General features: G+C 41.6%; 2 protein-coding genes across 3 annotated transcripts; both read right to left on the bottom strand.

Moving 5' to 3' along the window:
• Positions 1-27,741: 27,741 nt before the first annotated feature.
• LOC136387529 (adhesion G protein-coupled receptor F4-like) lies at positions 27,742-53,353 on the bottom strand. 2 transcript variants are annotated; one of them, XM_066359226.1, is made up of 10 exons: positions 53,174-53,353; positions 44,061-44,169; positions 42,760-42,814; positions 38,856-39,007; positions 37,407-37,658; positions 35,192-36,571; positions 32,929-32,970; positions 32,453-32,512; positions 31,369-31,425; positions 27,742-28,497 (listed from the first exon to the last, which is right to left on the bottom strand). In XM_066359226.1, exons 2-9 carry the CDS (start codon positions 44,145-44,147, stop codon positions 31,378-31,380), a joined length of 2,076 nt encoding a protein of 691 aa, XP_066215323.1. In that variant the 5' UTR covers positions 44,148-44,169; positions 53,174-53,353; the 3' UTR covers positions 27,742-28,497; positions 31,369-31,377. The 2 variants fall into 2 exon arrangements, with proteins under 2 accessions (XP_066215323.1, XP_066215324.1); XM_066359227.1 differs by lacking the exon at positions 27,742-28,497 and adding an exon at positions 29,426-31,112.
• Positions 53,354-54,894: 1,541 nt separating this feature from the next.
• On the bottom strand, positions 54,895-98,148 carry LOC136387528 (putative adhesion G protein-coupled receptor F2P). The gene is made up of 10 exons (XM_066359225.1): positions 98,010-98,148; positions 80,952-81,052; positions 75,910-75,952; positions 75,047-75,198; positions 72,556-72,789; positions 70,261-71,619; positions 65,871-65,912; positions 62,583-62,642; positions 58,890-58,967; positions 54,895-57,311 (listed from the first exon to the last, which is right to left on the bottom strand). Exons 2-9 carry the CDS (start codon positions 81,021-81,023, stop codon positions 58,920-58,922), a joined length of 2,010 nt encoding a protein of 669 aa, XP_066215322.1. The 5' UTR covers positions 81,024-81,052; positions 98,010-98,148; the 3' UTR covers positions 54,895-57,311; positions 58,890-58,919.
• Positions 98,149-103,040: the final 4,892 nt, after the last annotated feature.

Genomic DNA, 103,040 nt, shown 5'->3' with positions numbered 1-103,040 from the left:
AGTTATTCAGTTTTCTGTGCATAACAGCACCACCTCCTATATTTTAATAAAGATTAGGTACATTTAATCAGGTAAAATGTGACTTCCATATATTCTTTTCATACTTGCCTTCTTTTCTGTATTTTTATTTTTTATACATAAACCATTTATATATTTGAAAGTTAAAACATTTTTTTATTTTTAAATAATTATTTTTTAAAATTTAATTTATTGTGTTTACATAGATTCTAATTTCACCCCGAATGCATCCCCCCTCCCCTGTATTTCCCTCAACATCTCCCTAACCCTTGTCCCAAAATTGCCCTCCCCGCTTCCCTTCAGATTTTTCCCATCTTATCATCCCCTTTCCCTCTGTCCTCTTTTCCTCTGGCCCCTTTGATCCCTCCTCTATCTCAATTTCATTCCTCAGTTCACATTATTTCTTAAATTCCTCAAATGAGTGAGATCATATGATATTTTTCTTTCTTTGCCTGGCTTATTTCACTTAACATAATAGTTTCCAGGTCCATCCATGTTATTGCAAAAGGTAAGATTTCCTTCTTTTTCATTACCCCATAGTATTTCATTGTATCTATGTATCATTGCTTTTTAATCCACTTGTCCACTGATGGACACTTGGGCTGTTTCCAGATCTTTGCTACTGTGAACAATGCTGCCATAAACATGGGGGTGCATTTCTTTTTTTGAATCAGTGATATGGGTTCTTGGGATATATTCCTAAAAGTAGGATGGCTGGGTCAAAAGGCAGTTCCATTTTTAATTTTTTGAGGAATCTCCATACTGTTTTCCACAGTGGCTGCATCAGTCTGCATTCCCACTAGCAGTGCAGGAGGGTCCCCTTTTCTCCACATCCTCTCCAGCACTTATTCTGTGTTGTTTTGTTAATGTGTGCCATTCTGACTGGTGTGAGGTGATATCTCACTGTGGTTTTAATTTGCATTTCTCTAATGATTAGTGATGTTGAACATTTTTTCATCTGTCTATTGGCCATCTGTATGTCCTCTCTGAAGAAATGTCTATTCATTTCCTTTGCCCATTTTTTGATTAGATTGTTTATCTTCCTGGTGTTGAGTTTTACAAGTTCTTTATACATTTTGATTATTAACCTCTTATCTCATGTATTGTTGAATATGTTCTCCCATTGTGTGGTTTGTCTTTTTATTCTGTTCATATTGTCGTTAGCTGTACAAAAGCTTTTTAGCTTGATATAGTCTTATTTGTTTATCCTGTCTTTTATTTGTTTATTCATGGAGATAAATCGGCATATAAAAATATATTCCTGTGAGAGATGTCACAGAGCTTACTGCCTATGTGTTCTTCTAAGATGCTTATGGTTTCACTACTTACATTTAAGTCTTTTATCCATTTTGAGTTTCTTATTGTGACTGGTGTAAGTTGGTGGTCTAGTTTTATTTTTTTGCAAGTAGCTGTCCAATTTTCCTAACACCATTTGTTAAAGAGACTGTCTTTACTTCATTGTATGCTCTTACCTTTGTTGTTAAATATCAATTGTCAATAAAGGTGTGGGTTTATTTCTGGGTTCTCTATTCTGTTCCATTGATCTATATGCCTGTTCTTATGCCACTACCAAGCTGTTTTGAATACAATGGCCTTGTAGTGAAACTTGATATTAGGAAGTGTGATATCTCCCACTTTACTTGTCTTTTTCAAGATTGCTGAGGCTATTCGTGTACTTTTTTGGTTCCATATAAATTTTTGGAACATGTGTTCTATATCTGTGAAGCATGTCATTGGTATTTTAATTGGTATTGCATTGAATTTATAAATTGCTTTGGGTAGTATAGACATTTTGATGATGTTTGTTCTTTCTATCCATGAACATGGTATATGCTTCCACTTGTTTGTATCTTCCTTGATTTATCAATGTTTTATAATTTTCCTGGTACAAGTCTTTAATCTCCTTGGTTAAATTTACTCCTAGGAACTTTATTTTTTTTTGTTGCAATAGTAAAATGGATTGTTTTCTTAATTTCTCTATTTCTGACACTTCATTGTTGGTATATAAAAATGCATCTGATTTCTGTGTATTAATTTTATATCCTGCCACATTGCTGCATTGATTTACCAGGTCCAGTAGTTTTATGACTGAGACTTTAGGGTTTTTTATATACAGTATTATATCAACTGCAAATAATGATAGTTTTACTTCTTCTTTTTCAACTTGGATGCCTTTTATTTCTTCTTCTTGTCTGATTTCTGTGGCTAGAACTTTCAGTACTGTGTTAAATAAGAGTGGTGAAAGGGTGCACCCCTGCCTTGTTTCTGATCTTAAGGAGATTGCTTTTAATTTTTTCCCATTGATTATGATGTTCACTGTGGGTTTGTCATAGATGACCTTTATCGTATTGAGGTATGTTTTCTGTATTCCCACTTTGCTGAGAGTTTTGATCATAAATGAATGCTGGATTTTATCAAATACTTTTTCTGCATCTATTTAAATTATCATGTGGTTTTTGTCCTTCCTTTTGTTTATGTTATGAATCACATTAATTCATTTATGAATATTATACCATCCTTGCCTCTCAGAATAAACCCCACTTGATCATGATGTATGATTTTTTCATGTATTGCTGGATCTTGTTTGCTAATATTTTGTTGAGGATTTTACCATCTAAATTCATCAGGGATATTGGTGTATAATTTTCTTTCTTTGTATTGTCTTAGCTTGGTTTTGGAATCAGAATTATGCTCGCCTCATAAAAGGAGTTTAGAAGTCTTCCTTCCTCTTGAATTTTTTGAAATAGCTTGAGAAAGATAGGAGTTAGTTCTTCTTTGAATATTTGGTAGAATTCACGTGTGAAGCCATCTGGCCCAGGGCTTTTGTTTGTTGGAAGTTCTTTAATAACTGTTTTGATCTCATTTGTTGTAATTGGCCTGTTTAGGTTTTCTGATTCTTCCAGATTGATTTTTGAAAGATTATATGTTTCAAGAAATTTTTCCATTTCACCTGGGTTGTTTAATTTTTTAGCATACAGTTCCTCATCATATTTTCTTACAATATTTTGTATTTCTGTTGTGTCAGTTGTTATTTCTCCACTCTCATTTCTAATATTTTTTATTTGAGTCCTCTCTCTTTTTTTCTTGGTGAGTCTGGTTAAAGGTTCATCAATCTTGTTTACCCTTTCAAAGAACAAACTCTTGGTTTTATTGATCCTCTATATTGTTTCTTTAGCCTCTATGTCATTTATTTCTGCTCCCATCTTTATTATTTCCTTCCATCTACTACCTCTGGGCTTTACTTGCTGTTCTTTATCTACTTCTTTGAGATGCAGAGTTAAGTTGTTTATGTGAACTTGTATGCTTGTAGTGCTATAAACTTCCCTCTCAGTATTGCTTTTGCTGTGTCCCATAAACTCTGAGTTGTTGTATGCTCATTATCATTCGTTTCTAGGAATTTTTTTTATTTCTTCTTTGATCTCATTGTTAAACTATTCGTTATTTAATAACATGCTATTTAGTTTCCAGTGTTTGAGTGTTTTTCAGTTTCTCTTATGGTTGATTTCTAGTTTCATGCCATTTTGATCAGAGAAAATGCTTGATATGATTTCAATCTTTTTAAATTTATTGAGACTGCTTTTGTGTCCTAACATGTGGTCTATCCTAGAAAATGTACCATGAGCACTTGAAAAGAATGTATATTCTGCTGCTTTAGGGTGAAAGGTTCTGAAGATATCTATTAAATCGAATTGATCTAGTGTGTCCTCTAAGTCTGCTGTTTCTTTGTTAATTTTTTTTCTTGAGGATCTCTCTAGTGATGTTAGTGAGGTATTGAAATCCCATACTATTATAATATTGCTGTTTATCTTGCCTTTTATATCTATCAAAGTCTGCTTTATATATAAATATTTAGGTGCTCCTATATTAGGCGCATAGATATTTATAACGGTTATATCTTCCTGTTGGGTTGCTCCCTTTATCATTATGTAATGACCTTCTTTACCTCTTACTATAGCCTTTGTTTTAAAGTCCATTTTGTCTGATATAAGTATTGCTACCCCAGCTTTTATTTCATTTCCATTTGAGTGAAATATTTTTTTCCATCCTTTTATCTTCAGTCTATGTGCATCTTTTGTTTTAAAGTGTCTCTTGTAAACAGCATATGTATGGGTCCTGTTTTCTTATCCACACAGCTACCCTATGTCTTTTGATCAAATCATTTAATCCATTTACATTTAAGGTTATTATCGATATGTAGTTGTTTATTGCCATTTTATTCTTTAAAACTGTATTCCTCTTTTGCTATATTCTTTTTCCCCTTTGATGTGTTTACAACAGGCCCCTTAGCATTTCCTGTAGCATTGGTTTGGTTGTAGTGAATTCCTTGAGGTTTTTTTTTTCTTTTTGTCTGGAAAGCTTTTTATTTCTCCTCCAATTTTAAATGATAGCATTGCTGGATACAGTAGTCTTGGTTGTAGGCTCTTGTTCTGCATTACATTGAATATTTCTTGCCATTCTCTTCTGGCCTCAAGTGTTTCTGTTGAGAAGTCAGATGTCATTCTTTTGGGGGATCCTTTGTAGGTGATAGCCTTTTTTTTCTAGCTGCTTTTAATATTTTCTCTTTATCTCTTAGCTTTGGCATTTTAATTATATGTCTTGGTATAGATTTCTTTGGTTTTCTCTTTAATGGAATTCTCTGTGCTTCTTGAACTTGTGTGACTTTTTCCTGCATCAATTTAGGAAAGTTTTCAGCTATGATTTCATTGAACAAAGTCTCTATCCCTTGTTCTTACTCTTCTGCAGGAACACCTATTATGCAGATGTTATTTCTCTATATGTTGTCACAGAGCTTTCTTAGAGTTTCCTCAGATTATTTTCAGCCTCTTTTTTTTTTTTGCTACTCTGCTTCCATGTTTTCATTTATCTTGTCTTCTAAATTGCTGATTCAATTCTCAGCTTCATCCAGCCTGCTTTTAATTGATTCTAGTGTAGTCTTCATTTCTGATATTGTTCTTGTCATTTCTGACTGTTTCGTCTTTATTATTTAAATGTCCTTTTTGATGCTTGTTATCTCTTTATTTATGTGCTCAGTGTCCATCCATTGTTGTTCTAAGAGCTTTCAGCATTCTAATAACCATTATTTTAAACTCTGCATCTGGTAGTTTACTTATTTCCATCTCACTCAGTTCATTTTTTGGGTGTTTCTCTTGTTGATTAATTTGAGTTGCTCTTCTCTGTCTTTCCATTTTGTCTGTGTTGCCCTGGACCTCCCTGGCTGTGGCCTGGCGCAGATCAGTGGGGATCACTGCCTATGACTGGTTCTTATCCACCTTTTGGGAGCTATAGGATATCCAGATCTTATCACTGCCTCTGCTGGGTCCAAGTGCCATTGTAAATATCAGCTGCACTCTTAGGCTTGCTTTTATCTACTCTTGGCCTGGGAGACGTTCCTTTAAAAACTCAAGTTACCTTAATATCCACTTTCTGTTGCTTCTTATTGTTGGCTACTTATTGGGCTCAGTACTGTAATTCAGTGATTAGGTATGGTATTATATGTGGCCTACTCCTTAGCCTCAGGTGTCATTCTATCCAGACATTTTTATTACTTATTTTATTTTATTTTGTTTTATTCTTCTTTTTCAGCACTCAGTAGGGTGTATTCACAGGGGTACAAGGGGTGTGGCTCCTGTGCTCCTGTTGTGTGGTCTGTCTACCAGACCACTGCTACTGCCTGGGGTATTTGGGATCAGGTGCTGCTGGTGCCAGTCCATCTTTGCAGCTGCTTCTTCCCTGGTCGGGCTCACGCATGCCTGTGCATGCCCATGCACACCCATTTGGACTGCTTCCATGGCCACCCCAGCCTTCGCTGGCTCTGAGGGCCAGTCTGTGCTACGGGAACTTTTGCTCATGGGCTTGGGCGTCTTCCCCGGCTTTCATGCCGGTGGGTGGGGTCGTGCACACCCACTCAGACCACTTCTGGGGCTTCCCCAGCTTCTGTTGCCATTAAGGGCATGCCCACACCCCAGGTAGTTTTGTGCACAGGCCCAGACCCCTCAGCTGCCACCCCGACTTCTGCCCTCACTGATGGGCTCACGTGTGTCTGCGCATATCCTCTCCGCTGACACTCATGTCTCCACCCCCGCCAAAGGTGGGCCCACTCAGCGAGCAAGACTGTGTGTAAGCCTGTACCACTGCAGAGGCAGCAGCAGTTTCGTGCTCCATGGGTTGACTTGCATGTGCTCACTGGAACTTCCACAGCTGTGCCCTGTTGTCTCCAGCCTGCCTGCCCCAGGCGAGCACTCAGCAGTGTGGGTAGTGGTGTTACTTAGACTTCTGACTCCCTTTTTGTGTCTCTAACATGTCACCTGGCTCTAAGTACCTTTGTTCTAGCTAGGGTAAGGGAACCTCCAGTGGACGGGGCACTTTCTTTCCTTTGCTGGTGATACTGTTCCCAGGAAAAATGTTCACTTTAGATTTGGGAGTGACTCAGCCCAGGTGTTAGGATATCCTTCTCTCAAAGTGTTTCCCCCTGTGCTTCCGAGACCACTCTCTCCCCTGGCAACTCCAGTTCTCCCAGCGCTCTCTGCTTCTGGAGCTCCAGGAAAGTGGCTGTGAGTGAGGATCTCCATGTAGTTTCTTTAATACATAGCCTGGGTCTGAGGGTCCTGCCTCCTTCTCTCAAACTGTATGTAGGTTTTTTTCTCAGCCAAATATAGTCCATAAGCCCCTTCAGGGCTCCAGGGCTCTAGGCTGGGATTCCGGTTTTGAGGATAAGAACCTCCAACTTGCTGGATAGCCCTCCCATCGCGAAGTCCCTTTCAGCTGCTGCTCACTCCTGGGAGCGGGACAGCCCTTTCCATGTCTCCGCCTTTCCTACCAGTCTCAGTGTGGGTTCTTTGGTGGTCCTCGGCTATAGAATCCTCTTAGTTTAGTCCAAAGTTTGTCTTTCATGATGAGTGTTCTCATATTTAAGTTGTAATCCACCTTGGTTCTGGGAAGTGGGAGTTGGAGTGTCTGCCTACTCTATGGCCATCTTAAAAAAGATGTTAAAGCATTATAATATAATGTCCATACTGTGCGAGGCATAAAAGTGCTCCCCCCACCTCCTGCACATACACCAAAAGATGTTCATATCATAGTCCTCACAACCTGTGAATATACTGCCTTTCATGCTGTTGGTCAAATAAGTTTGTAAATATGATATATATGTCTTCTCACTTATAGTTTGCATTGGGTGTGGGGGACAGGCTGTAAGCAGGCAGTGTCATTATAGCCTAAGACTTAGTTTTAAGACTAAGCTTTTTTCCACACCCTTGACCATTGCATGATGTGGGGTCATGCACTCTCATGAGGAATCGCATTATGCCTCAGATAAGTGAATTTGTATCAGAGACTTCCTTGTTTGTATATTGGATTAAAGGTTTTGATTTCTACACTATAAAATAGAGCAGAGGAGCCCATGCTGGAGGAGAGTAAAGAAAGACCACATGGGCCCTGGCCAATTGGCTCAGCGGTAGAGCGTCGGCCTGGCGTGCGGAAGTCCCGGGTTCGATTCCCGGCCAGGGCACACAGGAGAAGCACCCATCTGCTTCTTCACCCCTCCTCCTCTCCTTCTTCTCTGTCTCTCTCTTCCCCTCCCGCAGCCGAGGCTCCATTGGAGCAAAAGATGGCCCGGGCACTGGGGATGGCTCCTTGGCCTCTGCCCCAGGTGCTAGAGTGGCTCTCGTCTTGACAGAGCAATGCCCCGGATGGGCAGAGCATTGCCCCCTGGTGGGTGTGCCGGGTGGATCCCGGTCGGGCGCATGCGGGAGTCTGTCTGACTGCCTTCCCGTTTCCAGCTTCAGAAAAATACAAAAAAAAAAAAAAAAAAGAAAGACCACATGGAGGAGAGGAGAAGATGCCAAAATGACTGAGTGATAAAGGAGAAGTCAGTTTGTGCAAAGAGAAGGAGATGGGGAACAGAGGTGAATAAGGCTGGTGAGCTAGGAACCTTTGATTCTAGGAAACTTGCATAAGTCAGAGACTTTGAGAGCCCTGTATGGAAAAGGAAGTGTTTTCCCACTGTGTGTATTTCTTGCCCGCCAGGTGCAAGCTAGGATTAAAGCTAATGGCCCACCAGTTCTTGGCTCCATTGTTTCATTACCATCTATCCGAATCCAATGCAACCCTGCATGGGCCAGGCAGCTGTGATGGTTACCATGTCTACTGGCTTTACACATGCAAACAGAGACTTTGCAGATGTGATTGAGGATTTTAATGTGGAGAGATTATCTTGCACTATTTTGTTGGGCTCAATAGAACCATAAGTTTCCTTAAAGGTAGAAGAGGGAGTTAGACGAGTGAAAGAGGGAGATTTGGCTGCAGAAAAACAGGTCAAAGTGACCCCATAGGAAGAGGACACAACCCATTGTTCTGGCTTTGACAATGGAAGAAGAGTGTGTGGGAACATGGGCAGGCTTAAGAAGTTGGAAAAGGCAAGGAATTCTATTATATTCTAGAGCCCCCAGGAAAGAACCCAGCCCTGACAGCATCTTGATTTGAGCTCAGTGAGATCCATTAGAGAACTGTGAACCCAGAATTGTCAAATAATAAACCAGTGTTGTTTTAAACCACTAAATTTGTAGTAATTTGTTGCAGCAGCCATATAAAACTAATAAACATGCCTATCAAGTCCAATCCTTCCCTCACCTCCCAACCTGCCCTGCTGTGATCAGAAACCATATTTCCCACTCTCAGCTTTATCCTTCCTGTGGATGTATACTTTTTAATAAACAAATGCATGTGTTAACTCTAACTTTTATTTCTTTCTTACACAAAAGTCTCCATACTATATACAAACACTGCCCTTTGTTATATATTTTACTGAACAATATTCATTCTTGTACTTTAAAAAAAAATTATTTGTTGATTGATTTTAGAGAGAGAGAGAGGAAGAGAGAAAGGAGATAAATTGAAAATAATAACAAACAAACATTGATTTGTTCCACTTATTTATGCATTCACTGGTTGATTCTTATATGTGCCCTGATAGGGATCAAACCCACAATCTTGGCATATGGGTACAATGCTCTAACCAACTACCCAGTCAGGGCCTAATTCATGTCTATTTTTACCTTATAGGCAGGTCTCACTAGCTGCTTATTTTCTGTCGCCTGTCTTTGCAGTAAAATGCTTTATTCCTGAATGTTTACAAGTTGAGTTTGTTTTCCAATGTATTGTTTGTTAATCTAAATTAATCACTTTAATATTAAAAAAACAATTTGATCATAAACAGTAAGTATGGTGCCATGCTTAGAGTATAGCACTTCTATTCTTTTGTGGGGTAGCTATAAACTGATATCATTACAAGTCAATTACTGTAAGATTTCAGCCACTAGGTGGCACTTAAGTGTATAATTTACCAATTGTCTGCATTATTAGTTTTCTAATTTTTAAACTAATTTGCCAGTGAATTATTTCTGACTGTATGGTTATAGCTACAATATTAGTTTTTATCACTGCTATAAAAAATCACTACTAATTTATTGTATTAAAATAATACAATGTATTATCTTATAGATCTGCAGGTCAGAAGTTTAAAGTGGGTCTCACTGCATTACAATCAAGTTATCAGCAGGGCTACATTTTTTCTAGTGGCTCTAATGGAGAATAAGATCCCTTGGCTTTTCCAGCTCTTAGAGACTGTATTCCTTTGCTTGTAGCCCCTCCTTTCATCTTAAAAGTCAGCAGTGTAACATCTTTAAATCTCTGAATCTTACTTCTCTTTTCTACCTATGGGAACACTTGTGATTGCATTACCTCACCAGGATAATACAAGATAATCTTCCTATCTCAGCTCAGCTGATTAACAAATTTAAATTTATCTGCAACTTTAATTCCCCCTTGCCAGGTAACCAAACAATCTCAGGGATAGGAAATAGGACATATATGTCTCAGGGTTCTTATTCTGCCTAACAAAGTGACCATATGTTCTTAAACTTCTAAAATGGCTTGATTTTTAATATTTTGCCCTGTCATGCCCAAGTCAAATAGTATCTTTGTTGGGCAGATAAAATGTATTATGCTCACTTTGTTAAAGATGGCACTGCCCACGTGGAGGCCATTGCCCAGGTGTTATTAATGTGTGTCTCTGTGTGCTATGGGCAGGCAGAATCCTTGTAGTCTGGGGCTTGGTTTTGGGATTAAGCCTTTCCCACCCTTTTTGATGTGGGGTGATACAATCCAATCATGCCTCAGAGAAGTGACTTTGTATTTGAGACTTCCCTATTTTGTATATTGGATTAAATGTCTGGATTTCTACACTATAAAATGGGGGCAGAATGGGATTGCTCTCTTGGTTCTTGAGATTAGCATTAGAGGAGAGAGCAGAGAGGAGAGCAGAGAAAGGCCACGTGGAGGAGGCCAGGAAAAGCAGCCAAGATGGTTGGGTGTTGAGTGAGAAGCCAGTTTGTGCAGAGTTTGTGCAGGGAGAAGGAAGGAGATGGGGAACAGAGGTGAATAAGTCTGGTGAGCTAGAAACCTTTGATTCTAGGTAACTCGGACAAGTCAATAGCTTTGTGAGCACTGAATGTGGGTGGGTTTTGGAGCCCAGTGTGTGTTTTTTACTTGCCCGCCGGGTGCAAGCTAGGATTAAAGATGGTGGCCCATCAGTTTTTGGCTCCGTTGTTTCTTTACCGACTGTCCAAATCCAATGCGAACCTGTATGGGCCGGGCAGCTGTGATAGCAGCCCTGCCTACTGGCTTTACAATCTTCAACATTTTTTTCTGGAGTATTCAGACGATCAGTGGATAAAGGGATGAATGGATATTTAGATAAGTGTGAAGCATTAATCAATGTTTTTCACACACAAACCCCTTTTAACTTTATGACTTTTTTCCCTCATACCATTTGGGTTTATAGACTTGAAATGGACATCACTGAGAGCTAGAATCATTACTATGAAATCAAATATCAAATTCATAGCTCCTTAATTTGGAAAAACTTAGTCTGTGAATATAAGACAAAAAGACTTAAAATAGTACTTTATGAATTTTTTCCAAACTTCACAATGAGTTTTGCCATACACAGAAGAGATAAAGAATCTCTTGGCTATGCAGAGAAAACAGAAGAAGCAGGAAGCTCATTTCTTATTGAGGGTGCCTGAGACAGGTCCTCTGTCTTCATTAGGCAGAGAAGGTAAAGAGAAAACAGGTGATAAGTTTGGCGTCCAAGAAAAGAAAAATTTGTCTGCCCTCCTACCTAGAATTTTGGAAAGTAGAAGATTCACAAACATTCTCCATGCAATGCTGGCAAGCAACGTAGAGTGAAAGTGGCTATGAGGTTGTCAGAAGAGAGGAATAGGGCAGCCTTGCTATGTTCTGTCTGACTTCAAAGAGCCATGGGATGACAGCTAAATCCTTTTCACAGGCCTGAGAAAAGGGTGGGGAAGTTAGGAGAAAGAAAGTGGGACAAGCCATATGGCCAAGGACCAAATATACTCAGTAATCTCAGCAGATGCCAACATGAAGTGATAACTGTGCCCAGGCACTAGATAGTACACAATAGATGTCAATAGATGATAGGCATGCCCAGGGAGTCAAGGTCTCTGTTCTGTCAAAACATGAATCTTGTGGAAGTTCTTAAAATTTAAATATAATTGTGGAAAGATTAGAGTGTCAATGGAATAAGGGGGATATATTCTGAACAGAAATTGACCTAGAAAGTATGAGTTTACTTTGAATGGACTTTACATATATATTATATGTATATAAATATATATATAATATGTATATAATATATATTATATACATATTATATATAAAGTATAACAAATTTATTATATATTATTTATGTAGTACATAAAAGTACCATAATTGTATATTATTTATATAATAAATAATTTTTTGCTTAAGGCAAAGCAAAAAAATTAAGTTGAAATGTTTTAAAAAACTTTTTTATACATTTGACTATGTGATGAAACAATATTTCAATGAGATGTAGATATTTAATAGACATCTATATAAATAGAACTATCAAATCATACATAATCACCATATTTTATTCAAAACTAAGCAATCACATTGGCATGCTAAGTGAAAAGTACAGAAGAAAACTTTGTTCTAGTTAAAAACCTGATTTTTGAGTCACCAATTAGCCCCAATTTTTTTTCTATAAAGTTTACTCTTTTCTTCATGGAAAGAAATGTTAATATTTATGTGCATTTTTTAAATATATTTCTACTGCAAATAAATATCAGCCATGAAATCAAACTTTCTTTGGTTGGTACCTGTCTACTGCCCACAAAATTAAAAATCGGAAGTAAAGATCCTTATACATGAGAGTCTTAATTCTATGCATTCCATGATTACCCCAGTAATACTAAGGAAGAAGTAAAAACTGAAATGTGAGTATTAGAATTACCATTTAGGATGAAGTATCAGCATTTGATGCCCAGTCAAAGACAAGCTCAAAAAAAGAGCAGTGGTCCCCCATTATCTGCAGAGGATACTTTCAGCACCTCCAGTGGATCCCTGAAACCTCAGATTGTACCAAACCCTACACATATTATGACTTTTCCTATACATACTCACCTTTTCACTTAAAGGAAGCACTTTACAGATTCTCTTTGTCATGCCCAAATCACAAGCATCACCACTATTGCACTTTGGTGGCATTATTAAGTAAAATAAGAATGACTTGAACACCAACACTGAGGTGCCATGACAGTCAATATAATAACAGAGATGGCTACTGAGACACTAACAGGTGGGGAGCATGTATAGTGTGGATAGGCTGGACAGAAGGATGATTCATATACCAGGAGGACAGCATGAAATGTCATTGCTACTCAGAACAGCAGCAATTTAAACTTTACGAATTGATGATTTCTAAAATTTTCCATTTAATATTTTCAAGCCATGGTTTATCATAGGTAACTGAAACCATAGAAAGCAAACCCACAGATAAAGGGACTACCATCTTTATTAAGATTAATGACAGTGCGGCTCTCTGAATTGGGAGAGGAATAAGATAAGCATTAGATCTACCCAAAGTCAACCATGACTCAATTCTCCAGCCTGGTTCGAAACCCTGAGATCACTGGCTTAAGTGTGGGGTCATGTCTATGATGGTTGCTGGTTTGAGCCCAAAGGTCGCTGACTTGAACCAAAGTCCACTGGCTGGAACAAGAGGTCTTTAGCTCTGCTGAGATCCCTGGTCAAGGCACATATGAGAAAGCAATCAATGAATGACTAAGGTGTTGCAACAAATAATCAATGCTTCTCATCGCTCTCCCTTCCTGCTGTGTCTGTCTGTCTGTCTCTTACTAAAAAAAAAAAAAGACACAAATACAAAACAGTGCTAATAATGAGCTAGGGAGAATAGAACGAAACCCTTACTAATAAATGAGTCATAGAGAGTAGCTTTCACGCAGCTTTACAGATCCAGCTCTTAACAGCTCTCAGTGCCACCCACTTCTAACTTGCTATGTAAGGGCCACTGCTGAGCAAGCTTCAGTATAGTAGAGACAACAGAAACTTGTGAAATTAGTCAGAGAAAAGTGTATATTATGACACCTTTATTATCCTTCATTTATTCAGATAATGATATGATATAAGAAAAAAATAAATAAAAGATGTAAACATTAAAAAAAGGTGCTGTCTTTATTTACATGTAACTAGATTGTATACATAGGAAAATATCTACAGATGAGCTGTTTGAAATATAAATAAATGTAGCAAGGTTGTTGGATGTAGGTATAATACACAAAGATTATTTTTTATTTCTCCATAACATCAATAAACAATTAGAAATTTATATTTTTAAAATAATATCAAAAATACTTTATTTAAAAAAATACCTGAGGATAAATATAATGAAAATAATGGAAAACTCTTGCCTAGAAAACTATAAATCATGTAGAGAATGTAACAAATCGTGGATCAAAAAACTAACAGGGAAGGATAAACTATGCTAATGACTTAGAAGATACAATCTTGCAAAGTTATTAATTATCTGTAAAGTTAAAGTAATTCCAACCAAAATTCAGCAGGTTATTTTTGTGTATCAATGGACAAAGTGTACATAGACTCATCATAGCAGAAGGTGAGGATGAATTATACAGCGAAGTCAAGCTAAACTGTATTCTAAACCAAAACTGCCCCTTTTTGTCTGTGTGATCAGGGCCAAGCTACTTACTGCCTTAATCTCACTCTTCACATCTATAAAATGGAAATAATAATATCTCCCTCATAGGTTCCTGTGAAGATAAGATGGGCTTACTTAGATAACACTGTTCACAGTTTTCTCCTACTAGCATTTCCTGTTTAATCATCTCTCTCCTTGGGTAAACTGTAAGCTCCTTGAAGACAGGAACTGGGTTTTGTTAAGAATTATAAGCCTTTAGTGTAGATGCTCAACAAATGTTAAATCAACAAATGTATTTAGAAATACTGAACCAGGAAAGAGATGGCTGTTTAAGCAAATATTGGGCACCAGGGAGTTCTAGAAGGTGAGAGGTATTTCTGAGTAAGTGGGAGAACATGGTCTCAGGTGTCTGAGAGAAAACATGGACTAAAATCAGGGAGTGTCTGAGAATCAATCCCAAAAGAAAAGAGAAAGACTGGAGCGAGGTGGATACCCAGGCTTATGTGGACCTAAAATCAGAGAAGTTTATCAACGCAGGGCACAGGGATATTACTAGTGCTGGTGTCGAATGGAAAGTAGGAGGCTCCCGGAGAAAAGCGGAAGCCGGTAGCAACAGCTGAGGCACTTGATCAAAAAATAAATATAAAAATAAAAATAAAAATAAATAAATAAACAATAAAAAGTTTACTGAGCTATTGAATCATCAAGCTCACACCAAATACAGAAGCTTTGTATTTCCTGTCGATTAAGGTCAGAATCAGTCCTGCTCTGTAAGGCAGGGAATCCTAAAATTTAAGATCAAGTGACTTCAGCTGGGAAAAAACACTGAGGTCTACATAGGTCCATTATGTACATATTGGTGACCCCTGCTATGTACACTGTTAAGGAGATAAAATCATAAATATTCCTGTTTCTGTTTAACAAAACCCTACTGGGGAGAACTTGTTATTTTGGGGAACTTCTCTAGTGCGCTCCCATCAGTGGAAGTGCTGGGTAGCAGCAGTAGGATGTGGATTATCTTATATCATATCAGATAATGATATAGTACAATAACAGTAGGGCAAGAGAAAAATAAATAAAAGATGTAAGTATTAGAAACAATACTTATTAATGACGCGGAACTGATGGAAGAGGCTCTTCCTGATGTATTCTGAGCTCTCAGGAGAAGAAGTTCATGGGGAAGGAGAGGAAGCAAGTCTGGGCTGGATAACGAGTACTTGACCTAGGTCACAAGCGAGCACTGTCTAAGCAGTGAGTGAACACATGGCACAGGGTGCAGCAGGCAAAACATGCATAAGCAGTGACAGTCCTTCCCAAGGAGCTGACCAATGGAACAGGGCCCTAGCCACGACATGGAACAGCCCCCGAGAATGACATGGTACAGAGAAGGAGTCTGGACTCTGCTCCTACAGGGTGGACGTCAGAACAAGATACTATAGTTACATCACAACAGACGTTTGGTAAACCTGGCACCTGAGGTAAAGGAAATAGTAACAGGCTAAAAACACCCAGGACTCAGGTCTCATCTTCACCACCCCTAAACCGATTGATGGCTACAAATCTCATGTCCTAATCTTGGGAGCATATGAAGCTCTGACAGTACTTTTCAAAATGGTTGGAATTAGCTCAGAGGTGGGCAGAGCTGAGCTGATAAGTAAATGGCTTTGGTATCATAACACAGAGACTGGATGGCGAGGGCTGACACGGAGCCTGAGTCAGAGGTGACTCCACTGACCATAATCATCACTTAAGTAGGAAACCGGGAGCCTGTAGGCTGGGCCACTGCCCCAAGGTCTAAAGAGAAATATTGCTTATATTTGAAGAACATTTCTTTGATTTCTCTTTGGATATTGAGAGTCAAGATTAGAGAGGAAAGAAATCAAGCAGGACATGTGGGTTTAGTCCATAAGGACAAAAGCTGTCTGTCCTTGCAGATCTCAGGTTTGTGGTCCTGCCCAGTTTACCAATTCTGGCTTCCCCCTGGGAGTACGTTTGCATATAGAACAGATCATGAGAAAAAGAAGTGGGTGGAGCATCCTTCCTCTGTTCTACTCTGTGAGCTTCTAACAACCATAGGTCAAAGAATTAGAGGCTCGTGATTGCAGCCTACCTTCTTTCCTCTTGGTCCACAGTTGTCAAGGGAGGAAATGGGTGGACGCAATGGCTGTGACTTCCCTCAGGTCACATGGCTAGTAGCACTCAGGTGCTCTTCGAGTTCAAAGCAGCTCCCTGAGCCTGAACTCTGTCTTGTTTTTCTTTACTATGTAGTCACTATAAACAGCAAGAGTGCTGGCCTGCTGATCTCTGAGTTCCCTCAGAAACTGGTTGCTCACCCCTCAGGTAAAAATTACTCCTCAAAGTGGAATCATCTTGTGTGGCAACTAGTCAAGGTCAGGGGCTGTGCTTTCTCCTTACAAGGTCCTAGCAACCTGAAAGGTAACTCATTGGCAGTTCTCTAATAAAACTTGAGTAATTTGAAATATTTAGATACCATTGCTTTGGCTGCTATGTGGCTATATATCTATATCTATATCTATCTATCTATCTATCTATCTATCTATCTATCTATCTATCTATCTATCTATCTTTAAATGATACTTCTGTAGGGCACAATACATCATTAAATGTTAGAAAGTTTTCATCAAAGTTCCCTTCACGTAGAACATTCAGACTGTCAATTTCTTCCATTTACTCTGAACAAAGAACAGCATTAGTGTATCACTAAAAATAGAAGACAGTGAACAATATCAATGGTCACAGGAGCTGGGAAACAGACTGTGAGATGGAGATTTGCTTGCATAAAGTTTATTGGGGGAGTACTCCTAGGCACACTGTGAGGGACCAAGACAAGCAGGAAAGGGTAGAGGATTGAACGGTGATGCATTTGCAAGAGAAACTCTGGAGCTGGGGTGGTCCTTCAGAAATGTTCTAAATGTAGGCAGGGGTGCTGGGTCTAAATGTACAGCGTCATGCCATCTTTACACACAAGCTGACTCTAGCATAACCTGGGGAGAGGCGACTCCCTTCAGTCCTTGGAGGGCAATTCTTAGGGAGTAATTAGCTGTGAGCCATCAGCCAGCAACCCTGCTGGTGGCTGGAGGAATGAGTGTCCTGGTCCTGAAGGGAGAGTCTCAACAGTGTATTACAACATCTACTACAATGGCTTCTTGAAGATGGTTGCCTTGAAAATATAAATTGGTGACCCATTTTCACAGCAAACTCTTTGCAGTATGCTATCACATCTTATTTGTCTACCTCTACTCTGCTAACTGTTCTGGTGTTCTTTGCAAAGAGTCAGATTCAATAAATATTTAGGTTAGATTTGACTTCAATGAAATCTGTCTTATTATTGGTATATTATTATAGTATTAGGTCATATTCTGCATGATACTATAATGATGGATATATGTCATTGTACATTTATCCAAACCCATAGAATGTACAACACCAAGAGTGAACCCTAATGTAAACTGTGGACTTCGGGTGATAATGATGTGTCAGTGTAGCTTCATCAGTTGCAACAGAAGTCCCACACTTGTGGGCATGTTGATGATAAGGAAGGTGATGCATGTGTGCAGGCAGAGTGTATGTGAGAAATGCCTGTACTTTCCTCTCAATTTTGCTGTGAATTTTATAATGTTCTCATGTCACAGGCTTGGGGGCTTAAGCAACAGAAATTTATTTTCTCACTACTCTGAAGTCTGGAGGTCTGAGGTCAAGGTGTCATGGGTTGTTCCTTTTGAGGCCCCTCTCCTTGGTTTATAGATAGTCATCTTCTCCCTATGTCTTCACTTGATCTTTCATTTGGATAGTATGTGTCATAATGTCCTCTTCTTACAAGGACACCAGTCATATTGGATTACACCCACTCTCAGGACCTCAGGTTAACTTTATTAGAATTAAAAAGGCCTTTTATTTAACTACAGTCACATACATAGGGAGATACAGTGGATAAGACAACAACATATGAAAAGACATCAACATATGAATTTTAGGGAACATAACTCAGCCCTATAACAACATGTGAGAAGGACTCATGCTTTTATTTCCATTTTATTGATACAAAACTGAGTTAGAAATATTGAATGACTCAATATACAGCTCATGTTACTTATCTCAATGGTTTATCCTAACTGTAATAATAGTGTAAGAATATCACTCCCCTTAGAACTCTTTGTACAATTTTACTGAGTTTAGCATACATGGAAGATTAGATGTCACTAATCTTGCATGAAACTTGTTTTGGATTGTGAAATTAAGTGACTAAAGTCATTGGAGAATGGAATTAATCTCGTCCATGATTTGTTACGCTGAAATCATTGTTACCTCACATAGAATTGTTTGCTCTCTTCTTGCACTCTGATCCAGATTTGGTTTTATTTTTTATTTCTGAAGCAGATCTCTTGCTCTGAAATCCTGTGTCCTTGTCAACCCCATGACCAGGACAACCTACGGGAAGGACATTTTTTTATTTTAGGACATTTTAAGGCCACCTCTAAGTCTTGCTCATGAGCCTAATGGGAGTCCTAATACGTCACTCCTTGATTCCATGTCTCTTGTCGTGATGCCACCAGCCCTCTTGCAGCACAGAGCCAAAAACACCTTAAAAAAAAAAAAAGGCGATGTACGTACACTGCCATCCTTAGACAGAGTGATGGGGGAAGGGAACTCACATTTCTGCAGCATCTACCCTGTGTTAGAAACTGCGGTAGATGCTTTCACAGATATCGTCTCCTTCACTTGCCGCAGCACCATAAAGTGTGGTTAATATTACCATTTTTATGCACGTGCAAAGTAGGAGACTCCTAGGGACTAAACAACTTATCCAACTCAACCATGAGAGAATTGAGACGCACAACTGCCTCCCTCCAAAATCTGTCTTCTTTCTACTGTCCCACACTGCTTATGAATGAGGGGCATCCCAGAGCCAAGCCTTAATCCGTACCTACCTTATCTTAGATCCTTCCGGCCCTAAGGCCGAGACGTTCATTCTTTGCACTTCCTGACTTTCATAGCCTATTTGTGTGCCTGGAAAAAAAAAAAACGTTCTGTTCGCTGTCTTACCAACATCTTTTATTACTTGTTTTTTTCCTATTTAATGAGTTTCAAAATTATTCACTTTATCAGCTAAAATTTTTCCTTTAACTGGCTCCTCATATCCTGCACCAAATGGTTTTAAATCTTAAATCGGGCTCCCTCCCAGAGGAAGCTGTGGGGAAGGGGCAGGACATATGCTTTCTTCTGTTTGTCTCTTTAAGTGGTGCCACTCCTTGACTGACTGGTTTGCAAAGCTCCTGTATCTCTGGAAACCAATTCTTCACTCCCTGAGCAGATTGTTACCTCTTGGACAGTAGTGCTGGGAAACAAACACCAATTACAAGCCACCCCTGCTATTTGTAATGCAAACTTTCAGCCACACCTCTTAATGGAATGAATTGGATGTGGGAGGGTGGAAAGAGATGATAAAATATCACCTGACCACGTAATGCAGGTGAAAAATGGATTTCTCAGTGGGAGTACAACCATTGAGTCACGGAGTTGTATCCAAGATGAGAATTACCAGGAAAGAAAAATTTCTAAGAGAAAATTTGTCTTCAAGCTGAGTTGCTCCAGGGCTAAGACATTTCTGCTTACGTCATGCCTGGCATGTTATAGCCTTAATCCAATGTCTCCCATACATGCTATGGGTTTTATTGCCAATTTTGCATCACATGGTAATTTTTGGAAATGCGTGTTGGGCAGATAAAATATATTATGCTCACTTTGTTAAAGATGGCGCTACCCACATGGACGCTGTTGGTCAAATAAGTTTGTAAATGTGATATATATGTTTGCTCGCTTGTGACTTATATTGGGTGTGGGGGACAGGCTATAGGCAGGCCAGGTCGTTGTAGCCTGGGGTTTGGTTTTGGGACTAAGCTTTTCCCCACACCCTTGAATGATTGTATTATCTGGGTGGTGCACTCTCATGAGGAATCCAATTATGCCTTGGATGGGTGACTTTGTATCGGGGACTTCCTTGTTTGTATATTGGATTAAGGGATTTTGGTTTTCTACACTATAAAGTGGGACAGACCGGGAGCTTGGACACACAGTTCCTGCTATCACAATTGCAGGGGCTTCCCTGATCCCTTGCCCTTCATGGGAAGAGCTGGTTTTCTGCTTTTCCCTTGTCTTCTTTTGTGGTTTGCCTGTCTTGGTGAGACACCAATAAATAGGAAGGCCCCCCGTCCTCTGACTCCGCCATTTCTTTATCGTCTGCCCGAATCCAATGGGAACCTGCATGTGAATGGCCACGATGGCGGCTCCTGGCCCTACAACTGGCGTAGTTTCCGGCAGGATTCAGAGATTGGTATGGAGCCACCACCCTTGATGGGTGGGATAGAGTACTGGTTGCCGCTCTGGCTCCCCATGGCTGTCCTTTTAGGGGCCATGGGCTACATGTTTTTTACTCAAGAGGAAACTGCCCGAGGTCAAAAGCTTCAGTATGAATTGAAAATAGACGGCAGAAAAGGCTGGAATTGGAGCGAGCACTGGAGAAGGAATTACGGGTTCGCGAGTTGCAGTTTACCCTGGAAGTTGAACGTGTTCACCGGCAGTTATTGGAGAAACAACTGCGGATTCAAGAGCTCGAGTCTCAGCTTCTGGCCAAAAGCCAGCAGCCACAGGAGCCTAAACGGTCACCAAAGGAGCAGCAGCATCCGTGCCGGTGGATTGGCTTTGAGTCAGCGGGAGCAGGCGCTTGCGACTCCTCTTCTGAGGATGAGAAGGCTCAGGCTGAAGCTGCCATACGCACAGTGAGAGCCCGACCAGTTGTCGCCAAGAAGGTAAAAACCCAGCAACAAAGAGTCCCTCAGAGGCAGCCACAGCCTCCAGCCCAGGTAATGGAACACTCTGTGGTCCGGCCCTATACCCAGGCAGAGCTGATGGAGTTGGGGGCACAATTTAGGCAGAAACCTACTGAATCCCTGGTAGCCTGGTTACTACGATTATGGGATATAGGGGTGGATGGCATCATGCTCTCCGGAACAGAGATGGAGAAATTGGCCGCCATTACCACACACTCTTCCTTGAGGCAGCGTCTTCAGAACTGCCATGGCAACCCAGGAGACCATACCCTATTAGAATGGGTGATGGCTGCCATTCGTATGGTCTGGCAGAATGCTGGAGAACTGCCGGGGGCAATGAGTCGGTGGCAGTGCTACAGTGAGTTAGTAAAGGTCCTTCGAGAACTAGGTATGAAGAATGCTGTTTTCAACCCTGGGTCTCGTGGGCCAGACGAGGAAGTGTTTACGGCCAAAATGAGGGAATTTGTCCTTGCTAGTGCCCCGTCAGCCCTTTTTGGGTCACTTGTGGCTATCTTGGGCCCCTATGTGGGGCAGCCCATCAATGCAGTTACACAGATGGTAGCAGATTTGGGAGAGCTGGAGGCCGCTCGGGATCATAAAGCAGTGAGGGCTGCTGCCTATGTTTCCCCCCCAACTAACAAGGGAAACGGGCCTGTAAAGGTTACCCGAACACAGATGTGGGTAGACTTGATTGCGGCTGGAGCAGATAAGGGGAAATTGGATGGCCAGTCTAATAAAATTCTTTTGGAGCTTTGGCGGCAGCTTAAACCAGAACAGAAGTTCCAGCCACTGAGACGAAAGGCCCCAGCAGCTACCAATAAAACGTTTGGTGCGCGCACAGCTCGGTTACAAGATTATATGATAGAGACGGCCGAGGGAGAGGGGAACTCCCAAGACCCACTGTACCAGTTTGAATAGGAAAAAGGCCGAGGGACCCGTCTAACGGGGATGGGCGGGGACCGGAGGCCACATGTGGAACTGGCTATCCACTGTTCCCCTTCCAATGTACAACAGGTGTTGGCCTTGGTGGATACAGGTGCAGAATGTTCCCTTCTCTATGGAAACCCAGAGCGGTTTGCTGGGACCCCAGTGGCCATTGACGGTTATGGGGGCCAAACTGTTCAAGTGAAGCCAATAACTATTCCATTGGGGATAGGGAGACTGCCTCCTAAGCCATATAAGGTGTATGTATCTCCTATTCCTGAATATATTTTGGGGGTAGATGTCTTGCAAGGACTGTGGTTGGAAACTACAGCTGGGGAGTTCCGGCTGCGGATCAGGGTTGTGAAGGCAGTATTGCGGGGACATGCATCACATTCCCCTTTGCAATTACCCGTCCCTCGGCGTGTGACTAACACCAAGCAGTACCGCCTGCCAGGTGGTTATGAAGAAGTCACAGGGACAATCCTTGAGCTAGAAAAGGTGGGGATCATCCGGCCAGCACACAGTCCTTATAACTCCCCAGTATGGCCTGTGCGCAAAGCAGATGGAACCTGGAGAATGACAGTAGATTACAGGGAACTTAATAAAGTTGTTCCCCCTTTGCATGCTGCTGTTCCTTCGATAGCTAACATGATGGATCGGCTAAGCCATGAGTTGGGGACATACCACTTTGTGGCAGACTTGGCCAATGCTTTTTTCTCTATTGATATAGCCGCAGAGAGTCAAGACCAATTTGCCTTCAGTTGGGAAGGGAGACAATGGACCTTTACAGTGTTACCCCAGGGCTATTTGCATAGCCCCACCTTGTGCCATGGGCTGGTGGCTGCTGACCTGGCTAAATGGAAACAGCCAGAGGTAGTCCGCATGTACCATTATATTGATGATATTATGCTAACTAGTGATTCTCTTTCAGAATTGGAGCAAGCAGTCCCTACCCTGCTATCCCATTTGAAAGCATGTGGCTGGGCAGTTAACGAGAACAAATTACAAGGACCTGGGTTATCTGTTAAATTCTTGGGAGTTGTCTGGTCGGGTAAGACAAAAGTTATCCCTGACGCAGTTATAGATAAGATTCAAGCCTACCCCGTGCCCACTACGGTAAAACAGTTACAGGAATTCTTAGGTTTGTTGGGGTATTGGCGAGCATTTATACCGCATTTGGCTCAGTTACTACGCCCCTTGTACAACCTTATTCGAAAGGGGGTTCGCTGGGATTGGACTGAGCAGGCGCAAGGTTCATTTGCAGCTGCTAAGAGAGCTGTCAAGGTGGCACAGGCCTTGAATGTGTTTGATCCTGCCAGGCCCTGTGAGCTGGATGTTCATGTAACCTCGGAGGGGTTTGGATGGGGCTTGTGGCAGCGGACAGAGCGCCTACGGCAACCTATTGGATTTTGGTCCCAATTGTGGAAAGGTGCTGAAGTTCGTTACTCATTAGTAGAGAAGCAGCTGGCAGCTGTGTATGCTGCCCTCCTGGCAACTGAGAGTATTACAACCACAACACCAGTTACAGTCAAAACAACATACCCTATAGCTGGATGGGTGAGAGATTGGGCAACTAAACCACGTAGTGGTATGGCCCAAATGTCTACCCTGGCCAAGTGGGGTGCCTATCTGCAACAACGCTGTGCTCTTAGCACCAGCCCATTGAGGGCAGAACTGCAGGAAGTCTTGGGTCCAGTCACCTATGCGACCTTAGAGTCAGGTGCAACTGGGGCTCAGGAGGCAGAACCTGAGGTCAGTCCCTACCAGGAGGGGCGGGTGCCCATCCCCGAAGATGCCTGGTATACTGATGGTTCCAGCAGGGGCCAACCTGCCAAATGGACGGCTATCGCCTTCCATCCGGCCACTGAGACTATTTGGATGGACACGGGTACAGGCCAAAGCAGCCAATGGGCAGAATTAAGAGCTGTTTGGCTAGTTGCCCATAATGAACCTTCACCTCTGGTGATCTGTACTGACAGTTGGGCTGTCTATCGTGGACTGACCCTTTGGATTGCTACTTGGCACATTAACCAGTGGATGGTAATGCACCGTCCATTATGGGGTCAGGCCATGTGGCAGGACTTATGGGAAATAGGACACCAGAAGCAGGTGACAGTATATCATGTCACAGGGCATGCCCCTCTAGCCCATCCTGGGAATGATGAGGCAGATACGTTGGCAAGGGTGCGATGGTTGGAGACTGCACCTGCAGGTGATGTGGCACAGTGGCTCCACCGGCGCCTGCTCCATGCAGGACAGAAAACTATGTGGGCTACGGTTAAGGCTTGGAACTTGCCTGTGTCCTATGCAGAGGTACTTGCAGCCTGTGAGCAATGTGCAGTATGTTCCAAGGAACACCCTCGGAGACCACTGGTGTCACCTGGACAGATCCAGAGGGGTCATGTCCCACTGACACGATGGCAGATAGACATCATTGGACCCTTACCAAAGTCAGAAGGGTACCAGTATGCAGTCACTTGTGTAGATACTGCCACCGGGCTGCTTGCTGCTTACCCCGCTCGTAACCCTGACCAGAGGGCAGTCATACAGGCTCTGGACCGCCTGAGTGCTGCATATGGGCGACCGCTGGTCCTTGAAAGTGACAATGGTACCCACTTCACTGGTTCAACGGTGAAGCAATGGGCTCAAAAGCTGGGGGTGGACTGGAAGTACCATGTTCCCTACCACCCCCAGGCTGCTGGTATCATTGAGCGTTATAATGGACTCTTAAAGCAGGGACTGCGACAGGAGGGGGGCACCGGCTCTCTTACTGGATGGACACGCCGCTTATGGACAGTACTTCGGATTTTGAATGAGCGACCTCGACGGGGAAGCCCAGCTCCAGTAGAGGCCCTCCTGCATCGGACAGCTGCCCCTATTCAGTTGCAGATACGCACCAAGGACATTTTACTCAAGCCAGGTTTCGGACAGCAGGGCAACGTGCTCTTGCCTGCTCCAACAGCCCTTCTTAAAGGACAACGGCTTCAATGGACTTGGCCCTGGACTGTACAGGCCCCCCATCTGAGATGGGTGGCCTTGTTGGCACCATGGGGAAAGGGGTTAGAGGTGGACCTCCAGTTAACTCCTTGGGCAACCAGCACCTGGCCACCTAAGGTAGAAGTGTATTATCCCTTGAGTGCTCAAGGGGACAGCATTTTGAAGGGCACCTTTGTAATTTCTTTATGGCCAATAATGAGTTCCCCTATTTTACTACACATAGAACCAGCAGATGCTGGTGTATTGGCCAATAAGGTTTGGTATGCCAGCTCAGGGCGGCCTCTGGTGCCAGCTACGGTGCTGTCTGCAGACAAAACTCTGGCCTGTATTCTGCCAGAGGGAAAAGATTTGCCTCTCTTGGTGCCACTGACAGCTCTCTCATTTCGCCCATAGTTTTTGATCTGTTAATCCTATTGCTGTAGTTGGTACTATTTCTGTTTATGCAATGTATCCTACTCCTTGCACAGTGACCATCATGGAAGATGCCTGTGGTTTAGATTGTAAAGCGAGCAAAAGGGGTGGAATGTTGGTCAAATAAGTTTGTAAATGTGATATATATGTTTGCTCGCTTGTGACTTATATTGGGTGTGGGGGACAGGCTATAGGCAGGCCAGGTCGTTGTAGCCTGGGGTTTGGTTTTGGGACTAAGCTTTTCCCCACACCCTTGAATGATTGTATTATCTGGGTGGTGCACTCTCATGAGGAATCCAATTATGCCTTGGATGGGTGACTTTGTATCGGGGACTTCCTTGTTTGTATATTGGATTAAGGGATTTTGGTTTTCTACACTATAAAGTGGGACAGACCGGGAGCTTGGACACACAGTTCCTGCTATCACAATTGCAGGGGCTTCCCTGATCCCTTGCCCTTCATGGGAAGAGCTGGTTTTCTGCTTTTCCCTTGTCTTCTTTTGTGGTTTGCCTGTCTTGGTGAGACACCAATAAATAGGATGGCCCCCCGTCCTCTGACTCCGCCATTTCTTTATCGTCTGCCCGAATCCAATGGGAACCTGCATGTGAATGGCCACGATGGCGGCTCCTGGCCCTACAGACGCCGTCGCCTGCCCAGGTGATGTTAATGTGTGTTGGGGGCGTGCTGTGGGCAGGCAGGATCCTTGTAGCCTGAGGCTTGGTTTTAGGACTAAGCCTATCCCACTCTTTTTGATGTGGGGTGGTACAATCCCATCATGCCTCAGATAAGTGACTTTGTATTAGAGACTTCCCTATTTTGTATATTGGATTAAAAGGTTTTGATTTCTACACTATAAAATGAGGGCAGACCGGGAGCTTGTTCTTTCGGTTCCTGAAATTAGCATTAGAGAGCAGAGCAGAGAAAGGCCATATGGAAGAGGACTGGAGAAGCAGCCAAGATGGCAGAGTGCTGAAGGAAAAGCCAGTTAGTGAAGAGTTTGTGCAGAGAGAAGGAGATGGGGAACAGAGGTGAATAAGTCTGGAGAGCTAGAAACCTTTGATTCTAGGAAACTCGGATAAGTTAGTAGCTTTGTAAGCACTGAATGAGTGGGTTTTGGAGCCCAGTGTGTGTTGTACTTGCCCGCCAGGTGCAAGCTAGAATTAAAAATGATGGCCCACCAGTTTTTGGCTCCATTGTTTCTTTACCAACTGTCCGAATCCAATGCGAACCTGCATGGACCAGGTGGCTGTGATGGTGGCCGTGGCCACTGGCTTTACAATGCGTATGTCCCATTACAGCAGGACTGACTTAACTCAGCACCATATTCCTTTTAATATGCAGTGAAACAATAAAGTACTTAGGAAAATATGGAAAAGAAAGATTAAATGCTATCAATATTAGTAAATTGTTAATTTAAACTTTTTACAGTACCAAAGAAATATACTAAACTAGAGGCAATTATTTGCCTTGGAAATGCACGATGCTCTGGAATTTCTAGACCTTACATTGAGAGGAATAAAAGTTGGGTTTTTTTTGAGGCAGGAGTCAGGAAGGGGTTGTGGGTTGATAAAGTAATGCTTAAGAAATGTTATAAATCTTGAAGTTAGATTCATGTCTCTCATTATGACAATTTAATTTAATTTTAAGAGAAAAGCATAATTTTCAATTGACTGGAAATTTTTATCACTTGAATAATTACTATATGGTTTGAAACTAATCCATCTCTTGTTTCTAAACTATCAGTATTAATGGCTTTGAAAGCAGCCCTGCAAAGAACACACTAGTTTGTGTGTTTCGTAAAAAGAGGCAACTAACTGGCTTTTTTGTTTGCTTGTTTTTTTCCAGGAGAGAGAGACTGAAACAGATAGGAAGGGTGAGAGATGAGAAGCATCAACTCTTGTATGTTCCTTGACCAGGGGATTCCAGCCGAGCCGGTGACCCCTTGCACAAGCCAGCGACCTTTGGGCTCAAGCCAGTGACCATGGGGTCATGTCTATGATCCCACACTCAAGCCAGTGACCCTGCGCTCAAGCCAGCAACCTCAGGACTTTGAACCTGAGTCGTCAGCATCTCAGGTTGACACTCTATCAACTGTGCCACCACCTAGTCAGGCCTAAATGGCTTTTATGACTTCTGCTTTGATCAAATTGCTCTACCCACACCCACACAGTCATCCTCAGCCCTACTGACTGGCTTTCTGTATAAATCCAAACTGGTGGTAGAAATTTCGTTGAGCATCTCTGAAAGACAGTAGGTTTTTCTCAAGTATTTCCAGGTACTCACCTTAGCAGTACACAGTAGGACTGCACTCCTGGGCCTCAAGGGGGTCTGGTCAATGGGTTCAGGTACATTGATAACAGTGTTGACACCCAAGAATGTCATGGTACCAATGGTGATGTTCATTTTGAATGAATGAGCACATGAGCAAGTTGTGAAAGTAAATATTTTCATTTTATTTTTAAAACAACAGTCAGAATTATTCTTATATATACAATAGTTTAAACAGACATATACACATAATAATAACAATAACACCTACAAGATTTTTTTTCCTGTTTCACAAATGGGAAAAATAATGTCCAAGGAGCAAAATTAATTTCACTCAAGGTCTAAAATAGACTAAAATAATAAACACATTTAAAAAAGTCCTCTCATTTCTCTTCTGTTCCCTCTCTTTAGGAAACCTGCAATGACTTAACTCTTTCCGAAGTAGTCTCAGTGTTTCTCCTGCCGCTGCACCTCCCAATCCCACCTGCAGCCCGAGCCCTGAAACCGATCTAACCCCCAACCATCAGCACCTCCAGAATCCACGCAGAGTGATGGACGACTGAGCCCACCGAGGCACCGAGCCCGCCTCGGGAGTGAAAGCTGGTCAATCTGGCAAGGCTCAACTGCCCCAGGCTTTTCGAGAGGTCATAAATCAGCTTGCTGGTTGAGTCTTAATCTTGCCAACATTGACCAAGACGCCAGGCTCTTGAAGGTCAAGGGCAGGTCAAAGTGTCAGTATATCCACTTCCTTCAAGTCTAGTCACCACCTGTAACCTCAACTTTTCTTTAGCAAACATGTCCACACTGAGAGCTTAGGTGTTGCTGCTCCAGGCTAGAAAAGAAACGCTCCCACGGATGCCTAACTGTCTCTTCTCCTTCCAGCCCTATTGGCCCCGGGGTGTAAGTCAAGCCAGGCCACGGAACATCCAGGAGAAATGGGGAAGCCCAGGCAAACCGGTGGAAGCACTGGTTAACGGAAAAAATAATGGCTGGCGTTTATCGATAACGTAATCAGAACCAGGCACTACGCTGCAAGTTTTCAACATACAGTATTAACTCATTGAATCCTGAAACCATCTGGGGAGGTGTGTACTATGATTAGTCCCATTTTACAGACGAGGGAATGGAGGCACAGGGGCATTATGCAACTTCTTCAAGGTCATACAGGAGGAAGGTTATTCTCCCAGCGCTACTGGTCTGTGCCCAATGCCTCCTCCACGCTGCTCCCTCAACCCCAGACTCAGGGCTCAGAGCCTGCCCTCCCTCCTTCACTACCTCAGCGTGGTCTCTGCAACGCCCCCGTAGCTCTGAATTGACGACTTCACATAGAAAACAGTGTTGCTTCTCTCCGGGTATTTGTTCAAGCACCCTTATTATTTTTCACGGTGGGATGAAGAGCTCTGACCTTAGGTGAATGTCAGGCATTCACAAATATGTAGTAGAGATTTAGAAGAACTGAGCTGTGACCCTCAAATCACTCTGGGTGAAACCGTCCCTGTTTGGGTTATGTTAGAGGCCCACCCTTCATATGTTTTTTTTCTTTCTTTTTTCTGAAGCTGGAGACGGGGAGACAGTCAGACAGACTCCCGCATGTGCCCGACCGGGATCCACCCGGCATGTTCACCAGGGGGCGATGCTCTGCCCATCTGGGGCGTTGTTCTGTTGCAACCAGGGCCATTCTAGTGCCTGAGGCAGAGGCCAAAGAGCCATCCTCAGTGCCTGGGCCAACTTTGCTCCAATGGAGCCTTGGCTGCGGGAGGGGAAGAGAGAGACAGAGAGGAAGGAGAGGCCACCCTTCATATGAACAACAGAGGGCGCCATGTAGCTGTGGCCTCATCATAAAAATGTTGCCCCCACCCCCACCCCCAGCTCCCCAAACGGAGTCACTCAATTAGAATCCACACCTGAAGCAAACTGTCTGGTTTCCACACCTCTGCAGCCCTCTCCTGACACTGGGACCTCCTGAAACACCTGTCGCAATGGTGTTTCTATGAGCAATACAACCTGAGCTCTCTGGTACATGAGAAGCTTCCAATCTCATTCAGGGGCCCAATTTGTTGCAAGTCCAGTTCTGACCCACCCCCGTTTCTCGCCACAGGAATTTTGCCCACCTTCTGAGACCCCGTCAGTCTTTGATTTTGTATTCTGAATGAAGGCCCAATATACGACCTTTTCCCTGTGGGGTATCCCTGCCCAGGACCGCACCCCTGCCTTGTGCTAACCATACACCTGGGGTCACTGAGCTGTAATTCTTCCCTAAACATTTCTGATCTGTGCTGAAAGGTCTCCTTTATGCCACCAGCTCTCCATTCCTGGGAGGAGCACTGAGCGTGAACTTTCTGTCCCTGTCTTCTAACACTTGTTGGGCCCCAACATGCTCTACCTCAATGCCAGCTGTTGTACTCACACTGCTCTGACACCACATGCATCCAGATGTGGAAAGCACAGCCCCAAGTACTGAGATAATTCTGCAGTCCTCATGCCACAGGAGGAGGACATGCTGAAACAATGCAATCCTCACTTCATCCCCCAGCTCATAGGTTCAAACACAGAAATGGAAAAATTACATGGATGTCTTTGGGGAGAGCCGTGAGTGCAATTCCTACCTCCTTTCTACACTTCCTCCTCGTGGGTCTAAGCCTTGTCCACCCGCCAAGTTCTACTAACTAGTGTAGTCCCTGATCTTGGCTTCTACTGTTCTCCTCTAACTTTTACTACGGCCACTAGCAGGGCATAAGACTGCAACCATGCCTCTCTTCTCTGAAGTGGCTGGAGATACGATCCCTGGGAGGAAGGGCGTCTGGCTGAGAGAGTCTAATAAAGTCCCTAACAGCTCGCACTGGGACCTTAAAGGCGAGGCTGACTTTAACAGGTCATCTGAACTACCTCTCAGTTAATGACTAATTAAGGAATGGTACAGTGATCCTCTCCCTGCCTCTCTCTGGGACACCAACACATCAGGCTTGCAGGATTTGTAACACAAGAAGTCCTTTTTGGGTTCTTTAGTTCCATCAGATTTGCCTTTGCTTTGCCCCATTGCTGAATATATGGGCCATGACTCACAAAGGAAAGGAATGTAAAAGAGGATGTGCCTGCTGCCAGGTGGTGCTCAGAAACAAAATCTGTAACCCATCAATATTCATGCAGAAAGGCTGGGAAACTCTTCCAGACGAAACCATGCCAAGATTGATCATTCCTGCCCAGAGTCCTCATTACCGCTCCGGCTTCTGGCTGCCATTTTGTGGCTCGTTCGCCTCTTCATGGCTGCCTCACATCTGCTTTCCCTTGATGTAGAAATTCCCTTGTGTAGAAATGCCTCAAGGGTTGGCAGTGCATAGACAGCTAATTTGCTGCAACTCCACCCACACCCCCTTAGGATTAATTCTGGGCCCCAACTTCAGTAGAGAGAGACAGTCTTGTTGCTTTAGGATTTCAATCAATTAAGTCTTCCTTCTCGAGAATTGGGCCATTATAAGTGTCACCACTCACTGCCCAGGTGGAAATAGGTGTGTGAGCACTGTGGACGGCAAGGGTGTATCCTGTCATCACACTTTTGCAGGTGTGATGACAGCATCTTCTCACTGAGGACAGGAAAGAAGTGTGCTTAAGAGTTGGTCCTGTAAACTGAGATGACATAGCTTTTGAATAAGATGTGCAGCGTATTTTCACATATGTGCTGGGCAATAAGAAAGTGTCTGCTCTCTAAAAGGTACGTCCGCCTGTACCCTTCCCACCTCACACCAGGATTCCAGAGTAGGGAAGAGCGTGCTCACAGGTGCACTGAGTGGTTTGTCACAACTTGCAAGTGACGCTTCTCCTTGAGTTTTTAATACTCACATCTCATCCTTAACGGTGCATTAATTTAGATCCATTAGTTGGGCTTAAAGATGCATTCTAAATGGGAACAAAAATAACAGTGACGTCAATGAGAAATTCCATTGACAACAATGCACATATATTCATATTTTTGTATGTGTCTGCCTAGAGAAAAGCATGTAAAAAGGAAGACAGAAAGAGAAGGACCTACATTGACTGACACAGCTACACAGAATTAAAGGATCATATTTCACTGCCTCTAACATTGGAAGCTACATCATTATTTTTATGTTCCACCAAGAAAAAAAATCTTGCCATTGAAACTGTGAGATGCCATTGATTGTAACATACATTTCAATTTCAGAAATGTTAAAAGGTGAAGAAAATGCCTATCATAAAATTGGTGACCAGTGTTGAAAGTTACACTCGCTCCTAGCTAACCATTAATGCTGATTCTTAATGTGTCAAGAAAGTTTTTTATTTGTTTTTTTTAAAGGAAGTAGTTCTTACAGAGAAACTGGTATTTGAGTAAATTGCTTCTTTCTAATTAATATAGCAATGCTAGCAATTTTTGTTGGTATCTTAAAAGACAAACAGCTTGGACAAAGTCATTGTCAAGATCTGTAAATACACAGACACTTCAAACCAAGGGAAGATGGCTTACTGAAAGTGTCCCGAACAAGCAGTATGTTAATTCTCATGGTTAGCTGGGTGGCTTTGGGCAAATCTCTAGTAATCTGGGCCTTGGTTTCCTTGACTGTGAAATGAGTAAGGTAAACTAGAATCTCATTTAAAACTCATCTCTCACTTTTATCCACTAGCATTTTATGACTCTGTGATCCTGGATCCAAGATGTCCCATCTCAGTGGTCCAAATGCCAGGTTGGAATAATTCCAATGTGGACAATTTTCTTGGGAGGTATATTCTGCTCACCAAGCTTTAGCAGGATACTCCAGTATTTGTTTTATGAAGAAATGACTGAATGAGGCTGTTTTAATGATTCTCTTTGCTAACACATCCTGAATACGGAGCTATAATATTTGTCTGCATGACTCTGATGAGGACACTGACCCTCCAGTATTGAGACGTGGAGGGAGAGGCTCACCTCTGCTGCTCTTGATCGTCCCTTCAGTGGAGACATCCTCATCCTCAAAGCCTCTCTGATCTGTAAAAGCAATGCTGGTGAGGAAATGACAATATCCCCAGTGCCCAGACCCATGTCCTAAAACTCAGAAACCAGAAACACTGGCAGAAATAGCACCAGATGACTTAGCACCGTGCTGGCAAACAGTAACGCTAAACTCAATGTCAAGGTGCGGTTGTCATGAGATTTACGATTAAGATTACAATTACGGTTATGGTTTTAATTCTTTTCACCAGCTGTAGTCTCCTGTTGACTTGATAAAGTGCAGGAAATGAGAAAATAGAGTTCTCTCCTTTCCCCCCTTATAGCTGATGCCCTGAACCACCCCCAAAAGTCAACTTCCCTGGACCATGCTCTCTGATCAAACCTGCTTCATCCCCCTGCTTCCCTCAGCTGCTTGGGAATCATGTATAATGACTAGAACAAATGCAAATTACCTTGTGGTCCATAATGGTTCCAAATAGCAAGATGAAAAACCCCTGTGTCAAAATTCAACAGAAGTATGAGGCACAGTTTTGTAGGCAATACCACAGCTGTTATATTAATACCACTCTTTTAGACACCTTCTAGGATCATTTTCAGACATTAAAAACTTCACTTTCTATTGATTCAGATAAAAAAAACAACAGTATTGCTGTGTATTTTCTTGAGTGTACCTCAAAGGAAGAGGATCAGCTTCATGTCTTCATGAGAGCTATTGCTATTTATAAAACGGTGACAGATCTAGGATAGAGTTTTCCACCTTATCAAATCTGTTTACTTTCTTCCCAAGTATTAAGGTAACTTTTCTTACTCATGACTACAGTAAGACACATCATGGGATCTTGTAACTCAAATCATGGAATCAACTATGGAAGTTTTCCTGAGAAAATGAAATGTTTCTAGATGACTTTCACACCGGGTTCTTTGGGCTGGTGGACAAAGTTTCTGTGTAAAAGAGAAACTGCTGAAACCCAGAAGGGCAAAGTTTCTGCAAGTTTGAATATTTGGTCACCTGTAAAGTCACAGGAATTGGAAGGCAGTCTTTTTCAACGGCAGAGGTTGAGGTCCAAGAACAATCTGTATCCTGCCCTGAGAGTCGAGGGAAGCCTGGGTTTTTCTAGACAGTTTCATGGGGAAGAAACGCTGATGAGAAGAATGACATTTGAACCTGACCAGGTGGTTGCACAGTGGATAGAGAAGAATGACATTTTAAAGTGTGAGTCACAAGAGTTTTAGTATTTTCTTTTTATCAAGAAATGAGAAAAAATAAAAGAAATGAGCAAAATAAATGATCTAAACAAAACCACCAAACTTTCTATGGTTTAATTAAGTTGCAAAGTAAAAATAAGGTGAGATGACTTGTCACCAGAGTAATTGGTGGAAATCTTTCTTCTCTTCTCAAGAGTTGTGTGAGAAGAGCTCATTTATGTGAGTCCAAGAGCTTTTGATTTAAAACAAAACAAACAAAACCAAACACTTAAGTCAAACGTTTCTCTTTAAAGTACTGCAAGGGAAAGAGTGAAATAAATGTTCTTCATGGATACTAAAGAATTATGAATAAGATATATAATTCATCTGAGTTGGTTTTTCTTTAAAGCTTGCTTTATGTTTTATACTAGATTTTTAAATAAAGTAGCAATGATGTGTTAAAAAGAATACTCTGCTGCTTTATTATGCAATTATATTTATTTTATTTAAATACTAGTCAAGTTATTTTCTTTTTGCATCAAAGAAGCAGATACTGGGAACAAATATTTTAGGCTTTGTGGGCTACACAGTCTCTGTTACAACTACCTCAGCTTTGCCATTGTAGCTCACAAACAGCCATAGGCACAATGTAAATGAATGAATATGGCTGTATTCCAATAAAACTATTTACAAAAATGGGCAACAGGCCATAGTTTGCAACTCCTGATTAAAAACATAATTAAGAATGTAAACTTGTCAAATTTTCTATTACCCATAGATATGAAAAGCAATCTGGCTAATGGCAGTTTCCTAAGTGTGCAAGTTTAGTAGCCAAGATGGAGTAAAATAGCTCTTAAAGAGATAATTGTGCCAAATTAGTATGTTAAGAAAACAGAGTAGGAGATCATATTAGATTTACTTTCTTATCTTGTGGATGAGAAGGTTGAGGCCCAGAGGAAAATGACTTACTTAGGATCAGGTAACGTGGCAAGGTTTATTTCTATTTCTACAGTTCCGTCACAGGGAATAGAGGCACGATAACTTCTGACCGGTCAGCACCCAAAGAGAGTGGCACACCATGGAAAATAACTCATTTTACTGAGTTCTCAAACATTTTGAGAAAAGATAAAAATTGTGCTTGTTTTGAGGTATGACATGTGAATATAACCTCACCCATTCTTGACCAAAGACTAGTCTTCTGTAAGTACAGGTTAAATTCTTCTCACATTGAAACTTTAGGAGGGATCTAGGTAGATCAGTGAGGAGATAAGGAAGGAAATTCCACCCAGCCAGCCTGATCAGTTAAATGCAACTTGATAATGAATAGGTGAGAGATGCCTATTGATTTGAAGGTCTTTAAGATATGGAGGGAAATGGAAGAAATATTTTGTGTTCTATGTTTTAAAACCATAGCCACTTTTTTTGTTGTTGGAGAACCAGAATAACAAATTATAAAATAATACTATTTTATATATGAAATATAAAGTAACAATATTAAATAATGAAATAAGTCTCCCTCTTGGAACTTACCTGGAAAGCATTGAGCAGGGCAAAGATTATGTGGAATATCAAGGAGGTGCCTTCGATGAGGGTGGCTATTCCAAAACCCCAGGTCAGTCCCAGCAGTGGGGTGAGGATGGCAACATTTTTACTGATCCTCCTAATTATGGTCACATCTTGAGACTTGGAACTGCCAATCAAGGGCCTCTGAGTGCTGATAGCAACAACGAAAACTACAATAAGATTCACAGCCACAATGACCAAGGCGGGGATGGCGAATGCTAAAAGGGCTTTGGTATTGTCCCAGTTAAGCCAACAGGCATCATGTCTCACGTAGCCTTTCTTTGGCAGGGTGATAGCAACAGTGATGACAGCAATGATCAACGGGGATCCATAGCCAACGGCAAAGCCTATGGCCATCATGCAAGACTTCATCATCCTATGAAAAACGACCAATATCCCATAGATGATGAGCAGTGCTTTGAAGAGCATCCAGAAAAACAAAGAGAGGTAGAAAAAGTGGCTAAAAAATGTCATTGCAACACACCAGTTGTGGTCCTGGGCCTTTTTGCTGAAGTTAGAGGAGATGATGAACCACACGTTGGCAGCCAGGAGCGACACGGCTATGTTCACGATGCACACGTGACGCATGTATGAGATCTCTGTCACAACCACCTGGGACCACACCATGGCTTCAATGAGCAGGCAAAGGACCAGGCTAAGGATGGAGATGCTGAGCCCAATGCATGTGATGTAGTCCAGGATTTTGTTATCTATAGATTTGGGGGACATCAGAATGGAAAATGACATGACGGCGTTGGTGTAGTTACAGCGGCATTTCACTTTGTTGGTGACATCCAGCGTCGTTTCACACGCGTTCCTGTCCCATCTCCTTCTCCTGGAGTGCCAGCCCACACACTGAGCCCTGGCACTCCGGGATTTATTGATCTTCTCAAATGTGAGTAAGACTTGCTGTAAGTTTTCTGGTAAAATCACCGAAAGGACCAGACCGTTCACCGGCCTGGGAAGACTCACATTTCGCAAGTGGGCTTCTTCGAGAACAGCCCCCAAGGTGGGGAAAGCTACGCTGACGGCCTGGGACGCGTTTGGTGGCAGCTTCCACAGCTCGCGCTCGGGGATCTCAATCATTCCTAAGATACTCTCTGTTGTATTGTTCATGATCCCGGAGAACCGGAAACTCGTCTCGGAGGTTCTGCGGTTGATGTGAAACCCCTTCATCTGAATGAAGGGCTCATCCACGATGTCCTCAGACGCATTGTTGTTGTGCAGGTGCCGAGCAAACAAATTCACTGACTGCAGCAAGTCCGAGCTGGCGTTTTTGTCAGGAATGAAAGCCCAATTTGAAATGGTTCCTGTATCAAGAATGTGGTTGGCCACTTTGCTATAGCTCTGCAGTGGAGAAAAGCAGGTGTTATCCTAGGGACCTGACCTACACAGTATCTTACAAAGTCGATATCTAAACTCCAAAATTTCTGAACCCAGTGATCTGATCTTATTTGACATATTTCTCTTCAAATTTTCTGTTTATTGAATCTCATACTAGTAAGCCTGCAGGGAAGAAAAGTAAAAGGATGCTAAAAGTGAAAGAAAATGCATCACAGATAAAGCTTTTCTGCTTTATTACATGCCCAGGGCAGCATTTCCAAACCACAGCCTGCATAACCCAAGTTCCCTGTGAGATGTTAATGACTGTTTAATGAAGGGGGTTGGGGGCAGATTCTCTAATAACTGAAGTCTGAGAAATACCGTATCCCTATTTCCCCCACTCTTATAAGAGTGCCAAAGCTCATGAACACATTAAAAGCTCTAAAACGTCCTGCCAGAGGAAGCCTGCTGATCTTGATCTAAGGGTCCCGATCTCTGCTGTGCTATGAATCTCCCTTTGAAAAATTGAAATGCCGTTTACATTTTTTCAGGACAACTATGCTCTAAAGTAAAATTTTAGAAACACTAGAGTACGAACTTGATCACAGCCATTAATATGTGATATTTTTCAGATGTAAAAAAAAATGTTTTAACTTCCTGACAACTTCCATGAACCAGAATGAATCAAAGTTAAACAATGAAGTGAATCGCTGTTATTGTTGTTATGCTCACTATGCGGTGGTTGTAGTTTCTACCCTGAAAAGAATAATATTTGCAACTGCTGAAGTATAAGATTTGGGGGCAGGGGATAATGGTCAGGTTTTTGGTTTTTTTAGCGGCATTAACAAAGAACACCTACCTTCATTTTCTCTTGGGTAACATTATCAGACAAGTCAGTAGAAATATTTTTTAATAACTCCACAATAAATGCAATGTTTCCTGATGTGGCTTCTGAGGATTTCACAACATCAATTATGCAGGCGTAGTCCAGGGGACAGTTCTTGCGGAGTCCTTGCACTACGCTCTGCGTGGGCTCCGGAGCGCGGAAGTCGAGGATGTGCAGAGGTAGCGAGGGCCCCGCGATGGACAGGCGGGACGCGCTGTTCAAGTCCTGTGTTGTTTTTTTTATATATAAAAAAAATCTTTTATTCAAAAATGATTACGCACCTAACATGAATCAGACTAAATGAGTTAAGGGCACAAAGAATCTGCATGGAGACAACAGACAGAGAAGCGAATGGCCCCAAAAAGCAGTTTAGATGCTGAGAAGGGCAGAGAGGGTCAGATGGGGTCACACACAGGCAGGAGATTCTATCAAAATTCCCGCAGAGATTGGGGTCTGACTTTTCTTATTGGAATTTGCTTTCAGGACTGTGACTTTAGCTCAAGTATTATAACAAGACAGTTTTTTTTTTTTTTTTTCAGAGATGTGGAGGAATTTTAGAAACATTTGTCTAATTATTATTATTATTATTATTATTTAAGAGGAGTCATGTGGACGGTCAAGGGGGTTGGTGATGGTGGAGGTCCACTGGTCAAACATGGAACACAAAGGAATTAAAATTTTAAAAAATGGAATTCACTAATTAGAAGAAATTATTTGCTCATATTCTTATACGTTTACCTTGAGTCTCTGGAATATGACTTTGGATGAGATAAAGCACTAATTTGCTTCCTTTAATTCGCTTTTGAATGCCACTGGCGTTGCAAGGGCTTCTACCTATGCTAAGTGACAGAGACACCATGGCTGTGCCTTTACAAAATCACACCAAGATCCCGTGCTCTCACAGGACTGGAGAGAAGTAGGTGGACATGGTGCTTAAGTGAAAGAACAGAAGATAGGGTATTTCAATTTAAACTTAGACTTTAAAAAAAATATTCATTGGGTTTCTATTCCCATAGGTGACACATTTCTTCTTTCATTTGTTCAAGTGATTGAAAATATTAGAAAATAATTCAAAATAAATTTGATCATAGGCACATTTAGTTGATTAATTGGTTAGCACAAGAGACATGCAAATTCATCTTTATAGCTAAAACTTTAACTTCCAAGCATTTACCATCATAAAATAAATTTCAGATCTGTTTTTGAGGAAATACTCTGAATGGGGGAAGAGAGAGTGAGGAGAAGAGGGACCACCTGAGTCTGGGGAAGGAGGAAAGGAGAAGAAATAAATTCAACTCCTCTGTAGATTTTCCCAGGTCCAGATCGGAGACTTACAGGCATATTGAAGAGAACACATTAAAAATGCCTCTCCCACTACCTGAGGGATTGGCTCCCATAGCCAATAATATTCAAATGCAACACCTTAAAGAGTATCTCCACAGAGAGGCTTGTACATGTCTCGGTTGATTTCTGCCACTGGTTTTGATGACATGTAAACCCTATTTCTCCACGAAACTGCTGAGCACAGGGCTGGCTGCAGTTGGATGAAGTGACACAAGGCCCCTGGCATTTCTCTGAAATGGAAAACAGAGGGAGAGAAGTCTAAGTAGCAGCTCCACACTTTGAGTCAGGCATCAAATGCATCCTGGGGATTTGAGGTGGCTTCCAGAGGTGGTGACATTGACCTGGGTTCTCAACGACAAGAGAGACCTTCCAGGCAGATTGTGAAACTAATGTCCAGGCAGTGAACAGCACGTGGAAAGAGGGGTCACAGGTTGTTTAGAAAGGCTGGTTCAGAGCATCTGAAGAGAGAGTGGACAGAGAAGAGGAGGGCAAGGCGCAGTGGTCAGGTCCTGATGGGATTTGAGTGCTGTGCTAATTTGGAGTGATCAGAAATAAGAGTAACGTTGTTTAATTGAATTTATTGGGTGACACTGATTAATAAATTATATAGCTTTTAAGTATACAGTTCTCTAGGGTTGGGCAAAAGGAGGTTCATAGTTGCTCATATGGAAAATACTATAATAATTAATAAATAATACCATAAGAATAAACTGTGTTTCACATACTCACAACTGGAAACCTACTTTTGTCCACCCTTGTATTAGTATACTAAATTGTGTGTCCAACACCTAAAGTTAAGTCTCCTTGCATCACAAACTATACCCCCTTAGCCCACATATACCTCCCTCTACCCCAGGGATCGGGAAATGTTTTTGGCTGAGAGAGCCATGAACGCCACATATTTTAAAATGTAATTCCGTGAGAGCCATACAATGACCCGTGTATGTTACACGTTATCTAACAAAAATTTGGTGTTGTCCCGGAGGACAGCTGTGATTGGCTCCAGCCACCTGCAACCATGAACATGAGCGGTAGGAAATGAATGGATTGTAATACATGAGAATGTTTTATATTTTTAACATTATTATTATTTTTATTAAAGATTTGTCTGCGAGCCAGATGCAGCTATCAAAAGAGCCCCACCTGGCTCACGAGCCATAGGTTCCTGATCCCTGTTCTACACCTTTGCCTTCTTGCAATCCCCACACTATTGTCTTGTGTGTCTATAACTTTTTTCTTTGTTTAATCTATTTAGTTTTTGCATTCAGCCCCAACCCCCAACTCCTCTGACAGCTGTCAGTCTGTTCTCCATATCTATGAGCCTGTTTCTATTGTTTGTTAGTTTATTTTGTTCATTAGATTCCACGTATGAGTGAAATCATATGGTACTTGTCTTTCTCTGACTGGCTTATTTCACTTAGAGTAATACGCTCCGAGTTTTTGAAAAATCACTAACAGTAGTATAGATCAGGAGTCTGTAAACTTTTCTGTAATTGACCAAATAAATGTCAAATAAAATACACGAAGCTCAGTTAAATGTTAATTTTGTTTTCAGATACAGCAATTCTCATTATTTCCAGTAGTTATGTTTTATAAAGTCACCGCCACAAACACTGAACAAGCAGATACTGAACCATTGATCCTCAGTGAAATGAAAGGTTAGGTTTACATTTTCATCAACACATCAGTATCAGTGGATGTTTGCTTTATGAGTATTTCTATTGAAAGTCAGTTTATGTAATATATATTGTTGGTTTACTGACATTGAACTCATGGCCAGTAGAGTCATAACTCATGACAGCATATAAACAAAGCTTATATAATACAGGTATTTTCTCCATAAGGTACATCACAGCTCTGTTAGCAACACTAGACAGCACTTCAGCTCTACACTTGGGGACCGTATTCAACAGCAAGATCACCAACAAAGAGCAAAACATGTGGCACCTAATAGGCCATGAAAAGAACACTGTGTGTAGCAAGAGAGCTGGAACAGGAAGGCAGAGCACCACCTTCATCAGCCTCAGTTGGGAACATATACTTCGGCCAGCTCGTTTTTTTTGTTTGTTTGTTTGTTTGTTTTTCTGTTCTGTGAATGTCTGTGAATGATCCCGAAAGTACTGTGAGTGTTGATTTGGAGATTGCGAACAGATTTCAAAGAGTAGGAGAATTTGCAAAGATGGAATCCACAAATAATGAGGAGCTACCAAAATGCTCAATGAATAGTGTTTTAGGGAATGTATGGCCCATGCATTATTATTCATTATTTTTCTGAAATTTAAATTTAACCAGATATCTTATATTTTTATTTATTAAATATAACTATGCTAGCCAGAGAGTAAATCTTTTATTATTATTATTATTATTATTATTATTATTGTTATTACTATTAAGTGAGAGGCAGGGAGGCAGACAGGCATACTCCTGCATGCACCCTGACTGGATCCTCCTGGCAAGCCCCTTATGGGGCGATGCTCTGCCTATCTGGGGCCAGTGCTCCCTTGCTTAGCAACCAACTGAGCTATTTTAGTGCCTGTGACGAGGCCATGGAGCCATTCTCAGAGTCTGGGGCCAACTTACTCAAATGAGCTGTGGCTGTGGGAAGGGGAAAGAGAGAGAGAGAGAGAGGCAGAAACAGAGAGACAGAGTCAGAGAGAGACAGAGAGAAGTGAGAAGGGGAGGGGTGGAGAAGCAGATGGGCACTTCTTCTGTATGTCCTGACTAGGAATTGAACCTGGGACTTCCACACACAGGGCAGACACTCTACCACTGAGCCAACCAGCAAGGCTGCCAGAGAGCAAATCTTTTTGAAACTGTGGGACATACAGTCTCTGTGGTAAATATTCACTATTTTGTAGTAACTTAACTCTATCTTTGTAACATGAAAATGCATCAAAGACAATATACAAATAAATGGGCATGATTGTGTTTCAATAAAGCTTTATTTACAAAATCTGGTGGCAGGCTTATTTTGGCCCATGGGTAGAATGAATTGACCTGAGGCAAAAAGCCCAGGAATGAAGCTGTTGAAGTAGCTCCAGGAAAAATTGCCCTGGATAGTGGCAGAGGAACAGAAAGAAGTAAATATGCTAAGAGCTATTATGGTGTTGACATCAATATGATATGGTGACCATTTATTTGCCTATGAGTTAAGGGACTGTATCCATATTTATGGCTTGGATAGCTCTATAGAGATTTCATTCACAGAAAAAGAGTGAGTTTTCATCTTTGTTTGCCACTTACCCAGTAGGTCAATTTGACAAGTTATTTATGCTGAGTGTTTCTCAATTTCTTCATCCATATAATTTTAAGATGATACCGTGGCATTGTTACAAACATTAAATGAGACAGCATCTTGTGCAACACTTTGACCATAAATGCTCAATAAAGTTATCTTCCTTCTTTTTTCTTTCCTTTCTCAATTCCATATCTAAGTAGAGATTTATCTTCCACCAGAAATATACTTGGCCATGTATGTGCAGAATCCAGTTATTCTACTATGTGGGTGAGAATCACATGATTTCACTACCTTACAATGAATGATTACTGACACGGTTTGTCTCTCACTTCTTAAGTGTGACTGATCTTACCAGCACAATATTTATCTGACATCATTTCAACCTACCTTTCAGTACCAAAACATTACATACATTTGAGCAACCCCAAAATACCTCTGAATGAAGCAATGAATGAATTCTGTCATCTTTTCTCTTCTGCCTCTCATTAGTTCATTAGTTCAAATAGATTTCCCTTGCGGGTTTTAAAATGAACACTCATCTACTATTTTTGGAACATGTAAATGTTTGCTCACTTGCTTTATTGACTGTGCCATGAGTGATAGTATAATTGCAAGAGAATCCATTAACACTGGTAAACACTGAGACCTTACTAGTGACTTTTATTTGACTGAAAAAAAAATTGTGTTCTGGGGACATGCTTGCCATGTGTCCAAATGGAAGAAGACTGTCCTGAAGCCACATACCTTGTATCTTTCCAGTCATGGGTTTCTCTTCAGGATGCTGAAATTTATCTCCATCCTGTAAAACATAAATTCCCAAAGGTCCTCTTTACTGTGGAACTCTCCTCTCTCACCTCAATGTAGAGGCTCCACATGGATAGGAAGAGAAAATAAGTGCAGGACTGGGAAGAGAAATGCAGCAGGTCCATGTGTCGATATAGCAGAAACTTGTCGAAGGAAGCAGGGATGTGAGCACAGACTGTGTATTGTACTGCCCTCCCAGGAGGGCTACAAGCTTGATGGCAATCACTGAAGGTCAGGTCAGTGGCTTGGGTACCTCTTTGGAAAGTTTAAGTATCCAGAGAGATCACAGAGATGATAATTATGGCTCTAAGCTGTTCTCTGCCTATCATAACTGTAACTGTACAATGTACCTAATACAGGGTGAGGCAAAAGATGGTTTACAGTTGTGAGCATGGGAAATAGTTTATTCTTCTATCATTGTTTATTAATTACTGTATTATTTTTTATATGAACAACTATAAAGCTACCCTGTATACTGCACCAGATACTATATATCCTTAGAAAAGAAGAAATAAACTGATACTAGAAATGAGTATTAGGTTGCAATAATAAAATCACAAACTCTTTTGTAACTATAAAGGATTATAAAGATTATCTAAAAGAAAAAATAAACACCCTTAATGTCGTAGATAATAAAATTAAAACTTATAAAAGTAAAGAAACTTGCGTAACAAACAAGATTCAAAGTTCAGGTCTGAACCTAAACTGCTCATCTGCCAGGCTAGGACAGTCAAGTGCTACCTAACGATGTTTCGGTCAGTGATGGACCATGTCTGTGACAGTTATATACCATAGAGCCTAGGAGTGTAGTAGGCCATACCGTCTAGGTTGTGTAAGTACACTCTGTGAGGTTCACACATGACATAATCACCTAACATTGCATTTCTCAGAATATATCCAAGACATTCTGAGGCTCATGACTATACTTCCTCCTCTCAGTGTGTTCACTGTGGTTTGCAGTGACTTTTCTACTATGATGTTGTGCCCTGTTGCACCTTGCATCTATACTGTTACAAGTACTGGCCACCTCTCAACTTTCTTTGTTCCTGACTTTGGAAAACAGCTATGAGCAAAAGTAAAGTGGCAGTCATTTAAAAATATCTTTAACATGACTTATTATTTGTCATAAATCAAGCCATCTAGGAGAACTGCTAGTTTTCTCATGGGAACACATTAGAATGGATCTAACTTACTTTTATGTAGCTCTTGGATCTATAGTGAGAGCATTCTACTGTACTTACTTTTCTGTGGATCTTGATTCTATAATGAGAACATTCTGTGGACAGAAATAACAGTAAGCAGCAAATCACGAATGGCTGGGACTTCATTTTCACACATTAGGATCTCCACCTGCAATAGAGAATCAAGGAGGACTTAGCTGAAGGTCATAATGCCACACAACTAACGTACTGCTTAACAGACTAACCTACCACTCAGTGACTCCACTGGGTACTCTGAGATGTTTATACCAAATAACCTACCCCAGAAAAGGACACCAACATCTCTATTCAAACCACTAAAAATGTAAAAAAAAAAAAAAAAAAAAAAGCGGACTGTCTGTTAACTGTGTACCTGTCTACAAACAGTACACAATAATAATGGAAGTACCAGGAAAAATGTATGTTTAACAAAGCATCAATTCTCATTTAATTCATAAGTTTCTTTAATAGCAAGTAACATTTATCAAGAATTTGCCAGTAATTGTTCTAAATACTTTTTTGAGAATCAAAGTAATTTAATCATGTAATATCAGCACCATTACTGTCTTTATTTTACCAATGGAGAAACTAAGGTCCAAAGACTTGAGCAACTATGAGCCAAGATCACTCAAATAAAAAATGGTGGAGCTAAAAGTTCAACTCAGATGGTTCGAATGGAGAGGAATTCTTAATTTCTAAAGCAGGATCTCTCAGTGATGGCACTACTGACATTCGAGGTTAGATAATTCTTTGTTGTTGGGGATGTCCTGTAAATAATAGGATGTTTACAATAATATCCCTGGCATCTACCTACTTGTTGTCAGGAGCATCCCCCTCTCTAGTTGTAATAGCCAAAAATCTCTCCAGACATTGCCAACTGCACCCTAGGGGGAAAAATTGTCCCAAGGTGAGACTCACTATTTGGCAGTATACTATCTCTTTAGGCATATGGAATCAAGTAACTTATAATGAAATTAATATCACTATTGTTTGTTACTAGACAAGCATTAAGACTCCCTCTTATTAGGTGAATGCACTACGATACAGAACAAGTGGAGGCACTGGAAGATAACTCTCTATTCTTTCACCACAGCTCTGTTTCTTGCCTTTTTCTTTCTTTCTTTCTTTCTTTCTTTCTTTCTTTCTTTCTTTCTTTCTTTCTTTCTTTCTTTCTTTCTTTCTTTCTTTCTTTCTTTCTTTTTTTGCATTTTTCTGAAGCTGGAAACGGGGAGGCAGTCAGACAGACTCCCGCATGCGCCCAACCGCGATCCACCCGGTATGCCCACCAGGGGGCGATGCTCTGTCCATCTGGGGCCTTGCTCTGATGCAACCAGAGCCATTCTAGTGCCTGAGGCAGAGGCCATAGAGCCATCCTCAGCGCCCAGGCCAACTTTGCTCTAATGGAGCCTCGGCTGCGGGAGGGGAAGAGAGAGACAGAGAAGAAGGAGAGGGGGAGGGGTGGAGAAGCAGATGGGCACTTCTCCTGTGTGCCCTGGCTGGGAATCGAACCCGGGACTCCTGCACGCCAGGCTGACACTCTACCACTGAACCAACCGGCCAGGGCCGCCTTTTTCTTTTTATTTCCACCTTTCAAAACCAAATTTCCAAGGAAGTATCTTTACAACAGTTGAAATTTATCAACATCATTATAATCTTTGTCATCACACATGTTTTTTTAAGATAGTGGCAAATAAGATCCCTTACGAGGAAGAAATTTCCTTAGAATGAATTTTCTGGTGGTGCAGATGCAGCAAAATGAAAGTATCGTGACTTTTAGAATCAGCAAGAGCTAAGTTGCAATGTTTTCTCTGCCATGGATGAATTATTTGCCCCTTACCGAGCCTATTTTCTCATCTATTTCATAAAATGTAGGATGATCATTCATTTTACCAACCAATGTTTATCAAGTGCCTTGTGTTTGCCAGGAACATATCCATCAGTTGCTGGGGCTACAGAACTAAAAGCTGCTGTCCTTTCCATAATGGGCATCCAGAGGGAAACAGAAAAGTCAAACTAATAGTGAGAAGAGAGACCACTGGCATATTGTAGCTCATGAACAGGCCTGGGAGACACCCAGCCTTCAGCAAACAGAAATTCCCTTATGGTCAAATGAACGTGAATTTACTATGATCTAGTTAAGCTCACAAGACAATGTGTGGACCAGGAGCAGACCAAACCCACTGACCTGAGCTCAAACTTTTCCAGGGTGGAGTCAAATCTTAGATGGGTTTTCATGACTCCAGTGAGCCTTCAGCTGAGATGGCGAGACACAGGCACTTATAGGGAGGTTTCCAAATCATCTCTGTGTTCTTAACCATTGCACAGGGGGAAAGTAGTTTGGTTTATACCACCGTCTCATAGAGCAAGTCTGAGCAGGGGAAAGTGAACATGGCGGAATAACAGGAAAAGTGTGGTAATACATTTGCATAGGTGTTGGAATATGTGTGCAGAATGCATGATCTTACAGAGTGGGTGGAAAGAAGTTCTCATGGATGCAGCAAATTGGTGGATAGGCACCCTAAGTGATTTGCAGTGTTAAGATTGTTCAGATAACTTTTTAATTGATGATCACAAAAAGAAGTACCAGAAGAACCAGTGTAGGTTGTCTTAAACGTATCCACATGTCTCATCTGTATTACCTATGTTTTTCAAATATTTTCTATTATGACACAATAAGAAACATATCTTATAGGGTGACTCAGTGTATACTGAAAAATATATGTATATAGGTACCCATATATAAATTGAAAAACATACAATTTGTGCATTTAAAAAATTTTTTTTAAGTACTGGTTCTTCTTACCTACAAGTAATCATGGACACTCTGACATGTTAATGATTTTTATTTGTATTTTACTCTGTTCTATCTCATACTCTTAAAAATTAATTGTCACACATTAAATATAATTCACAAAATTAAATTGAATTCACAATTCTCCAATGGATCATATTTTAACAATTTTTATTTATTTTTATTTATTTATTTTTTAAATTTTTAATTTTTTTTAAATTTATTCATTTTAGAGAGGAGGGGGGGAGATACAGAGATAGAAAGAGAGAGAGAGAGAGAGAGAGGAGCAGGAAGCATCAACTCCCATATGTGCCTTGACCAGGCAAGCCAGGGTTTTGAACCGGCAACCTCAGTGTTTTCAGGTTGACGCTTTATCCATTGCGCCACCACAGGTCAGGCTGGATCGTATTTAAAAAAACACAAATTTGGACTATAAGATTCATTTTATTATCAGGTTGAACACTGCTAATTTTTTTCAGGAAAGTGGTCATTTATAACCTTTTCCTTGCTATTTTTTTTTTAGCGAGAGAGAGAGAGAGAGAGAGAGAGAAGAGAAGAGAGAGAGGGTAGGGAGAGTTATGAGAAGCATCAACTCATAGTTGTGTGACTTTAGTTGTTCATTGATTGCTTCTCAAACATGCCTTAACCAGGGACTCCGGCTGAACCAGTGACCCACTTATTGAAGCCAGTGACCTTGGGCTCAAGCCAGCGACCATGGGGTAATGTCGAAGATCCCGTTCTCAAGCCAACTACCCTGTGCTCCTGCTGGCGAGCCTGCTCTCAAGCCCATGACCTCGGGGTTTTGAACTTGGGACCTCAGCATACCAGGTCAATGCTCTATCCATTGCACCACTCAGGCTTCTTTGCTATTCTTTAGAAGTCTGCTGAAATCTCCTTATCCATTGCACCACCAACACTCAGGATTCTTTGCTATTCTTTACAAGAAATCTCCTTGCCCAGATACATGTATCAGGAAGAAAAGATACCTACAGTCTGGACCAAATAATAGGACTGATGACTGAGGGTAAATGCAATTCTCTCCTACCTGGGGAAGATGGTTTTAAATGCTCAAGTAAATGGATACAGGTGAGCCAAAGACAGGCATTTATAAGTAATAAAACCTGCTATCTAAGGTGTTGTAGAAAAGGGCCACTTTTACTCTGTAAGCTTCCAATATAGAAAGAAACTTTGCTTAATCCAATCTTGCTGGAAGAAAGTCAGGCAGTTGACACAGTGATGTGATGAAGGCAGTGTGAAATTATGGAGCCTAAAAATGTTTTCCCAACCAGCACTGGGGCCTCTAAATGCACCTAAAGGTATTCAAGTAAAGGGTCTAGTAATCATGGCATTTTATGGAGATCATTATGTTCTTTGTAGAGCATTATGAAATAATAATACATTTCATGTATTCATATAAACTAAAAAAATTACTAGCAGAAATATATATGCAATAAAAATCATAAGCATGACCATAACAAACACAAACTTTGAACTGAGCACATTTGGCTTTTAGAGAGTTTCAGTTAATTAATTTGCTACTTGATCATTTATATTATTATAGTCTGCTGTATGTAACCCACATACTATTTGTACAATAATTGTACAGTAAATTTCCTTCAGTTATTATAAACATGTGTGGGGGAAGGTAGAGAATGTTTATGATGTTACCCAGGAGGAGCTATAACATTCTTATTTTTGCCCAGATTAATTGGCAAGCTTGGGCCAGATGGATAGATATTTCCAAGTTAGCCCCAAATGGGGTTTCTCTTTCTACCCAGAAGAACTTAATGGAAGCACTCCCCTCAGACTCAGACATTGGCTGAGGCCAAAAGCCAGAGTGCTCTGTGGAGCAGACAATGAGCAGAGCTTAAGGACTCAGAATGGCATTTTTTTAAAGAAGTATTGCCAGCATAATTCAGCCTCAGAGATGGGTAGTTTATAGAACAGAATGGAGGAAACATATTTTCTTAGATTCATCATTGACAAAGACTTAGCAATTCAAGAGAACGTTGAGTTTTGCATAAGTCCAGACTGAAAAATGTCTGCAAATACAAATAAAGTACCTGTCCAATACTTAACCCAGTGCCTGCACATGGTAACTTATGTCTTGAGATAATGAGAAAAAGAAAAGAACAGGGACACAAAAGCTGAAAACATTAAGTTACATCTGACAAGAAAAATGCAGCTTGTTCCAAAGAATATCAGCAGGACACAGCTGGCCATTGGAGGCCAGCTCTGTGGCTGAGCGGGGACTGGCTGAGGTCACGGTCGGGTCCTTTCCTACATGGAAAATCCGCAGTTGTTCTATGTACATTATGCTCAAATTACCTCTTTACCATTTAGTTATTTGTGCTTCTACAATTTATCAAAAAATTGTCTGTCTTTTTTGTGTGTGTGTTTTTCTGAAGTGAGATGTGGGAGGCAGAGAGATAGACTCTCCCATGTGCCCGACCGGGATCCACCCGGCATGCCCACAAGGGGGTAATCATCAACCCATCTGGGGCATCACTCTGTTGTAGCTGGAGCCGTTCTAGGAGGCCATGGAACCGTCCTCAGTGCCTGGGCCAACTTTGCTCCACTGGAGCCCTGGCTGCGGGAGGGGAAGACAGAGACAGAGAGGAAGGAGAAGGGATCCAAAAATAATTGTGTCTTCATTAAATCTTTATTTCCATAAATCCCTCAGGCTTGGTGGCAGAAAAGCACTGTTCACAACTGTCACTGGCTATTTAAATCACAATCCTAGGGTCTCATATTTTTACAGACACCCCCCTCCCAATGTACATTAGTAAAATACATTTTGCATATTAAAAATCAATCAGTCAATCAATATCCTTGTACTCAGCAGGGGCAAATAAGAATAGTAAGTAGCAATCCCGATAGAACAGTGCTGAGAGATGCATGTTTATGCCTGAGACCCACCATTGGGTTGCCAACAGTTTGAAGCAGGCACCAAACTTAAATAAATAAAAAATAGAAGAAAAATGTAACACTGAGAACATTGGTACACAGTGACTTCAGTGTTCCATGACTTCAGTCAGTCTGCCTGCTTCACTCAGTAGGAAGACAATACAGAGTTTGTGTCTATTGTATAAATATTTGCCCAACATAGTGTGTCCTGAGGAGGGTTTCTGTGGAACTCTGGTCTCACAAAAGCCTAAGGGGTCCCAAAGTCAGGTCAATTTGGAAAACGAGGTCAGATCAGTTTGGAAAACGAGGTCAGATCAGTTTGGAAAACAATCTGTACCAACCTTATCATTACCACCTCCCCCACTGCTCCCACACACATGCACAACACCTGTGTTTGACCCAGGTTTTATCAAATGTACTTAATCGTCAAAAGTGCTTTGCAGTAACTTGAGGTTGCTGTTCCAGGACCAATGTCATCTAGGAGTGCAAAGTGTGAGCCGAGCCGGACTCAGCCTCCATATGCGTGAACCGGGCACCTACCACACCGAGTCCCTGTGCTGATACTTTCCTAGGAGCTCCTTTAAGTTACTCACACCAGACCCAAAGTCGTGCATCAGAAAGGAGTGGTCCTGTCTTTAGCCAATCCTAAAAGAAAGAGGCAGTGGACAGGTCGTCTTTAATTTGTGAAACGAGTCAGAATTATTCTGAAACTCGCCACTCAGGGAGGGGAGGGGAGGGGAGGTAACACCGGTAGCACAGCGATTAGAAGTTTGGAATGATCACCGGGGAAGGGAAGACAGATGCAGAAATGAAAAATAAAAAAGAGGAAGAGAAAACAAGATACCAAAGAATTCCTGCCTGGGACTATCTGCGGTGATTTCCTATGTAGAGTTATCAGACCTTTATAAAGAAGTTCCTACCAGTTTCTATACTAGTCACCCAATCAGGACAGCTCCACATCTTCTTCCCAAAGTGTCTGAAAGATGACATCTCAGAAATAAAAGCCACACGCAACCTGGAACGACAGCTTCTTAGGACCTATAAAAGTAATGTCCCAGATTCCTCCTTCCCGCGTCCACAACCCGCCTCTCTCTGCGCGTCCTTACGAAAGGGTGATTACCCACCACTGTCCACTCCCGTTCCCACTTGATAATAGACAGCATTCTCGGCTGCTGAATGGAAGACAGAGAGAAAATAGTATTTGTTGGCCTCAGAGGCTTAAAAGGAACTAGAACTAGATACAATGATCCCAGAAGAAACGTGTCTTAGGCTATACCTGCCCAGGAATCCAGCAACTGGGTGGCTTTCACACCACTGCTGTGACTCAGCTATAATGACAGGAGCTTAACAGAGCACCACACTTAGTACTTTAGCTCCCAAGCCTAAGAGAAATTGGGCTGCACCTAGTGGAACAGAAACAACAACACAAATAAATCCTGTTACCATTGGTCAGGATGTGGAGACGGAGAGAAGTTTCTGGGTCCCTAGCGCCCAGCAGAGAACAAGGTACATGAACACTCTGTATACGTTTGTGGACAAATGGAACAATGAATGAATGAATGGCCCCTGCAGACAAGGATGCCAGCTTCTCAAGATTTTGTCGTGAAGCAACGTTTCTATCCCAAAGGGGCACGGGAGCATACTTGCAACTCTCACTTATTTTGGAATGTGATAATTGAAGTAGGAATGCTCCCAGCCTACTACGGACCTCATTTTTGTTAGACCTGGAGCCTCATGTTGGAAAGGATTGTAAGACCCCATCTAGTTCAGCAAGAAGCAATGTCATGCCAGAAGCGAGGTGTCTGCCCTAGGCTTAGCAGGGCAAGCAGCTTTTATTGGTCCCATCTTTCTTGTATACTTCGAGCTGAGTTTCTGAATGAGCCAAAATTCAAAAATACAATTAGTCAGCTTGGGTCCTGGAGCTTGTTTCAGATGGAGTTGTAGAGGTGACTCACGCAGCCTGAGGCACCCTGCCTGTCTGGACACGCTGAGTGAGAGCTGGCTTCAGGGCTGTCAAAGGAAATTTTAAAAAAGGTACAGCCTAGGAACCATAACTACAGTCAGGGAGGGAGGAACACCTGGGAAGGTGTGAGCTCTCAAAACTTTTCATGCAAATCACCCTCAGGTGAGCCGGCTGGGATTTCCTGTGAACTAAGTGGACACTTCCCCAAAGTGTTTCTCTCCATTGAACCTCACCTAAGATGACAGGGAGGGCGTATTCTCAGTTGCTTGCTAACCTTCTAAAGTGGCAACAAGCCTCATACCCCTCGGCCAGTCCCATTGATGGGTGGACCATCTCCGAAAGGTTCACTGGAGAATGAGGAACTTAAGAGTTAGGTGACCCACATTTTGCGGTGCGTGTGTGTGTGCGCGCGCGCGCTTTGTTCCCTGAAGCCTAATTTCATAACCTTTCATAACCGTGTGCCCCGTCTACTCCACTAGCATAATTACAGCTCTGGTTATATGGTCAGATGGCTAAACGAGTTGTTGCTGCGTTTCTTGGCTTCAATAACAGAATGAAAGCAGTCACTCTTACCACTTCTCCCTGCCCAGGAATGAGCTGTTTCCTAAAGAGCCTTGGGGGAAAGAGAGAGATAAAAGACCTATTAGAATCAAACCCATTTTATCCTCGGCTATTGCAGATGGCTTCCAGCCAATCTCCGTGCAGCTCAGTATCTTTTCAGAGAATGGCTGTGTCGATTCAAATTCTGCCAAGTTTGAAGAGTTACATCATTTCCGAGCTGGGGGGCATTCAGCATCTTATCAACTATGTTGATGCTGTGATGATTTTAAAGAAATTGACACACTGGATTATTGCTGTGCTTCTTGAAGGAAGTTCCCTGGGGTGCTGACACACACACACAAAATCGCACCTTGTGATGCAACGGTTCTGCTCTCTCACAACTCTCCCCAGAGTATAAGAAACAAAAACTATCAAGTTCCGTGCTAATGACCTCTCAAAATGAAAGAGATGCCTTTGCCAAAAGGCCTCAGCATCTTTTAACTGGGGGGAAATGTTTCCTTGTAAGTTGATATAAGAACAGCTTTGTCAGCCTCACTAGAGGAAAGAAGACACTATTAAAGAATGCTTTATTTTTTAAAAATCTAGCTTTACATTCAGCCCGAAGGAAGAGAACCGAAAGCGAGTTCGTGCATCCAATTTGTCAAGCAAGGGGACGACCGGTCTAATTGTCTGACAAGGTGTTTTGCATTTTCTCTCTTAGGAGTGAAGAGTCAGAGCCAGACAAATGACTTTTTAGAAGCAAACACATGTAAAGGAAGCAGGAAATATCCCAACCTTGAGCTAATCAATTTCTAAATAACGTTAGGAAAGGTTCCTACATAATCAAGCATTTCAGCAAATACCACCCTAAATCGCACATTTTCCCCGTTCTGAAATAGTTAAAACAATCCTGTCTTCAGTAGGAAGAGATGTTGGCATGGTGTGTGTACTCACGGCATCCAAGAGATCTAGCAGCCCAGCAGGAAGGTCCACGCTGTTCCCTCCACCGTGCCCCACCATCACGTGTGCCCGTCCTGGCACCTCCCACAGTCCCCCTTCAGTGGCTGGCTGTGGTCCTTCTTCGTGTTTTGAAGGGAAAATCCAGGAGGCCCCGTGAAACCCAGCTGTGTATTGTGAGAGGCCAACCTGAGAACTGTAACACTGCCCGGGGTTCCAAGGCTTGTGTAAGTCTATGATTCACTCCACGATGGGTCCATCCAACTCGCCTAAGAGAAATTACAGGTTTCTCTTGTCTGAAGCATGTCCATTAAAATGAGTCACCCGTTTGTCCTTTAATTTCTCACCTTTATCTCCTACGATCACAACTCGCTGTGTTGCATCTACTGCACTGGTGTAATTAGAACCAGGGGGGATAAAATGCAAGGTTGTGCCTCTGTTGCTAATGAATTCTAAAGGCTATTATGTTTTTGCTCAGACTGATGTTAAACTTGGGGGAAATGGTTAGGAAATTAATCAGTAAATCTTAATCTAATCCCTACCTTAGCACCAAAGAGAATTTTATTTTAATTTTTAGTGACTGGGCCAAGGAGTTCTTACTGAGCTTCTACCTGGGGCCAAGGCCATGGGGAATTCAGACCAGAAGGCAGTCTCCACTTGCAGGAAATGTCACGTGACCTGACTTCAGCCACAGCAGACAGTTTGAATTGTCCTTCTCACCGCCAAACAGTCCCGCTCATCTCTATCCTAGTCTTCTATTTAAGTATCTTCATGGCCCCTATGTAATGCACACCTCCTTTAAAATATTACCAGGGAAAATGTTGACAACAAAGAGGAATAACTGAAAGGCAGTGTGTTACATCTTTAACAGTAAGGAAGATCAAGGAGGCGGTGTTTGTGGAAATAGGTCAGCTCCATTGAGGTTGCAGGTTGAGTACCAGATTACTTGGGAATTGGAAGAGCCAGTATCATCAAACCTTTGGTTGTGTAATCAAAGGACTTTATTGAACATATTCTATGTGCAAGGCACCTTTGGGCATACAAAAGTAACATAGCAATAAACATGAGAAATCCTGTCCCAAAAGGTTTACAGTCTTATCTGGGGAACATATGCACACAAAAAGACTCAAGTTAAACAATGTAACAATAAATACTAAATATGAAGTGAATGGCACAGATTGTAAATATTACACGAAATTGGGTGGGCAGAACCAGCACTTCTGGTTGGACTGATCAGGCAAAGAGTGAAGCAGAGCTCAGATACACATCCCTGAGTAAAACCCATGATGTGCACTCCTTTTAGGCAAGGAACTATGAATTACAAGCATGGTGACATTGAATGAAAGGATCGTCCAAGGGCAAGCTCCACAGATTTTGCAGGCTGATACCCACAATGCTGAACAAACCCAATCAAATGTTCAACTCTCTTATTTAGAAATCACTGGACTAACTCTCATGAAAGTGTTTACATCCATGGTAACAGCTGTGTGTGTGTGTGTGTGTGTGTGTGTGTGTGTGTGTGTGTATTCACAGGTACTCTAATGAAAACAGTTAATGTTTTAATAGCCAATTATTATTTGCCAAGTACTATTCTACTGTTTACCTACAACTATTCATTTAATAGTGGTCCTCAACCCCTGGGCCATGGACCAGTACCGGTCCGTGGGCCATTTGGTACCAGTCCGCAGAGAAAGAATAAATAACTTACATTATTTATAACAGTGGTCCTCAACCCCTGGGCCATGGACCAGTACCGGTCCGTGGGCCATTTGGTACCAGTCCGCAGAGAAAGAATAAATAACTTACATTATTTCCGTTTTATTTATATTTAAGTCTGAACAATGTTTTATTTTTAAAAAAATGACCAGATTCCCTCCATCTAAGACTCACTCTTGATGCTTGTCTTGGTCACATGATACATTTATCCGTCCCACCCTAAATGCCGGTCTGTGAAAATATTTTCTGACATTAAACCAGTCCGTGGCCCAAAAAAAGGTTGGGGACCACTGCTTTATAACAACTGTATGAACTACACTCTTGTTTCCTCAATTTATAGATGAGAAAATTTAAGTCTAAGGAATTTAGATAACTGCCAAAGATTATCATGTATTAAGTGTTCTAAGCACACATCTGCCTTAGATACAATTGGCAGTGATTTTCCTTGATCCACCTGACCAAGTCATTTCCGTGGTGAGGTGTGAACAGGACACTGAGTTGTGTTTCCATAGGGTCTCCGCAGTCAACGTAATCCAGGTTTACTGACATCTTTTAGGATGGGGCAGACTGGGTTGTGGGCTGCAGGAGAGAGGACAAAGCTTGATCGGTGGATTTCCAAAAAATTCTGGAATTTCTCTCTTAGCATCCTTGGGCCTCTCTTGGGTAGTAAGAATCCCTAGGTAGAATGTTTTTCCTGTTATTTTATTGCATGGTGTGAGTACACTGGAGTACAGTGTATTTTCATGCTAGATGTAACTGCTTAATGCACAGTGCAGATAAAAGCACTCTGTCTCTCTCTCTCTCTCTCTCCATTTCTCTCTCTCCCCTCCCCATCCTCTCTCTCTCTCTCATGCTCAGAGTAACATGAAAGTCAAGCCCAGTCTTTTCTAAAGCTCCAGATAAATCTGAAACTGTTTGTCTTCATAAGATTCTCTCCTCACTTTAATGTATTGAATCTGGGTACTTGACATTTCTTTCTCTTTGCATATCTTTCTACTGAAACCTCTGCACTGAGAAACGAGCACCATACCTGTCTCACACCCTTCCCTTGAAGAGACCCTACAGACATACCGGGAAATATCAAGTTCAAACCACTATCTGACTTCATTTGAGAAAGGGGTAATTGTCCCAACATCAGCAATGCCACTTGAAAGATGACTCATAATCCATGTTGGTGTGTTTTTTCTACCTCCTGATTGACCTCTTTATTATATTTTTGTTTTCCCTAATGTTTCTACTTAGAGAAAAGTTTTAATTTTGTGTTTGTGTGTATGTGTGTGTGAGTGTGTGTGTGTGTGTGTGTGTATGAGAAAGAGAGAAAGAGAGAGAGAGAGACCCCACTCATTCACAAATTGATACCCATGTTTCCATTTGTAATGTAACATCACTTATGCAGGCATCTTGGTAGGATAATTGGGGGCTACTAATTGTCCTCTTTTCCTTTATTCACTGATTTTCTTCTGATGCATCCACCTGCATGCTTGCTTTATAAAGAAGCTTTTCTTTTTCTCTAAAAGGACTTCTATTTGTAGTACTGAGCTCTTATTACATATCTCCTGCTTTGAATTTGTTTACATATGAGATTAAGAAAAGGAACAGCTTTCTACTTGAGACATGATATTTCTCCATCCTCATCCCAGGTTTCAAACAAACATCTTGTTGGTGAGGGTTCATCATACATTGACAGGGTAGACAGACTCTCTCAGTGGCTCCTTGTCTTTGGAGAAACTCCAGGACTGGGAGCCTGCGGACTTGGGTTTCTGCATCTGGCTCAAGCCTTGATCAGCTGTGACCCATCATGCCAGGCTTTACTCTACATAACTTAAAATGAGCATCTTTCTGATTCAGAAGCTCTACCCATTTCATTTTTTGGTTCATAGCCAAAAACATTGCATCGAAGCCCAAGGCAGGTTGACCATGCAAATCAATTTCAATTTGGAGGGGTGAAATATGCTAACAACAGGACTCCTTTTGTACAAAGAGCCAGCAATGACCTACTTAGAGTCTGCCCAACTGATGGTGACTATTCATGAGGGCCCCTCCCTTAGCAAGCCACAGAATCCAGCCAGGTGACATCCCAGGCCACCTTTGCCAAGACGAGCCAGAGTGCTGTTCCTGAAGATGAACTTGGCCCACCACCTAGAGCTGGAGGCCCCAACGAGACTAAGGTCCTGCTCGGGCCCATTTGCCTTTCTGTTCCTTGGTGGACGCCTAGGATGGCACACATAGGTTGACAGTTAATGAGGGAGAAGTGGTCAGCAGCACAGAAGCAGGCAGAGGGCCTTCCATCTTCTCTGTAGGTCACGCCCTCCTCCATCAGCACCACAGCCCGGGGGGCTTCCTTCGGACTCCCCAGAGGCAAGAAGACAGGAACATGCACACTTCTCCTGGGGGTTCTGCCATTCCCGGAATGGATGACCTTGTCAAGAACAGAAAATCACACTTTTAATGTACAGGCAGCAAGACCCAAAAGCCTTACAACAACTGCATTATAGGTTCACTTTTTCTGGGACAGTAAGTCCCTTTGGGCAGAGCCTCCTTGGCAAATGGAGAGTCTCCCTTTAAATCTTTCTGGAATCCAGGGAATAGTGTTGTCATAGCCTACAAGTGCTGGACCACTTCTTTTCCTCTTGGGAAATACTTTTTTTTTTTTTTTTGTATTTTTCTGAAGCTGGAAACGGGGAGAGACAGTCAGACAGACTCCCGCATGTGCCCGACCGGGATCCACCGGGCACGCCCACCAGGGGTGACGCTCTGCCCACCAGGGGGCGATGCTCTGCCCCTCCGGGGCGTCGCTCTGCCGCGACCAGAGCCACTCTAGCTCCTGGGGCAGAAGCCAAGGAGCCATCCCCAGCGCCCGGGCTATCTTTGCTCCAATGGAGCCTCGCTGCGGGAGGGGAAGAGAGAGACAGAGAGGAAGGAGAGGGGGGTGGAGAAGCAAATGGGCGTTTCTCCTATGTGCCCTGGCCGGGAATCGAACCCAGGTCCCCCCGCATGCCAGGCTGACGCTCTACCGCTGAGCCAACCGGCCAGGGCCGGGAAATACTTTTGTTTTGGTGCAAGGTTCTGGGATGCTGCAGAAGGTCTCAGCCTCAGAGGCTGCTGGAACCCGGGCGTATTGGGGTGGGACTGGTGGGCCTCTCTGCACATCTGAGCGCCTCTCTCTACATCTCTCTGTTCCTATCTCTGTCTTTCGGTATGTGTCTCTGTGTAAATCTAGTCTGCATATTTGTCTCTCTCTGTTTCCTTCTGTATTTCTCTGGGCCTCTCTCTGCAAACTTGGCTTCTCTTTGCATCTCTCTGACTGTGAATGTGGGTGTCCCTGTGTGAATGTCTCTGTCTTTCTTCTCACTCAAGAGCTAGAAAAACATGGGGACAGAGGTTGGGAGACCCTTTGCACCTGTCTTGTATCTGGATGGCTCAGCAATGAGTGGTGCCTCTCACTTGGTAAGTATCTCTATTTCTGTTTTCCCTGTGGCTCCCTTCTCTAACTGTGTGTCTCTCTGTCTCTGCCTATCTCTCAATCACTATCTTCAAATGTAAGTTCACTTGTATGTTATCCCCGAAGCCTCACAGAGATAGTGTTTATCATAATTCCTTGATCATTTGACAGGAGGGGAAAGATTTCCCACAGTGAGAAGTCTGGGGATCTTGCTGCTATCATAGAGAATGTCCGAGGTCTGGGGAGCCAACGAGGGTGTGGGGAGGAAGCAGGTGCATGGAGCTGGCACCTCTGCTTACACTCCTCTTAGATACGCCCACACTATTCTGCGGGCATTCTCAGACAGGCCTGATCGTTTCACAGGAACAAGCCAAATCTCAGCCGTGCAAGAATGAGAAGTGTGAGCATATCTCTGACCTTAGCTAGATGAGAATGGATTTCTTTTTGATCAAGACCAAATAATTTCTAATCAGAATTCATCAAATTATGATTTTTTTTTTAAAAAAATGTCAGACATATGGCATATATTTGAGGACCCCCTGGCTAAGCACTCACCTCCCACGATAGGAGTGTAGCCTGGTTTTATTAGCTTGGCCCTTTGGTGGGGTGGCAAGAGTATTCAGAAGAAAGGTTCTGTTGAAGACAAAAGTGTAAATTCACTTGTTATTATTCTGTTTTCAATGATCACAGTTAGACAAACCACGCGGAGAACTCTGACCTACAGGAATCTATTTTATCATTTCACTTTCTCCCTCTTCTTCTTTGTTGTTAGAATCCCTGACGAGGGAGGGACAGGCTGGCTGAAGAGATGCCCCTCCCCGGACCAGCCTGGCTCCCTCTCGGAGAGAAGCCTCTGGTTTGGGGGGGGGAAGTGAAAGTTGGCAGTTGAGTGGAGTGGACTGAGAGATAAACACTAAAACGTCTCCTCATCCACAAATCGCTCCTTCTCAGTTGGCCTGCTGAAATCCTCAATGTCATAGACATCCCCCTGTGATGAACCTGAGCGGGAAGTCCCCTGTGTCTGGGGTGTGTGTGGCCTAAGACGGGTAATGGTTCATTAATTCACTGGTAGAGTTATTACCACATGAGCATAAAGGATCCCATCATATTGAATATAAACGAACACAGACAAGCACAATGATCATCCCATGTTTGGGAGCCTGGGGTGGATGGACTCTCTCCAGGCAGGTGTCACCAGGGGGGAAGAGTTCCATGTGGACTGGAGAGGACTGCCACCTAGGGGCCAGAGGCCTGCAAAGCAGGAGAGGAGGAAACAAAGGAAGCCCGCCTGTTCTGAGTAGGTCTGATAAAGGTGGTTGGGGAGGGGGGGGGGGAGAGGCAAAGGGGGAGGGGGAGGGGCACAAAGAAAACTAGATAGAAGGTGACGGAGGCCAATCTGACTTTGGGTGATGGGTATGCAACATAATTGATCAACAAGATAACCTGGATATGTTGTCTTTGAACATATGTACCCTGATTTATTGATGTCACCCTAGTAAAATTAAAAAAAAAAAAAAAGTGATGTGCAGTGACAGGAAACTAGTGGACAGAGTGAAGGAAGGGTTACAAGAAGTTAGGATAAATTTGCTTAGCACTTAGAATTGCAGGGGAGCTTAAAAAAATGACTAGCCCTCCCCACAAGACTTTCTGGTTAAATAATTCTTGGGTGAGGCCAGGACACTGGTGTTTCAAAAAAGCTCTCTAGGTGTTTCTAAGGTGTGGCCAACACTGAAACCACCAAGTCAGACAGTCAAAAATTGATAGTGAAGTTCTGGGTATGATTTTGACATACCTTTAAAAAAAATGACTATTGTTCCAAAGCACTGAAGAACAGAATTTCCCTGTGGAGGCTGAATGGATCAATACTGAAAACATATGAGGAAAGGAGACTTACTGGAAGGGACTGGAAGAGTCATCTCTCTCCCCTGAGAGCACAGTGGCAGACCAGAGGGACGTAGTGGGGAATATTTACATCAGGTGGGCTGCTTTGGAAAAAAAACATATGTTTACAATGCTAAGACACTTGTGGAAGGCTTAGATGAGTGGCTCTCAATCTTGACTACATTAGAATCACCCAAACCCCTAGCCGCACTGCAGACCAACTCAGTTAGACCTCCAGGGTGGGGCACAGGCAACATTATTTGAAGCTTTCTGATTGGTTTTGATGTTTGGCCAGGGTCATGTACCATTGCTTTAGAACCACTGCTTTCTTCTCAGAAAAAGATGGTGAGGTTGGCAGGGGTGGGTGGGTGGGGGTGTTGTTCTTTCTTGTTTTTGTTTTTGTTTATTTTTCATGAGTAAAAGATGTAGAGGTGTCAGCAATCTCCCAGGTATGAAGACCAGGGACTGGGAGTGAGAACAAAGCTTTGGTGAGAGTGAGGAAAAGGGGAAGCCGAAGAAGAGAAGACGAGGGTGAAGGAAAGCACAGAGAGGGAAGGGAAAGGCAAAGATTATTGGGGGGGAGCAATGCTGTTACCCAGGCCAGAGGGTGCCCAGTTCCTCAATGACTCTTCCCCTTCTCCGTGCAACCCTCCTGCGGCACCAGTGCATGCTGGCCCACGTGGATCCCACCAGCTGTGGCGTGGGAGACTCAGATGGTCTCTTCTCTTGTTTCTGGGTATGTTCCCTGGGCAGACCCCAAATTCCCTTTTACCGCCATTAAAAATTTTTTTTTTTTGTTTTCTCCTCATTTGGAGCAGCTGATGAGTCGCACCTTGCATAACATTACTATATGGTTCCTAAATTATAGGAAGTGAGAATAAACAAAAGGGCATGCATATTATCCAATGACTGGACAGGCCCCTAACCTTCTTTTACAGCTCCAGTAACTATGGTTGGTGGCCTCTCTTGAAAATCAAGCTATGAAATCAGTGGTTCTCAAATTTTTTTAAGTCGGGGTGCATTTAAAATCCTACAAATAATTGTAGGTGCACTATATACGAATTTCTGAGAAATATGTTATAATAATTAAGTCAAATATCAAAGAAAAAAATATAAAGTTCAAGCATGCTTTTATGGTAATTAAATGAAATAAATACGACAAAATTAAATTTATTCTGACATTAAAAAATGTTTTTGTGTTACATTTTTTGAGTTATGCTTTTTAGAATTCATAAAAAAGGGGGTTAAAAAATTTAAAAACGACAAAAAAGTTATCTTTTTATATACGTACATACATTCTTAGTAAGATTTAGTAGATTTGGCAGGTCCCAGCGCGAATGTGTTAAGTTTTTTCATCCTTGTGTTTATGAGAAACATGAGCCTGATGTGTCCTAGTGATTTCTTCAATGTTTGGGCATATATTTGAAAGGCAAACCTCATTTTCTCATCAATACATTGAAGAATTCCTCTCTTTTTACTCTTAATTGTGTTGAGTGCAGAAAACCCCCGCCATACACATCATCTTAACTTTACACCAAACAAAGGATAGAAGAAACTTGCCTCCAGTCTTTCTGGGGAACATGGGGGGTAGTGTAAACAATCCAGCACCACAGCTTAACAGCCTTTTGCAACCTAATTAGGAAAGTGAGGTGGGGGATTGGCCAGACTGTCAGTTTACAGCCAATTCTCTACACCTCTGTCCCCCAAAAATCTAAACTCCAAAAACCCTGTTGGTTTTTTGGTCCCCAACAGGCACATATTTCTCTGGAATACCATAGGGCACACCTGGAAATCTTCTACCAGTGCGCCCTGGCGCATACTTTGAGAACCACTGTATTAGATAGTTCTCCTCCCCCTTAATTTTATGTATAAAATTAAATTTCATAGGGTGACATTGATCAATAAGAGTACATAGGTTTCAGGTCAATATTTCTACAGCATTTGAACTGTTTTGAACTGTTGAGTGTGTCGTGTAGAATAAGAATTTATCTCTCCGGAATTTTCACACTTTGGTTCAACTAGTTGGAGTCATAAAGAACAAGTGGGCTGCCATGGGAACCTGAAACTTTTTCTCTTCCCTCATTTTTCTGTGGCATCCCTTGCTCTCCTGCAGCATGGTTTGAGATTCGCGATTCCAGGTCCTGCCTGCCATTTTGTTGTTCCCTGAACACATTTAGGTTGATTTTCATCTCTCTGGTTGTGCATCAGAAAGATTTGAATGGCTCAAAGAAGCACTCGCTGGCACTTGTGAAAACTCCATACCACAAAGTGTGAAGGGTTAGTTTTAGCAGCACTCTGTATGCCAGAAACACCAGCATTGTTACCTTGTCAAGCTTTTAGGTGCAAAAATGAATATAAAATCTTTACCTCTGATACTCTGGAGATCCATTTTGTAGAGGTTACTCGATTCTTTAAGGCTTCTCTTATCTGGATAGTTAACAAAAAAAAAATTAAGAATTAAACGCTTATAAGAACGTAACACGTGCTCAGGTCTGGCTAATACTGTGGCAGGGGAGGTGATACGAGCCAGGTCCTGTTGGTGGCACATGGAGGGACTTCGCGAGGTGGTCCAGGCAAAGGTGGGGAGATGGGGAGAGATAAGCAAAGTGGAGCTAGCACAGGGGATTTATAATCAGGGCCTTAAACATGAACCCCATGGCTAAGAAGTACAGTTTGCATCAGTCTGAGGATTCCTTGACATAGATTTTGGAGTATTTGGGGGGAGTACTGAAGAGCTGAACACTGTCCACAGTGTGTCAACTATTCAAATCTCCTTTTCTATCCAAAAATATAACCCTGCAAAGTAACTACAACTGAGGAAGTTAAGACTCCAAGATTATGTAACATGTAAAGTTAGTCAATTACAAAGAGAAAGTGGGAACAGTTGGGTCCCCTGACTTCAGCCCATAATTCTCTTCTATGGTATACAAGCACTCTTTTCTTATTTCTACTCCTTCCTTCCTTCTGTTATATAAAATGTTATTGACCTTCCAAGGGCTTATAGAAGTCTTGTTTTCACAGTTAGTGTCTGCCTAAGTCCTCTAGCACAGAGTGACTTCACCCTTCCCTGGAAATGCAGTGTTCTTTGTCACAGACAGGATGCAGAGAAAGGAGCACTCGCTGGTGTGCGGGTCTGTGCACTCAAGGTCCATTGCAATATGTAAAGACATACTGGAGCCTCTATTTACATATATTTCCTCTCATCTTTTTTTAAACTCTATCTTGCATAATGCGTACAATATATACTTTGTAAATTAATAATACACACATCTGGGGATATGTGCTCACTGGTTTTTATTGACCTCAAAAGTTTAAAGACTACTGTTACATATGATGGTACCTCTTATCCATCGTTCTGTATTCTATATTTTCAGTTACCCACAGTCAACCAGGGTCTGAAAATATTCAAGTTGCAGAAATAAACAATGTCTAGGTTTTCAGTTGTGTCCTGTTCTGAGTAGTATTGTAATGAAATCTTCCACCGTTCAGTTTTGTCTATCAGGATGTGAATCATCCCTTTTTCCAGTGTCTCTATGCTCTATCCACTACTCACCCATTAGTCACTTAATAATCATGTCAGTTATCAGATTGTCTGTCACAGTATCACAGTGCTTGTGTTCAAGTAGCCCTTATATTACTTCATAATGGCCCCGGGAGGCAAGAGTAGTGATGCTGGCAGTCTGCATATGCAAAAGAGAAGCTGTGAAGTGCTTTCTTTAGGTGAAAAGATAAGGACAGTACAATGAGTATTTTGAGAGAGAAATCACATTGACATAACTTTTATTGAGGTATATTGTTATAATTGTTCTATATTATTATTGACTTTTATTATTAATCTCTTACTGTGCTTAATTTATAAATAAAATATTACCATAAAAATTATGTGTAGAAAAAAAATAGAGTGTAAATAAGGTTTGATATTCTACATGGTTTCGGGTATCCATTGTGTGTCTTAGAAAGTGTTCCCCATGGATATGGGGGGACTCCTGTACAACTTTTTGTCATTTAATCATAACACCTTTCAGTATTTACCTTTTGTATTATAATTTTTAAGGTAAGAGATTTTGATATTGATAGAAGTTTCCATGTCTTAGAGTTTTTGCACATCTTACAACACCTAACACTGGTACATTAATAAATAGTATTGTTGCTGCTGATGCTCTGGCTACAAATACTAGCTGTGGTATTAGATTAATAAAAACACAATAATATGGCATACAACTACATAATAACTTAAATGCTTCCTATGTGTTTTCACTTGCAAACTTGCTTACATTTTTTACTATAATCTAGCAGAAAAGGCAGGAAAAGCATCATTATCTCAGCGTTCTCCTTGAGGGATTTGAGGTTCATGAAAGTTCAGAAACTCCCCAGTGGCGTGACGCTAGTACATAGAAATTCCAAGACTAAAAGACTCTAACTTTCACCTCTGAATAATTTTTATCAGGTTATGGTATCCTCATAAGAAAATAAAAAGATGATTGTGAAATGTCTTTTTTTTTTACATACTTTGTATACTAAATAATTAGAATAGTGTTGATAGTCAAATTAATTAATTAACTAATTAATTGAATTCTGCAGTGAAGGTGTTCTCTGAGATGATTATTTGCTTTTCTCATTTCAGGAGATACTATAGTACAATGAGAGTGATTTTTGAAGCCAAGTAAACATTCGGTTATTGGTTCACTTGTTTAGATTTTGTTTTCACCACCTACTGTTGATACCTATTCTCTGTATGAGAATTCCATTCTTTAAGTCTATTGCTCTTCAAGGTAAAAGCCAGGAACTCATTTTTCTAGCCTCCCTTGCAGCTAAGATGCAGCCATGAACCTGGGCTTAGCCAATCACATATGACAACTCAAAAAGCAGATGCCAGTGGGCCCCAATAGGCAAGATGAAGGTAATCTTGGAGGCAGCATAGCAGCAACTCTAGCTTAGCACCCACTGTTTGACATTGTCTTGGTAAGCTGTGCTTCCGTGGTTGGCAAAGCAGGGAAGATATCACATGTGGAGCAGTTCTGTACTGTGATTTGGGGACTATTTTGGTGTATAGCCTCCATGCCTCCAAGCCAAAAAGAGATCTTCTCAAAAATAATATCATGAAATTTAATAAATTCCCTTTCTGCTTCAACTAGTTAGAGTGGGTTTCTGTAGAGATTATGTGCAAGTTACTTAATCACACTGAGTCTGTTTCTTCATCCTTAAAATGGAAAATAAGAACACCAAAGATTGTTTTAAGAACAAGAACAAATGTTTGCCCTGGCTGGATAGCTCAATTGGTCAGAGCATCACCATCTCATGCAAAGGTTGTGGGTTCAATCCCTGGTCAGGCACATACAGGAACATATTGCCATTTTTGCCTCTCTCATTCTCTCCCTTCCTCTCTCTCTCTCTCTCTCTCTCTCTCTCTTTCTCTCTCTCTCAAATAAATAAATAAATAAATAAATTAGAGCTAATGTACACAAAATGCTTAGCCCCATAAAAGCTTGAAAGATGGCTGACATTACTTGTATCATAAAGAATAGTGATGTCCTATTCAAGTGTCTGCACAAATAATTGATGTGAAAGACCTTCAATAGGTGGACTTTACAAAATAACATTTCAGAGCCAAGTATGGTTAATGCAGAAAAAAAGAACAAGAAGAATTTATAGTACCTTCGGATCCAGGATTGTTCCAAATACCAAGATGAAGAAGCCCTAAGAAACACAGAAGAGAGAAGAGACATTAATAAAATAATATTGGTAATAATATCATCTCTTATCAGTTTTTATTCTGAAACTGATAAAAATAATAAAAAGGCAACTAAAATGAAGACCATTTGAGTCAATCTTTGACATTCTCATTTTAATGTCACAATACCTAGATTTATCCATTCAACAAACATTGTTAGAGCATCTTCCATATGCCAGCCACTGTTCTAGGCACTTAGGGTACAGCAGTAAACCAAACAGACTAAGATGCCTGATTCATACAAGTATATTTTTATTTTGGCAAAAAGAAATATTTTGCATTTGTGAGGAGCTGTGCATCTCACTAGAATATAATGGTGCAAGTAACAGAAGAAATGTTAGGCAATGGATGGCCAACCTACAGTCTCTGACTAATCAGAAAGGAAAGAAATTTTTACAGGAAAAAGGAAAAGCAGTCATGCTCAGATTTATTTAGTACCTTCTACCTCCTTCTTCCATTTACATCCCAAAACTGCTATAACATTTTTAAAGAAAAATCAAGTACATGGATAATCAGAAAAACTAAGACCCAAAACAGATTTAGTTTTTAAGCATATATTGGGTCCTCAGAAGTAAGTGCTCCAAACATTATATAGAGGGAATTAATTTGCTCTCATATCTCGTCATTCAAAACTAGATCCCAGTAAAGTCTAAAGGAGGATGTTCCTCCATAATTACAGTATTTGAGTTTCCAATCTTCTTCCTTCCTTCCTTCCTTCCTTCCTTCCTTCCTTCCTTCCTTCCTTCCTTCCTTCCTTCCTTCCTTCCTTCCTTCCTTCCTTCCTTCCTTCCCTCCCTTCCTTCCTTCCCTCCTTCCTTCCCTCCCTCCCTCCCTCCCTCCCTTCCTTCCTCCCTTCCTTTTTTTTAATATGTAGTAGCACAAAAGCACTCTTGAAGAAGGAACAGTATTCATCTTGTTTTGCAGATATGGAAAACAAAGCTCAGAGATGCAACTTTTGAGATGTGATAGATAGCAACATTGATTAGACAAAATTTCTCTTAAAAGTGTGACTGAGCTTTAGAACCAGTGGAGATGCTCCCACAGGCCTAGTGCTAGGAAATCTTTCAAAGGGCCTCTTCTTATCAGTTCTGGATTTCCCAGTACGTTCAGGGGTCTTTCTTCTCCGTCTGCTCCATCAGCCTCAGTGGCCCCTCATCTTCGCTCATCCTAAAATCTGTTCACCCCGCTTCCTCCTGCCTTGTTGTTTGTATCTTCCACCTCACCAGATCTCTGGCTCTCCCTTCTCTCCTCCCAAAGAGATCTTGATTTGCTGATATGCTGGTACTCAACTCTGCTGATTTGTAGCACTTGCCGATCTCCATGATTAAATACCATCACCACAGTTGACTTAAATCTACCCACGAAACACCACTGACCACAGAGGTAGGAAGAGACAGGCACATTATTACATCGCGTTTCCACCATATACATACAGTAGATTCAAATGAAATCAGAACCATTGTCAAATGTGGAAAAAAAATAACTAGGGAGTAATGCATTTTGAACATGTTTGGCCTTTGTCTTCCACCTAATTTATTTGATTGTAAGTCTACAAAATTCCTGAAAACATAGCAGTCAGTTCCCTTGAGCCCGTACAAGCCAGCTCCTGCACACCATTGCCTGACACCTGCCCCGGGGGTCTGGCCTTCACCCAAACCCTGCTCTCAGCTTCTCATTATCCCATTGGCGCTAATGCTTAGGCCCCACCCTCCTTGCCCGGTGTCCAAGCAGAAACTGAATTTAAATTACAAGTTGATCCTGTTATGACAGGCAAAAGGGCTCATGATACCAAAATACAAGTGCTCTCAGCCTAATCTAAAACAAAAGCCACAGCTGAGATGGCTCCAAGGGACACAAGGAAAGGAAAATGCTGAGGACTAAGACAAGAACTCATTAAGTTCAAGACAAGTTGCCATGGGATATTAACAGAAATGTAGGCACACGAGGTTAGTAGTCCAGTCCTGTCAGTGACAGCTGCATAAACATGGGTAAGGGAATAGATTGATAATCATTAAGAGCTATACAAAAAAAATGCAGGGTATAATTAATGTGCTCTATAAAATGCAGAAAAACAATAGCAAGAGATTCAAAAGATTAGGCACCCTATTATGGTTACCATTGTTCTCTAAAACATCAAAATATTTATTGTAAATAAACTCATTTATACTTAAATTTTGAAAAGAAATTGAGAAAAATATTTGACTTAAAATCTCGATTATTCATTAGGTAAAATATTTATTGGAAAATAAGCTTATTTTCAAATAAACATGTATTCAAAAAAAGAAATATTTTAGAGGTCTTTAAAAAAAATAAATGTTTTTGTTTAAATTAGTTGCTATTTATATATTTAACATTCAATATAGTACACTTTGATTTATTGGAACACTGTAACAGAAAACAAATTAAAAAATAATTTTAATCAGGAAAGGAATTGTTGAATAGTGAATACTATACAGCCATTAAATATATATATATATATATATATATATATATATATATATATATATATATATTCATAGTAATCTGGGAAAATGCTAGGATGTGTTTTTAAGAGAAAAAATAAGTTGCAAAATACTATATACATTGTTTTTTAACCACTACATTATGTGAAAATATCTGTATATAACCATAGAACATTTGTCAAAGATATACATGAATGCTATGAACATTTTTGTAATTCACAGAGCTAAGAGAGGAGAGGGCCGTGGCCAGTTGGCTTAGCGGTAGAGAGTCACCTGGTGTGTAGAAGTGTAGGGTTCAATTCCCAGTCAGGGCACGCAGGAGAAGCACACATCTGCTTCTCCACCCTTCCCCCTCTTCTTCCTCTCTATCTCTCTCTTTCCCTTTTGCAGCCAAGGCTCCCCTGGAGCAAAGTTGGCCCCGGGTGCTGAGGATGGCTTCATGGCCTCTGCCTCAGGCACTAGAATGGCTCCTGCTGCAACAGAGCAATACCCCCGATGGGTAGAGCATTACCCCCTAGTGGTTTGCTGGGTGGATCCTGGTCAGGTGCATGCAGGAATCTGTCTCTCTGCTTCCCTGCTTCTCACTTCAGAAAAAATGCAAAAAAAAAAAAAAAAAAGAGAGAGAGAGAGAGAGAGGAAAGGATAGGGGAAATCATTTTATTATCACTCTGTAGGGCTTGCTTCATTAAAATAAAATGGTTTCAGATGATAATTAAAAATTCTAAATACAGGCGGTCCTCAGATTATGGCAGTCTCGGCATAAAACATTTTGAGTTTATGATGTTCACTCCCATAAAAACTTAAAAAAAATTGAGACGTGAGTGTTTCATCTGATGCCATTAGCATTATACTTACGGACTACGTGGGCAAACTAGTTTTTGACTAGCTGGAACAATTCTTTGAGAAGGTAGAGAGGCCTGCAAAAGATCTTGTACCCTCCACATTCACTGCTTTTGGAGACGGAACACCTGTAGTCCAGGTAGAATCATCTCCAGCGTCTCCTGCATGTTCCTTAGGCAACCCTGGTTCACCTGACCCAGTATCTCCAGCACCTTCTGCAGGTTCTCCTGCTTCTGCAACTTCCTCCTCCCCATAGGTCACTCTCTCCCACCTTGCCCCTTCCAGTGTGCAAGCCAACCACAGGAATAAAGGGAAGGGATTTTTTTTAAATTATTTTTTGTCATTTCTTCTGTTATTACAGTACAGTGTACAGTACAGTATACTTGTGTCCTTTTCCTTTCTCTCTGGTTTAGTTGTGTTTTTATGTTTTAGATTATGATTTTACACCTGTGATAGGATAGATAAGTAACTTAGGCTAGGGTGTGTTTCGACTTACACCAAAATTTGGGTTACATTACTGTTGTAGGAACAGAACTGTGTTGTAACCCAAGGACCTCCTATAGAATAAAATATAAATGTACATATGAAAATACTTCTAGTTGCATACTTAAATTTTGTTTATGTTCTAAAAAAGTTAAAGAGTTAAAACTCAGACTACCGTTAGGCTACATTTATGATCTGTATGTCATTTTAATACTTGGTGCTTTCCCATTCACTATTTTATCTTATTTTCAAAACATTCCTATAAAGTGGGCGGATTATAACCACTTTACAAGTGAGAAAAAGTATGACTTGGCAAAGTTAAACAAATATTCCAGGAGTTCGGTGCACATTAATAAATGAGAGTCAAGATTGGAATCCAGGCCCTTCTGGAAAAAAAAGCTTATTTTCTGACCGAAGAGGCTGTTCTAAAATCCATTGTCTTTACAAATAAATACGATGGCACAACCTTCTGATCACACAGCTCCGGCATTCTCTCACTTTGGACTTGGTCAGACACATCTGAACTCACCTGGAACGCATTGAGCAAGGAGAAGAGAACGTGGAAGACCAGGGAGCGATCGTTGATGACGGTGGCTAGTCCGAATCCCCAGGTCAGGCCCAGCAGTGGTGTGAGGATGGCGATGTTCTTACTGATCCTCACAATGGCCCTCACCTCCTGGAACATGGAGCTGCCGATGGTGGCTCGCTGGGTCTTGACAATCACGATGGTCACTGTGATCAGGTTTACCACCACGATGGTCAGAGCTGGGACCACAAAGGCCAGGAGGGCCTTGGTCATGTCCCAATTAAGCCAGCAGGCCTCAGGACGTAGGTAGCCTTTGCTGGGCTCAGTGGCAGCCACTGTGACAACAGCAACGACCAAAGGGCACCCGTAGCCCACTGAAAAGAGAGACGCCACCAGGACTGACTTGGGCAGCGTATGGAAAACAATCAGGATTCCATACAGGATGAGAAGTGCCTTAGCAAGCATCCAGAAGAACACAGAAAGGTAAAAGAAATGAACGAAAAATGTTGCCGCCACACATCCATCGTGGTGTGTGGCTGGACCACTAAGAAAGGAAGCCACGATGAACCACACATCGGCAACCAGCAAGGTGGCTGCGACATTAGCAATACACAGGTGGCGTAAATACGAGATCTCTGTCTTCGTCACTCGGCTCCAGACCAAGGCCTCAATGGACAAGCAAAGGATCAAGCTGCAGATAGAAACGCCCAGGCCGATGTACGTGATGTAAGTCAGGACGGGACTCTCCAGGGTGTGGGGCGACATAAGAATGGAGAACGAGGTAAACAATTTGCTTGGCCTACATTTGCAGACAGCTTGCTGGGAGTTTTCTTGAATTATTTGACAGGCGTTCTGGTCCCATCTGTTCTCTAAGGAGTGCCAGCCAACACACTGTGTGCTCTTCTCTGAATTCCTGATCTTTTCAAAAACCAGTGAGATTTGTTTAAGTTCCTTGGGCAGAATGACAGACAGGACAAGTCCATTAACAGTGGCCTTTTCCAAAAGACTGGCTTCTAAGATGGCTCCAAGAGTTGGAAATGCAATGCTGATGACAGGAAAAGGGGAAAGCATCGGCTGAAGCTCATCTTTACTGATCAATACCCTCCCAGTGACATCACTGCGCATGTCATCCACTCTCATTGAGAAAGTTAAATTCGCCCCATTGCTACCTCCAGATATGATGGTGCCCATAGTGTGAATGAAAACATCTGATATGTCCACGGCGTTTTTATTTTTAAGTAGCTTTCTTGCAAAGGTATTTACTGAGTGTAGCAGCACACAGCTGATGTTTCTTTCAGGGATGAAGGTCCAGTTGGAGACGCACTTGTTGTCAAGAATGTGGTTGGCCATGATGCTGTAACTCTGCCAATGAAGAACAGGTATTAGTGTTGAGTCACTGTCAGAATCGGCCAGGACATTCAAGCTTCACTTTGTTTATGAAGTGTGGTCTTTCAGCCAGCAACATAGGCATCCCCGAGAGTCTCTTAAAGAAACAGAATCCAGGGCCCCACCCCACACCTATGAATCAGAACCAGCATCTTAATGAGATCCCCAGGTGACTCTCATACCGCTCAAGGTTGAGCTGGAGGACAGATGCCGGGGAGTGGCCCTCCTCCTACTTATGCAATGCCTTCCAATGAGGCAGGCGAGTGGGCCACCTTCACCGTGTGCATTTTCATCATCAGTTCCACTTCACACTTGGGGGGTGAAACTAGCTATTTGCTAGCCCTGACCAGAGCTCCCACTATGTAATTAACATCTATGACATCCCAACTGTGTGCTGGACAATGTGCAGAAATATGCCAAATTGGAAACCGACCCCAGAAGCGGAACCTCCTTTTTACTATCCTCTACTTTGAAAATCAAAAGCAAAGGAAATAAGTCCAGTTCCATGTCACATTTTTTTGCAGCAGACATATCTGGCTGTTTCCCTGGCATCCAGTTATTTCCCGTTTTAGACACCTGTTCTGACTCACAAATAAGTCTTTCTCTCTGCAGGACCTTGGATGGTTTGCATCAGCCAAATGGTTTGCATCATCAGAAATGCCTGCTTCAATGTCCAATCCAGCGCCCAGTAAGTGCTCTCTCTAAAGGTTTATTGATTGAATGTGTTCACTTTTCCATTCATTTATATAGTTTTTTCCTCAATGAAGATATATTTTAAACACTTACCAGGTACTAGAGATACTGAGGAGAAAGACATGGTCTCCTCAGACCACAGAGCTCCAACTGACCTCCATTCCTTTTCCACCCTCCTAAAAAACACGAATGACCTCCCAAATACTCCAGGCCACTCACCTGCATCTGTGCTTCATCCACATCTGTCTGTAGCATTGTGGATATGTTGTGTAGGAGCTGCACAATGACAGCAATGTTGCCAGGTATCCGGGGTGAATGCTTTATGTTGCTAATAACACAGGACAAATCCTTCGGACACTTCTGCAGCAACATCTCTGCAATGGTCTCATCGGGCTTCACGGCATAGTCATCTATTTTTATCTTTCCTCCAAATGGAGACGCCAAATTTAAATCCTCAAGGAATAGCAAAAAGAAAGTTTGTTGGTTTTTGTCACATTACTTTTGTTCTAAATGTAAAAGTCCCTTTAGTAAAATGTAGGGCAGCCCTATTACACAACTGTAAATTGCATAATGATTTTTTATTTTACATTTTCAAAGTCACATCTGCTGTGGGACAAGCTGCCCGATACCAAGGGGTTTGAATAGAAAATGAAAGTCCCGGGCTGCCAGCTGCCTGTTCCTGAACCCCCTCCATCCCAAGAGCAAGTGTTATGTTTAGCAAATACCACTTCACACCCCTCTGTGCATCTAGGTAAATTTCTAGTGCCATTTAAGCGTTTTTCTCACTCTTCCCAAGGGGCAAGGCATGAGACATAACGTACATATTTTAAAGCTAGAAGTTCTGAACTGGAGTTGGATGAGTTAGCTGAAACAGCAAGTAGAAGAAGGGTTAAGGTAGTGATGGACAGTATTCTCCACAGAATCAGGCTCTGGGCCCCACAGTGCAAAGCAGGGCTGGTAAACTATGGGCCCAGCTTGGCCACCTGGATTTCGTAAATAAAGTTTTATTGGGACTCATCTTGCTCATTCATTCTAAGTATTGTCTACGGTGCTTTCATGCTACAATGGCAGAGTTGAGTAGTTGCAACAGAAACCCAAATACCCACGACACCTAATTTATTTACTACCTGGCCCTTTACAGAAAAAAGTTGCCAAACCTGGCTTTAGCAGACCCCTTCCTGGGGCTGCTCCAGCCTGCCCCTTCCCAGAAGATAAGAAGTTCATGACCTAGAGGAAATGCCTACTCACAACACATGCCCCTGCTTTTAGACACCTGGGTTTTCTACTCAGTCACCCCAAACCCGTTTCCGGGCCTTCCCCATGTCTGTGCTGCCAAGCACGGACCTGCTATCAGTGAGCTCCCCAAAGGCCTCAGAGCTGTCAGAGGGACACCTGTGTTCAAGCAGGAGGGTGTGAAGCCTTGGCCTTCTACTTCCCTCAGCAGGCAGGATGCTATCTGCAACGGGAGGCTGACAGAACCTATTTTATTTAGCAGTTTATAGGCTTGATATAAAGCATTTAAATGCCACATTGCCCCATGTATAAGATGCTCTTGTGTATAAGACGCACCTTAATTTGGGGGCCCGAAATTTGAAAAGAAAATGTGTGACATAAAGTTACTGAACTCAAGTTTTATTCATCATAAAATGCATACAACTCCTCATCACTGTCAAAACTGCCATCCATTAGCTTGTCCTCATCTGTGTCTGATGATGAAATCACTGTCTTCATAGATTGCCTCACCCTCAGTTCCATCTATGGCATTTGAAATGTCATGACCACTGTATAAGACACACCCAGTTCTTAGACCCCAAATTTTTCAGAAAAGGTTGTGTCTTATACATGGGGAGATACGTATTAAGACAGATGGTATGTGGGTCTCCATGTATATCTTTGCTCAGGCCCTTCAAATTAGGGGTGGGCAGCCTTCTGGATGCTGGTAGGGGAACTTCCTTCCGGGACAGCATCGACTGCCTTCCCTTGGCCATGTCCCCAAACAGCGGATGTTGGTAGAACATAACAAATGCCAAAGCATGGACTCCCCCAAATGAATCAGGGGCTGAACTTCAGAAAGACCAAGCTCCTGCTAGAAGAGGAGAAAAAGAAAATAAATAACACTTGATCTGATTTTATTTGTTAGAATTCGGTTTTTTAAAAATGCATAATTACTTAAGTGTAATGGGAAATCCCTTCCTTTATTTGACAATAAAATTTTTCCCTCTACCTCAGCTCTCTTCTCATGCTTCACTGAGCACCGAGGTCACCTGCAGATCTTGGTAAAGTGCAGATGTGGAGTCACCAGGTCTGGGTGGAGCCCAGATTCCCCAGGTCTAAAAGTTCTCAGAGTTGTCTTGCGCTGCTGATCAGTGAAGGACACCTTGAGCAGCCAAACTTCAGGAGACTAAAGGTCTATCAGTGAAAACGGAGAAGTCAGCTGGGATAATTCCAGACAGCTCTTCTAGCTTTGACCTAAATGATCTGATCCCTTTGTGTCATGAAAGGTGTGGGAAATGGAGCACAAACTTGTAGATGCCCAATGTTAAGAATGCCCTTCTGTGTAGAGAGAGAGAGGACAGGTAGGTGCTTACGTATTCAGCTACAAACATCCCTACCTACCACCCTGCCTGAAGCTGTCCCTCTCTCTTACTGAGTGCAATATACATTGCTAATTTGGGCTCCACTTTGCATGTGAGAGAAAGTATATTATTACCTCAAAGATGTTAATGGCATTAAGAGTTTGGCAGGTATCGGTGATCTTCCGCCATTTTTTCTGCTTACATAAAAACTCCATATTGCCCTGAGCATCTGGAGGGCAAGGTTGACCGCAGCGGGAATTGTCCACACAGACACCATCGCATACATCTGCGAAGATAAAAGGCATCAGCATTAAATGGAGAGGTCTCAACTCTGGGTTGCACGGGCCAATCACCAAAGTGTCACCACATGAAGGCACATAAATCCTGTGGACATCAGGTGTCTTTTTTTTTTTTTGTAAAGTAGAGGAAGATTGAAATAGATTAGTGATCGTCATATTTTCAGTGGAAAAACACTACGGTTTGCAACATAATCTTATCCTGAATTCAAATGTAGAAAGTGGATAAGTATAACTGGCTCAGTTGAAGTGAGAGGAAAGAGCCCACCGTTCTGTCCACTAGGTCCTTGTCAAACCACACAGGAACCTCCTGAGCACCTACTCAGTTCCCTAGAGGAGGGGACAGTTTGGAAGCCACTGTACCTGATGTTCTCTAAGAAACCTCCCAGCTCTGGAACCTTAGAATGAATTATGATATCAATGGGTTCTCACAGACTTGCGTTAGCCACTACCCCAGCCTGACAGGCTCAATCCAAAGGATTACTAGCAGAGAACTCCCAGACCAGAACGGAGTGGAGGGTGCTGGCAGAAGAGGGGAGCAGGGGTCAAAGGTACAATTTAAGAAGACAAAAAATAAAAAAGACAGGGCAAACCATCAAGGAGTCCTGTCCCCCCCCCCCTGCCATAAGACAGGGCCAAGAATGGCCTTCAACAGGTGAACAGCACAACTTTCATTGGATTAATAACTGCTCCCAACATACCGTGTCGCCTGGCAGACACCTTTTCCTTGTTTTTACTGGCAGCCTAGAAAGGGAAAATCAGAATTCACATCAAAATCAATCGGTGATATGCCAGCCTAATGATTCACTTGAGTCACAGCTACGATGCTGGGATACCACCTAACTTATGGCCGTGAAGTGTGTCTCATGACCCTATTTGTCCTTTAGCCTGAACCGCCATTTCTCCCACAGCTCTTCAGAAGGCGCCCTCCTTCCACCCAGTGAAAATGAACTTCATATTATGGAGGAAATACATCAGGAGCAAAGGTGGGTTTACTGGGAAGTTAATGAAGGTTAAACTTCAGAATCCATTGCTTCTATGGGCCCCTTTGAAGCAGAGAGAGGATCTAGCAATGGGTTCACATGATCGTGCGTTTTATTAAATTTTCCAAAGCAAAATTGTCTAACCACCATCTGTTCAGACCATTATTTTTTTTGCCACTCCAACTCCCCCTCCTTCACACACGCCCTCGTTTGGATAGTTATTAGAGAGTCTGTAGCTATATATAGAATCTGGACAAGTAGAAGCCAAGTTGGGGATCCATTTAGCTTGGATTTAACAGTACTTATATAGTTTGTAGTCATTTCTACATTACAGTGAAGACATAAGTGGTATTAATTCTAGGAATATTTGCAATTAGTCACAGAACAAGAAAGTTCTAAGTACCCTGAAACCTTGTAGGTCATATAGGAAAGAAACTTGCTAAAGGTTTTTTTTTTCCGAATTTGGCACAGGCCGACAAATTTCCATGGCATTACTTATAATGAATTCTGAAGCTAAAGCTATTTTTCTAAACTAGAATAATAAAGTTAACCAGCAATGCTAGAAGAAAGACTGAATAATCTTTATATGCTCTCTATAGAAAAAAGTATTATACAATTATTGATGTGCAAGTATGAACCCCAAATCTAGCAACAAAAATGTAGACAGTTTATTAATAAAAATATTGTTATTTATTTTATTGAACTTATTACTGAATAATTCTGAGTAATTATTGAATATAATATTCTTCATCAGTTATAAGTTAAATTTGAAGTTTGTTTTGAGTCATTTTTCTTATTCTAACTAAATATTCATTTTCCCCTAAATTTTATATTTGTAATGTTGTATATTTTTTTCCTAAGAGGGATCTCCCCAGACCTTGCTTTCCCACCTCTCCTAATTAGAAGTCCCTTTCTTTGCCACCCATTTGAATAAGAAGAGTGTCACATTGGCGTCAAGGGGTGGCTCTGGGAAAAGAACATCTGGGGCTAAACCCCACCACTGCCACTGGAGATCCTGAGAAAGTTCACCTCCCTGAGCCTCAGTTTCCTCATCCATAAAGCAGGGTAGGAACTGTAGTACTACAATTCCATAATCTTGCCTCAGGTGATTTTTATAAATAATAAAAGAGATTAGATTTATTGAAATTAGATTAGCACTTCAAAATTAGCCTGTAATATTGTAAGTAGTATTTAAGATTTAGCTATCATTATTATTTCCTGAATATGGACTTACTGAATGTCTATTACATACAAAATTTAAGTTTGCTTCCTCCAACAAGTTGTACCTGATCCAGTTCTAGATGATACATTTTTCCCTCTCTGGCTCCAGGAATATTTATATCCATACCATCATACCACTCATTCAATGCTTGGCATATACTCACCTGATCTGCTATCTTACTAGCTAATCATTTTATATATGTATATTATCTTCTCAATTAAATGATAAGTTTCTTAAGAACATGGATTGTGTATTGTGCTTTTTTATATCCCCCTATGTAGCTTTATTAGTACATATATGTACATACTGGCATATACAGAGGGTCCTCAGGTTACGACACTCTCGACATGCCATTTCGAGTTTATGGCGCTCACTCCCATAAAAACTTAGTACAGGTAGAATCATCTCCAGCGTCTCCTACATGTTATTCATACAATCTTGATTCACCTGACCCAGTATTTCCAGCACCTTCTGCAGGTTCTCCTGCCTTCCCAGCTTCTTACTCCCCATAGGTCACTCTCTCCCATCTTGTAATGCCCCTTCCAGTGTGCAAGCCAACCACAGGAATAAAGGGAAGGAATTTTTTTACACTCATTTTTTGTCATTTTTTCTGTTATTATAGTACAGTGTATACAGTACAGTATATTTATGTCCTTTTCTTTTTTTCCGTGGTTTAGTTGTGTTTTTATGTCCTAGATTATGATTTTACAACTGTGTCAGGCTAGGTTAGTGATTTAGGCTAGGATGTGTTTCGACTTACACCAAAATCTGGGTTATGTCACTGTCATAGGAACAGAACTGTGTCATAACCCAAAGACTCCCTATATGTACATGTATGTATGTGCATATATGTATGTGTGTGGAGAGTGAGTCTAAATCTTCCTGTTTTTGCACCATAAGTTTTCCCTCTAGTGCCTGGTTCCTACCACCCACTAGTGGGCATTCCAGTTTTCATGGTGGGTGGTAGCAGAGCAACCAAAGTATAAATAAAAAGATAGATTTAACTATGGTAAGTTGTTTAGTAAAGATTTATTGTGCCAAATTCAGCGAAAATCTGACATAAAGTACTTGGTAAGTAATTATTATTATATGCTTTAACTTGCTATAACTCTGCTTTATAAATCACCATTACTGTGGAACCAGTGGGTGGTTAGAAAATTGTACTACTGACAGAGATATAAAAGTGGGTGGTAGGTATAAAAAGGTTGGCTACCCCTGCTCTAGTGGCTGGAATGAGCTTTGGTAATATTACTCCAACTTGCATTCCTAGATCTCAGCCTTTGAGGAAGGAACAGGGAATTCATGACTCAGCTGTCTGACTAACATTTGAAATTTATATCTCTTCCCTCTTCACAATATTGTTTCTCTCTATGTTGCCAAGAAATAAAGCTGAATCTTCCATTTTCTCTACCAAAGGAGAATTTATGGGGAATCTAAATTGAGCAGTTGGGGTCTGTTCAAAGTAAAGAAGATGTCCCTGATTCATGGAATACAACACCCTTCAAAATACAGTTGTAAAGATGGCTTCTCATTTATCAATTAAGAGAATCAAGCCTTATTATATACATGAAAGAGTCAAAGGCCCTCCACTAAACAAGAAGACTAAAATGATATTTTCAGAGTTCTGAAAGACTTTACAGATCAGTCTAACCCCCTTAGTTTACAGATAAGGAAAACGAGGCTTGGATAGATGAAGTGACTTGCCCCAGGCCATGCAGGGTCCTCCTCTTCGATCTGGGTCTAGACCTCAGCTCTCCCAACCCCTATAGTGCTGTTCTCTCTACCAAGTCAACCCACGTCCCAGTGGAGAGGGCAAAGGAGGGTGCAGGGAAGTACAAGTGCCTCACGATGCCCTAAGCCCATCTTGAGAGGGCACGGGTCTCTGACACACCACCATAAAGCACAAGGAAAGTGGACAGCTCTGGATAACACTTGGCTCCTTAAATAGACCACAGTGAAGACACTTTATATTCATCATCTGTGTGGGCACAAGGCCACGGTATGCTGTTTACAAGGCATTCTGGGAACTCTGCCTTCTTAAGTGAAGTACCTGATTCACTTCTTTCAGGTTAATCTGCCCATATACAACTCATGGTCATTTCATTTCTAGGGTGGCATCTGATGCAAACTATGTTAGTGTTAGATATCAACAGTCTTCAACCTGCTACTGGAAAAAGAAGAAGAAAAAACAACTTCATGTCCTGCCACCCGCTACACTGTGGAGCTGCCTGAGTGAGAAGAGTGGGTCAGGAGAGGGGAGCCCAGAAGCTCAGTACCCAGCCACTTGCTTAGTCAGAATAAAAGGTCCAGAATATTGTCAGGAAGGTGATCCTCAATAATCAAGAAAGCAAAGCTAACCTCCCATGCTCTGAATACCCTTTAAGTTCTGTCTATGGGAAAATGTGCATGAGAAAACAAAGGGAGGATACAGTACTGTGAGTGGGGTTGGGATGCCTCCTAGAAAAGTTCTTTCTGGAGGGGGCTGTAATCTCTCCCTGAAACTGGGCACCAGCTCAGTGTTGAGGGGAAGGGGAGTCGTGGAGAAAATTCTCACCCACAGACAAACTCCTTAGAGAGTAAAGTAAATATCACTTGGACACTTTAAGAAAGAATTTCCAAAGTTGTTCTTTCTTAAGGTAGCTCCTCATAAGAAGGCATATACTAAAATGGGAAGACCAAGAAAATGAGATCCTGCAGACAGGGGTCCTGAGCTCGGCCTTTGAGCTAAGTAGGTGTGAGCTCAAGCAAGTCACATTCCACACAATGGGCCTCAGTTTCCCTATTAATAAAATGAGGGAGTGGAGCTGTGGTCCAATAATAATAGTATCTACTCAAGAAGTTCAAAGTATTTTTATCTCCTCATTCTCTCTCTCTTAAAGATTCTCCATACCTTATTTTAAATAAGTAACTAAAAGGGAAATTAAAATTTATTGTAATGAGAAAAAAATATTCCAGAGAGCCATAGGGCTTAATGCCCCACAAAACGTTACATTGCCACACACTGCATCCCACGTATACATTGTTAGTCAGGGACTATCTGAGTTGCCCTTTGCTCCTTCCAGCCCATTTATGGCGGCCACTGTCAAGTTTCTCAAAGGAAATGCCATTTGGGACAGGACAATGCTTCATTGTGTCATACCATTCTTAGGTCCTGCCCACACTAAATACCATTAAATATCTCAGTCTGTGTGACACCCTCACCACCCTCAAATTTTCAAGGGTCCCTGAGGAAGTGGCACCACCCTAGATACAAGCCAATGAAAGCTTTATCATCAAAGCCAAGAGAATAAAGAGTTTATCACTTTCTAAATCATTTGAGCTTTATTGCATCTTAGGAACTTAATAGAAAACGTTGATGAGAAACTAATCCTCAGCTCTTGGCTAAAACGGGTTTTGGTTCCACGTGGTTGCAGATTCTTCAAGCTGAATCATTCTACCACCATATTCTCCCTACACTTTAGCTCCGATAACAGAGGGTTGGGTTTTACTTTTCATTTGCTCTGCCCACCATTTCATTCCCCCACTTTCCTTCTCTTACCTGGCATAACGTCCTGCAGGACTCTGTGGGCATAAGAATCACTAACCAGCACAGCAAAAACGTATGAGTCATTGTCTTCGACACGGCTGCCTTTCTTGCTTCTATAAAAATAAATGAGAAGGCAATAGGTTCCCTTTTAATCTGAAGGTTCCAGAATTCCATGCCACTGCAGACCCAGTCAGCCAGAGGCTGGGTTCTGTCCTTAGCTCTGTTTACTCAGAAGTCCTTGCCCCAGAGGTGGCCCCCCTGTGGTCTCCCATCCATTGACTTCACCAGGAGGCTGCATGTGTCAGCCCAGCTGGCACTGGGAGGCACAAGCAACTCCTGAGATAACCAGCCTCTGCTGTCGGCTTGCGTGTGATGCCTCATGTAGGATTCCCTGCAAAGGAAGCTACCTGCCTAGGTGTAATAAATAACAGCCCGAGTTCAGGAAACAGAAATGATGGTTCACTCTCTGGTTTAGGCAGGGCTGAGAAATGTGTGGGTGGCTACAGTGGAGCATGAGCTGGAATTCCTACATGGAGACTCAGCCTTAGAAAAAATATATTTTGAAAGAGAGTATGCACTGGGCTTGGCCTGTTATCCCCATTCTCACCTAACCCGAGAGCTGCATTTTCATAGGTAGGTAGCAATTTATTTCTGCCAAAACCAATATCAAAATGATTCTTTGCCACTTAGAACAGTGCTGGACACATGGGACGGGGGCACATGATACACCCAGTAAAGGGGAGGAGAGAGAGGAAAGGCGGCTAGGGAGAGCGGACAGCGTGCATCCGCGTTATGCTCTATAAAGGACTGATGTAAGTTGAAATTTTCAATTCTAAGCTTTTTTATTTTATTTTTATTTTTTTGTAACAGAGACAAAGAGGAACAGATAGTGACGGACAGACAGGAAGGGAGAGAGATAGAAGCATCAATTCTTTGGTGTGGCACCTTAGTTGTTCATTGATTGCTTTCTTATATGTGCCTTGATCGTGGGGCTACAGCAGACCAAGTAACCCCTTGCTCAAGCCAGCGACCTTGGGTTCAAGCTGGTGAGCCTTGCTCAAACCAGATGAGCCCTCACTCAAGCTGGCGACCTTAGAGTTTCGAACCTGGGTCCTCCGCGTCCCAGTGTGATGCTCTATCCACTGCACCATTGCCTGGTCAGGCCAATTCTAAGTTTTAATTATTTTAATATTTTCAAACTGAGTGACATCCTCTTTAAAAAACATTTTATGTTTTTTTGCTTTAAAATGGAAGGGTTCAGAACACCTGGATATCATCAATAAAGATCAGGGGCCTTATAATGATTGACGTTTGATATCTGACCATTTATAGACAAAAGGGAATAGTCTTTATCTGAACCATGCAAAATTCTATAGCAAACAACACCATTATTTTAAAAAGTAGCTAAAGTATTTTTTAAATAAAAATTATGTTTCTTGCTTTGAAATATTTGCCTAGCTGAAATTCCACTGTCTTCAATCATTTTTAAAAATATTTTGTATTATCTATTTCAACCTATTGTTAATACAGGTTTCTGAAAGTCTATAGTTCTTTAAGAAAAAGGATTACTTTGTTGATCACCACTTTTAAAGAATTTAGTAGCAACCCAGACGGCCACACAATTTTAGAATACGTGCTGCCGAAGCGAGCACAACCACACAGTTGTAAGTAAATTTCAGTCACGTCTGTATCCTTTATTCCCACCTAAGTCATTCAATGGATAGAAATCCCAGGGTGCAAATCATGAATGTGACTTAGCAGACTTATCACCGAAGCAGTTGCTGCTTTGGATGAAATCATCTAAAATGGGAAAAATTAAAACCGATGTATTTCTTGACATAATTCTTAGAAAATCAGAGCATGAGTCCATGTCTTTTTTGAATTGCATTAACTTTATATTAAAATTCTCATCATAAAAAATGTTCTTCTTTTTAACGAGAGAAAAATGTTAAAAAGTCATTTAGGATATCATTCAAGACAAGCTCTCATAGAGTTAGCACTATTCAGTCCAATAGTCAAATACATTTTTTTTTTTTTTTAAAAAAGGAAGACCGGGTTCGATTCCCGGCCAGGGCACACAGGAGAAGCACCCATTTGCTTCTCCACCCCTCCGCCGCGCCTTCCTCTCTGTCTCTCTCTTCCCCTCCCGCAGCCAAGGCTCCATTGGAGCAAAAATGGCCCGGGCGCTGGGGTTGGCTCTGTGGCCTCTGCCTCAGGTGCTAGAGTGGCTCTGGTCGCAACATGGCGACGCCCAGGATGGGCAGAGCATCGCCCCCTGGTGGGCAGAGCGTCGCCCCATGGTGGGCGTGCCGGGTGGATCCCGGTCGGGCGCATGCGGGAGTCTGTCTGACTGTCTCTCCCTGTTTCCAGCTTCAGAAAAATGCAAAAAAAAAAAAAAAAAAAAAAAAGGAAGAGAAAGTGAATGATTATTTAAGATTGACAAATCAAGGTGAAAACCATTGTTTCCTTAGAATGTTTAAAATGCTGTATTGAAAAAATTCTTTATCGTATTATCATTTTGTTTTAAATTGCAACTATAGTGAAGTTTTAATTTTTTCAAAGTGCTTTTTGATTTTTACTAAAATTATGTTTCTACGTATAACAAAATAAGCATTTTGAGTTTTATGTGGTAATGACCTTCACCAGACTTTGTAAAATGGCCTGCTTTGATAGTTCTGCTGCTGTCTACAGCCCAGAGTTTTGTAACATCTTTTTTTTTTTTTTTAATTCAGGTCTACCTTTTCTTAAAAGAACTGGGACCACAATTCTAGAACACTACCTTTCCCCAAAGTTCAGCAACAATGTGACTCTTATTTTTAGTGCGATTTTAACGTTTTCAATTCTTTTAACCAGAGGGAATATTTTCTTTCTTTTCTTTTCTTCTTTTAAAGATTGTAGTTACTGATTTTACAGAAAGAGGAAGGGTGGGGAGCAAGAATATCAACTCATAGTTGCTTCACTTTAGTTATTCTTTGGTTGCTTGTCATATGTGCCCTGACCCAGCGAGCCCAGGGTTTCAAACCCGGGACCTCAGCAGTCCAGGTCGACGTTCTAACCACTGCGCCACCACAGGCCAGGCAGAAGAACATTTTCTAAGTTGACTCTTTGGATTTTGCATATAAAAATAATTGCTCTTTAAATAAAGGAGCATGTTTTAATCTGGACTTAAATAGCATCATTTCTTTTTCTTCCAGATTTATTCACAGGAAGCCTTTTTCACATGCATTCTTTATTCAGTTCCGTGAAAGCAGAGAGTTTCGGTGAAGCAAACGGGAAGTAAAATATAATATAATATATAGTAGCAGCGATCTGCTCTTTTGACCACTCACTTTCCGCTTTGGTCCCCACTCTGTTGTGGAGATCCCTAGGTCTCCCGTGGCTCAGACCTCCTTCCCCGGGGCCAGCCCACACCGTTCTGAAACACAGGGCTAACTGCAGGGTCCCTCTGCCCTCTCCAGCGAGTGTTTGAAAACGTTGGTTTCACGTAACCTAAGCCAAAACATTCACTTCAGAAAAGGCTAATTTCTCACAAACATACAACCTGAAGAAACAGTCATCTCAGGTAATTCACACCTAAGTAAGTAAGTAAATAAATAAATAAAATAAAATAAAATAAAGCAGTTATATCAGCACTGATTTTTTCACAAAGTAAAATGTACAAAATACAGTGCTGGCATTATTTTTAAAACTAAGAAACCACTTTATTCCTTCCTTATAAAAGATAAAAAGAACAGCAAAGCTCACAATGACCAGATTCCAAGAGAGAGCTCCAACCATTCCACCTAGACTATGTTCTCCTAGTCTCTGTTGTCTGCTTTCCAAATCTGAAAAAGACGCTTCCGGTGTTCATGTCTTTATTCAATAAAGAGAAAACGAGCCCCTCACTTCCAAGCAATGTCCTAAGAGCTAGAAATTAAATAAAGGTGACTTCTTCCCTGTCCCTTGACTGCCTCTGGGAAGCCCCAGTGGGATTCGGAAGCACCACCATCAAGGGACTGGGAACTTGGATAGTGCTTAGCGACCTGCAGACCCCAAGAGCCAAAGCGAGTGGAATAGACACGACAGGAAGTATTCCAAAGTTCCGGGCTCCACAAAAACGATTCTCATCTCTGTATACAATTTAATTTCAAAGTATTCCTTCTTGTCTCTATGCTGATTTCCTCCACCCCGAAGCCATAGGGTTGATCGGCAACCGGCACAGCTCACTAGTGAAAGGCAAAACCGGCAGAAAGCAAACGTGAGCTGCATGCTGGGACGTGTTCTGTGGATGTCCCGTCAGAACAAACAGTTGCTTAGTTTAAAACTACATTTACCCACACAAGTGAGATAGACTAGAGCGATTGTATAGGATGATTTTTTTTGGGGGGGGGGGACCACAAAACAAACAAACAAAAACAAAACAAAACCTTCTACAACTTGGACTCTTCAGTCTTGATTAGAAAAGAAATGATTGTAATAGCAACCACAGCAAAGGTAAACAAAGCTCCAGACAAAACTTTATCAGCTACCCAGGAGGATTTCAATCACCAGCTTGGTCAGCTGACAGTCTGAGGCCACGAGTGCATAATTAGGTTTGGTCATGAATTCCTGAGGTTCCAAGTGAGATCCACAAAATGCTATCAGAGTTCTCAGACTTTCTGTGGAAATGCACGCCAGATGATCTCAGTGCTGCAAGATTGCATAAGGTCTGTCATCTAACCATCCCACTGTTCCTCCTCTAGTCAATGACCAGTCCTGTCCCTCCTGCTCGAATGCAGATATTAAAGAAGGCAAGAGGAGAGTAAAACAAACAGCTATTATTTGTTTACTGTGTGTCTGGCATGGTGTCTACATTAGCTCTTTTAACTCTATCAAGTAATTCTGTGCAAATGAAGTCATTTCCACAATTTTCTAAAATAATAAGTTGATCCTGCCCAACCTCCCAGGTACTAAATAACATATTTGCAATCAAAACTTTTTCATTATGTCAGCTGATTTTTGTATGCTAAATCTTTCAGAACATTTTCACAAGTGGCTTTTACCTTGACATCGCAAAAATGTATGAGGTTGGCAGAGAAGTTATTTCAATCGTCCATAGACAGTGGCTTTGCCAAGTCCAGACCCCACATCATTGGAAGAACCCGACTTGCTTCTGATTCAGGGTTTTTTAAACTACATCATTCTGTTCCTGTCACTGGAAATGCAAAAGGACAGACCACTATCTCTAGCAAAAAAAGAAAATATATAAAGAAAAAAATATATATACTGTGTTTTTTGCTCCATAAGACACACTTTTCCCCCCAAAAAAGTGGAGGGGAAAATGCCCATACATCTTATGGAGCAAAAATTTTTTTTTCTGAAGCTGGAAACGGGGAGAGACAGTCAGACAGACTCCCGCATGCGCTCAACCAGGATCCACCCGGCATGCCCACCAGGGGGTGATGCTCTGCCCCTCTGGGGTGTCTCTCTGTTGCGACCAGAGCCGCTCCAGCGCCTGGGGCAGAGGCCAAGGAGCCATCCCCAGCGCCCGGGCCATCTTTGCTCCAATGGAGCCTCGCTGCCGGAGGGGAAGAGAGAGACAGAGAGGAAGGAGAGGGGGAGGGGTGGAGAAGCAGATGGGCGCTTCTCCTGTGTGCCCTGGCTGGGAATCGAACCCGGGACTTCTGCACGCCAGGCCGACACTCTACCACTGAGCCAACCAGCCAGGGCCTATTAAATATTTTAACACACCATTTGGTTCAGAATATTTCTTTTGCCTGACCAGGCAGTGGCACAGTGGATAGAGTGTCAGATTGGGATGCGAGGACCCAGGTTCGAGACTCAGAGGTCGCCAGCTTGAGCGCGGGCTCATCAGCTTGGACCCAAGGTTGCTGGCTTGAGCAAGGGGTTACTAGGTCTGCTGAAGGCCCGTGGTCAAGGCACATATGAGAAAGCAATCAGTGAACAACTAAGGTGTCGCAACGAAAAACTGATGATTTATGCTTCTCATTTCTCTCTGATCCTGTCTGTCTGTCCCTCTCTCTGACTCTCTCTCTGCCTCTGTTAAAAAAAAAAGAGAAGAAAAAAAAGAATATTTATTTTCTTATTTTCTTCCTTTAAACCCTAGGTGTGTCTTATAGTCAGGTGCATCTTCTGGAGTGGAAAATACGGTGTGTGTGTGTGGAGAGAGAGAGAGAGACAGAGAGAAATCTAGACACACACATATATGGAGAGAGAGAGAGAGAGAGAGAGAGAGAGAAATCTAAACACACACATATATGGAGAGAGAGAGAGAGAGAGAAATCTAGGCTTAAATGACCTTAAAGAAATGTACAAAGTTAATAGAATTGTCTCGTTTCTATCCCGAGTCATCTGCTTGCTGTGTCCAGAGGCTCAGGGCCTCACCTTTAGGTCCAATCTAGAATCTCTCTCCTTGAACAAAAGCCCTTTTAAAGCAACCTTTCCCATAACAAGAACCTTTTTTCTTGGCTCTTTTATAACTCCTCTGAGTCTCAAGAAGGAGTAGTTAACTAATCAAATAAGCTATCCATCACGTGAAAACAAATACTAATTTTCTTTTTTAAAATTTTAGTCAACCCAGGTAGGTGTACATTTTAACAGGTATTTTCTAGGGGTAACCTCTCCAAAGTTAGATGCTGACCTATGTCAATAGGCTGAATTCATGGGAACAAAGATGATTTTCCATGCCCCAAACTGTACTCACAAAGCTATCTGCCCATATATTTAAGTAAATGCTCACTTTCCCCAGAAGCCCACTCTTTTAGAACTTGAAATCATTTGTATTGGTTTCCCTGAGCCTGGGCCAGTTTCTCTAAGCCTCTTTCGAATTGGATACTTTCCTCCTTTGCATGCAGGTCTCAAGCAGCGCTGAGTGCTGGTGATTCCTCACAGCGGAGAGGTCAGTAGTAAACAGGAATGAGCATGTGCAGTTGACATCTATGTCAGGCACAAGATGCCGAAGGTGTGCCCAAGAATCACCGACCTCGTGAGTCACCAAGAGGGAATCTGATCTGACAGTCAGAGGCTGCCAGCAGAAATGAAGATGAAGGTAATAGTATACGGTATTTGGAAACGAACTCTAAGTAGGCAGATAAGCCCACGCTGTTGCTGCACCACAGCACTTTGGGGACTCTATCTCATAGGAAATCTTAAAGTGCAGAGAAGAGCATGGCACGCAAGTTTCTGATGGCAGTTGCCTATAAAGTAGCAAAGCTATGACTACAGGAACAAAGTAGATGCCAAACAATAACAAAATGGGTAGTGAGGTATGATAAATCTACATTAAAAATTGCACAAACATTAAGACAACATCTATGAAGAGCTTTGATAACATATCTGTATGAGGTAGTAGTATATTATATTACAATTTTATAATATTAATGGGAAAAATAGTCATTAAGGTGCTCTAAAATATATACTTCCACAGAAAAACATTGGCAGGATTTCTCAGTTAAGATGCTTGGTTGGACCATTTATGTTGTCACAAAGGGTAAGATTTCTTACTTTTTTAAGGGTGTGTAGTATTCCTTTGTTAAATGCACCACACTTTTTATTCATCCGTCTACTGAAGGGCACTTGGGCTGCTTTCAAATCTTGCCTATTTTAAACAATGCTGCAATGAATATATGAATACATATAATATTTTGAATTTGTGATTCAGGTTTCTTTGGATATATTCCCAGAAGTGGAACTGCTGGGTCATAAGGCAGTTCTGTTTTTAATTTTTTGAGGTAACTCCATACAGTTTTCCACAGTGGCTACACCAATCAGCATTCTCACCAACAGTGCATGAAGGTTACCCCAATAAATTCAATTTTAAAAAAGATACTTGGCTGGCAATAAATCATAGAATATTTTGCCCAGCACTAACAAAACACTGAAATAGCAAAAACTTCAATTATTACCACAAAATGAGAAAAGAAGCAGGACTTAAGAGAATAACTTCAAAACTATTTAAGGAAAGAAGTAGACATGTTTGAAGTGGATTGGGATGTAGAAACAGAGCACAGCTCTTAAACTTTATTCTGCTTTTCTTTTTTTTTAATCCAGATAACAGAGTAGAAAAATATTTTCAGAAACCTTATTAATACCTAGAAATCTAAAGAGAAGCAAAATGTGAGAGTCCTTTTGTTTTTCTTCTTCTAACTAAAGAGTTTTTTTTGGGGGGGGGTGTTGGAGACACAGTGTAAATGGGGGAAGGAATAGAGACTGACTCTCTGATGGAAAAAAGACTCCAGAGCTATTGTGGTCAGAAAAACAATCCAGAGACAAAGAATTCTGCTACTATTGTAGAATGCCCCAGAACAATGAATTCTGGTTACAGAGCACTTAATAAAATCTCAGTAGCAGAGCTGAGCTCACCTCTACAGAGCCGACTTCTGGACATGTCTTGCTTCTGGCTTTCAGTTGGGTTCTTCTAATGGAAGTCATGAGCAGATTAGAGAAGACAGGGAGAATGAGAACATGGCGGGTATGTATTTCCTCTTTTCCCTCCTTCTGTGGTCACCACCCATAGTGACTACTCTCTTCTGGCTATGGTTCCTGTTGGGCATTCTCTCTTCCAGACTACAGTGTGTACCAGGATCCAGCGATTCCCTCCTACTGCCTCTCGAGGTCTAGGAATAGACTCCTGCTAGTCCCCTGGCTCCCCATTATTTCCTGTTGGTTCACTTAGCCTGCCTTCACCTTTGTGAAGAATCTCTTCATTAACTTCTCTTCAGTTTATTCTTTTCAGGTAAGTCCTTTTTAAGTCAATCTTTTTGTGAGTGCTAGCTATTCCTAGCTGAGAGCTCACCTGGTACATTAAGAATAGGGCTACTGCTGAGCTTTCCTTCCTCCTGCAGAAACCTGAACAGAGCACAAAGATACCCAGACCTCAGACCAAACCATAGCATGGCAAAAAGTAATGTAGTGTCACATATGGGGAGACGAAGGGCAAGAAGTCACCCACTATATATCAGAGCAATTGTAACATGAGTAAGACAACCAGAAATGCATTTAACCATTGCAAACATATTATGGAGAATGCACACTAACATACACACCCATATATGCACATACAGTTAGCTGAAGCCATAGAAAATATTAATATAGAATAATATTTTTATTACACATGAGCTTCAAGAAGAAATGATAAAAATAACAGATTGAGGAAAAACCTCAAAGGTCAAAATAATATGGAATTCATAAATTGGAAACTTCAAGCAAAAGAAGAGGCAACAAGGCAAATCAATATAAAGGAAAGACTTGAGCTGATCAAGCAGAAATGCTGGTAAGAATGAAAAACAGAATGCAGATAGAGAGAAAGTTGTATTAATGGAAGACTGAGGATGATAATCCAAAGCAAGGATAATGGCAATCCCTGAAAAAGAGCACACAGTAAGTGTAATCAAAATAAAAAAGAGGCCCTGGCCGGTTGGCTCAGTGGTAGAGCGTCGGCCTGGCGTGCAGAGGTCCTGGGTTCGATTCCCAGCCAGGGCACACAGGAGAGGCGCCCATCTGCTTCTCCACCCCTCCCCCTCTCCTTCTTTTCTGTCTCTCTCTTCCCCTCCCGCAGCTGAGGCTCCATTGGAGCAAAGATGGCCCGGGCGCTAGGAATGGCTCCTTGGCCTCTGCCCCAGGTGCTGGAGTGGCTCTGGTCACGGCAGAGCGACGCCCCAGAGGGGCAGAGCATCGCCTCATGGTGGGCAGAGCGTCGCCCCCTGGTGGGCGTGCCGGGTGGATCCCGGTCGGGCGCATGCGGGAGTCTGTCTATCTCTCCCCGTTTCTAGTTTCGGAAAAATACAAAAATTAAAAAAAAAAATAAATAAAAAAATAAAAAAGAAAAATTACTTTTAAATATAATACAAGAGCATTTCCTGAAATTTAGAAGAGAGAAATGATAAACATAAGTTGAAATGTCACTGTTAAAAATTAAGAGGTGAAAAATAATATGAGGGTGCTAAAAGCTCATCTTTCTTGTGGGAAATAAATCCACACTGCCTAAAATCAAGAGAGTTTTAAAAAATTACTGCCCCTAATCTCAATATATTCCATAATCTTTTTCTTAAGCATAAGAAATATCTTCTAGTAAATAGATCAAGAGATTATTGTGAAGGAGGAAAAAATCTCAGAAGTTTAAATATCTTTTAAGTTCCACTTGTTCCTTAATTAAAATAAATGTAAACTTATTAACTTATTTAAAATAACAAATGCATATAATCAGCTCTTTAGAATTGTATTGCCTCCTGCTTTTCTTTATACCTAGTAATCAATCTATCATGTCCTTTATATATATATATAAACACACATACACAGGAAAATATCTGAAATAATATTTAGTCATTAACAGTAGTTATTTCTAAGAAACAAAATTAAGAATGATTTCTTTTACTTTTATTTCTTAACTTTTCTGTTTTCTTTAAATTTTTTAAATAATAAACACATATTATTTCTAAATAAAAGAGTGGTTTAAAAAAGAAGGAGTGAATAAGAATAGACTGGAACCAAATATGTTAACAGCAGCTAATTCTTGAGGTGGAAATATCGATAATTTATTTGTGTCATATTTATACTTGAGGTTTTCCTAATTTCTAAATGTTATTTTTAAAAAGAAAGAAACAAACAAAAACCACTAGAAAGACATCAAAATATTATCAATTACAAAAAATATATATTTTTTCAAATGTTTCTCTCTATATATCTTTTTTTTCTACAAATAACTAGACTTACAATTGGAAAAAATAAAAATTTCTGAGATTGGGTGTCTCCATGTGACAAGATCTGTGTTTTTTCCTCAATTCTGTCATCATCCTTTCAATGACATTTGGCAAGATACTTAACTTCTTTATTCATTCATTCAAAAATCATTGACATACTTTGAACCTGTTTCTGCTATTCGAATTCTGGCTTCAGAAATGGTCATGAACACAAACAAAATGTGGTCTGGCTCTCTAGGAATCTACAGTCTAACTGAGGAGAACAGATAACATAAATGGTATAAATTAATGCCATAAGTATCATCTTTGAGGTATACAAAATATACTTTGAAAACCTATGGCAAGAAGTGATAAACTCTCCCTAATGGAGATCGGGGAAATGTCACAAACGGGGTGGCATTAGTGTGGACCTTGCCAGGGGTCAAGGAAGAACAATATTCTAAGCAGAGAAACAGCAGGTTCTAACCAGTGATGACTGAGAAGGTCAGAAAGGTGGAGCATCAAGTGTGTGAAGGGAAAGGGAGACACAGGTGAATTCAGCTAACTGTATGCTGATGCCAGCATGAGGCAGTTCCGGTCCGCGGTAAAGCAGTGGGGTTCTTCCCTGGAAGATAAATACCCATCAGATGCCAGCATAAGGTTTTATTTTGGAAAGATCATTCTGCCGACAGTGCCAAGGAAGGTTAGAAGGCAGACACAAGATCCAGGAGGCCCGCGAAGAGGCCGTTCCTCAGTCCGGGAGGACAACAATGAGGGCTGGAACCACAGTGGCGGTGGGATGGATTCAGATGATCTCATGGCTAAAGGAGTAAGAGAAAGGAGCGAAGAGGTGAATACTATTAAAAATTTGTGTTTAGAAAACTAAACAGAAGTTTGTAAGAAAAGCTTATGTGGAAAGGTAGCACAGAAAAAGATGATGTTAATGTCTCTAGACTAAGCAGCTGGGTGAAGTTGGATAACATTAATCATGAGGAAATATAGAGAAGGAGAAGTAAGTCTTGAAGATAAATGAGATAGTCGAGCTGATATGTAAGTTGCTTTTAGGCAGAAAAATTTATTTCAAGAATAATGAATTTCCATTAATGCAAATTTTCTCCCAAGCATTTTTCCCCAAGCACTTCTACCATTGTTCACATTTCAATAGAATTAAGCAATTTTTTAAAACTATTAAAGCCATCTTGTTATCCATTGCTGATAACTGTGAATCATAACAGGTTGCAAAAGCATCCCAGAACTGTATCGTTCACCAGAGTAAAGACCCAGAAGTGAAAGAGCCCAGCATAATATATATATATATATATATATATATATATATATATATATATATATATATACACACACACACACACACACACACACATATGTATGTATAAAATAGTTATAAGGTAACTGTTGTAAGATAGAAATATATGACAGCTCATCACATAAGAATGATTTCTGATCTGTGGATGTTCATAAAATCATTAAATTTGAATATTTATATATATAAATCCTTGCAAGTATGCTCAATGATTAGTAATCATTTTATTTCCTTGTCACAAAATGAGAATATTAAAGTGAGAAATTTTAAGTGGCATTCTTCCTTTGATCAGCATGGCAGTAAAAGGATTAAAAACGTGGACTTCCTGACTCAACACCATGGTGATCACACTGAAATATGTATATGTATTCAACCAGAGATACTTTTAATTATATCATAAATTGGAGTTTTAGATCACTTTTGAAATAGTTTTATGATATTTTTGTGAACTTTGTCTCATTTGACATTTGATATTCTCTCTTATTTATATTATATATATAATTATATATATATGAAAATATTCACAACTAATATATATGTGAAAAAGCCATGGCTACCTATTTTCCACTATAAGTAGAAAGAGAAAAATGCTCCCCAAGTTGATCATCAGAAACAAAAAACAATATAAAAACAAGGAACCATCTGACTCTTAAACCTGAAAGGATATTTCTATCTAGTTTAATTGAAAAAGAAATCTTCCATCTTTCTTCGGTCCCTTACTCTTCATATTCTTTCTTGTATTTCATTCCTTTTTTTCTATATTCATTTTACTTCTTGCTAGACTGTATCATTTCAAGCTTCTTTTAATGAGTTTTGGGTGGTAGACTCTCTTAATCTTCGAATGTCGAAAAATATTGTTAATTTACTCTCATTCTCCATGTTCAATGAAGGAGAGAATGGCCGAGGCATCCATGTTTCTATTCAAAGGGCAACTTGTTTACAATCTGGTTCCTGGGCGGGAAGAGACTTTTGCAACAAGTAAGTTTTGAAACACTTCAGGACACGGGATCCAGATGGAGGACAACGTCCAGGGAGTACTAAGACACACGGGGCTTGGGGAAAGGCTGGAAAATCTCATACACAGTCAGCACTTTGGAGAGAAGCTAGTCTTTTGGATCAATCGCTGGAGGAAGAATCAGTACTTAAAGTCTACAGTGAGAACAAGTACACAAAGTCTATGTGGAGCAGTACACATGTAGCAATCATGAAAAAGATGTAATTGTTTTGTTTTGCAGGGTTGTTGTTGTTTTTTTTTTTTTTTTGCACTATAATCAAATGAAATTTGTACTCGAGTCCTCATTTGTGCCAATGATAAAAAAATTTTTCCTACATGCAAGGTGAGCTCATTGACTGTCAGGTTAAATTAGGTCTTTTCTGATCAATTCAGAATTTCTTCTTTTCTTTACCTTTTTCTTTTCTCCAGAACGATGACATTCTGATTTCAGCATTGGGAGAGACATGCAAAGATAAGCCTTCTCTGTGCTAGCTTCTGCTAAATGCACAATCACTGCTGGGCTTTGGGCCTCCGTACTGGGCCCGCTTCGCCCGCACTGATACATCTGTTCTCCACTCTCCCCTCCACTAACCGGGTCCACAGAGGTCACACCAGTTCTTCATTTTCTCATCAGCAGAGACTGTCTGGGGCAGGGAACTGTGAAATTCCTCATCTATCTTCATGCCTTTTCTTCCTATCTCTTCCTGCTCTGATTCCTTCAGAAATCACAGTCTCTCTCATGCCTAAAGTCCTGTTCTTGATACAGGGAGCCCACTTCTCTTTTCAGGATAAGCTGGAGACATGTCACCATTCAGCCATTTCCATCGTTGTTATGCATCTCCTGCATACCAGTCCTCCGAAAGCACAGAGACACCAGGGTCATTGGTGACCCAATGCCCTGAGAGGTGACAGGACCTTCTGTGGGTGACCTCGGATACAATCTGAGGTCCATGACATTGAGGACCATCACAAAAGGTCTCCATGTCCAAACTTGCACAGAAGTGACAGTGCCACTCACTTCGGGCAACAAGACAATTTGACACTGCTTAAGACTCTCAGAATTCGGCCAGACCCTTGGCAAAAGGCAGCCCCATCAAAGAGAAAACGAACAGAATCTATGGCAAGACATACAGGGTAGGGGTGGGGTCACTCGGAACCTACTGATCTGGAGAATTTCTTTATGGCCATGGGAAATTTTAAAGATCAGACAAGTCATGGAATACAATGTATACCTGCTTTCACTAGAACATTAGGCCTAGACATCACCTTCCTTAATGGTATTTCTATCGTTATGTAACACATAGCAATTTGTAAGGCCCGCTTTGATAGGGACAGAGTTTTCTATTTTTGTTATTAATTATATATGGCTCACAAAAATTAGGAGATATTTCAAAATGAATATGAAGCGATAAAATGTCCCCTAAGTTTTGTGAGCAGATATTTCATTTTTATTTTTCAATATGAAACATTTAAGCTGACAAAGAATAATTCTCCATCACTCCATTTTCTTCAAAACAATGATATAATGAAATATCTTTGGCTTCTCAATAGCCAGATGTTCTCCGGTTTATCAGTGCAGGACTCAATTTGCATTTCTGATGGAGGAATACACTGGCCACCTATTATCATCATCATCATCATATTATTAATTATTTTGCTTAGCTGTTCCCTCGCCTCACCCATGTTATCTACCTTGTATACTGTGCATGCAGCTGTTCTGAATGACGTGCTTCACACTGCTGACCGGGTCAGGGGACAGCAGCCGGGCCAAGCTGGCCCACCGGTCCTCACCACAGGAATTTTCGTACTTTGACAGGAAGAAAGAAAAGGGACCCATTCGCTTCTAGAGCAGTAGCAATTTCCAGCTTTGATTACACATTAGGATTCCTAGAGGGGCTTTTAAAAATAAAATTACCAGTCTGGATCCTCCTCAGGCCCATTGAATCAGATTTTCGGGCGGTAAGGCTTCAACATCAAGATTTCTTTCTCAAAACTTCATATTTGGAATAATTTCATTACTATGAGAAGTTGAAAGAATAGCACAGCGGACACCTACACCCCCCTCACCCAGACTGCAGTCGTTGTTAACATTTTGAGATGAATGGGCTCTTAAAACATCTCCCGTGGTGATATTACCATGCAGAACTGCAAACAGCCCCGGGTGGTAACAATATGACAGGGAGGACAGCCCAAGTACAGAAAGGACAGCTAGCGCCGAATGAAGCAGATACGCCGCCCGCCGAGGACAAAGGCCAACATAGAGTCCTGGAGACACGCAGGATCCTGTGTTTCATACCCTGATATCATTATAACAAAATCCCGGTGACTTAGAAACTTGTTCATTGAAATCAAATGATCCAGGAATGATATGCAGAAACAATAAAGATTCTACAGCCTAACCCTTAAATAAAATTGAAATCAGGGGATTTATTGGCTTGAGAGATGAAGATTATGTTAAAAGACATACACTTTTTTTTTTTTTTTTTTAAATGCATGGGTTCCCAAGATAACAGGATTAAAGATAACGAGACAGCATGCTAAGCGATGGGTTCTGTGGAAACAGAAACGATGTTCTAAAATAGGCCGTTTTCCCACTGGTGGGTTAAATCAAATCCTCTACAACGGTGGACTCGGTACCCCAGGAGAACGGGGAGGGGGCCTGGCTGGGGTGTGCTCCAGCAGCAAGAAGCGATTTTCCTGGTGATGTGATTTAGAATCTGTACATGCTGATAACAGGAGGCAGACTGATTATTAGTTGCTTCTGATATTTTTTCAGCCATATTTAGAAATATTCTCCATTGACCCTGTACCCCATTATCGCCTGGGCCTAGAGCCAAAGAATTCTACCCCTCAACCTCTGTTCTCCCGCTCCAAAGTCCAGCTTTAGAAAGACCAGGCTGTCACCGGGCTTGGAGCTGTCTGCTGTTCTCATTGTCTTTGAATAAGAGTCATGGCTTCTGTTTACAAATTTTCATTCATTTGGCAAAAACACAATGATGCTGTAACTCTATACTATGCAAATACAGTCAAAAGGGGGTTTTGGTGCTGTATGATCTCTAGATCCAATCTCTAAAGACAAGTTTTGCATTCTTTTAAGGCTAATCATTTGCCCAGAAATGTACTTGAAATAATTTCTCTGAGCTACAAATAAGTCGGTTTCCCCAAAGTATAAGAATCTGAATGAGCTTTAATGGAGGAAATGCAATAAACTAAAAATAATGTGAAATTAATTCAAGCCTCATTATTTTATCTGTAAGTTCCTTTTAGAGGGAAAACCCATGTGTCAGAATTCAAAGGATAAAAATTTTCTAAGCAAACTAAACTTTTGAAATTCACATTCAACAAATACTGACAAAGAAATCTGCAGAAAAGGGAAGGAACAGAATTAAGTATCAGTTATAACCATGTTTTAAGGAATGATATGAAAATCGATGGAAATGTAGATACTTGGGCATCACCTCCCCCAGTACAAAGAATGACATCATACAGACCAGCTTACAAACCAAGAGAAATCTTCCCAAAGTTTACATTTCTCTTGAGAAATACTGATTTGTAAAAAATAATGTCTAAGGTCAAGAATTCTTAATGCTGTAGGTTAGTAACTGAAAATGCAGGATCTTTTTATTTATTTATTTTGTGAAGGTGTAAAAAGATTCCTGTGTGTACAAGGAGATTTTAAATCTGGTTGTGCCTTGATAATAAGTCCAAATTGTAGATAAGATATTACAAAGTTGGGTGAGAGAGGAAATTATTTAAAAAACAGATAATTAGTCTGTATATTTGCACATCACTTTTAGATTATTAGAAAAAGAAAATTTCTTCAAAGATTTCAATTTCTGGGGCACTGATATTTGAATGAGGTCAGAGGAGCAGAGATTAATAAATAAAAACAAAAATATTTTTATACCAGACTAATGCTTTTATTGAATTATATAAGTCCAAGTTACTTAATTCCTTTTTAGTATTTACTTTGTATGTTATTCAGTAGACCCCAAATAACAAAGCCTCGTACCTGTAGAATCGTAATTGGCATCTCGTTTCTAAAATTTCTCACCAAAAAAAAGTCATTGGAAGGAGGAGGAGGACATGGGACTACTCACTGTGGCTAGCCAACAAGTCACCAGCAACTTTGCCCCGACCCCCGGCAGCAGGAGACAAGGGCGTCAGTAGCTTTCCATTGACATATCTTGCCACAAATCAGCAGGCTGGGTTCCTGTATCACTGAGCCGTCAACTTAGCCCCGAATGGCCGATTCCTAGGCCCAGGCAGTCAGGCTGGGTCCTGCCCTGGCACAGGCAGCCAACCCCAGCTGCGAGGGCCCTGCAGCCTGACAGACCAGTCCTGCATGGGACAAGCTCCAGCAATGGGAGGGGCAGCGTGCGGGAGAAGAGGTGAGTCAGATGCTGGGTGACACACAGACTATTACAAAGAGCAAAGGCTTCCCTTTTTGGGAAGGGATCCAGGACTATGGAGGCAGCACGGGATCCGTGGTACTTGGCCATGGCTACGAACGTCCCGGTGAATCTGCCTACAACTGAAAATGGAAAAGAGCAGTGCTGATGCCCAGAGCTCCGTCCTTGTCTGGTCTTCTGGTCATTAGGATTATGGTAGTGTTTTCTCGAATCACTTCTGGTTGTCCCTGGTTCCAGGCACAAGGTAGCACTGTAATTCCTAACCTCCTTGTGCTTAATGAGGTCATGCGAGTTGTTCTGCCATGGTAATCAGCAATTCAAAATGGTAGCTACTCCATCAGCCTGGGTCACTGAGTGACTGAGAAGCCAAAAGTCCTGCTCACCTGAGTTGGGCATAAGCCCATTCGACTCTATTGTTCTTTGTGGCTGAAATTTGGGAGCTATTCTTTACCTCAGCATAACCTAGCCTTATTGACACAAAGAGAAAGGTTCTCAGAAGGCAATGTGGACAGTGACATTCCTTTTTCACTTTGAACACTAAAAATTGTTTTTCTTTCTTTTCTTCTTTTTTTTTTCTTAAGCAATCATGTACTTACTAGCCTTCCCAAGCCCATAATTCAAAAACCACACTTAGGTTTATCAAAGGTGTGGCATTTTTCAAACCCTTCACTAAGATGTTCTTGCAACATAGGGAGAGGCACCCTGATCTATAATCACAGTGTTCCCTCATCTTCATTTTGCTTCATGGATTGCTCGGGATCTTTGAGGGAGGGACCAGAGATTTGAGAATCACCTTTGGGGTTGAAATCCAGTCATGTCTGTCCAGCAGGTGCGAAAATTCAATATTTTCATTGAATTCCTATACCTAATGTGCCATATACATATTTGTGTTTGTATTGATTTACATAAAATAGGACCCACAGGCACTAAGAGGTGACAATATAACTGGGAAGAGAAGAAACACAAATGTGAAAAATGCTAAGGTCTTCTCTGTTAAAAGCTGGAGCAGTAAGTCTGAGGCAGGGAAAGGGTGATGGAGGTTGAGAGCCCAGGGCCACTCCCTGGAGCTGGCAGAGGTAAGCCAGGCTTGGAAGGTCACATCCAATTCGTATTGATGAGCAAAGTTTGGCAGCCAGAAAGATTGTCCCTACTTTAGATGTTTAATAAACTTTTATTGAGTATCTACTAGAGACCAGAAATACAAAAGGTGGAAATGTTCTTGGAGATCACCCAAGCCTAACCTCATATTGTATTAATCAGAAAATCAACTTGGCTTTTCTCGTCTGGGACTCTCAACCTTCTAAAAGGGAGGTGCTGGCATCAACTATATAAATAAAGCAGAGCTCTGGAGCATAGCTTCTGCGTGCTCACCAGATGCTTTCTGACTAACAGGAGATTGATAATTCTTGACTGTTTTCACTGTGTTGTTTCAAGCCTCCAGGCCTCTGTGCATGCTGTGCCCTGTATCTATGACATCCTTCGCACCTGTTTGCTGGCAAACTTCTTGTCCTCAATCGTGATTCAACTCAGCTATCTCTTGAGAAAGTCTCCTCCAAAACTTACGGTGAAACTGAGCTGTGCCTCCTTTTGCATGCATTTACCCCGTCGCTGCTTTTGTAATGTTAGAATCTGAATATTTCCCTCTGAAGTCACCTTCACCAGGGCTGAGATCTACCCTATCTTGTTTATCTTTTTCTAGTCTAATGTGAAATTGGTTGGCATCCCTTTTCTCTTCCATTGGCCTCTTACAGCAGCCTGAAAGGCCTCCACCCATCTCTACCCTGAGCTTCACCTGGCTGACTCACCCTTGTCCTCAAGTGTCTCCTTCAATGTCTCACCTTCTATGATCAGCCACCTGGCCCAGTACCACCATCGTACATGGCACATGAGACTAGCGCCACCTCATTGTTTAGGTTTCAGTTTAAATGTCAGCTCCTGGGTGAAGCATTCCCAGGGTTGGTAGCCATCATTTTTCTAGTCAAGGCCATTCTATCTCCTTTCTTGCAAAAATCTAGATTAGGTAACTCACAATGATTTTGAACCAACTGTGTCAATACAAGTCCTTTCTTTTCTAGTCCTGAATTATATGTAGACAGGTGACTATTTGTGTTCAATAACCTTTTAGGGAAGTCAGCTGAAGGGAGGAGAAAGCTTCTAGGCAGGATTTTTTTTCCTGATAAAATGAGGAAGCTACATTTGGGGGAAAAAAAGTTATCTTGCCCCTCTTCCCCTACCTCTTTCTCCTTTCTGTCTTCCAAACCTGTAAGAGAGTGCAATGCCTGCAGCTGTGGCAACCATCTTGCAACCATGAAGCAACAAGCCTGAGGAAAATGACAATTTGTCAAAGTTATGGGAATAGAAGAATGGGAGATCCCTGGTCCTTAATGACACCACTAAATTACTAAACTCATCGGAAGAGCAATAACCGCTGGAACTTCAATTAAAAAAAATTAGTGCTCTTAAGACTTGTGCCACTGTTGGGTCTTCTATTACTTGTGACCAAAGTCACTTAACTGATTTTCCGAACACCCTGCCTAAGGCAGCACCCCAATCATTCTCACCTGTGGTCCACTTACATTTTTATCTATATAATTCGTCATGCTTGGGAATAATACTGGTTAATTTTATTCTTCAAGGGTTAGAGGGGCAGAAATCTTGTCACTTTTATTATTTTTGTATTTCTAGGACCTAAAACGGTGCCTGACACTTCACAGGAGCTTAATAGATATGTGCCACACACGTGCTTAGAGGAATAAATACCTCTGGTGACAACTCTGTGTTTTAGTCTGTGTGAGCTCCAATAGGTCAGAGACCCAGATTTTATTTCTTTTTCTTTCCCCCCCAAACCAATAGACTGCTTAGTATAGATAATTAATAAGTATTTGATGGATAGATATATATGCTCTCTGGATTCTTTCTTCAATAACCACCTTTCTACATAAGACACAACTTCTGAGCGTCCAACATTGAACACCTTGGCAGAGAAATACTGAACTGTTGTTTCATGAGAGTTGAGTTTGCAAGAAAATTTTATGATAGTCTTAAACTGGCAGAAGATCATAAATATGGTCCTTGCAAGACCAAATCTCCAGAGGAAACATCTTCAGTAATACAGAGCTGATCACATCAGGAGACAGCACTCACAGTAAGGTTGGAATTACATGTATGTGAGTGGGCTCAAATAGCTTCTGTGATTGACAGCTATTGTCAAGCTATTATCTATTCATCTTTGAAACCTGACCTTTGAAAGAAATGTCTTCTCCATGTCATCGCACAAGCAGCTGAATCTGGCACGGGTAAAACCACCATACTTCACTGACTCTAAGATGCCACTGATTAGAAAATGCCCACTGTGGCCTTGGCCGGTTGGCTCAGTGGTAGAGCGTTGGCCTGGCGTGCGGAAGTCCGGATTCGATTCCCGGCCAGGGCACACAGGAGAAGCGCGCATATGCTTCTCCACCCCTTCCCCTCTCCTTCCTCTCTGTCTCTCTCTTCCCCTCCTGCAGCTGAGGCTCCACTGGAGCAAAGATGGCCCGGGCACTGGGGATGGCTCCTCGGCCTCTGCCCCAGGCTCTAGAGTGGCTCTGGTCACAACAGAGCGAAGCCCTGGAGGGGCAGAGTATTGCCTCCTGGTGGGCGTGCCAGGTGGATCCCGGTCGGGCGCATACGGGAGTCTGTCTGGCTGTCTCTCCCCGTTTCTAACTTCAGAAAAATACAGAAAAAAAATTAAAAAAACAAAAACAAAAACAAAACAAAACAAAATGCCCACTGTTTTATGGACCTCTAAGAAAAAAAAAAAAAAAAAAAAAACAATGCTAGGAAACTATGGAACAATTGGAGAATGCATCCCAGTTTCAGAGGTGTGTCTAGATTGGACCAATATAAAACGTGGTAGTTTCTCTCTAAAATAATGAATACAGAATTCCACAGCCCTCCACACAGCTGTCAGACCTGCTGTGACTCACTGGCAGGTTTATTCTCCCAGGAACGTGGATGACTAAGGACATACATTCTCTCTCTTCAAACACTGATAATACTTCTCCCCACCCTTCACACTATCAATGTCACCTGGTGTTTTGCAGAGAAAATAGAAACCATCAGATGGGAGCTCTATCCACTGCTCACCTCCAAACCCCAAAATCCCACCTGCATGCACTCGCACCTGCTCCTTCCTTCCTGTCACCTTAGAGGAAGTGTCTGTCTTTCTGTCAAAACTGGTCCTTCCCAAGAGCTCCTTCCCCTTCTCCTCAGACTTCTTCAAGGACAAATGTCTTAAGATGTTCTATCCCCTGACTCATCAGTTTCTCCCTCTACAATGCATCATTCCATTAACATGCAAATATATTCCAATAGCATCCCTCCTCAAACAAAACCAAACCAAAAAGTCTCCCATGAGTTCCTACTGACTCTGCCTCAAGTCTTCTTCCTTGCTAATCTTCTGAGAACTGTTCACACAGGCTGTCTCCTAAACTTCTAGTTCTGCCCCAGTCTGGTGTTCTTCATATCATTGTAACTAAATTTGTAAAGGTCTGATGGTTGCCATCATGAAAAATCTGTATAGGCCCTCCCAATAACTCAGTGGATAGAGCATTGGTCCAGCATATAGATGTCCTGAGTTCGATTACCAGTCAGGGCACACAGAAGAAGTGACCATCTGCCTCTCCCTCATCCCTCTTTTCCTTTACTCCCTGTTTTCCTCCTATAACCAATGACTCAATT

The sequence above is a fragment of the Saccopteryx leptura genome, chromosome 1, assembly GCF_036850995.1.
Source record: "Saccopteryx leptura isolate mSacLep1 chromosome 1, mSacLep1_pri_phased_curated, whole genome shotgun sequence".
In the NCBI taxonomy this organism is placed as follows: domain Eukaryota; kingdom Metazoa; phylum Chordata; class Mammalia; order Chiroptera; family Emballonuridae; genus Saccopteryx; species Saccopteryx leptura.
This window is presented reverse-complemented; position numbering and strand designations above follow the sequence as displayed.

Coding starts and splice junctions, on each gene's coding strand:
- LOC136387529 (XM_066359226.1), bottom strand. CDS start 44,147: ATGAAGTCCCAGCCATTCGTGATTTGCTGCTTACTGTTATTTCTGTCC. Junction 39,008..42,759: donor CATGACTGGAAAGATACAAG/GTATGTGGCTTC, acceptor TTTCCATTTCAG/AGAAATGCCAGGGGCCTTGT. Junction 36,572..37,406: donor TTACCCAAGAGAAAATGAAG/GTAGGTGTTCTT, acceptor TCTCCACTGCAG/AGCTATAGCAAAGTGGCCAA.
- LOC136387528 (XM_066359225.1), bottom strand. CDS start 81,023: ATGACTCATACGTTTTTGCTGTGCTGGTTAGTGATTCTTATGCCCACA. Junction 65,913..70,260: donor CCTTGCTCAATGCGTTCCAG/GTGAGTTCAGAT, acceptor TGTGTTTCTTAG/GGCTTCTTCATCTTGGTATT. Junction 58,968..62,582: donor GGATCTCCAGAGTATCAGAG/GTAAAGATTTTA, acceptor TGTCTTCAACAG/AACCTTTCTTCTGAATACTC.